At 46.5% G+C, this 141,435-nt stretch overlaps 1 protein-coding gene across 1 annotated transcript; it reads right to left on the minus strand.

Moving 5' to 3' along the window:
* Positions 1-15,142: 15,142 nt before the first annotated feature.
* Positions 15,143-99,851, minus strand: LOC142564073 (putative cytochrome P450 301a1, mitochondrial). The gene is made up of 9 exons (XM_075674903.1): positions 99,632-99,851; positions 74,421-74,661; positions 59,367-59,557; positions 46,743-46,944; positions 32,271-32,430; positions 30,414-30,583; positions 29,274-29,352; positions 19,405-19,632; positions 15,143-17,109 (listed from the first exon to the last, which is right to left on the minus strand). Exons 1-9 carry the CDS (start codon positions 99,837-99,839, stop codon positions 17,002-17,004), a joined length of 1,587 nt encoding a protein of 528 aa, XP_075531018.1. The 5' UTR covers positions 99,840-99,851; the 3' UTR covers positions 15,143-17,001.
* Positions 99,852-141,435: the final 41,584 nt, after the last annotated feature.

Genomic DNA, 141,435 nt, shown 5'->3' on the forward strand with positions numbered 1-141,435 from the left:
CTCTCACGTCATGCCCTGAGTTTATAAGTTGTTAGCAAGTTAAATTCACTCATCAAAGGTTCTGACGTAATCGCTGTCGCACGCGTATCTTCAGAAACGTGCCACACAATCTGCGTCCCTCATACAATAACATTACACAAGGGTCGATGATAACAGAAGAAGGATAGAACTATCGATACTACCGTCGCGTCTGCCGTCGATACTGCCAATTCTGCCGTCGCGTGTTGCACTGAGGATAAGTAAGTTGTTATAGAGAGAAATGCATTCGTGGAAGGGTTCCAGCGTAAACGCTCGCTCCCGATTACCTTCATGAAAATACTACAGTAGAACCGCGTTGATACGTTCCCGTTACGTACGTTTTCGCAGCGCCACCGTTCGCAATAGAGAATGCAAAAAAAATTACCCAATAATGTTAGGCTTATTTTTACCGGTTCCTAAGTTGCTGGAAAACACGGTGTTTCACACCAACGTCCAGCATGTCTTCAAACAAGGATCGTATGATACGTTTTCCGGCCGCTAGATGCCATTTTAACATCAAAATGCACAAGCGCGCGCGATCGAGAATGGTATAGGTCCCCGCCGCAGTAGCTTCATCGCAATACTCGCCCGCTCGTCTCACGTGAAAGCGCCGGTGCGCACTCAGTTTCACATTTCGGTACCAGCAAATCTCCGTGGTCCTCGCACGCGGCGTTCGCAGCTATTACCGTCAATCCTATTGCGATAAACATCTTCACCTATCTGTTTCACACCACGTGGTGCCGTCGGGAGCGTCGGGAGCAGAATACAGAAGACGCTTTATGCTGAATCTGTTCTATACGATTCAAACGACGCTTTTAATAGGCAATAAACTAAACGCGCCGCCGTTCCCTTCTGTAGGCAGCGCGATGTGGGCATCGCGTTTTGCCTCAGCGGCATCCAGTGTGACCGAAGAGCTCGATTTCGTAACGGTTTCCCGTCATCCTCTTAAAACAACACGCAATAGGAAATCAACAAAAACGGGTCTCGGGCCGCTGGAACACCACAAGCTCGACGCGGGTATCGACGTCTCGTGCCGCAACGGTACACGCAGCGCTTCGCATTACGTTGATGTCAACGATAGTTGAGGCTGTTAAATATTCAGTAAGGCGGGCTCTTGCGTTATTCCGGTTAATACGCTTTTTCGGGGTTTTTCGCAAAACGTATGAAGAAGGTTCTACTGTAAACAAATTCGCGTCACTCATACAATCAGATTACACATGGTTGGATGACACAGACAAAGGATAGAACTATGGATAACCTTCGCGTAAGTTAAAAATTATGCAAGCGCGTATTTCGTTGAGCGATAACTACGTTGTTAGCTGGTGAAATGAAGTCCCGGAGAAAAGGCTAGATACGTAGACGTGTTAGTGCCCCCTCTTGCAGAAGGTAGTGAAATTAAAAAAAATTAAATTATGGGGTTTTACGTGCCAAAACCACTTTCTGATTATGAGGCACGCCGTAGTGGAGGACTCCGGAAATTTTGACCATCTGGGGTTCTTTAACGTGCACCTAAATCTAAGTACACGGGTGTTGTCGCATTTCGCCCCCATCGAAATGCGGCCGCCATGGCCGGGATTCGATCCCGCGACCTCGTGCTCAGCAGCCTAACACCATAGCCACTGAGCAACCACGGCGGGTAAGGTAGTGAAATTCGTGCACAACTTTTCTGAACTGCTTTTCGATACGCTGTTACCTTGTCGGGATGCTAGCCGCAGAGTCTCGCACGCCTGCAGACGGAGAACTGCTAGCCCTCCCTTGCGGTCAGTTGAAGTGATGGCATGCAGCGCCGCCTTTTTCTTATGCTTCCCAATTGCGTGATTTTTGCCTCTACCGTACAGTGCAAAAATTGACATGGTTTTACGACAAATGTGCTAGCAATGTGTGACCTAACGATTTTGCGTAAATAAAAAAACAGACATTTCCGTAAAACAGAACGCCGTGAAAGAGAGATCGCAATACAAAATACGTGTGCATTCGCTTCTAAAAATGTAAGACTTTGTGTACTGAATCTCTATTATACACTCTAACCGTTAAAATACAGGTGCTTCCCGCATTCAGAATACAGAAGACGCTGTATGCTGAATCTGTTCTATTCGATTCAAATTGTTAATTACATGTGCTTCCGGTATTACGTCTTACAGAACATAGTCATTGTTTCGAGAATGTGGTATCGGTGACAAAAGTGTCCAAGACGCGCGAGCGAGAACCGAAACTTGTTGAAGTGCTATCTGCCGGGATGAGCCACGCTAACATCTGCGTTCGAAATGTGCATACGCGACCCACTGTTTTCAGCGGTCTTCAACACAGATGACAGCGTGGATGATCCCCAGCAAAGCAATTTTGTCGACATTTGTACTTCCTAGGCACTTTTGTACCCGCTAGTTCACATGCTTTAATGAAAATTTCATGAAGCTAGCTCAAAGCAGAAGCAGCAGGTCGGCATTTGGAAAATTGATTCGCCAAAAAATTTACACAGCCTAAAAGATAAAATACATTGCAGATTGTCATATAAATAAATGAATTGTATAACATATGTATATATAAATAGGTGCAAAATTTCAGCCGTGAGGTTCTTTAGATCACAAAGCGACTTTATTTTCTTCAACCACTCATATTGCACTCTTTCGTGGTGGAAGTTATTCTTCACCACAAACGCGTTGCAACTATATACTCGCTGCTGTTTGGAGAAACAAATAGTATTGGTGAATTTTCACCCCAAAGAGAGCCACTTAGAAGGATGACCAGAGAACACAATTAAAGCGGTAACTTTTGTGCTAGAAAAAGTTGAACGTAGATCAGCATTGTTTGAACAAGGGATGTTGCAGTAGCCGACATTTCAACAAAGGTACTTGTCATCAGGGCAGCAGCTGTTTTCCTTGGCAGCGCTTTTGTGCATAGCTCACTGGCCCTAACCCTCGTTGAGAAATGAGAACCTGGTGCCTATAGCAGGCCAGGACAAGCCAAAGTGTTAACATAAACGCAGGAAGGTTGTGCTTAGCAGTGGTGACATTGATGTAGCGGGTACGGGCACTGGTGTCAGTTCTTGCAAAGAGCACGGGTGACCAAACAGCAAACGCTGCACACATGTAAGTGCATTGTTAATTTCTAATCCTTAATCTAGTAGACCTAGTCTTCCAAGAAACTAAAATAGTAATTGAGATAAACTGTTTGGACTTTTGGAAAAAAGCAATGAAAAATTAAGGAGATTAAATTTTGTGTCAAAGTACGTCTGGTTAAGATGAGTGGAAACGGCAAATGAAGGCACAATATGAATACACATCTTGTTGAAACACGAATAAAAAAATTAACGACAAAATGCAAAAAAAATAAGGAAGCCAAATCAAACTGTGCATCCCTGTAAAACAGTAAAGAGCAGCCTGTGAAACAAAAATGGGATAGGCAGTATGATACCAGGTACAAGATTGCAAAACGTGGAGTGCTGTTCTTATTCATGCCTGCTGTTGATGACTTCAAGCATCTGTCTTCCTATTGAAGCTTTGTCGCACTTCAACAATGAAATGGGTCATTTTTCAAAGGAGTGTCAGATCAGATCCTCTTCAAAACTTCAATGTTATCTTAACGGAAGAAAATGTCACGTACAGTTCTAATGGTTGAGCATTCATTCAGCAGTAAGATCCAGAACTGAAAGCTCAAAATTTAATGGTCTCAATGTACTTTATTTCCTGGCAAACCTTTAGCTGTTCTTTTTTTCTACACAGATGCCTTCGCTTTATACAGATAGGCAGAAGCGCTAGCAAACTACATTATCTTCGTTGCCTCAATCAAAAGTGAAGTTTGGGTAAGAAAAGCAAAGGAAACAGAATTCTACCATACTAAATCAAGTAACCCGAAAAAGCTGCTAAAATTATTGTACGCCCCCATCCCCCATTAAACAAAATATTTATACACCACATTGCGACTCATGGTGTCAGTCATGCTCTTATAACACTAGGCGTCAAATGAAGACAATAAGGGGATCCGACGACACGACTCCTTTGTTATAACATCAAATGCGCATTGCATTTCCGCTCCATTCCAACTAACAAACAAGCAGCTGGTTTGTGAGATGGTGACCGTTGCATAAGAGAACTTATGACATTCTGTGCACCAGAACGTTGCCGACGAGGCGTAATGCACACACATGCTCTCTTTAATGCGAATGACATCCTGCAGTAAAATATTATGCAGGCATGCCAACGTTATAGTATGAAAAAAACACAGTGGAAGGCAAATAGTGTTAAAAATTTGATAAATAATACTAAACATTCATCGAATAATCATTATGCTTACTGTTCAGAGTGGTGGGACAGCCACTTCACCTTTCGACGCAGGTCCTGGTGGAGGCCAATAGCCGATTTCGCACACTAGGAAGCATTTTTGGGGCAGGTTCCAAGGCATCTATGCCTACCGTATACCAGTAATTTTCACTGATATATTTCATATCTTGTGAAGACGGTTTTGCTCATACTTTGCAAACGTGGTCAGGAAAGGGTGCGACGCTCCTCAGTATGACGACGCACAAAGCACGCGGCCCGGTTTGTCGATACGGTGCAGGGAAGGCACCGCCGTCAGGTCGTCAACTAACGCGTGTTTATTAACCCAGGATGCAGCACAGTGAGAGAGTCACGGCTTGTGGACAAAGCCTCGCCGCAATACCGATAGAGTATGCGCCCCTGCACTGAAGACGACACCATCCAATATACTCAGGTCATGAAATGCACATTAGGGAGTCGTCTAATAGGGGCCGCAAACGGTATGCGGCCGCAAAAAAGAAGCAGCGACAACGCCACTGCGCATGCGCGAGGCGCTAATAGAGTTTTGCCTTTGCACTGCGGTGTCGTTGTTCCACTGAAATAGCGCTGCGACCTAAACTAGACGCAAATGCCAACGAACATGGCGGAACCCACCGAAGTGGCGGTTCTAGCCGTGTGCTGCATCCGACCTGATTTTCTAATACCATTTTTAACTATTCGCAACATGCGATTCCGATCGTAACGGTTCTTTTCCAAATCTTCGCTGTCACCGCTAAACATCGAAAATGATAACCTTTAACTATGTAATGTGACATCTTGCTTCGGAAAGCTATGCTGTCTGATCGCCGTCTCAGCTTGCCAGTTGCGCCGGTCCTATCGTTTGTGTTCTTCTTGGGTGCTGGCCTTCTGTGCCCTGCCTTTACTAATTCAAGCATGAACCAACTAGCCCAAGCAAGAGTTTTACTTGAGCTGTACAACGCCCGCTCAATGAACGTCGAGATAGAGCGCCAGCAAGACGGTATAATGGAGCTACATTGTACGTCAGTCATAGAAAAATGAGCCAATGACGGACTTGACGACTCGACTTTTACGATATGATGATAGCGTGCTGTTGGTTTTAATTTCAATTTTGCTGGCTGCAAAATATCGACGGAAGGAGAATTTTACTCATATACATGCTTTGGCGGAGGCGCGGCGCTATTTCCCCCTAAAATGCCTTTTTCGCGCAAGGTGCCGCACAGGGTTACCCTCGGCGCAGTTTGGCGCAGTTCGCCCACATGCTGCAGCATTGTTTTTGAAAGAGTCACAGACTGCTCTCTGCGGGTGTTGTAAACCCACATGCTTATCTTACGGTCATAGCAACAGTGATATGTGGAGCAGATAAGGAGAAATGCTTATGAAGTTTATGCGCGAGTGTAAGCCATAAATTACACCCCACTTCACATTTCAATCTGGTGTAGGATGCATACTCCAAAGTACTAGAAAACAGTGCGCCCCAACGATGGCTGTTGCCGACGCATGTCTACTAGCAGTTTCATATAATATGACAGTTACAATTATGTTTTGAGAAGCTGTAGATATGCAAGCCGTTGTCAGTTTACCAGTACACAGCTGTAATACATTTAGCGCAAGTTAAAAACCTATAATGAATTTATGTAATATGACACAACAGGAATTCAAATTTAATTCACTTAATCTGCCCTCGACCTTCTCATTACAAATATAGATACACCTGTAAGTGCTACGGGTACAATTTCCTATGATATTAGTGATCATTGTCCAGTTTTTTAGTGATTCTTTGAATAATGAACAACACAACGAATTATTTACTTATCAACATATTTCCAATGACACGCTGGATTTATTTAGTCAGGCTGTAAACACGCACGACTGCAATTTCGTGTTAAGAAAAAAAAACGTAACGAAGCATATAATGAGTTTCTTGAAGCTTTTTTGCGCATTTACATTGCGCACTTTCCTTGCAGACAGGTCAGACGTTCAAAAAGATACGAAAACCGTGGGTCACCAACGAGCACGTCAAGCTGATAAAAAGCAAAAACCGCCTTTATCATACTTTCCTTCACTGGAGATCAGAAATTAAACTTAAGGAATTGAAGAGAGAAAGAAATGGATTGAATAAAATACTACGGCAAGCGAAAATAGATTACTATCAACGTGTTTTTTCTGAAATTAACAAGAAGCGTCCGGATGCGGCTTGGAAAGTAATAAATAGCGTCTTAGGTCAAGAAACTAAAAGCAAAACACCCAAATCGATAACTGATAATAATCGTGAACTTAGCGGTAAAGCGCTGGCTGACCACTTTAATACTCATTTTGTGAACGCAGGCGCAGCGTGAAGCCATGACACCCAAGTTGCTTATTCACTGAATAATAGTTTTCCTAATACTATATTTATGGAACCAACCAATGAACATGAGGTGTTTAGAACAATATTGAATTTAAATAACAGCAAAGCTTTAGATATCGATAATTTACAAATCAAGCCAATAAAATAGGTTATGGAACACATGCGCTTCACTCGTGCGTTGGTTCACATGTTCAATTTAGCAATAGAGTCGGCTACTTTCCCAGATCGTATGAAACGAGCTAGAATATCGGTGTTATTCAAACACGGTGATGTAAATAAAGTCTCCACTCACCGGCCAATGTCTGTTCTAACAATTTCTTCCAAAGCACTAGGAAAAATTATTTCTACACGCCTAACAAAATTTCTCGACAAACATGACGTTATAACAAATTCGCAATTTGGCTTTAGGAAGGGAAGATCTGCGTAGACAGCTATTTCATCATTGAAAGAAAGAATTGTGTTAGCCATAGACGAAGAGAATTTCGCCCTCGGAATTTTCATTGACTTCAGCAAGGCGTTTGATTGCCCCAATCATGACATTCTTATATCTAAACTTTCTATGTATGGAGTTCGCGGTGGTCCCCTCACCTTGATGGGGTCATACTTAAAAAATAGGACTCCATGTATATGTATCGATAATGTCCAATCTTCTTTCTTCTCAATTAAAAACGGGGTGCCACAAGGAAGTGTTTTGGGCCCACTATCATTTAACTTATATGTAAATTACTCAGTAAATATTGATGCTACAGTTGATTTCTTTATATATGCAGATGACAGTACTTTAGTCTTTACTGGAAAGGTTGCGAAAGAACTAAGTATTAGATGTATTACGCTGTACGTAATCTATCTGAGTGGTCACAGTTAAATGGAATCAGAACTAATCCTGCTAAGACGTAAGCTGTTCTTTTTAAAGCAAGAAATAAGAATTTGTAACTGAAACATTCAATAACTTATTTAGATAACAATATTTAGCTAGTTAACCAACATAAAATACTTGGTATAACTTTTTCCTGTCATCTAAATTGGGATGCTCATTTTAATCAACTTCGCCGTAAATTTTCCGCAGCCGCCGGGGTGCTGGCTCGCTGTAGAGCTCTCATGCCGGTAAAATCCAAGTTGCAAAGTTATCATGCATTGTTTACCTCCCAATTTAATTATTGTAGTTTAGTAAGGGGGACCACAACACTAACAAACATGAAAAGAATAATTACATTACAAAAGGCACTCCTCCAGCACATTCCCAGTACCAATCCCTTGTCGACGACAAAAACTTTGTCAGAGAAATACCAGGCTACCTGGGTAGACCGCTATTACGAATATCGCGTTTTACATATAGTTATTGAAGAAATGTGACCAAGAAAAGCTTGCGTCACATGTAAAGAACTCAAAAGGAATGAAATTGGAGATATTTTTACAGCAGAAACCTACAAACAAGGATTTCCGTTTAGGCCAATTGTGTCCGAGCGAGGGTGTTGGCAGGTTATGGTCGCTGAGTTCCTGCAAAATATGTTGAATTCCTTAGAAGTACAGGATCCGTACTTATTGAAAAACTCGGAAGCCCTTGTGAATTTTCTGGCATCAGATAAGACAAGCTGCAGCTGGGGATTCAGCATAGATGTTCAAGATCTCTATTATTCCTTACCGCAAGGGCCCCTAATGTGCCGTGTTAAAGATTGCATAACTAATGAGAATGACGAGGTGTCAATCCTCAACACGTGCGGCATGGCCGTTGAATTCTTTCTTGAACTTCTGCATTTTAATTAGCGAATACATATGTAGGATTCTGTGGTGAAACGTATATACAGGCAAAGGGTGTGTGCATTGGGTCAAAGGTAGCTGCCATCCTAAGTAACATTTTTTGGGGGGAAGCACAGACAGACAGTTGGCCAGAGATTTAGAAGGTGTAGTAAATAAGGCATACAGATATGTCGATGACTACTTGATTTTAGGCTGTCATGTAGACAAGGGTGCTTTCAGGAATAGGGTTGTAGAAGCCTTCAATTCTCTGGGCAAGGGCTTAACATTTACTTCTGAAGTACCGGTAGATAACAAGCTACAATTTCTTGATGTCAAGTTAGATTTCCTACCGGAACATGTATGTTGGTCATTTTCACCCCGAGCTGGAAAACCGCTAATGAACTATGCCTCAAATCTTTCCAGGCTTGTGAAGAATGGCATAGTCATTTCGTGTTTCCGGTCAGCTTTGTTGAATTCATGTCACCAAACTGTAAAGATTGCATTTTTTGAGCAAGTTGATAGGTTGAGAAAGGCTGGGTACCCGCTCGCTGTGATGCTGGCGTCGTGCGCTAGACTAATGAAAAAACTTAAACAGGATAAAGGACAAAGCAAAAAGAATCAAAGGCAGAAGGATGTAGCTTCCAAGATTTCAGTGATTCCGCATGTGCACGGCCTTTGACACAGACTTAAGAAGGTGGCTGGTAGTTACGCAGTAAAAGTGGTATTTTCGGCGAAAAAGAAAATAGGTAGTGTGTGGTCTAAGGTTAAAAATAAGTTCTAAAGAAATGATGATGTAAAGAAAGAATGTAGTGTTAAACATCCGCGCAAGAACCAATTTGTTCATTGCGCGATGAACGTTGTTTATCAGATCCCTATGACGTGTGGTCATGTGTACGTAGGGCAGACTGCCAGATGCATTAACACGAGGTTAAGGGAACACTTGTCCAGTCTGAAAGGTCGCCCTAGCACGCATTTGGCAATGCATTGCCAAGAACCTGATTGCTCCCCCTGTCTTAGTAGCACCAACATTTTGTATAGGAATAGGAATCAAACCGCGAGGCAAATTGTGGAAGCACATTAGATTGAAAAACAAAAAGAAGAATGCATCAGCCATCCATCGGTTTCCTTGTTGGATAAAGAAATTTCACTTCTATCATCACATCTTTAACGCATTTTATCGTAAGTGTTTGTTTCATGCACCTTGCTATTTTTATGTTGACCGGGTGCCTTTGGTCCACGTCTTTGTTTTTATCACAAGTGTTATATGTACTACAGACGCGCTCTCTTGACTTGATCGCGCAGATCTGTGTGTATTATATGCGCTATAGGCGTGCTCTGTTGACTAGATCGCGCAGATCTGTGGGTATTTAAGCAGGTGGTTCTTCAAAAATAAAGACAGTTGTTGGAAAGCTCTCGTCCTTGTGTTTCTTCTATTCTTCGTCCCTGTTTGTTTGCGCACAATAAGTTTTAAGAGCCTCGGGATAGTGCGAAGCGTTCGCTAGATTGACAAAAAAATCTTTGAAAGCTTCAGCCAATTGGCTGCCCTTCAAAACCAGACCATTTACGCTTATCTCTAGAGCATTTTGAGCCGCAGGTGAACGATTCAATAATGCATTTATCCTTTTCCATACATCTGCCGTTGAACTACATTCCAAATTGAAAAATGTAAACAAGTAATCCCTTTTCGCGTTACGAAGTAAGGCGGTTGTATTGTTTCAATGTTGCCTAAATTGTTTCCAGTCATCAGGGCTTCTGGTGGACAAGAACTTTCTATAAAGTTTGTCTTTCTTATCAGTTTAAGACAGAAGTTCGAAATCCAAGGTTTCCGCGATTGGCTGGATTTTTTTTATAGTAATTAAAGGAAACGACTCATGGTAGACTTCTTTAAACAGACATAAGAATGTATCATGCGCTTCATCAACTGTATCCGCGTGATATATAGTGATTTATCCTTTTTAGCTTAGAGCGACATGTTTCAAGCGTGGTTCGATTATTGTTTTGTATTTTCCGATTATCTGATAGTTGTGTGGCAATTCTCTGGTGCGGCGACCTAATAAGCAGGAATATAGCTAAGTGATCGCTATAATGGGAGGCGAGAACACCACCTATATTATCATGCGGTGCTAAAGTGGTAATGAATAGATCGAATAATGTGCTTGTGGTCGATGTAACGCGTGTTGCCGTTTTAACTGTGGAGTGAAAACCATTCGAATCTAAAGGATCTGCAACGTGCGCCGCGGGGTGGATGAGTCCAACATGTTAATATTAAAATCTCCACCAAGGACAAGTGTCATTTCATTTCGGTTCACATACATGAACAGACCCTCGAGGTAGGCGAACATATTGAGTAAATCCCCATCAGGCAGGAGGTATATGATAGCAAACATATGATCATTGGACCGGACAACAAGACTCTCTACGTCATTCGTCATTAACAAAAAGTTGACCATTGAATCGCATCTGACACTTTTCATATACATAAGCAAACCACCACCATTTCGGTTATCCCTATTTTTCGAAAGACTGCGGCAATTTTCATGTTTTTGATTGTCACATACTGAAGTAAGCCATGTTTCGGTTCGGAATATGAAGTCAAACTTAAAATTGAAACTGTTTAACAGAATATCTAACTGATCTTCTTTGTTTCGTAGCGACCTTACATTCAAGTGGAAAGATGTGAATCCTTCAATATTTTCTAACATAAATATTTTATTTACGTCATCGGAAGGAACAGCCATTCCTTTGTGAACCGAGCAAAGCAATGCAGTTATGTAGGCTTACTGAATCTTATCAATGATCCGTGCACATGTGACTCGGAAAACTCGGGAGTCTTTATGTTCATCTTTATGCCCGAGAATATGACCATTTTTGACCCACATGAACTTCCAGTTTGACGCTCTCTTTTTCTCAATGGCCATGTTGAGGAGCCGCTTAAATGGTGGGCACAGATGTTCGTTCACAAAAATGGGCTCATTTGAGGAGTGGCCAAGGTCATTTAAGGGTTAGCCTAGTCTTTTTCGCCATTTGAAGAAAGGCGTCACGCTTGCAGCGGCTCTTAAACGGCACAACAGTGTTAGCTGGCGCCTGGTCGTTGAGAGATTTCACCCTGTGCCCGACTTCAATGTTATCCGGTTAAACATTATGCTGAAGCGATGCTCCAATTTGGCATACTGTTTGTACAAGGTCTTCACCCTTGCTCTCCTGCACTCCCTTGATTTCGACGTTGCAGTTCCGGGAGTATTGCTCATTAGCTGTAATCCTGAGCTCTTGCTCCCCTACTTCTTTTTTTCATTTTAGTGCATTCGGTCAGGAGAGTCTCATTGGTCTTCTGTAATTCCCGGTTTTACTTTTCAAGGGTCTCATTCTTTTTCATGACCTCTTCAAACCTCGCGTTGAAATTGTGAAGGCTTTTCACAAAGTCGCGAAGTTCTTTTCATACATCGCGTTCAAGCTTACTCTTCAATTCCTTGATTTCTCTTGGGTACTCCTCTGTTATTTCTTCAGAACGCGAAGTCGTGGTGTTTCACATACAGCGCCAGCCAAACACGGTAGAAATTATTGGCAGCAGCGAGTACGACAGGGAAAGAAACAGATTCTGACAAGCTTTGAACTACGAAAACAAACGAACCTGGAGGGCGAAAAAGCAAACACACGCTCAATTCTGCGCTCTCTCTTGCCGTCTCTCTGCTACCAAGTGACCGCTTCCAAAGACGACTACGGCTTTTGTAGTCTCAGCTGGCTCCCGGCGCAGGCGCAGAAGCGTTGAGGGAAGGCACACGCCCCCCGCCAAGGCAACGACGGTAGCACGCTGCGAAGTTCAACGCAGTCGCAGGCCACAGTTGTCCACGGCTGGATTCCGTTCCGGGCTTATCTGGAGGGCGAAAAAGTAGACGCATGCTCAATTCTGCGCTCTCTCCTGTCGCCTCGCTGCCGCAAAGTCCTTCATGTTTTTCATGCTTAAAAACTATATCACCGGTGCAGCATAGGTTTGAACTACGAGGGCTTGTCAGTCTTGGGTCGGCTCCGCGTCGGCTTCGCGTCCCCGTGCTGCAGCATCCACGCAGCGGGCGCAATGCACGTCCACTTCACGCTTTTGGAAAGCGCAGTTGTGTCAGTGCTTTTCTGGAACAGCATAGTTTTATTGGCAGGGCATCGGTCTGCTGTTTCTGCAGCGCTGCTTCTTGGCGCACTCGACTTTGATCAGCAGCTGGCAGCGCACGCGCATAAGATACGTTGTTCCTGCGTCTGGACCACGACGTGTTCTTGGCGCGTATTCGGGCTCTCCTTGCTTTAGTGCGATTAGCGTTTCGCAGAAGCTACTCCGCTGGCTCTATCAACCCGCGGCAGCATGTTTGCCACATGTGATGGAAGTGGCGTTTCAGTGCGGAAACACGGCACCGACAGGTACTGAGATGGCTGCTACTGTGGCGAAGCGATTGCACGAGCTGGCAAGGTTTCAATAGCTGGATTAAAATTTATTCCAGCATGCAAAGCTCCCTAACTTGAGTTCTTAGAATGCAGCTGCTTCTGTGCACCAGTCTGTGCGATTCGAACACAAACACAAGATGTATGTCGCAACTTGGCGTTCACACTCTGACTCAAAGGAAAAACATTCTGATGAAGCGAGCATTGTTCTACAGGATACGTATCAAAACTAAAAAAAATCTGTATTGTTATGTGTAATTATGGACGACGGCGACATATCGCATGGAGTGGTTACATGATTGACAATGCAATGAAATGTGCCAAGCGTCTCAACGCACTGACTTCAACAAGGAAAATGCCCAATGATTTTAGATTGCGCCTTGGCATGCACCTTTGGTGTAGCGGTTAAAGCAGCGCGCTGGTTTGCCAGGGGTCCTCTATTCTGATCTTGTAGCTATCGGACAATGTTAGGTAGGTTATTTTTAAAAATAAATAAAATATGGCGTTTTACCTACCAAAACCACTTTCTGATTATCAGGCACGCCGTAGTGGAGGACTCCGGAAATTTCGACCACCTGGGGTTTTAGGCGTGCACTTAAATATAAGTACACGGGTGTTTTCGCCCCTATCGAAATGCGGCCGGCGCGGCCGGGATTCGATTCAGCGACCTCGTGCGCAGCAGCCCAACACCTTAGCCACTGAGCAACCACGGCGGGTTGGTTAGTTTTTTAAAAATAATTACATTAATATATTCACTTACATAAGGTGTCCCAGCTAAATTTAGCCAGAGTTTCAAAATAAATGTAAATGCCACGTAGCTGTACGGAACAAAGGTAATGTTGTTTGCCGTAACTTGAGAATACTCAAAGTATTTTTTTCATTCCGCCTAGTCAGATAGACCTAATAGTTATTATCACCACAAATATTATAATTACATGAAAAGTGTCGATGAGAAAATTCTATAGCGACATCAAAAACCCCCGAGGCACCTTTCTGTTCCTCAATACGTGCAACACAAAAGTGTTCTTCCGAGCGTGAAAGCAGCCCGCGAACACACGGAAATTGCCTCGAGCGGCTAGTCACGTGGCGATTTAACTTGCATTTGCGGGCTTCTGTCACGCTCTGAAAAAAAAAAATTTATGTAGCACGTATTGAGCAATAGAAAGCTCTATTCGGAGTTTCTCATGCCGCTCTACAGCTCTTTCAGTGAGACTTTTAATCTTACCATAATATTTCAGAAGTGGATCAATTATTTAAGAATAATTGTCTAATTAGCTGCAATGAAAAATATAGTTTAATACCTCCAAGCGACGGCAAGCAGCCTTACCTTTGTTCTGTTCAGCTACGTGGCATTTCCATATTTTTAAGCTCTGGCAGAAGATAGATGGGACATCCTGTATTATCGTTATGGGAAGGAGGAAGTGAATGTCTATGTACAGATGGGTTTTACTGGCTGAGCCAACACGCCTAGAGAACCGACAGCCAAAATCTTCTTCATCGTCTCAAAGTCCACTATCCATGTCCTCTTCCTTCAACATTACAGACTGGGACAATACCCCCAGCTGAAGAAGCACCTTATTGGTACGGCTTACTGGTACCAGTAACGTGCGGTTTGAGATGCCTGGGCCGTAACATCGTCGTGCTGGGCAGACGCAGAAGGCGCAAAACGAGCGCTGGTCGAAGACTGTGCAACAGACAGAGCGGGAATGTGGCACTAGCGGAACGGTGACAACTTGGCAAAAGACATGCCTCGAGCAAGTACTTGAGTGCACTGTCCGAAATATTCGATTGGGAGACATGTATGATTGCCTGCTACAGACACGATGGTGTGTAGGGAGGGGACATTTCTTGGAAAGCAGAACAGAATTCGCGAGAGTAAGGACAGAGTCTTACTCTCACTACATAGTCTTAAGGTAGCGCGGCCCAGTCGGGTACTTTCACTGCCGCTTGTCGCGTCTCCCAAGGCATTTCTGCAAATAATGTATTGAATGAATGAACGAAGAAAGTGTCCGTCAGGTACAGGCGGGAAGGCTAAAAGAGTGATGCAGGCTGCTGATAGAGGTGGGAGCCGAATAAAATCCGCAGAACAAAGCTGAGGTGGGGCATGAGCAGAAAGTCAACGTGAAGTAGCAGGTGACGTTGTACAACACCGGCTGAACAGTCAGTCAGAGTGAAACGGACGGTCAACAAGTAGACTCCGAGGCATGCATTGTGAAGGCAGCGTGCGAGCACACTAAACAAAACGGACGTATGGCAGCCGGCGACGCTGACACGTGTAGCACACATTTTAATCAAAGCCGACTTTCTACTCTTAAACACCTTGAACAGTCAAGCTGGAGAAGGAGCAAGTACTTTGATCAAGCGCGTTCGAAGCTCTGCACTGATGATGGAAATTTGCGCTTTGGTGACGATGAGTGCCCTGAGGGGCAAACCATCCATGTCCACATCAAGAAGCTTCCGTCTAGTAGGCAGGCTCGGCAGAGTAATTTCAGGCCTGGGCTTTAGAGCAGCCTCACCGCCTCACCCTCGAGCCTCACCTCTAGAAGCTCTAGAGCAGCCTCACCCCTGGAGCTGGGGTGAACGGCACAGGCGATGTGTGGTGATGGTGAGCGGCCAGTCATAGTGGCTTGAGTGGTGTCAGGCGCATCTTCGAACTCGGTTAGGGCGCAGGTGGTCTTGGATTCAGTGAGGAGCGGCGGTAGGCGGGAACACTTGGTCGAAATTGGGCGGGCCAGCAACTTCGGCAGTGGCGAGAGATATTGCCCACACATCCACAATAGCAGCAAATGGGTTTATCATTATGCGTGCCTCATTCAACAGTGTTGCCATAGCTCCGATAGGGAGTGTATTGCCCCAGGGAACAAGGTCAGAGGCAGTTGCCGAAGCAAAGTCAAGGCGGTTGGCGGAACAGGTGGATGGTGCACACACATTAGCTAGTTCTTGGCAAATAACCGATTAACGAGGGACACGAGTGACCGGTAATAGTGAAAGCAGTTAGTCATGGCGTTGCAGCAGAGGCAGCCCAAATTTTTCCCTTCTCGGTGGTCAATACGTACGGCGTCACGCGGAAGACAAAGGTATTCGCTCGTCAATGAAGCAGCGTGTTAGGTTGACGTGTGGACTGCTGAACTATGGGCCGCTTCTTCGTGTCTTAAAAGCGTAAATATTCGGTAATAACGTCATTCTCCGTTGTTATGTTCTTGTAAACAAGGTTAAACGCGGTGTCCACAATGTCTTCTAAAACGCGGCTTCCTTGTCGGCCTCTGCCATATTGTTGTCCACCATGCGACAAAGAGCTAGGACGTCCTGGATGTACACCACGCAAGATTCAGTGGTCTTCTTTGCACGGGTCCCAAGCTCCTTCTTAGCAGCACGTTGGTGGCCGACAGGCCCGACTTGCAGTATCTTCATGTGTCTCGAACAAGACCCGTGCAGCTTTCTTTGGGTAAAATATTGTTAGCTAGCATAAGGTGTTACCGGACCTGTTGTGTGCGCTGACGCGTCCTGAATTCCGCAAGCAGTAATCGACGTTAAGATTGCCAATCCCAGGAAAGGTCCCCGATTCGATTGTCTAGGACAGAGTGACCGTCGTTCGCGTCGATAGGGCCGCCGCTGAAGACTCTCCTTCGGTTCACAAAGCGGCCAGGACACGTCCGCTGCGGAGCTCCGTCTTGCGCAAGTGGCTAACCCGGATGTCCACCAACACATTTCGGGAAGGTTGAAGCGTATGCTTATTTACAGATGGCTTTTGATGGTTGAGCCAACATGTGCAGAGAAGTGATAGCCAGAATTGTCGTCATCTCCAATGTCACCATCCACATCCTCTTCTTCTAACTTTACAGCCTGTGACGATATTTTCCGAACAACAAAGTGAACAGTGGCCCGAGTAGCGCATATCGGCTCATATCTTTAGATGCACATTCTCCGGGATCGGTGCAAGATTAGAGGCTAGAAACATATCCGATACGGAAAAGTGGTGGTAACGCACTAAGTAAGATTTCGTCTCTAAAAAAGCACATTGCTACCAGCAGGTTTAAAAACAAGTTCACTGTCACTTGAAGCCGCTGTCGTCTAATAGAAACACAAAGCAAATCCTAACAAATCGCATGCAAAAGTTACATTTTAGGCATTTGGCAAATTTACATTGTTATAACTATTCATAGTGACTCAAGAACGCCACATTTGCGTATGAACTTTCTACTAGAGTTGAATGAAGCGGAATCTGGCTGGTTTCTGTGGGCGACTTGTAAGCTGTGAAAGGAAGCCAATGTCCCCATGGTGATTCTCCACTTTGAAAGTTTCCAGCACCTGTGGAAAGGAAGGAGCAATGTTTGTATCTAAATCCCTATAATGTTTGGATACTGATCACAAAGGCCATTTGTACTGACTCTGAAGTGGAATCTTTAAGAATCTTTATTCATGGTACTCTAAAATGAAACACAAGAACTGATACATAGCCTGTAGTGGCTCTGTCGGGCCTTTTGCCTTGGTTGGCTTAAAGGTTTATTTGAAATAAGGATGGTCAAATAGATTAAAGATAGCAATAGATAGCAATTATGACGTAATACAACGACGTCGTCTCTTGTAGACGCGTAGAACATACTAAACGCCGGTAACAGGGGCGGAATTTTCGCTCTCAATAATTCATAGGCGTACTGGCCTTCCCTATAAATATCGAAGGCCACATGAGGAGAATGCCTACTGTTGTTTTTCATAAGTATTACGCACAATATTCAGACGAAAGTTACCGATTTATTTGAATAAATTGCAACGAATATGATCCATAGAAAGGGTGTGGCTGGGAGAAAGAATGTATAGTAGAGATTTTGAGCTATTCGTTCTTTCAAGGGATTATAGCTGCCGTTCAATGCATTCGGCCTTGGGCCTTTTCACTTCCGATATTCGCGAGGTGATTATTCTGAATCTGAATAAGGCAGAACGACATGGTGTTGTAGCGCAAAAACTTGAAGAAGAAGTATTCTAAAGGCCAGAAAGAAGCAAGAAGAGGACGGCGCTAGATTGACAAAGGTTTATTAGGTACAAAGATTGCTACATATATACCGCGTACACTGTCAAGATGAGGGGGCAGCAAAGAGCAAGCGACAGGTCACAATGTTTGCGTGAAATCCAACACTTTCACTTCCGCATCTTATAAAGAAACAGATGTTTGACTAACACGAGATTCACCAGTGATATGATTGTGATATGGCCCTAATAGTTCTCACGCGGTTTTATCTCTACTGCTACCTAGGATTCTCGCCTCAGAGAAACGTGGCTTACACCAACACGATCTGCAATGCGCAGGGACATCGGCGTTTATATCATATTTTAAGTTATCTGCGTATTCCCTCATTCGGCTGTTCGCACAACGGTCAGTCTGCCCAACGTAGGTTTTCCCGCAGCTTACCGGTATCTGGTAAACAACATCTGTGGAACACTGTTCCACACAGCATTTTGCGTGTTGACTTTGCATGTTTGCACTGCACATCTGGAGATTCGGGGACATAGGCGAGCCAGTTTTGTCGGGGCGGAAAACAGAACAGGTACTCCATACCGGTTCGCCACCTTCTGAGGTTGCGGCTGACCTTGTAGTAATAACGTAGCACCTGAGGCTTTCTTCGGGAATCCTGCTCACCTCCCTCACACGCCTTGTGATCATTGCTACGTTTGAGATTCAGGGGCACAGTTTCTGCCACCGAGGAGATGACCGAACGAGGATGTCTAGCCCTTAAAAGCCGCTGGACCTAGTGCTCGAACTGGACTGGAGCTAGTGAACACACGTCCTTGTAAACATGGACCGAAGGCAGTCTCGCTATACCTCTCTTAATAATTTTAGAGTGGGCAGAGAACTAGAGCACACGCGAGCAATAAAAAAGATATGAACGCCCATCTGTCTGCGCAATCTAAATCAGGCCGCTGTATGCTACGTTTTTTCTGAAATGAGAACCCTAGGTAGCAGTAGAGATAAAACCGCGCCGGAACTGCTGAAGGCATATCACATTCACATCATTAGTCAAGCATGTGTTAGACAAACATCTCTTTCTTTATATGATGTGGAAATGAAATTGTTGGGTTTGACGCAAACCGCCATGACCCATCGCTTGCTATTTGTCGCCACCTGATGTTGAGAGTGTGCGCGCCATCTATTGACACGTGCACTTGTTTATCTTTATCGACGATCACGTTTCGCCGCCTAACAAATATTATCGCACAGCGCAGGACGCACCTGCATGTATCGGAAGTTTCTGGAATGTTATCGATGGTTCCATACGCTGTCTGTGACCAAACCTTGTGTAATCTGATTGCATGTATGCGCGACGCGAATAATATAGAACTTTATGAAAGACACGCGAGACCAAGCCACCATCGTGGGCTCACAGATGCACGCTTTCACTTGCACATACAGCATACTGCGCACAGCCACAATGTTTTCGTTCTTGGACTTTTCAACCGTTGCGGTCGCCGATGGTGGAAATGCGCCAGGAATTTTCATACAGCTGCTATCGGAATAAAATATTGTATGAGAATATTTCGCGACGAAAATAAGTTTAGACTTTTCTACATTCTCGATAAGGCAGTGAATCGGGCTATCGACTTACTCACCTTTGCAATAAGTATACACATCTCCATCTCAGCTATCCTTCTTCCAATGCACATCCGTACACCAGAGCTGAATGGTAGCGAAGCAAAAGGGTGATGCGTCCAATTTTCCAGAAGTTCACTAGGCCGGTCACCGCTGCCACGAAGCCAGCGCTCTGGGATGAATTCCGAAGCTCTTGTGAAGTTTTCCTCCAGTCTTCCACTTACAAATATTTCGGTTCTCAAAACGGTCTGTAATGCAGCGAGACCATAGTGATATAGGAACAGTCTGAGACATTGGATGTGCGCGTACTCTTGGCCGATGCCCGGCGAAATGTGTGATTTTGTTTGTACTCAAATTGGACAACCAGAAGAGGCAAGAAGTGAAGATGTCAACAAAAAGGTTGAAGATATTGATTCCAGATCACTCATGAGTCGGTTACCGAAGTAATTGTGTTGATAAATAAATTAACAAAGTGAGACCTGAGCGAGAATTCACTAGAAGCATCGAGCTACGGAGAAGGGACGAACAAAATTGCAGGAAATTCGTTTCATTAGAGTTACAACTGCGCAAGTGTACCATTTCTGCTAGACTAGAGTTTGGGCGCTACAACGTAACATCATTCCAATCGCCTGACGTCAAATTTACGTAACCACCGACGCAAGCATCGTGCCATGCTAGCAGCCTTGTTGGAACAGGTGAATGAAACGCTCTCCTCATTTATAGGAGGTAGTGTTTGTTTAATTCCGAAGCCAACAGCATTGCCTCACAGGAAAGGTTTAACTGATCTAATTGAATGACCGGAAGTGAGCAACAAGTCGAAGTTCTGAAGGTTTTGGTGAGAGCAGGATAGCACAGCGAAAGTAGATAACCCGATAAAGCGGGTTCTTCCCGCATCTGCAATTGGCGCCCTTCTTGCTTAGGTTTCAGTGCTTGGTAGAAAATCGCGGTGGCGTGCAATGGACTGGTTAGCATGCAGTTGAAGCGCATCCTCAGCGCACTCAGTGTTGAAGAGTTGGCAGAGTGGTGTCGTTTACGTGCCCAAAGGGCTCAACAACGTTATACTGCTGTGAAAATTTTGACTAAACTCGAAAAAATCCCTTCGGCTCGGAAACTTTGAGTAGCCAGTGCCAGAGCAACCCGCGGGCAGTGCTTTTCTATTCATTTCGGAGCGAAGCTGTCAACGGCTACGTTGTGTACGTGGGTCCCTTAATGGCGAGCTGCACCTCCGCCGTGGGTCGACCCTGCATAGCACTATCTTCGGTAAATGGCACACGTGTGGGGGGTGCTTAAAGCCTGCTTCACCTCCACCCCAGGTCGGCCCTGCATTGCGCTATCTTCGTCATCAGTCCACCTATGGGCAGTGCTGAACGCCTGCTTCACCTCCACCGCGGATCGGCCCGGCATTGCACTAGCTTCAGGATCGTCCCACATATAGGGATGCTTAACCCCTGCTTCACCTCCACCGTCGGTCGGGCCGGATTTGCAGTATCTGCGGGATCGGCACACGTATCGGGAGTTTTTGGCTTGCGACACGAAAATTTCCTTGGACGGTGGAGGTATACAGCTTCGCCGTAAAAAAAAACAGCTTTCTTCGACATATTATTGCAGCTTAAATGCGTGCACGCCACTTTCACAAAGTCAGTTTTCGCGGTTTTGCGGCGTCTTATAACAAACAGGTGAAGTAGGTGCCGCCCCACCAATTTTGACCCATTGCGGAGGGCTTCCGGTGAAAAAGGGTAGGAGGCCAAATATGTTTCTTTCGTCCGGTCCAACCAATCATAATCCACGTGTAACCGTTACACCAGAGGAGGCGTTCCTGACGTCACATGAGAGATAAAAAAACGAGATGGCCCGAAAAAATTTGACGAATCCTGAAGAGGTGATTTCTTAAATAGAATAGAAGAGCTTGGAATCGTTTTCGTTATAGCGCCCTTGGCATAAGCAAAAACGTATTTTTGAAAGAGAGGCTTGCGTTGTGCTAGCGCTGCACTCAGACAAACGCCGCTGGTGTCAGCGTGAATTTCATTACGGACACTGGGAACAAAGAGAGGTAAAATGGGGGACAAGGTGGTGAATCCACCGGTCTGTGGCGGAAAACTTGAAAGGTCACTGTCGCTGAGGAGCATTGGAGCCACTGTTCATGGTAGGCACGACAGCTATTTTCGGACAAGTGATGTGGTGGGACAAGCAAATGGGGTGCGCAGTTGAGCAAGATGGCAGAGCTGATCGCCCTGGGCCAGAGTAAAGTTATCGTCAGGTTAAATGCTGCGCCAAGCGGCGATGGAAGCCGGTGGTGGCTCTTCACAGCGGTAAAATTACTTGCACTGGCTCAGAACAACAAAATCACTCGATGCGGAAGAAAGACAATTGGAATGATTAAGAGCCACAAGCGGATGCTGAAGCACCGCGAATGACATATGACATTTTGACCAAGACTGTGCATTGTAAGGTGATTAGCAATAAAGAAATTTGGTTAGACACTGTGTTGCTGATGTCATGTTCGCTTAAATCTTCTGTAGGTCATTCTGAGAATTTTATTGCTACAGCAACATACGACCTACATTGTCTCCGGTATCAGCCGACATTACTATTGCACTCGTTAGTCAATATCACCCAAGAACATGACGTCATGAGGACGACTGCATGACGATGAAGTCACCTGGTGCACATGATGTCGTATGATGCCTGACAGCGACTCTTTAACCACGACGCAATGATGATGATGGCATGCAATGAAGGCATGTTGAAGATAGAAATGAAGACAGCATATTTACAATAAACTGACGAAGAAGGAATGGTCGTGTTCACGGCCAGCACATGTTAGAGCGTTGAAGGTGGCAAGAAGATGATGGCGTGTCAACAAAGGTATTGCAGCGGCACTATGACGACGACGGCATGGTGAGAGTCGGAAGAGAGTGAGAATGTCGACGATTGAACTACCAATAAGCACAACCACGTCGGCCTAATTACGAATGCGTAACGACGACTGTATGACGACAAAACCTTGAAAGCAATATCATGAAAATCGTATAACTAGAATGATATCACGGCGAGTGTATGACGATGATGGCGTAATGACAACGAGGTATTGCGAAGGCTGAGCCACGATGATGGATTGAGGATGACGGCGTGACGAGAGTGAAATGACGAAGATATAGTCACGAAAATCGACCGACCACGACGGCTTCACGATTATGGCATGACAACGAATGTGTGACGACGATGCCGTGGCGACGGTGGCGTGACCATTTTCTAATGTCAAAGCTGGAATGGCGACGATGGAGCGACCACGACGGAATCGCGACCACAAGCGGATACCTAGGGGTTTATCCTATTAGGTAAGTTCCACCTCTGGGTTGGCATATATGTAGGGTGTGATGATGTCGTGAGTTAATTTTAGCGTTTCGTCTTTCTTCCTTCTACCTGTTGTTTCATTCGCCCTGTAAATAATAATCTCATGGCGACGGCATTGCGACATTCAGATGGCTAAGCCTGAAGACGATGAAATGGCCACAACAGTATCACTGTGAGGAGGACATACAATGTGACAAATGCCTGTAGAGTACTTAGCCACTGGGTGCACGTAATCGGATAGATAGATAGATAGATAGATAGATAGATAGATAGATAGATAGATAGATAGATACATGGATAGATAGATAGATAGATAGATGGATAGATAGATAGATAGATAGATAGATAGATAGATAGATAGATAGATAGATAGATAGATAGATAGATAGATAGATAGATAGATAGATAGATATAGAGAGAGATAGATAGATAGATAGATAGATAGATAGATAGATAGATAGATAGATAGATAGATAGATAGATAGGATCACAGCACCTCAAGTAGCTAAATAATACTAAGAACATTAAAAACAACAAGACGTCACAGAGAAAACTGCAATTTCAAAAGACAACCAAAGCTGACGACAAAGATGTCGCGGTCATCTACGACCTCGACTATAGAAATGTGTCGCCAATAAAATGACCAACCCAAACGAGCACGGAACGAAATATCAATGCGGGTTACCGTCGATTATGACATTACCTCATGAGAAAAAATCTCATTGCTAAATGGAAACGCCCGAAATGCCTGAGAAAACAGCGATGCGACTACATGGATCACGTCCATAATGGCAACCAGGGCATTGTGCTCTCCTAAAGGCCCCGGAAGTTGTGCTGTAGCGTTACACAAAGACATAGTTCGTTAAATAGTGTTTATAGACGCAAAAGCGACTTAGGCCATACAGCGCCCGGCATGGTGTTCGAAAAACTACTGTAACGCCAGAAAAATTTCCATCGTTATATAATGTATGTTAAAATCTGTTTCGTCTAAAAATCTTTGCAAATCAGTCAGTAGCACCAGTTGATCGTCTCCTAAATTTAAAGCAGCGCGTGGGCGTACGTGCAGATTATGTAAATCGCACGTTGGTGGGTTTTCTTTTCGAAATAGACAACTGAGTGTGAGGTGTAAGACCAAGGCGTGTTCGGCATAGGACTACCTCAATAAACCGTTCCTGGAGTTAAGCGGGCTAATAAAGCTTGCCTTATTAACGTAGTGCAAGTGTTAGTTGCATAGTGTGAAGTTGTTCTAGTATGAGTGTTGTGATCGTAGTAGGAAAATGTAAACAAAGGTCTTCGCTTCTCTAAGTGAGGCTCACTACAGTCAACGTAGAAACTTTGCCCACTTGATGTTCTGTAAGCACCACTTGCCAGTCACTGTCCGAGATTAGGTACTAGATCAAGTCGTGCATTCATAAAATACGCAATCGTAGTCTAGAGGGCTACGCACAACATACTGGTGAATAACTAAGAGGCAAGTTCGGTCAGGCGCACCAGTACTTATGAGGCAACTCTCTGTTTGCCTCAATTTTTCATGTGTTCATGTGAGCCCGGATGGTTACCTTTTTATCAAAGATCGCTCCAAGGAACTGGTAATATTTTAGCGGCAACGTCAGACTACTAAATTTTAGGACAGGTCCAAGTGTAGTACTCGTTTTTGAGATAATAACACTATAATGGTTTCTTTGGTGAAGAAATGGGAGCGATTTCTGTCAGCCCATCATATTAGTTTATTGATTGTGATGTGGAGCTCCCTCTCGCATGTTGGAAAAGTTGAGGCGCCATACGCTATTGTAAGATTGTCCATGTATATGAAGTACAATACACAGCAAAGAATGACTTTGTTAACGTAGCTCATTTTACTATAGTGTAACTCATTTTTACTATGCAAGCTTGTGGTACGACGTTTTCCTAGATAAATATGCACTAGAGCACAGTGCCTAGATGTGCTTGGAATTTTGTGCTGGACACGAAATCCGCGAGACCGTTTAGCATTCTTCCGCGGATTCCTAAAACAGCGAGATCTCGTAATATTGAAAATCTGGAAGTTGTGTCATACGGTTTTTCGAGAGAAAAGACTGTGGGACAGTGTTGTTTCTGCAAGAGTGCTTCACGTATTTCATGTTTCACTTGGACAAGGTGGTCAGTCTTTAAATAACTTTTTCGTAATCCCCCTCCCTGATGAACATCAGTTCTGTGTGTGAAGAATAAGTGTCCATTTCGCATTTACGACACTTTCTCACAATTTCGTTGAAAAACTTCTCAACGCAATGGGTCTGTAGGGGCTTGCAGTTGTCGATCTACCTATTTTTCAAGATGGTACAACAATTGCATATTTGCATTCTTCTGGCATACTTCCATATTCAAATGTATTGTAAAAAATTTTAGGTAGAGCATCTACTGATGCTTGGGACAAGTGTGCCAGCATTGAATTATGGATGCGCTGAGGACATACTGCGTTTTGTGCGAGCACAGAGTACCTTGTTTAGTTCTTGTAAAGTGAATATAGCGGTTTGCTCTGCCTTTCAGGCGCAAGCAGTACTTAGTTTCTTCATCTCTACTGGCCATTTGTATTTTAAGAACGTGTTTCAATATTCCGCCGAGCTAGCGACGTTATAAAAGCGCTCCCCAAGATTATTTGCTTGCTCTTGTAATGCTGTTAGCGTGCCTGAAGTTGTAATTAAATATATCGTGTGCGATTATTCCCACCTAAATCTCCTCACCTCTTCCCACATTCTTTTGGTTGTGACTGGTGCTATTATTTCTAGGTACGTACACTTACCATGGGTTTTTTGGATTGTTTTCTTTTGTATAGCGCTTTCGCGTTGGCTAGCTTGAAGCTCAGGAAGTTGCTATGCGTCGGGTAATTATGCACGATATCTCAGGCTTTAATTTGTTGTTTTCTTTCTTCCGTGCACTCAGGTATCCAGAAAGGATCAAACTTCTTTTGAAGAAGGACAAGAAATTCAGGAGTAGCTTTTTCAGCGGAGGGACGATACCTTAGTATACCTCATTGATTCCAACAACGCTTACCTCCAGCTCCACCGCCCTCGTAATTTCTGTGAAAGCATTCCAGTCTGCCATTTGCAGTTTCCATCGGCATGGTTTATCACACACAGTGGGTATGATTTAGAGTTTAGTGGCACCAGGTAAATGATTGATTCCATATGAGGTGTCCAGTACCTTGCACTTAAATTGCGTAAAAGAGACGACGAGCCGAAAGCTAAATCAAGGAAGCTAAAATTACGGGACCTCGGTGAAAACTGTATGCTTCTATTGGCCCTTTGATACTTAACGCATGCCATTCTCAAAAATTAAGGACAGTAAGAAGCCCAATGCGCTACATTGTGGTACACGAGATTGTGGGGAATGTGTGCAATGAATTTGTGGAAGTTGTCTCAATATTAATTTGAAGGTATACCATGCCGCACTGATCGAAGATCCGTCAGTCGTCGTCACCGAATGTCACGAAAAGTTTAAAAACACGTCCAAATGCTCGGATTGACGTCAAATGTCTCAGGGAGGTTCCTGTGACCAAAATAACCATGGCTTGGAAAATGAATTTTCTCAAATTACGGTGTTGGTGGTATTACAAAACGGGACGCGAGACAAGCGCGGTTCTCCAACGCCACGGCGGCTGGACTGTTCCAGCTGACTGAAGGTGGGCCTAGTGCTTGCGCCATTCTTCAGATGACGGCGCATCCACTAGGAAGGAGGCACGACCTCGTCATGAGCGTTTACCATGAGTGCGTTCATTCGGAGCCTCGGCAAAGCCAAATCAAATCGCGCCAAGGTACTCAACGCGCTCGCTTGCCCACGAGGAGCTCTTAAATCGAAGGACCTCCCACCGTTGTTTAAGCGGACATTAATGCTTTCACTTTCACAGCTCCTGCGAAGTGCTTACGTGACCTGTGATGTTTTACCTGTTAAGAAACGTGCTCGATTTTATGGAAAAGATGATGAAGTAGTTAAATGATTGGAAAATGCAGAGTGGTCGGCCTGAAAATGGAGCATCTCGCCTGCTACTCTACGTAAGGTAACGGGAAGAAAAATGGTCATAATAGGGGATGATAATGGGAGGAACGAGGTAAAGGACATATTGCAAAACTTTGTAAAATCTAGTATAATATCTGTTTGACTGCGGCCATCATTAGCATTTGCAAGAACGTAAATCATTCCTTCCAGTTGGGCCACAGTTGAATTCGTGATCGGAATCCGGGTTCGTGATGGTAAGAGACAAATTTTTGTCTAGGTATGCTAATAATTATTCTGAGGTAACGTGTTTAGATATTTTAGCATAGGCTTTTAATTAGATAAATGGATGTATAGTTTAGAATGTCTGTTTTTCTTGTCCATTTTGAAGATGCTTATTTTTGTGCTCTTCCAGAGAGTTGGAGAACAGCCCTGATCACTGGACAACTGATAAATAATTGGTAAATAGGCCTTCATTCAATGATTCTCGCAAATTGGGCCAATGATTTTAACAAGTCCAGAGCGTTTTCTGGTGTCTGTGTTCAAGACTAACTACACTTTGCTCATCAAACAATATAATTGATGCGCTGTCTACGAGAAGCATCTACATAGTCCGGAAGAAATCATTATTCTGAGTGAAATAGAGTTAAACGATAACGATATCTCTTGCGTGCTGTTACCTACATTGTACTGACTTAAGTCAGGAGATTGCCAGACACCAGAACTTGCTGGATGCACTCCTCAGAAATGAGACCACTGTCGCGTAGCAAAATTTTGTCCTTTGATTTCTTAATGATCTGTCTTATGTCTTGACTGCTTTGTGGTTTGCGTAGTTTATTCTCAGTAGCAATTCTATATGGAAATGCATTGCGCTTCCGTCTCAGTTTTCTTTTTAGAGCGCAGCTCTTTGGCGTCCGTTCCTGGATTTCGCGTCGTCGTCGGCGTTGTCGTCGGCCTCGTAACCAGCTCCGCCCCCCTTTCATCCCCCCAGCGCTAGCAGCGACCGACTGATACCGCTGGATGCCGCTGACGCCGCTAGAGAGTCAAGATAACGTGACTGCATAGAACACCGTCGCCGCCATGCAGAAAGAGGAGGAAAGGGTGCCCCCCCCTGTTCTTGTGTGGCGGATAGGGTGCTCTTCAGTTGCCGACGCGCCGGTTATTTCACGTAGGCCCCGGCACGTCGACGAATACGTGACCACCTTCCCACGGCTAGACCTGGTTCTTAGCGCTGCGGAAGCGAGGGTATCATATTGTTTGTGTCGGCATCGGCGGCGTTGTCCCTGAAACCAACTCCGCAGCTGGGGTTGACTCACTATCGGCGTCAGCGGCATAAGTCAGTCGCTGCTATCTCTTCCCTCCTCCCTTTATCGTGTTGTCCGCTTGCTGCGCGCGCTTCTGCCCCCATCGTTTGCCCCTGGGTGTACACGCCGCCCCCCTCCCCCCTCTTCCTGCGAGTCTCCGGTTGTCAAAGCGCCGGCTCGAACTTAATTCCTTTCTTCGCTCCTCCTCCAATGCAACCCCTGTGCGGTGGCAATCAGAGAGCCAGATCGGTGGCGGCGGATCTGTATATGTGCACCGCCCGAGCCGAAATTGCCGCTGCCGTTCGCCCTGTGCGGTGGCAATCAGAGAGCCAGATCGGTGGCGGCGGATCTGTATATGTGCACCGCCCAAGCCGAAATTGCCGCTGCCGTTCGCCACTGCGAAATTATCTGCCAGTTCTTTCTGAGCCATGAGCGAGACGACCGATGGAAGTCCTCCGTCTGCTGCTGCTGCTGCTAAACGAGCTGCCAGAGCAGAGGCCCAGCGCCGTCGCCGTCAGAATCCAGAGGTGCGTGCCGCCGAAGCAGAAGCTTACCTAGTGGAGTCTTTGTTAAAGGAATACGTGTGAAAAATAAAAAAAAAAATTCTGTGATAGCGCATACATGTGTTGCTCGATTTCTTTGCCTCAATCTATCGAAAAGGTGAAACAGCTTATTTGCTGCGCTCAAATTTCGCATTAGGAAATAACGTAATCGTCGGTAATTTTTTCATGTATGATCTCTGTGGTAACCAACGGTCTCCTTTTTATATCAGAATTAGGATTTTGAGGTGCGAGAACTTCCCTATAATAATTTGTTCAACGACAAACTGCCGCAGTATAGCTGAGCTGGCACCCAATTTCCAAAGAGCAATATAGTGAACATGCAAACTGTTTATGTAGTTCGGTGGGCTCATATCATAAGCTGCTGACAAGTGGAGTATCATTGCTTCTGTATGGCCATTGAAAGCCTGATGAAGATAATTGAAAATGTAAACGGCCATTCTCTTAACTATGAAGTCGTCCTCAATCTCACAATGTGTTACTAGATGTCAGAAATGGTTGGAAATAAACACAAAATCGAGAATCTTAGATGTTGAAGCACAGAGTTTTGCGTAATCTTTTACAATCTAGGTTGGGGGACAGCAGAAAGCTACAGTTGCTAATTCTTTTCAAATGTGTTTTCTTGAGCTTGAACAGACTGTGTATGCAATGTGTTAGTCGATATGCTTTTGTTCTGTGAGGCTGAGTAAACTGTGCTCTCACGTTTTTCGGTATCATGTAGCCGGACATCACAACGTCGTGGTCTAGCTTGCGGTGTATACCAGTGACGACAGGGTAGAGCCTGAAAAAAAAAGACGATGTGGAACTTTTAAAGTCGGTTCGCATAGACGTTTCGTCGTACGTTTTGACAGTTGTGCTACACTTATATAGAATAGTTCCAGCAAAACAATATTTTGTTCACAGGATTTAGGCCGAATTGCATTCGCTGCCGCGAAAAATAAGAAGTTAGCAATCTTACACAATTCTCAAGCCCATACCATTTTTCGCTCACACAGTGTCATATCTTATGGGCTTAACAGAAAAAAAAGCACTCTATTGCAGAAGATCAAAAATAAGATGCGGAAATACTGTTGAACTGATTTCGCACGCAAGCAGAATGAAGGATAATACAGAAGGAATGATATGGCGCGCATTCATGCCACAAAATCAGTTGTGGACTTCCCTTGCTCTTTCACCTACTATGTATTAATATAACTGAAGAATTGACATCTTATAGTGATATTACTTTTCAAAAATCATTAAGTATGATGGCTAATGTGGGAAAATTTATGTCACCTCCACTAATTAAAATACCAATTTGTTTTCATTATTTGCCTTATGTTTACTTCTGCGCAAGACATATTGTATATATTTTGTGGGTTCCTTGGACTTGCCTAACTATTTCCATGCGCAAATATAATATTCTTGTTTACCTCAAAGCCATTCAAGTTACTAACTTCAAGAAACTTATCTCATGTAGTATAGTATTCTTTTCCATTGCCTGGCATACGTGTACCGTGCGGAATACTGTTCAAGTAAAGCAAGCCCATTCCTTGGTATAATTAGGAGGGGAGACATATCTAGAGAGCCGATTTAGAACGTTCACTAGGCGACCTTTTCACCGCTCATTCAGTGAATCATATCAAATATTAATCATATTGTACATCGATTGACGCGAAGAAATGGGTGACGATTGCTTCAGAATTGCTTTAGAATTTATATTGAGAGTTTTGCTTTGCGGAAATGAAAAGAGGCTGACGCGCGTATAGTGAAGAAATTATTTGCGATATGATGAAGTGGAAATAGCATATGGCATATATTACAGTAAAAATGAAGCGATATTCGTCGCCAAGTGAACCTTACCGAAGTGATTCACGGATACAGGCCTTTACGTAGGAAAGTTCCAAATACTTGAGTGCTATTTCGCTGTCTGGAGCTTTCTTGAGAACAGACTGAACCTCTTCCCTTGCTTTTTCTTGAGCGAGAGGGTTCATTGCAAGGCAGTATAAGCAATACGTTGCACCAGCCGCAACCTGAAATATACGATGGCGCAGGGAGCAAACAGCAATGATTCGCCAATATTGCTATACTTGGTGGCCATTGTTAAGTTCTCCGCAATATTTAAAGCTAGCCCCTGGCAGATAAGGTAATTCTTTTTTTGAGCTGCATTATTCAGGGATGAGGACGTCCACTTGCACGAGAAATGAAAACACATATCCTGCTAATTAAATATACAAATTAACCTGCTAATTAGTTATTTAATGCCACAAATTGCATTTTCTAGTTGGCGAGATGGCAAGGCGTATACATTTTGAATGAATTTCTAGAATAACACGAGCGTGGGCATATGCGCCTCCAAACTTGCTGTAAAAATGCATGGTTGTCCCATCTATATTTTCAGCAATGCGCCCTTTAACGGAAAAAAAATACCTAGAACGTCCATTTCGTCCCACATGTTGGGAAAGAACATCCGGAAACTGGTTTTATTCCGAACCTTGATTTCAAGTGTAATTATTATTTTCTCAATTATGAGGTTTGCGTGCGAAATCACTTTCTGATTATGATGGCCCGCCGTAGTAGAGGACCCCGAAAATTTCGCCCAACTGAGGTTCTCTAACACTCACCAGATCTAAGTACACGGGTGTTTTCGCATTTCGCCCCCATTGAAATGCGGCCGCCGTGGCCGGGATGCGATCCCGCGACCTCGTGCTCCGCAGCCCAACACCATAGCCACTGAGCAACCACAGCTGGTGTTTTCATGCGTATACGTCTAGCAAACGCACCAGCTATAACTCGTAATATACAATATGTGCCGTAAGGAAAATATTTAGAAGATAATTAGTTAATTTCCGGTGGTTAAGTATGTGTTTTTGTTTCCTCGACTAGCAATGTCTACCTCTTTGAGTAATCCAGTTCTAGTATAAAAATTATGTTACCTGCAACAGCTGGCTTTTTTGGAAATTACGCAAAACTTATAAATGATGACCCCGCATTACCTACGGCAGCTGGCGACTAGGAACATTGTAGCATGAAGCAACAGTATAAAATACTGGCATTTGCATTAGATTGTTCTTATATTTGCGCGCTGCATTATAGATATGTTAGATTTAGTATTTTTTTGAAAGCGTGAAACGTCACAAATGTAATTAAGTTACAACGCTTTAAAAGTATATGAATACCTACGACAATCGCAAAGTGCAATGTTGAAGGAGAGGACGCTAAGCACGGCTTCTGTATTTTGCGTTTATTTGTGTAGCACGTTATAGCCCATTGAAACTAGTGATAAGTACAAGTACGTCAACATAAAATTTGAATGCAGAACTGCTACTATCCAGCTTTCGGCTATGCTATCATTCAAGCGGTTTTGGAAGACCAGTATTCAGCCTGATCCCTCACTGGTGGCATTCTTAGTTTGTTGAACCGTATATAAATAATTTTTTGCCTAATCTGTTCTGCTCTTGTGAAAGGTCAAACTATGATTATCATTCACCGTGTTGTATTTATAAGCCTCCAGTTTTTATTCTCATTCCATTCTAGTAGCTCTCATAATATAAAGCTTTCGATGCTGGAACAATCCGTATTCATCAATTATTTGGCTACAAAAACTCAAGTTTATTAGCACTATTTCAAATCACGAATGACAGGGGGCACCTCTATAAAGCTACATAAAGCCTATTACGTGTTCAAAAATTTTCATGCACAGCCCTTGAAAAATCTCACCGTTTCAGAACCCGCCATAATGAAGTCAAAAATGAATGTGAAGATTTCTTTAAAGCTTTGCTTTCCTTCATGTCGTAGAGAGGCGGCAAGTGTTGTGCGTTCCTCCTCCACCATATGCTCAGCCCTTTCTGCTGCTGCCCTGACAAGTGGTAACAGCAACCTGCAAAATAGTATTCGCTACTTTGTATTGGGCTTCTCCGCTCACTATTTCAGTGCTGTGCTAATACCTCTGTAGCTAATGTCACATATCACTGACGCCGGATGCGCGATAGTCACCTAATTCCGGGGTGCTAGAAAAAAAAATAGGATAACGTAAATGACCCCACAAATTTGCTACGTAGATATCATCAAAAGTGCCCACCAGTATTCAAAGCCATGTTGGTCACATTCATCTCTCCATACACAAATGTCTGAAGTAGGCACCACTTCATTACAAGCTGCAGTTTTTATTGTCGCTGCAGAGGACGCGCAGCCACCAATTGAGATAAATAATATGTGTGATCATCGGCAAGGTTCTTAAACCACTGCGTAGCCTTGGCAGCAATTAGGATTGTTCTTTCAGGCCAAGTACTCACTTGACCATTGAGTAGTCATATTCGCAATCGATTCAGCCCTGAATGAAAAGCTAGGAAGTTGCTTCCGCTCTTGAAATCATGCCACATGCCCCGGAATAATTACACTTTTACGAGCACTTGCAAACTATTTCAACTCGTGGCCTTCACTCGCTTGGTGCAAATTCAAATTCCTTAATTTTCCAAACACGTTTGGAATGGTTTACATATTTAAAAGATGCGGTCAGACGTTTAACTTTCATCGAGTTGTCCTCATTCTTTACGTGAGCCCATCATCGATTTTACAAATCATGTTCAAGCCAGACCCAGCTAATATCATTCACACATAAGTTGCATCGCGTTTACATAGTTCATCAAGTGGCGATTGTATCTTTTTATATTTCGGTGATGCCTTTGAACGCATCTGTCATAAATTTATGTTTACAAACTCAGCCCACTGGATCTATACAGCAGCTTCCTTAAGTGGAGTCAATATTTTTATTGCCATAGCAATTTACCTCCAGGCGCATTTCTGGCGTCACCCTCAGGTTCCGCGTAAAGTTCAAGAGCTATAATATGGTGACAGCGCCCCGTATGCTGTATGTGCGAGTGAAAGCATGCGAGGGTGAGCTGACGATAACGGTTAAACTCGCGCACGCAACGGGAGGAAGCGGGGAGGAAGCGCGCCGTCTTGCGCGCCGTTGCGCGCAAGACTCCCCGGGGAATGCAGGGAGGGGGGGCGGGGCGAGGCGCGTTCTACTTCGAGCAGTCCTAGTGGTTGCCCGAGCCGCTATATCTTCAAGTATATCTACGGCCGGGAGAATCTCTGTACGCGCTGTTTCCGCGGCTTAGTTTGCGTTGATGCGAGACGCCGCCCGAGGGCCAATTCGCTCGCTGCTGCTGCCACGCTTCCTCACTCCAACATCTTCACAGCGAGTTTCCGCGGTCATCGATTGAGATGTGTTCATGTTTGCTTGAACGCGCATGATACCACGTTTGTTAATTTAGTTAGTATGCCCATGACCACTTTATACGGCCCGTAAAACTACCTTCTTTACATCGTCCACTAATTCTATATCGCAATCTATACTTTGCCTTTCGGGCGAAAGTGAGACTTTTTTCAACTAAACACGTGCAATATACAACTGTTAGCCATCATAACTCGTCTGCTTTTGTGTTACATTCTGCTGTACCAAATGGCAGGGGCATAGCCAGGAGGGGGGAGGGGTTATGGGGCTTCAGTCCCCCGCTCCGAAATATTTTCATGCTGTCATACACCCCGGAGCCAAACGACCCCCGCCACCAGGAATTGTTGTGGATTTTGTTTAGGATGTTTTTTTTTGTTGCACTCGAACCGACATTTGTGTACAAACATTGCGAACTGGGGCTACATTTCGCGTCGACACCCATACACCGGGAGTCACATAACGCAAGGAGTCCCATCCGAGCGCAGTTTCAAGAGCGTTTTGATGGAGAGCGAGCTCGTCGTGGCATCTCGCAGAAGCCGATGAATCTACAGTACGCATGGATTTCAATTCCGAAACTTTATGGTCGTAAAATTCTGATGAATGTCTGACGCGATAGATGCATTGACATTTCCATGATTTAGATTTTCAATTCCAGAACTTTGGGGGTTTAATTTTATTACAAATATTTGACGCTAAAGGTGCATTGACTTTTCTAAAGTCGTACATCTCACCATACGACGAGAGAAGCAATATCAACACACTGTGAGACAACTGACAAAGCACGCAGCGAGCTCAATTGAGACGAAGCTTTGTGGTGGTTTATTTTTGCCGCCATGTCACAGGAAAAATATCAACATTTTTTTTTCACCTGCGCCAAAGCATTCGTTTCAAGAGACTAAAGTCAGCAAAGGTAACTACGTTGCTGCTTATTTTCGTACTTTGCCTTTTATTCGCGAGGACACATTGATCGTCTTCAATTGTCTTGTTCTCGCTACCCGCGGGCTGCTGAGCCACCTTGCGTTTTTCTCGCATGCGTTTTTCTCGTGTTGCCCTGATCACCGCATGGCGCGTTTGGGTGCGTGTTCGTTTCTCGCCGGTCGAGGGTATTATCGCCTGACGGAGTTTCGGATGTGTACTCGCTAGCAGACGAGAAAGAGAAACAATGCTCCCTCGCTGCCATCACTGTGGGGAGTGGACGGATGGCAACGTGTTCGCTGGAGCGCAACCTCTCCGGTAAGTGTTGTCTTGCCGGTATAGGATACTGAACAATATGCGTATGGTTACCTGTGGACCAAGCGTCTCACAATTTCTTCGGTATTCTTTCGGTAGCAACATTCAGTGCCCAAAGTAGGCATTCGATTGTGGCCGACATGCTTTCCTTTCAGTATTCGTTTTCATTTCGGTGCCCCAGTACCACAATATAAAAAGAAGGACATTGATTAATTGACTATAATTTCGGAGCAATTACAATACACGACCGGTGACAGCTACTCCTGCGCAATACATTCTTACAAAGGACAGCGTCATTGAGATTTTTCCCTGGTTGTTGCATCTGTACAAAAATGTAAACAAGGTTCCTGAATGACAACGTCTCATGAAAATATGCGCCCTCAACTTGTTCATTTCATGGCCTTCACATTTTTTATTTGTTTCGTAACGTGCCAAAACCACTTTCTGATTACGAGGCACGCCGCAGTAGGGGTCTTCCGGTTGTAAAGTTCGAGCTATATTTTCTTTACATACGCTTATTAAATAGGCGAAAAGCATTGAACTATTCATATCAGGTATTTCAGGCCCAATTTTTGGTATGTACCAGCATACAGCGCTCTAAATGTGCTTGGCACCTGAAGCCTTAAGTCCGTGTATATCTCAACCATTGTCACGTTGTTGTGAAGGTAAACAACGGAGTAGCAAAACTACAAAAAATATGGGGTGTTACGCGCCAAAACCACAATTTGATTCTGAGGCAGCCGTAGTGCGGGGGGGGGGGGGTGTATGGTCGCTACTCTTTGAAAGACCTGCCATTCACTCAATGGCGGAAATTTTCCGTAGCCCAAATGATGACCAGGCATACCATTCCCGTCATGGAACGATCATCAGCAGCAGCAGCGTAGCTACGCTCAGTGCAGGCAAAGACATCTCCCATACTTCTCCAACTACACCGGTCATGTAATAATTGTGGCAATGCTGTCGCTGCAAACTCCTTAATCTCATGCGCCCACCTAACTTTCTGCCGACCCTTGCTACGCTTCCCTCCTCTTGGAATCGAGTCTGTAACCCTTAATGACTATAATTTCTTCTTTCTTCCCTCCTCATCACACGCCCTACCCATGCCCCCCCCCCCCATTTCATTTTCTTGATTTCAACTGGGATGTCATCACCTTGCATTCGTTCCCCCACCCTATCTGCTCTCTTGTTATCCCCTTAACGTTACACCCACCCTTCGTGTCTTCATACCTCCTGGTGCCGTCCTCCCAATTTAAGTAGACCCCTTTTCGTAAGTTTCCACGTTTCTGCCCCGTAGGTGAGCACTGTTAAGAGAGCTGTTATACACTTTGCTCTTGAGGGATAATCGCAACTTGCTGTTAATGATCTGAGAATGCCTGCCAAATGCACCGCAGCCCATTCTATACTCCTGATTATTTCAGTCTCATGATCCGGATCCGCGGTCACTATCTGCTCTAAGTAGATGTATACCTTTACCCCTTCCAGTGCCTCGCTACCTATCGTAAACTACTGTTCTCTTCGGAGAGTCTTAAACATTACTTTAGTTTTCTGTAGAATAATTTTTATCCCCACCCTTCTGCTTTGTCTCTCCAGGTCAGTGAGCATGCATGGCAATTGGTCCCCTGAGTTACTTAGCAACGCACTATCAGCGAATCGCAAGTTACTAAGGTATTCTCTATTAACTCTTATCCCGAATTCTTCCTAATGCAGGTCTCTGAATACCTCCGCTAGACGCTGTGGATTGGTCTCTCCCTGCCTGACGCCCTTCCTTATTCGGATTTTGTCGCTTTTTTTTATGGAGGACTATGGTGGCTGTGGAGCGGCTTTATTTACCATTTAGTATTTTTACATATGGCTCGTGTACACCCTGATTTCATAATGGTTTATGAATCATGAGAATTCGACTGAATGAAACGCTCCCTCGTAATCAATGAAAGCTACATATAAGGGATGGTTATATTGCGCACATTTCTTTATCACCTGATTCATAGTTTGAATATGGTCTATTGTTATTGAGTAGCCTTTATGAACTTTGGTTGACAGAAGTCTAAGGTGTTCCTGGTTATATTTGCGATTACCTTAGTAAATACTTTGTAGGCAACGCACAGTAAGCTGATCGCTCTATAATTTTTTCAAGTTTTTGGCGTCCCCTTTCTTATGGATTAGGATTATATTAGCGTTCTTCCAAGATTCCGGTACGCTCGAAGTCATGAGGCATGGCGTATAGAAGGTGGCCAGTTTTTCTAGAACGATCTGCCCACCATCCTTCAACAAATCGACAAAAAGTAGTTTGCATTATATAGCCGGTCGAGATCGTCATCTACCCATAGAATGAGGCATACGTCCTGTTTCGTGACGTTGTTGAAGCGCCAATAGCCGACGCAAAACGTATGTTTTTGTCCTTTTCCCCAAGACAACGGGAGTCGCCCATGTTCTATTCCACGGCCGGATGACTTTGTCACGCTGCTTTAGTAGACGTGTATCTTAATGGCTTCTCACTCTCATGTCGGAACTCAGTACGGGCTTTCACATAGTGGTCAGGTGTGATTCCTTGGTGATTATGCGATGCTTAACACCCGGTGTTTGTCGTATGCTTGATGGCTACGAAAAACAGTCCTTGAATTCCTGGAAGAGGCGCTTCAGCAGTTTTTGCCTCTGCCTTGGAAGACTCGTATTGATGTCGAAGGCTGGTCACCCAAGGTGGCTGCTCACTAAGGACATCGAGGTGGATGCGGCCGAAATTGAGAATACATATGCATAGCTTGTTTCCAGAATTTCCTTGATGTAGTGATCATCGTTCCTTTGTTAAGGTGTTTGCGGTCCGGGCTGAAGTTTTTCTGCATCACTTTCGCTTTTGCTCCATCCAGTCGAGCGGTGCCTTTTGCGACGTAATTTAACCGTTTGAGTAGAACAGGCTGGTCGCCCTCGATGACACCTTCAATAACGGTCGTCCTGCTTACCCTGTGAACCTGCGCTGTTCTACTGGCTTGTGCCAGTCTCAAGGATTACCGAAGCCTATTTCAGCGATACGTCAGCCGCGATACAGGTCTCTTCGTTCGATGTTTCCTTCTGCTTCCTAGCCACACCGAGACAGCCATCACTAGGAAAGGCTGATTTAAGCTGCTGACCCATCGACCTACACGTCGGTGGGCACGCGAAAAGTGCTTGCAGTACTATTTATAATCATCTTGCTTTCACTATGCAGGTGCGTATAATTGCCTCTCTTTATGTTCAAAAATCTGACTATCGCTAGCTTGTACTCTTCCCACGTCCACAACTGTTATTCGACACAGTGTACGACTATTTTTCTGTCAGACTAACCGCGGACCTAATAAACGCTCCCATTCTCTGCGTGATATTCAATGGCTTGTTGCTGATTCTTTAGAGCAAATAAATGCTTTCTTCAAACTGCTTCAGGATATCCCCCCCTCGATCGCTTCAAAATAGCAAAACAAAATCCGAATTTGCTGCTGTAATAAAGACAATCAAAAGTGGCCAGAAAAGCATTGAAAAAAAATGCTGGACTCCATAACTGTTTGGATGCACTCGAAGAGAAATTTAAAAACGTCGACCACATAACCCAAAGAATTGTCGGACGTCCATATGGATGTAATCAGTACGCCCTGTCGTTTGCAAGCGCTTTACTTATGCCTCGTTGACTTTGAAGACAGATCTCACCGTCATAACTTAATATTTTGCGGTATCCCGGACACCAAATAATCATGGCAAGAAGCCGAGACCAAGGTAATATCAACAAATAAATCATTCTGCGATCCATTTGCAGATGACACAATCCATCGCGCACATCGTCTCGGCTCATTCGACCTATTAAGTGTCGCCTCATAGTTGCAAAATTTTCGCATTACAAAACACGGGAGAAAATGTTCGCGCAGGGCAATCAATTCAAATAAAATAGCCTTAAATTACCAAAGAAACTCGGTACCCACCGGCGTTGCTTATAAAAAGCCAATCCAGTTCGGTACCTGTCACCCCGGTTCCCCCAATTTTACCCTCCGCTACAACAAAATTGTTTGTGAACAATAAATGCTGTATTTATGGCGTGTCTACCGATAGCGTCCGTGAAAGGGTGCAGAAGGCATCCAACACATTACAGAATCATATGGTTCCATTACGTGCTTCACAATAAAGACGCTTATGGGGTAGAGGCCGAACATACAAACAGGTTCATCTTACTTGCCTATTTTTTTACAAAGATCAGAAGTCTTGTGAATAAATTCATTCTTCATATTCTGCAATCGACATCTGCGATGCAAAAATTATTGTCTTGACAGAAACATTTCTTCCGACACATGCGCACGACTGTGATACCTTCTGTGGCACCGCCAATTTCGCCTCAACATGCAGATCGGTCTCAGTGGTAAATACCACTGAGACCGATCTGCATGTTCAGGAGGAGGCGTCCTTCTCACTATATTTAAAGATATTGAATAATTTCATATAGATACTAGCACTGAACTTGAAACCTTCGTGGGCTTGTCAAACTCTCGCTTTTAACTTCAAGCTATCAACTTCAAAGTTATTAACAATGAACTATCGTCATTTATTCCAACTTTTTTGTTGCTTTCGATACGCGTTCGGTCCAGTCACAGTGGGATATATTTGTCGACCTGGTATGCATATTAAGTGAAAAATACATTCCTAATTGCGTCATCATTTCTAATCCGTGAACGCCTTGGTACAACTTTAATATAAACCCCTATGTAACGGAAAAAAACGTCTCTACCGCTTAGCTAAATCACCTGCGACTAAAACACGTTGGGAAGCCTATCACGCTGCATCTCAAATGTACTTAACTGCACTCAAAGTTCTTAAGACAAATAAGTATCATGTACATTGCCTAAAATGCTTAAAACATGTCCGAACACTTGGCGCGTCATTTACCCGTCTTTTGTTGGCTCTATCACCTTGAAAGGTGGGTGAGATAACGTCATTCCAAGGAACGCTTGTGCAACCGTTCTTAATGAATTATTCGCAAATAAAATTTCCGTTTCCTTGAACATTCATTTAGCACACACATTGCGCTACAACTATATTATCATACAACCCCTAGGTATTCATTCCTCAGGTGTAGCTAAGTTCATTGACAATTTGCCTTTGCACTCAGCTCTCGATTATGATGGTATTATTAGCAAACTTTCATAAGCACTAACGCATTCAGCTCTGTAATGTTTGCTAATATTTTCCAACAATCAATAAACATTTGTGCTCTGCCTGCTCAAAGGACAATAGAGAAGGTGGTTCCGTGGCACAGGTCTGGCTGTGAACAGTAACTCTTGTCATGCAGAATCCCGTCAGTATTATCAGGTGCCCTCCAGCTGTCCGGACTTCAGGGCGGTTCTATGCAGTCCTGACTTTCGTCAACTTCGCGACGAACGATTCACTCATGGCGGAGTCGACCGCTCCAGTGTCCACTAGCGCAGTGACTCGTTGCCGTTCTTCGCCTTGCGTTGGGCTTAAGCTGTGGCGTCGGAACACTGCTACGCGGTGTTGTCCTGGGTGCATATGCCCATCTCGATGTATGTGCATCGGGAGTAGATGTGCACCGCTTCGCCCTAGTGGTAGCACAACGGGCGGCGGTTGGGGGCGCGCCGTCTGCCGTTCTTCCTCCGGGCGTTGAGATTGCCGACGTGTATGTGGGCGAACTGGGTGCAGCCGCAGCTGCGTCTGGTGACGGAATTGCGGCGGTGCCTGACGTGGGCCTGGAGGGAGATGTAACGGCGGGCAGCAACGGCATAGCTCAGCGCTTCTGGCTGAGGCTACGGTGGTTCAGAATATCCTAATGAGTGCTTGATTTTCTCACGTGCGAGGTCGCCAATAGAAGCTATATGTAACAGCTATGAGGGGAACAACTTCTGAAGCTGATGCAGCACGCCCGCGCAGGTCTTCGGTGCCCGTTGATTGTGTTTCGGCTGTCTTGTAGTGAGCGTGTGATGGTTGAAGTGTCTGTTACGCATTTCCAGTGTTTGCTCGATGTTGGCAGCCTCACCTGGAAATTCTTGGACGGTCGTCAGTGGGTCCCGCAACATAAATGCGAAAAGTTCTTCCTTCACACCACGCATGTATATGCGAACTTCCTTTTCCATGCACATTTCCGGGTCGGCGTGGCGGAAAGGACCGGTAATATTTTCCGTAAAGGTGACAACGTTCCCATTAGGCAGCTGCACTGGGGCTTCCAGTGACACTTCGGTACTTTTCGGAAAACGCTCGCGAAGGTACTAAAGAAGTAATTGCAGAACAGGCCCCGTATTGTTGAACTGGTCAGGTATTCTCTAGTATCTGACCGCAGCCTCATTCCACTGCTGACCCGGACACGTCGATCGCCATCTTCGCGTCACCGCCCCAGCTGGGAAACTAGCTGATGAGACCGATGGAGGCGAGGTCGCAGGGCGGGGACTTATGCCTCCGCCTATCGTCATGTAAAAAGACGAAGTGTGCGCCTGTTTCGATGGTGTAAATGACCTGGATTTGGTAGATACTGGTGCTTGCGTGTCTGTGACGTGCTTTTCTTTGAAGAATCGCCTAAGACTGCAAGGTATGTTTGCTTGAGACGGATATACCACCATTCGCAGAGTTGGCGGTGAACTGTTACGTGCTGCCGAAGTACGTTTAGTTGTGATAACCGTTGGTGGAAAGTCATTTCGAACGGAACTAACTGCACTCGCACGCACCACGCATGGACTTGTTCTTCAGGGAGTGTGGAGCAATATTAAACAGCAGGGCTGGTAAAATTTCACTTACCGGTGATATCAGACCACTAGCGCTTCACGATGTCCCATCTGATTTAAAAGAAGCGCTTTCCTTGTCAACTAATATACATGTGCCTGCGCAGACGGCATTGTTCATCCCAGTGACCTCATTGCGCGCCCGTCTTGGTTTTGGCGGAGGATTAGTTGAACCCGAATGCATTATTTCAAGAACTATGATCTTGTCCTTCGCTCACTTATCCAAGCTGTTGATGGTTGTGCTCACGTGTAGACAGTGAATGGCGTCCTCCGAGTCAGTTATTTTTAGTGCCGGACCGAATGTAGCGGGCCTTGAGCACGGTGGTGTTGTCAGCATTCGTGCAGTAGATAGTTCCACGGACGCAACCCCGTCACTCAGCGAGCACTGTTGAAAATTTAGGAGTATGATTAATAAATCATTCCCCTATTCTCACCAACAAGCGCTCCAAGAGCTCCTTGCCAGCTACGCTTCATTGTTTGACTTTGTGCAAGAGCACCTAAATGTAACACCGCATTCCCACATACACCACCACATAAATACTCGACCAGCGTCGCCAATATGACAGAATCCGTACTGCGCTTCTCCAGACGAGCGCAAAGTGATCGCCTAACAACTTACAGACTTGATACAGAAAGGCGTCATGCAGGAGCCCAATGATCTGTGGACGGCTCTAGTTACATTGGTCACGAAGAAAGATGATTGATGACAATTCCCCGTCGGCTACAGGCGCCTAAACGCAGTACAAATAAGGATGTGCTTCCTCTCACGTATAGATGACGCCATTGACTGTTTACATCTCGCCTCGTACTTCGCTGTCAATCTGCGTTTAGGCTGTTGACCGATACCTATGCACTCCGCAGGCAAGGAGAAGACTGTCAGCGCAACGCCGGTAGAAATCTTCGAACCTAACGTAATGCATTTTCGTTTCTGTAATGCTCCCGCAACATTCGAACAATTTAAGGACATAATTCTGCTCGGACTTAGATCAGAAATATGCATGTGTTACGTGGATGAAGCTGCTGTTTCCAGCAAGACATTTCACGAGCACAACCAACGACTGGAATTTCTCTTTCACTGTGCACCCAAGCTCACTGATTTCAAATTCCCAAAAGTACCATTTAGGCGTGCATCAAACACTTGTTTTTGTTTTCCGCGCCGACAAAAAAGGCATCTGCCCCGAGCAATTATGCGACTTTTTGCGATTATCTTCGTTCTTTCGTAGCTTTATTAAGGGCATTACACGCATAGCTAAGCCCCTCAAGGCACTCCTTCTCAAGGACCGTTTACATGGACTACCGAGCTTGAGTCCTATACCATCAACTAAAATTTCTGCTCATTTCAGCTACAATTTTGCACCACTTTGATCCTGGGGCCTCAAATGAGCTTCACACCGATTGTAGTGGTTTGGGATTCGGAGCAGCAGTCGTACAGATACATGGAGAACGCCAACAAGTCATTGCCTACGCAAGCCGTACACTTGCCAAGGCTGAGCGCAACTCGTCATCATCATCCTCAGCCTATTTTATGTCCACAGGAGGACGAAGGCGTCTCCCTCTTATCTGCAATTGCCCCTTTCCTGCGCCAGCCGATTCAAAATAGCGGCTACGAATTTCTTACTGTCATCACCGCCCCTAGTCTTCCGCCATCCTCAACTGCGCTTCCCTTCTCTTGGCACCCATTCTGTAAGCCCAATGGCTCACCCGTTACCTAACTTAGGCATTCCTTGCCTTGCTCCGCTCGATTTCTTTCTCCTAATCCCAATTAGAATATCGGGTACCCCCTTTTGCTCTCTGATCTACGTCGCTCTCTTCGCATCTCTTATCGTTACGTCTAATATTCTTCGTTACATCGCTCTTTGAACGGTTATTAAGTTTTTCCGACCTTCTTCGTAAGTCTCAAAATTTCGGCTCCATATGTTAGGAGTGGCAGAATGCGCTGTGTAAACATTTCTTTTAACGATAATGGTAAGCTTCCAGTCATGATCTGACAATGTCTGCCGTGTGCGCTCCAACATATTTTTATTCTTCTGTAAATTTCCTTCCCATGATCACCGTCCTCTGTGAATAATCGACATAAGTAAACGCGCTCCTTCATCCTTCACACACTCTAGAGGCTCACCGGCGATTCTGAGCTCTTGTTACATTGCCCGGCTACTCGTATAAATCTTTGTTTTCTGTATAATAATCTTCAACCCTACTCCTACACTATCTCTGTTAAGGTCCTTAATCATTTGTTGTAACGCGTCGCAAGTGTTCTTGAACAGGACAATATCTTCTGCAAATCGAAGGCTGCTGAGATATTCGCCGTTGATCTTCACTGCTAAGCATTCCTAGTTTAATATCTTCAGTAAATCTTCCACCCACGCAGCGTTAGAAAGATTGTGTCCCCTTTCTTGATTCTTTCCTTTACCGTAACTGAAGTGGAATGCCTCGCGGTAATATTTGCCACCCAAACTTTCAACCACACTTTTACGGCCACCACTTCACGATGATGATAGACCACCATTCTGTTTGCTGGTTGGTAGGATTACGCTATCCATCTCGCCGATTAGCTCGGTGATCATTACGACTTCAAGAATACGACTTTTCTATCACATGCATAAGTGGCAGCTGTCACACCAATGCTCAGTGTTTATGTCGCCTTTAGCCAGCAAGCATGCGAGATACAGACGGTGACTTCGATCACTTCCCTCTTACCATCTTGGAACAGTTTCCTGATGTCGCCGTCTTCAAGCGTGAGCAGCAAGCAGCCTAAACGTTACATTAGACCTATCCCTGACGCCGTTCGGTCCTCAGCATTGGGCTCACCTTTAATTATTGGTGACGGTTTCTGTTGTAAGACGAATTATTCTGCCGACAGTGATCTACTTCTCCTCGTGGTTCCCCAGACATTGAGATTATGATCCTACAGGCCGTACACAATGACATCCAGTCAGGCCACCTTGACCCTGGTCGGAGGCTCCACCGACAGTGCAAGCCTTTCTATTGTCCCAAGCTCTAGAAGACGGCGAAGCAGTGCGTTTCTAGCTGTGCAATTTGCCAAAGTCATAAGCACCTAACGACGCCTCCTCTGGGTGCAGCACATCCAGTTAGGCCGCTGATCTTGGCATTTGAAATAGTTGGTTTCGACTTCTTGGGTCCCTTCCCCAAGATTACCACCGGACGTAGCTGGATTATTGTGTTTGTCGACTATATGAACCGGTATACTGACACGGCGGCGCTTGCTTAGGCTACAGCAGCTGACGTTTCATATTTTCTGCCTCACTCCGTCATTCTCTGTCACGGTGCTCAACAAATTGTAATTAGTGATCGTGGACGACTGTTTAGTGTGGACATCGTTGGAGAAACACTACGTGTTTGCAAATGTGAATACCGGCAATCGACTTCTCACCAGGTGCAACCAAACGACCTCACTGAGCGCACGAATGGTACCTTGACCAATATGCTTGTCATGTATGTCTCGACAAATCACAAAAATATTGGGATTGTATATTACCATTTGTACGCTTACAGTACGGCCAAGCATAAAGTCACTGGTCATGCGCTTTTCTTTCTTCTGTATGCTCTCAACCCCCAAAGCTTCATCGACACCATCCTCCCCAGGTCTCCACATGATGACTCCTCCATAGGCCAAACTTTATGTCATGCCGAAGCCCGTCAACTGCCCGCATTTGAAGTCTCTTCTCTCAAGCACGTGCCAAAACCACGCTATGACGCTAAGCATATGGTCGTCACATTTGCTCCTGGGACAGTGTTTAGCTTTGGACACCTGTACGGAAAAAGGGGCTGTACGCAAAATTTCTGTCACGGTACACCGACCCATATGTAATACTGAAATGCTTGAGTGACGTGACATATGCCATCGCAAGGGTAACTTCGGACAACTAGCGGTCACGTAAAACACGAGTAATGTACGTCACCCGACTCAAACTTCACCATCTGGCTGTGTAACTCACTCGGAGAGCTTCGTCTGCCCCCAGAGAAGCTATCACGCTGCACAACACAGCCAATGGAATAGATAGAAGAGGTGTGAGCCAGGTGGTGGTGGTGGTGAATTGTAGCAACAGGCGGGTTTAGCCTGGCGATCAAGACCGGCAATTGCTCCACCCGAGCGTCTAGCACAATACCGCTGAAGGGTTTCACCATATGTTCACCAAACCAGTCTCTCTTAAAAATTGCATAAGAAGACGTGAAGTTCCTTTGCGGGCTATAACTGATCCCTCAGGATCAGTTATAACTGATCGCTCGGGATCAGTGAGCCAGGAGCTGATCGCTAACTGTTAGTCTTGCATGACCATCCTGGCCCTTGCCGTACTGTAACCACCTATCATCTCGTAAATCAATGCATTCCATCCGTTACAATATTTCACAAATATTAAGCACAGTTCTACGCTTCATGACTAAGTAATCCTTACCATTCAGTATCTCTCCCGTCACATTGAGCAGCGTCATCAGACGGCATCGACTCTTGTAACAGTCAGTGATTTTACCCATCTGTTTTAGCCCGTAAATCAAAAGATTGAAATCACTCCGCCCCCCCCCCCACTCTCCGAAGACATCTAAACTGTTAATCATAACCACGTTTTTGGTTAAATGTAACTAGGATTGTAACAACGCGAAATTGTCTTATCAATGCTTACCATTTACACATTGTATTTTTCGTACTTCGTGGCTAATCACAGCTAATACAGTTTACTTAGGAGTCTTTTTTTTGTCATACTGACCTATTATTTAAGTTATTCCTGATTTCTTGTACTAATGCAGCCACTTCCCTCTGCAATGCCGTGGGGCCTTCGCAGTGGCATAACATATAATTCACTCATTTAGGATTTCTCTAGCTGCCGTATTCATTTCTGTGTACTAAGAGACACGTGAGTGCTCTTGTTTTGCATAGCCTAGTGCAGGAACACCATTACGAGTGAACAACTTTCTTCTAGCTAGAAATGAAAACAAGAAGCACACGAAGTACACGCAAACGGATACCTAATGGCTTCGTGCCCACGGCGCTCGAACCGTCTCCACATGGGCGTCGGAAAGTAGAGGTAGTAAGGAAAGCTTGTAGTCAGCGTATTCAGTATAAAGAACAAGTCTTCCGTAATGTCGAACATGTTTGCTGCCGTCGAATGGGCGTCGAGGTTAGGTTCCAACACTCCGAGTCTCTCGTCAACAGTCAAAAACATCGTAGCTGCAATAAAAGAGAACAAAGAAATATATATATATATATATATATATATATATATATATATATATATATATATATATATATATATATATATATATATATATAACTAACACCCTAACCAGAGTCACTGTCTCAGTTTGAATTAGAAATTGAAAAAATTGTTTAGCAAGTTAAAATTGCTAGTGCTATTATTCATCGTGCAAACCACCACGTACTTGTGTCCTGTGTATGTAGTCGGGTATCCACTGTAGAATACCTCAATTGCCATTTCTTACTTTTTTATCTCGCATGTACTTTTGTTTGGTGCATACATTTTGTAGTAAAAATTGTTCATGTTTTAAGGTGCAAAACTGACGTTATACATGTATTCATACTTAACATTATCAATGTTCTTTCTTTATGTGCATATATATAGTGCCCTCCTGCTATGGTCTCAGTAGAGACTGGCAGTATTGTAAATATATATATATATATATATATATATATATATATATATATATATATATATATATATATATATATATATATATATATATATATATATATATAACGAGAAGAAAGGGGTTAACCGAGGGGCCTGATTTTTGTTAGTCATATCATAAGGAGCCAACAAACACTGACACCAAGGACAACGTAGGGGAAATTACATGTGCTTAATAAATGAAATAAAGAAACGAGAAATCAATGGAAATTAAAGTGGATGAAAAACAACTTGCCGCAGGTGGGAACCGAACCCACAACCTTCGCATATGTATATGCGAGGGTTGTGGGTTCGGTTCCCACCTGCGGCAAATGTGCTTACTAAATGAAATAAAGAAACGAGAAATCAATGGAAATTAAAGTGGATAAAAAACAACTTGCCGGAGGTGGGAACCAAACCCACAACCTTCACATATGTATATGCGAAGATTGTGGGTTCGGTTCCCACCTGCGGCAAGTTGTTTTTCATCCACTTTAATTTCCATTGATTTCTCGTTTCTTTATTTCGTTTATTAAGCACAAGTAATTTCCCCTACGTTGTCCTTGGTATCAGTGTTTGTTGGCTTCTTATGATATGACTTATATCTATATATATATATATATATATATATATATATATATATATATATATATATATATATACACTCCCAATAATGAAGGAGTATCCTTGAGGGCGTATAGTAATGGTTGCGAATACATTTCGGTAGTTCTCGTTTCATTGAGGATGATCTAGAAAAGATAACCACTAGCCCGCACATCTGCATCGGCCGAACAAATGAATATATATATATATATATATATATATATATATATGCAGTGAACTCTCACTTGAGTGAACTTCAAGGGACCGACGGAAATAGTTCACTTAACTGAAAGTTCACTAAACTGAATATTCACTAGACCAAAATAAGACATGGCATACAGAGTCAAAAGTTTGAAGTGCAATTCGTGGAGCAAAAGATATGGTATCCATAGTGTTAGAAATGTGTGAAATCGAATTTGCACATATCAACGAGTACAAGGTTCATAACAGTTATAATGCTGCCTTTGTCACTTAGAAAAAAATCTGTAATCTTCTTCTGCACTTGAACTTTTAAAGCACAGGAAGTAACAAAACAGTCCAAACTATCCAACTGTCCACTTTTTCTGGCACAGCTTGCTGTTGAGACACAAGGTCTCTCAACTATCCAATGCACCCTACAACCTCAGCTAGCGTTATAGGGCTTAAAACTGGCTCGGCAGTTGCCTCTTCTTCGTCTTCTTCGCCTCTCCTTCGAAAGAAGGAGATGACGACCATGCCACGACTAGCCGGTCGGAAAAAGACACACACCACGCGGTTCGTGGTGTGACAGATGGCCGCTTTGATCTGGCGGCGTTGTAAGTGCCAGCGATGTTACTTTGTTCATGGCCTCCGAGATTACATGCTTGCTCGTTTTGTGCGGGTGATCTCGGAGGCCATGCCTCGCCGTTCGTTTTCCGCGCCGCCGCTTTGCCGCAGGGGCGCTGTAGCGCCAGCGACGTTACATTGACGCTGGAGCGGCGGTTTGATGAAGGCGTGCATTGGTTCTGACCGTAAAAATAAGCCTCGGTCCCCTGAGCGAGTTCGTTAAACTGAAATATTGACTGTTCCGAAATTCGTTTACGTGAAACATTTTTGCATAGTCTATAAGAAAACTGCCGGGGATTTTTAAAAAGTTCGTTATTCTGAAATATTCGCTAAACCGATGTTCGCACAACTGAGAGTTTACTGTATATATATTGTGAGCGAAAACTGTGTAGTTCCTCGTCGTCATCATCACTACCAACCCATCCTTATAATCATCATCATCGTTAAGTCTCGTTGGTACTGACTGACTGGCTCACGCGGTTTGGTTGCAATGCCAGGCGCCGTCTTAGAAGTTGCTAGGCATGCGTTGATTTCTACGTCCTTGTGCTCTACTGGTAACTCCTGGAGCTCGGCTCTGGTCGCAGCTTGTGCTCGCCATCAATAGTAATCGCACTAACGGACGCTTCCCCTTTTTGCAGTCATCCCGACTCAAACAGCTAGGCCTACTTGGTCCGCCAATGCACCGCACCATGACCCTCAGCTTTTTTGTGGTCTTCAGGGCGAAGACGTGAAAGGCTGGGTCGACTACTAGGACAGGGCTAGTGTTTGCCATCATTAGTACGAGGCATTCAAGCTCCGCAATGATCCTTTCTACTTTAGCGAGGACCCCAAAGCGTGGTTCTTCAACCGTGAACGCGACTTTTCCTATTGATCAACGTTTACTGAGCAGCTGTGTCAGATATTCGGCACGTGTGCTGGGCGCTCCAAAGCAGACAAACAGAAGATCGCTACCCGCATTCAGGGAGTCGGCGAATCTTACACCTCCTACAATGACGAGCTACAGGCTCTTTACCTTCGCTGTCAGATTGGCAAGTGAGACGGGTACCATATCCGCCATATCCAGAAGGGCATCAGCTCCGTTACCTTTAATGCTCTTGGCGTTCAAAGCCCTATCAAAGTTCCTGGTATTTTCCTGACATGCCCCAACACCTAGGCACGCTCTCCTCATTTCGTTTTCCACGCACCTCCTGGGAAGTTCGTCTTGCAGACACTGACGAATTGCGAGCGCTCATTCACAACGTTTTGTGTGAGGAGCTTCACCGCCATGCTCCGCCAACAAATCCATTGCATCTCTGTGCGCTCCTCTTCCTCATTTGCGCGATATTATAAAAGAAAACTGGCGTCCTTGACAAGTGTCCCAGGTGCCCCATCCTCTGCGCCTGTTTGTGCGCCTTCTTATGCAGAGACTGTTACGCAGTCTCCGGTAACACTACAATCTGCCACTCCTCACGTTATCTGCGACCACCTGGCTTCGGTGACAGCATCGGCCCATGAGCAATTTTGTTACTCTACCTGGCGTTTTGCCCACCCACTACAAGTATGTCTCTACTGTAGCATTCCTGGTCCAATATCCCACTTCTGCCACCGGCGACAGTAAGCTAAATGTAGTGGTTATTCCGCCTTTGAAAGAGACTATGTTCCGAGATCCGCCAAGTCATATTAACGACGTGTATTTTCTGACTATGAGAGATACTATGCTCCCAGATTCGGCGCCTAGATTCGGGAACCCTATAGATCCTTGTCACATCGCTCACCCTTACCTCCGCTGTCCCAAGGATTGTCGCAGTCTTCTCGCTCACCCCGTCGTCCTTTTACGTCACTGTTCCGCCGTATTTATTCGCCCCTCCGTCCTGCGGCCAATTCTCTCACAAGCCATTGGAAAAAATATAAGCTGAAGCTTGTCGAGGAAAAACTGCTTGTTCGGAGACTTACAATTAATCCTGCTCTTCTGGCAAGATTACTCGCTGTTTGTGCGCAAGATGTTTCCGTCGACACGCTTGTAGGCACTGGTGCCACCCTGTTTCTTATTCGTCGCGAACTTTGCTTCCGTCTCCGCAAAGTGCAAACTCCGCATGTTGGCGCAATCTTATGTGGCGCCAATGACATCCCGACTTATCCTGGCGGACGATGTACCAATCGCGTCCTCTTCGACGGAACTCGCCATCATTTCCAGCTTGCTGTGCTTTCATCATCCGCTCATCCGATCATCTTAGGCTGGGATTTCCAGTCTGCTGTATGTGGCGTTATTTCGTGCGGACAATCCCTTATACATATTACGGACAACGAGTTCTTAGATGCTGCTGTTTCCTCGCTGCTTCACCTTGTCGCAGGGGCTGATCTTCTCCTTCCAACCGGCCATGCACGTATTTGTACCGTTTCATCAAGAGACAATATAGACGGTGACGCAGTCGTTTCCACTTATCAACGCTGCATTTTTCGGAAAATCGCCATCGCTTGTTGTCACAGAGTGCATGCCCACGCCCCTCTCGAGTGGGCCGACATTGCCACCGCAGCCGCAACGCTGCTTGCACGGCGATGAGGGAGAGCGCTTCCCATTGTCCCGAGCTCGCACGACCTGTCTGGTCACGTGTGTCGCCTGAGCGCGGCGGAGGGACGAGGCGGCTCGGCGAGCCGGCAGAGCGGTTTTGGAAGACGGAGCAGCGTGGCCGTGCACCGGGAGACAGCTGAAGATGTGGTCGGCAGGCTGAGACCTCCAGGCCGAAGTCTTCGCCGTTCGATCGACAGACGGTGAAAGTCCGTCAGGATCTTCGGCAGCGAGGTACCAGCAGCCCGACGCTCTTCAGACCGGGATCTCGGCAAGCACGCCACAGTTAAGCCTCGTGTTCCAGCCCGCTCTCAAAACTTTCCGCCGGACTCTCTTTCTAATCGCGTTTAATCTTTCCTTTTTTTTTTCCATCGCGTGTTGTTTCTTATATGTCCTGGTAGTTTAGTGTTTGCCCTATTTATTGTCGCGCGTATTTTGTATTTGTGTCGCGTATTTTATTGTATTTCGCGAGTGTTAATGATTCCCACGTGGTGGGCTTAGTGTCGCGCGAGTGGCGTCAGGGCGTGTGCTGTGTGACCCGCACGCCTTCCGCGAGCTAGGACCCACTACTGGAAGTTTGCATGTTTGTTTTCCATTATGTCTCGGGCATGATTTTATTGTATTAAATTGAGTGTGGGTGTTGTACGACGTCGCCTCCCGTCTCATGCCTCTGGTTCACGGTCGATCAGGCGTGGACCTTATCGCCGGTCAGCAGTCGAACCTTCAATAACGCACGCGGGGTGGGTTTGTTGTCGCCCCATCCCCTCCGGTTCGGAGAGTGCGAATTACCTCACCATCAATCCGTGACAACTGGCGTCCGCGACACTAAGCCCACCACGTGGGAATCATTAACACTCGCGAAATACAATAAAATACGCGACACAAATACAAAATACGCGCGACAATAAATAGGGCAAACACTAAACTACCAGGACATATAAGAAACAACACGCGATGGAAAAAAAAAGGAAAGATTAAACGCGATTAGAAAGAGAGTCCGGCGGAAAGTTTTGAGAGCGGGCTGGAACACGAGGCTTAACTGTGGCGTGCTTGCCGAGATCCCGGTCTGAAGAGCGTCGGGCTGCTGGTACCTCGCTGCCGAAGATCCTGACGGACTTGCACCGTCTGTCGATCGAACGGCGAAGACTTCGGCCTGGAGGTCTCAGCCTGCCGACCACATCTTCAGCTGTCTCCCGGTGCACGGCCACGCTGCTCCGTCTTCCAAAACCGCTCTGCCGGCTCGCCGAGCCGCCTCGTCCCTCCGCCGCGCTCAGGCGACACACGTGACCAGACAGGTCGTGCGAGCTCGGGACAATGGGAAGCGCTCTCCCTCATCGCCGTGCAAGCAGCGTTGCGGCTGCGGTGGCAATGTCGGCCCACTCGAGAGGGGCGCGGGCATGCACTCTGTGACACTTGTATACAAGCGCCTACAACCCGGCATCAGAGCCACTTCTGCTGCTCGGGGGGTTGATTGTGGCCATACTCATTGAAGACGCCCTAGTGTGTCTCGTCACTTCTTCACCTCCTTCATTGTACGCCCACGGTAGTTACACCTAGTACTCGAAGGGCCAATTTGAGTTCAAATCTCTCCTCAATGCAGACCGATGCCGTGCTGACCATAGTAAGGAAATATCAAACGTGTTTTGACGTTTGTTAGGGAGGCTTGAGTCAAACCGCGGTGCCTGCTCATTGTATCGAGACAGACGGATCCCGCGTCATTCGCCGCCGCTCTTAGCGTGTATAGGCTCCTGAAGACCGACTCAACGGCATAATCGCGTGGAACGTTATACGGCCTTCTGCAAGACCTTAATCTTCTCCAGTCATCATCGTCATCATCATCAGCCTGGTTACGCCCACTGCAGGGCAAAGTCCTCTCCTATACTTCTCCAACTGTCCCGGTCATGCGCTAATCGTGGCCATGTTGTCCCTGCAAACGTCCTAATCTCATCCGCCCATCTAATTTTCCACCGCCCCCTGCTACTCTTCCCTTCCCTTGGAATCCATTCCGTAACCCTTAATGACCATCGGTTATCTTCCATCCTCATTACATATCCTGCCCATGACCATTTCGTTTTCTTGATTTCAACTAAGATATCATTAACTCGTGTTTGTTCCCTCACCTAATCTGCTCTTTTCTTATCCCTTAATTTTACACACATCATTTTTTTCCATAGCTCGTTGCGTCGTCCTCAATTTAAGTACAAGACTTTTCATAAGCCCCCCCCCCCACCCGTTTTTGCCCCGTAAGTGAGTACTGGTAAGAATCAGCTGTTATACACTTTTCTCTTGATGAATAATGGCAACCTGCTGTTCATGATCTGAGAATGCCTGCCAAACGCACCCCAGCCCTTTCTTATTGTTCTGATTATTACAGTCTCATGACCCAGATCCGCGGTCATTACTTGCCCTAAGTAGATGTCTTCCCTTAATACTTCCAGTGCCTCGTTACCTATCGTAAAGTGCTGCTCTCTTCCAGAGACTGTTAAACATTACTTTAGCTTTCTGCAGATTAATTTTTAGACCCACCGTTCTGCTTGGCCTCTCCAGATCAGTGAGCATGTATTACAATTGGTCGCCTGAATTACTAAGCAAGGCAATATCATCAGTCAACCACATGTTACTAAGCTATTCTCCATCAGCTTTTATCATCAATTCTTCCCAAATATTATCAGTGAATCACTAGTTAGAAAGGTACTCTGCCCTTAACTGTTATCCCCAATTCTATCAAATCCAGGTTTCTGAATACCTCCTGTAAACACGCTGTGAATAGCATTGGAGAGATTGTATCTCCCTGCCTGACGGATTTCTTTATTGGGACTGTGTTGCTTTCTTTATGTAGAACTACTGTGGCTGTGAAGCCGCTATAGACATATTTCAGTGTTTTTACATACAGCTCGTCTACACCCTGATTTCCGTAATGCCTGCATGACCGCTGACGTTTCGACTGAATCAAACGCCTTCTCGCAATCAATGAAAGCTACATATATTGATTGGTTATATTCCGCACTTTCTCTTTCACCTAATTGATAGTTTGAATGTGGTCTATTGTTGAGCAGCCTTTACGAAATCCTGCCTGGTACTTTGGTTGACAGAAGTCTAAGGTGTTCCTAGTACTATTTGCGTTTACCTTAGTAAATATTTTGTAGCCAATGGACAGTAAGCTGATCGGTCTATAATTTTTCAAGTCTTTGGCGTCCTCTTTCTTATGGATTATGATTATGATGGCGCTCTTCCAGGATTCCGGTACGCTCGAGGTCATGAGGCATTGCGTATACAGGGTGGCCAGCATTTCTACAACAGTCTGCTTACCATAATTCAACAAATCTGCTGCTACCTGATTCTTCCTAGCTGCCTTCCCCCTTTGCATATTCCCAAGGTTTTCTTTACATCTTCCGGCTTTACTTGTGGGATATCAAATTCCTCTAGGCTATTCTCTCTTCCGTTATTTTCGTGGGCGCCACTGGTATTGTATAAATCTCTATAGAACTCCTCAGCCACTTGAACTATCCCGCCCATATTAGCAATGATATTGCCGGCATTGTCTCTTGACTCATGCATCTGATTATTGCCTATTCCTAGTTTCTTCTTCACCGCTTTTAGGCTTCCTCCATTCCTGAAAGCATGTTCAATTCTATCCATATTATATTTACTTTTGTCAGCTGTCGTACGCATGTTAACTTGGAAAGTTCTACCAGTTTTATTCAAGCTGTACGGTTAGAAGCATTCATGCATTAGCGTTTCTTAATAAGATCTTTCGTTTCCTGCGGTAGCTTACTGGTATCCTGTCTAACGAAGTTACCACCGACTTCTATTACCCACTCCTTAGTGATGCCCACAAGATTGTCGTTCACTGCTTCAACACTAAGGTCCTTTTCCTGCGTTAATGCTGAATATCTGTTCTCTAGCTTGATCCGAAATTCCTTTATTTTCCAGCTTGCCGCTAACTCATTGATCGGCTTCTTATGTACCAGTTTCTTCCGTTCCCTCCTCAAGCCTAGGCTAATTCGACATGTTATCATTCTATGGTCACTGCAGCGCACCTTGTCGAGCACGTCCACATCTTGTATGATGCGAGGGCTTACTCCGAGTATAACGTCTATTTCATTTCTCGTCTCGCCATTCGGGCTCCTCCACGTCCACTCTCGGCTATCCCGCTTGCGGAAGAAGATATTGATTATTCCCTTATTATTCTGTTCTGCAAACTCTACTAATGACTCTCCCCTGCTATTCGTAGAGTCTATGACATATTCCCCCAGTGACTTGTCTCCAGCCTGCTACTTGCCTACCTTGGCATTCAAGTCGCCCATCAGTATTGTCCATTTTGTTTTGACTTAAGCCATCGCTGATTCCGTGTCTTCATAGAAGCTTTTGACTTCCTGGTCATTATGACTGGATGTAAGGGCCTAGGCCTGTACGACCTTCACGTTTTACCTCTTATTAAGTTTCACAAGACCTGCCACCCTCTCGGTAATGCTATAGAATTCGTGTATGTTACCAGCGATATCCTTATTAATCAGGAATCCTACTCCTAGTTCTCGTCGCTCCGCTAAGCCCCGGTAGCATAGGACGTGCCCGCTTTTAGCACTCTTTTGTCCTGCTAACCTCACTGAGCCATATTATGTCCAATATACTTCCCGCTAATAGGCGTCCGATTATTGATTAATAAGGTTTAGGTGTTAACATACAGGAATCCTATAGAATTAACGAGAGGGTGGCAGGTCTTGTGAAATTCCGCGACTGGATTACAACAAGTTGGTCGCGCCGTCGCTCGGTCGCAGCGATCGGCGCGACTGAGCGACGGCGCGATGTGCGACAAGCAATGTGGGTGACGAAACAAAGCGTCGTCAGAATTGGCGCTTTCCTGTTTTACCGCGAGTTGGTAGTTGTGTGGAGTAATGTCGCGCGCCAGTTTTCGCTATGGTTAGGGCGTACCCACTAGCGTTTGCAGCTGAGGAGCTTCATCAACATTTTTCTTTTCCTCCGTTTACAGAATTCGTTGAAAAATTGGAGGGCGCTTCAGCTTCGCCTTCAAGAGTCGAACGCGGTAGCGTTATCGCACCCGGTTCGCACCGCCCACTGTCTGTTAAAACTTAAAACAACGTTAAAACTTATTAAACGCAAGGGTATTGGGGTATCCTCGAAGCGGTCCCCGCACGGCCGCGGGGGAGAAGCGGGCGAGTGGCACGCCACCTGTCGGGGCAGCACCGTACATTACGAGCAAGGGGTATTCTATGTTTGCCGCAAGATGGGTCTTCGTGTGCGCCAAGCCCAAAGAAATGTAGCGGTAACGTACTTCCCTACTCGTTTAACTGCGACTTCTGTAATTTACATGCTGATAATTACCGATATACACCGCAGTATAACTTTATACGGCACGTTTCTAAGGCAATACCGCATTCACTAGAGGCGCTTTTGTCTCGCTATGAACCATCGAAGTCATGGCTGAGTGGTAGCGTCTCCGTCCCACGCTCCGCAGGCCCTGGTTCGATTCCCACCCAGCCCATCTTGAAAGTGGCTTTATTTATGAATTGCCTCCTCGGATTTTTTGCTCACGCCCAACGCCGCCGACGACACCGGCTTTTCTGCGGCACAAACTCCTTAATGATGTCGCGTTCAAAGAAGCGGTATGCTATCCAGGTCGGGAGAAGGACGCCGCTTCAACATAACGCACGTACCCACTTGATCGCCACCGTCGTCAACCTCTTCATCGCTACAAATTGCGCCTGCTACTTATGCATGCACACTGAAAAGTAGCTTGGTATTCCGGAAAAGCAAATACTCATCCAGAAAAAAAAAGGTTGTGGCTGCCATACTGACAGCGAAGCTAGAGTGTGCTAAACGGAACCACCTCACCGACGCCGCACAAGCCGCATGGTCATACTTGCGGTGTTGTGCAGCGCCTCACTAACCATACCTGCAAGCTGTCGTAAAGTCTCAACGCTTTTAAACGTTAAAATGGTGTACCTATCATGTGAATATTATTAGGAAAATGTTAATATTTCACTAGTTTTCATGTTGTGTTTATTGAACGATGCAGACTCGGGTACTTCGTGAGCAGGAGGCAACATTGCTATCGCTGCGACGAAAATCGCGCTGCCGCAAACGCACGTGAAACCTGTCAGCGAAAATCGTTCTGCGACGTTCGCGGCAGAACTATATATATATATATATATATATATATATATATATATATATATATATATATATATATATATATATATATATATATATATATATATATATATATATATAGAGAGAGAGAGAGAGAGAGAGAGAGAGAGAGAGAGAGAGGCCTTTAAAGCTGTGTATGTATTGTACATGCGTTACTGTACTCTAACCCTGACGAAGGCTGGTCCACCAGCCGCAAACGTTAACTACAGAAGTCTTCCGAAAACTTCGTCGTCGCTTTCCTGCGTGTATAATATATATATATTTTGCTGCAAACACTGATAATCGGCGATGTTGTAGTTACGATATCGTTTGATCTATATATTGTATTGCCGCTAATTGCCGACCAAAAGGCTGGAATGCAATGTTTGCATTAGCATGAGTTGTCATACTTGGGATCGCCTTAAAAGTACAGATTCCTTCGAACTTCTGTTGCTCCAGCGAGACAGAGGTCTTAGATAGGAGGATAATGTTCTCATTTTATCTTGTTCATTATAAACCGGAGAAAATGAATAAGACAAGGTTAGAATCGCTCGGTCATATTCGGTTAGGTGTTTTGAAGGGTAACAAACGAAGCACGGTACTATAGGCCACGTAGTCACAAATGTCAGCGATCATAAAACATTGCTGCGCTTTCTATATTATTCAGAAATGTTGCAAACGCAAGGGATAGAATATCATAGTGTCACGTTCGTGTGGCGGTGCAAGCCGACAGGCAGACAAGCAGCCAGAAAAGACAGCTAAATTGCGAAAATCAACGTTTGAAATTCATTCGGCGAACGCGTGCCCTTAAACAATTCGGCGGTGATGGCAACACGCGCGGTCGTCAGATAGCTTCCCCGCACTCGTCCATACTGATAGTTACAGGCGTTACACGGTATCCAGACGCAACACTGGCGATTGAGAAAAGAAACAAAATAGGAGAGGCCTTGACGTTCGCTTTTTGAAGGCGGAAATACAGCCATGTTGGTGCGTCATCTACCTTCGCGCCTGCAGTCACCTCACCGGGGCAGATAGGCGCGATCTTTGAAGGGCGGACGCGTGTCAGAACAAAGCCTACGAAACTTATGTAACAGTGTCAGTGAAGCAGACGCCCTCCTGTGCTTTTGCGTGAACGTTTAAGATGATGACGAAGACCCGCGCCGTGATTACTTGAGTGTGTCAGCTGCTGGCTGGCACTCGCACTCATTGACCCAAACACAACTTTTAAGCTTACACACCACGCTGCATAGTCAGCTTGCCTCGCGAACGGAATCTGCTCCGGGAAAGGCGCGGGATAAGAAGTTTTATCCCACTTTTGAGGGGCCAACAGCAGCAGCGAGAGCTTCAGGAGTGCGCTTACTATGACAATGTTGACGTTTAGGTTTAGGATACTAGTCAAACTGCTTCTGTGCGAAAAAAGCACGTGACTTCCGGCGTACGTGACTTCCGCCAACACGCGCGTGCTCGCCGGCGCCTCTTCTACGCTTTCCTTCCTCCATGGCAGTGGCGATCTAGTTTGTTCTAGAAAACGCCAAAAACATCTCGAAGGTTACGCGATATCAGATGTAGGACGGGCTGATTCGTCGAGAAACGACGACAGCGTTGAAGTCAGATGCGCCATCTGGTATCACTAGCGCGTGACAACCGACAGGTGTTTACATGATGGCGTTGAGGAGTCGAGCAATTACAACAGCAGGCACAATCGCATTGCAATATCGGAAGCACATGAAAGCAAAATGTGATGAAAAGTGGTGTTGCGGAGGAGATGGAACGCATTCATGAAGAAACCCACATGGAATCATGTCTTGTTCATGCATACATCCATGAAACATATTAAAATCTGTCTTGAGGTGCTGCACTTACATTCTAAAGCCCACCTTCTCATCAGCACGTGGCAGTCTTTCACTTCTTCCTTTTCATCGCGTGCCGATGCAATCAGAGAAATTGTGTCGTTGACAACGTCAGCAATGCCTTTGGCGTATCTTTGGACCACAAGCGGTGCAGAAACGCTGGTGTGTGTCTGAGACCGAATTCGCCGCCACTCGTCACCTTGGCTGCGGAAAATTGCGAGGAAAGTGTTGCAATTAAATGTTCAGTTATACAAAAGCACGCGAAGCAACCTTTTTCTTATTATGGGCTTTTACCTGCCAAAACTACGATCCGGTTATGACGCACGTCGTAGTGGGGGACTCCGGGAAATTCGGACCACCTGGGTTTTCTCACCTACGGGGCAGAAACCTGGAGGCTTACGAAAAGGGTTCTACTTAAATTGAGGACGACGCAACGACCTATGGAAAGAAGAATGATGGTCGTAACGTTAAGGGATAAGAAAAGAGCAGATTGGGCGAGGGAACAAACGCGAGTTAATGACATCTTAGTTGAAATCAAGAAAAAGAAATGGGGTATGGGCCGGACATGTAATGAGGAGGGAAGATAACCGATGGTCATTAAGGGCTACGGACTGCATTCCAAGGGAAGGGAAGCGTAGCAGGGGGCGGCAGAACGTTAGGTGGGTGGATGAGATTAAGAAGTTTGCAGAGACGACATGGCCACAATTAGTACATGACCGGGGTTGTTGGAGAATTATGGGAGAGGCCTTCGCCCTGCAGTGGGCGTAAGCAGGCTGATGATGATGGGTTTCCTTAATGTGCATCTAAATCTAAGTAAACGGTTGTTTTCGCATTTCTCCGCCATCAAAATGATAATGAATGCCGCCGCGGCCGGGATTTGATCCGGCGACTTCGTGCTTAACAGTCCAACACCATAGCCACTAAGCAACCACGGCAGCTACATGTGAACCAAACTAAAATATACTTTAGTTGAATGAATACGGACGATCGTGAAATCCTTTTGTGTAGATTGTTAGAGCCTTTATTTTGCCGATACAAAGAAGTAAAACAATTTATTTATTTATTTATTTATTTATTTATTTATTTATTTATTTATTTATTTATTTATTTATTTATGCAATATACCTCATGGTCCTAATAAGCAAAACAGTACATGAGGCATGCGCATAAATATACATGGCGGCTCAGGTTAGTTGGCGCGACTGGAACGATGATCTTCAATAGCAGTTTCGAAAATTAAAATGTAGGCGTGAGGGTCACGTTTATACAAAAATATTCCTGTCAATGCAGCGCAGCGTGGGCATCGGCGTTATGCCAAGCAGGTACATAGCCGTTCAGTATCGTTTTGCAAAGCGTCAACAAATCGATGAACATTTTTGCGTACAGCACGCAGTTGTGTTTGACGAGAGCTTGCATACGAAGGCAACACCAAGGTGATGCGGCGGCTACCACCTGGGTCACTCGCGAAGGACTTACAGCGCCATACATAATCTCAAACCACTAGTTGCTACAAAGAATGGACATGAAAAAGAGGGCCGGCCCTTTAAGCGTTCAAGCACCCTTTAAGGTGCTTGAACGCACGTGCTGTCACTGCGAAATAATAGTGGAAATCGTCGCTATTCAATATAGGTGAAATAGTCGCCATTCATATATGTGAAACTTGTTGCAATTCGATGGGATACATGCGTACACCCGTGTGGTAATATATAAAGCTATTATCGCATTCTATTCGTGCGTCTGTGGCTGAATGCAAAGTGGAGCGCATGCGCTTTCACTTTTGCAAGAAAATTGTTCCGAGGCGACATGAGCCACGCACGAATCGTCTCATAGCAAATAAAGAAAAAAAAGAATTGTCTCATAGCACTAATGGTTTTGGAGCACTATCTGACTTTGCTGTATGCTCACGCCTGTGGATGCTGGTCGCTGAAATTACACATTCTCGCATGTATTTCTTTTATTTGGGAGACCAAAGAAAGAAAACAAACCGAAACTTGCCCTTATGCCTACCTGCTTAGCACTGAACAATTATCCTTTGCAAATACAAGTAAGCCTCACCTCACTGTCCCATATCATTTCCCCACTTATTACAAACAGCTATTTCAGCTCCTAACTACTCGAAACGTTCCAAAATTCTTCATGATTTTGAGCGAAAACCCCTCGGCACACTTCCATAATCGAGAAAAGTGTAGGGCTACTTTAAGGACTCCTGGATAATTCTGGAGAACGCCCTGAGACACCACGGCAACCGAAACTGTAGATTTTTCCGCTCGATAACACCTAAGCGCCGTGGTGTTATTCCGTGCATCAGTAAAGTTAATTTGAAGTCCGTAGAGCACAGCATGGGCCTGATTTTTCGGCTCGGGCCCACCCTAGGCCCGCCTTATGAAGCCGGAGCCTCGCCCCGACCTGTGGTTCCAAGCGAGGACCCACCCTCGGTGCTTGTTATTAAGCCCGGGCCTGGCACGGGTTCAGGCGTTCATTACTAAGCTTAGCTAGGGCCCTCGTGAACATGATGAGGCGCGGCCTGCAAGTAAACAAAAAATATATCGTTATTTACTTAGAGATTGTACCGTATGTGTCAATCTCACCTTCTCCAGGTCTAATCAGCTCCAGTGTATAAACTATAAGAGAGCTTACTGTCTCTCGCACAGAAACGTCCGTGATCTGCCGCATTGCCCGTGCTGTTATTCTTCCGCTGGTGTGCATCCATTCAAATTGATCGTATGATTTGGTCCTACGAGGTCTTCTAGCATGGGAATGTTATATATATATATATATATATATAGCTACGGGGACGGTCTGAGGATATAACGATTGTATTTACAGCGTATATACCGGATGAGTCGAAAGATAGCTGACCACCAACAACACGCAGCAGCCAGCGTCTCGCGATCTTCTTCCTCTGTCTTCTTTCATGGTTCCGTACCAATATATATTGACACGTTTACTTGCATATCTCTATCGGGCGACCACGTTTCACCACCTAACATATGTTATCGCACAGCGCAGGTTCGCCCAATAAAAGTTAGTTTCGTCTTTCACAGTATTTCTACTGTGTTCTTTATACGTCACTACGGCGTGCCGCATATTGGAATATCGACATATCGACAGGCCGCCATTGGAATCTGAACCTGGCAACGTTTAATGTTAGAACGTTATCTAGTGAGGCGAGTCTAGCAGCGTTATCGGAGGAATTAGAGGGTAGTAAATGGGATATAATAGGGCTCAGTGAGGTTAGGAGGACAAAATAAGCATATACGGTGCTAAAAAGCGGCACGTACTGTGCTACCGGGGCTTAGCGGAGAGACGACAACTAGGAGTCGGATTCCTGATTAATAAGGAAATAGCTGGTAAGATACAGGAATTCTATAGCATTAACGAGAGGGTGGCCGGTCTTGTTGTGAAACTTAATAAGAGGTACAAATTGAAGGTAGTACAAGTCTATGTCCCTACATGCAGTCATGATGACCAGGAAGTCGAAAGTTTTTATGAAGACGTGGAATCGGCGATGGGTAAAGTCAAAACAAAATACACTATACTGATGGGCGACTTCAATGCCAAGGTAGGCACGAAGCAGGCTGGAGACAAGTCAGTGGGGGAATATGGCATAGGCTCTAGGAATAGCAGAGGAGAGTTATTAGTAGAGTTTGCAGGACAGAATATTATGCGGATAATGAATACCTTTTTCCGCAAGCGGGTTAGCCGAAAGTGGACGTGGAGGAGCCCGAATGGTGAGACTAGATATGAAATCCACTTCATACTCTGCACGGACCCTGCCATCACACAAGATGTAGACGTGCTCGGCAAGGTACGCTGCAGTGACCATAGGATGGTAAGAACTCGAATTAGCCTTGACTTGAGGAGGGAATGGAAGAAACTGGTACACAAGAAGCCAATCAATGAGTTAGCGGTAAGAGGGAAACTAGAGGAATTCCGGATAAAGCTACAGGACAGGTATTCGGCTTTAACTCAGGAAGAGAACCTTAGTGTTGAAGCAATGAACGACAATCATATGGGCATCATTAAGGAGTGCGCAATAGAAGTCGGTGGTAACGCCGTTAGACAGGAAACCAGTAAGCTATCACAGGAGACGAAAGATCTGATCAAGAAACGCCAATGTATGAAAGCCTCTAACCCTACAGCTAGAATAGAACTGGCAGAACTTTCTAAGCTAATCAACAAGCGTAAGACAGCGGACATAAGGAACTATAATATGGATAGAATTGAACAGGCCCTCAGGAACGGAGGAAGCCTAAAAGCAGTGACGAAGAAACTAGGAATAGGCAAGAATCAGATGTGTGCGTTAAGAGACAAAGCCGGCAATATCGTTACTACTATGGATGAGATAGTTCAAGTGGCTGAGGAGTTCTATAGAGATTTATACAGTACCAGTGGCACCCACGACGATAGTGGAAGAGAGAATAGCCTAGAGGAATTCGAAGTCCCACAGGTAACGCCAGAAGAAGTAAAGAAAGCCTTAAGTGCTATGCAAAGGGGGAAGGCAGCTGGGGAGGCTCAGGTAACAGCAGATTTGTTGAAGGATGGTGGGAAGATTGTTCTAGAAAGACAGGCCACCCCGTATACACAATGCCTCATGATCTCAAACGTACTGGAATCTTGGAAGAATGCTAACATAATCCTAATCCATAAGACAGGGGACGCCAAAGACTTGAAAAATCATAGACCGACCAGCTTACTGTCCGTTGCCTACAAAGTATTTACTAAGGTAATCGCAAATAGAATCAGGGACACCTTATATTTCTGTCAACCAAAGCACCAGACAGGATTCCGTAAAGGCTACTCAACAATAGACCATATTCACACTATCAATCAAGTGATAGAGAAATGTGCAGAATATAACCAACCCTTATATATAGCTTTCATTGATTACGAGAAAGCGTTTGATTCAGTCGAAACCTCAGCAGTCATGGAGGCATAACGGAATCAGGGCGTAGATGAGCCATATGTAAAAATACTGGAAGATATCTATAGCGGCTCCACAGCCACCGTAGTGCTCCACAAGGAAAGCAACAAAATCCCAATAATGAAAGGCGTCATACGGGGAGATACGATCACTCCAATGCTATTCACAGCATGTTTACAGGAGGTATTCAGAGACCTGGAGTGGGAAGAATTGGGGATAAAAGTACCTTAGCAACTTGCGATTCGCTTATGATATTGCCTTGCTTAGAAACTCAGGAGCCCAATTTCAATGCAAGCTCACTGACCTGGAGAAGCAAGGCAGAACGGTTGGGCCTGAAAATTAATCTGCAGAAAACTAAAGTGATGTGTAACAGTCTCGGAAGAGAACAGCAGTTTACGATAGGTAGTGAGGCACTGGAAGTGGTAAGGGAATACATCTACTTAGGGCAGGTAGTGACCACGGATCCGGATCATGAGACTGAAATAACCAGAAGAATAAGAATGGGCTGGGGTGCGTTTGGCAGGCATTCTCAAATCATGAACAGCAGGATTCCACTATCCCTCAAAAGGAAAGTGTATAACAGTTGTGTGTTACCAGTACTCACATATGGGGCAGAAACCTGGAGGCTTACGAAAAGGGTTCTGCTGAAATTGAGGACGACGCAATGAGCTATGGAAAGAAGAATGATGGGTGTAACGTTAAGGGATAAGAAAAGAGCAGATTAGATGAGGGAACAAACGCGGGTAAATGACATCTTAGTTGAAATCAAGAAAAAGTAATGGGCATGGGCCGGACATGTAATGAGGAGGGAAGATAACCGATGGTCATTAAGGGTTACGGACTGGATTCCAAGGGAAGGGAAGCGTAGCAGGGGGCGGCAGGAATTTAGGTGGGCGGATGACATTAAGACGTTTGCAGGGACAACATGTCCACAATTAGTACATGACCGGGGTAGTTGGAGAAGTATGGGAGAGGCCTTTGCCCTGCAGTGGGCGTAACTAGGCTGATGATGATGATGACGACGACGTGCCAATATATATATATATATATATATATATATACATGCAGAGAGAGAGAGAGGTGAATTCACGAGTATATAGCGTAAAATAAACGCACGAGTAGGTAGCCATCCCTTGCGTTAATGCTACAATAATATTATAGCATCGAGATTGTTTTCAAGAAACTCGAAACGAGAAGCGACGACGACAAATTCTTGCCGTCAGAATCAGAAAGCGTAAAATCGCTCTCCGTAACGTCAGGGGGCGCTCCAAAGAGATCGATCGCGGATATCAGCAAAATTAACCCATTCAATAATCATGAATAGAGCCCACAGTTTTAGTGTGTGGCAGTGGAATTGCCGCGGATTCCACAACGAAAAGGCATCGCTGCGCCAAATAATTGGATCGATCGGTAGAAACGAAAAGTAATTATGCTACAGGAAACTTTAGCGGGCGAAGTAAAGCTAACCGGGTACAAATAGGTCTGCAGAGAAAAAGATTGCGGGAGGGGATTGGCCACCCTCGTTGACAAAAAGCTACCCTTTATCGAACACGATGTCCATCTCGGATTGAGTAAAATCGAGTATATCCTAGTAGAAGTTGTACTCAAAACGCACAAGGGCAGGGCGCAGAGTACCTTCTGCCTAAACATTTATAGCAGTCCCACCTACAAGAAACAAAGCTTTAGGGCACTTTTCAACAAGGCACTCGCAGTCGCAAAGAGCTCTCCGCTCATCATCGGAGGGGACTTTAATGCCCCCTACGAAGCGTGGGGATACGTTTGGAATACAAAGAAAGGTGAGGGGTTATGGGACCTTGCAACGGACCTGGGACTGTGCTTAATCACCGATCCAGCTTTCCCCACCCTCTGCGGCACGTCCACGTGCAGGGACTCTACACCCGACCTAACTTTTGTCAACAACTCCAAACAAGTTAGTTGGGAAAACTCGGGTACCGATCTAGGCAGAGACCACTATATGATACACGTAGGTAAAGGTATGCCGAAACAAGAGACTAGAACCTTTCGGTGCACTGACTGGGACCTTTTTAGGAAAGTTAAAGCAAGGAGACCAAAATCGGAACCGATAGAAGCGGGCAGACAGTCCTTCCAGACCTGGATCAACCAGCTCGAAGAGTACCTCAGGGAGGCCACTAAAGAAATTAAGACCGAAGAAAACATAGAGAGTATAGACAGTAGGCTCGCGCATCTGATCGAGGCCAAACAATCCATCCTGCAAAGATGGAAAGCGCAAAGACTGAACCGAAAGCTCAGGAAAAAGATAGCGTTGCTAAACAGACAGATCGAGGAGCATTCGAGAACGCTCGTGAAACAGCAGTGGGGCGAAGTTTACCGCTTGGCAGACGGCAGAATCAAACATGGTGGCAGTTGAAACATCCTCAAACATCTATTGAATGAGAGTGACACTAAGTCAAACAAGAGAACGGCAATTGCAAAAATGGTACATCAAGTCAGCCAGTACGCGACTCAGGAGGTAGTCGTGAGAGAGCTCGAGGACAAATATCTCCCGCCCAAACAACCGGGCGATGGCGATGAACGCGTGGAGTACATGGGAGGACCATTCGAGAAAATGGAGCGCGATTTCACCGAGAGTGAGGTACGGGTCGCCCTTCATGCTCTCTCTAGTAAATCGGCAGCCGGACGCGACGGTATTGCCAATAAACTCTTAATGAATCTAGACGATGAGTCGATCACTTTCTTGACGGATCATTTCACGGAGTTGTGGAGAAAGGGAGACTATCCGGAAGAATGGAAGATGGCCAACACCATCCTCATACCAAAACCGGGTAAACCGCTCTATCTGGATAACCTACGTCCAATCTCGTATACATTGTGCATAGGTAAAGCTATGGAACACGTTATTCTTAACAGACTCACTAGATACGTCGAGCAAAATGACATATTCCCGTATAACGTGATCGGTTTCCGCCCCGGACTATCGACTCAGGACGCCATGCTCCCGATCAAACTCCAGATCATACACGTTAGCCCGGTGCACGCGAGAGCGATTCGGGGACCAGACGTCGAAAAAGCTTTTGATCCCATAGAGCACAAGGCCATCCTCGAAGTCCTGTCCGAGCTGGGGTTGGGCGAGAGGCCATACAGCGTAGTCAAGGCGTTCCTGGACGGTAGGCAAGCGAGCCTCACGCTAGAACTAAAATCGAAGGTGATGAACCTGGGAAACAGGGGTACCCCGCAAGTGGCCGTACTTTTGCCCATGTTATTTAATCTAGCAATGACGAGAGTCGCGAGGAAACTGGAGAGTATAGAAGGTATACACTTTGCAATATACGCCGATGACATAAACATATGGAGCGCCAAAAGTAGCGTAGGCCAAACGGAGACCAAACTGCAGGAGAGCATACACGCCGTGGAAAGCACGCTAGGCGAGATGGGACTAATCTGTTCGGCGGCAAAGTCGGAGCTTTTGGTCCTAAAACATCGGCGCAGGGGTCGAAGACCCAGGGGCTACGTCCCCGGGGAGGAACCCAAGATTATCTTACGCTGTCACGACGGATCCGCGATCAATCAGGTGGAAAAGATTAGAGTTTAAGGCTTCCACATAGCAGCGGGAGGTACAAATCTTAATGCCATTCAATACATTTCAAACAAGACGGACCAAGTCATCAGGTTACTAAGGAGAATCAGCAACAAACACAGAGGCCTGGGTGAGGACAGCGCTCTAAGGCTAGTGCACGCGTTCGCTCTCTTTCACTTCACCTACGTGGCAGGTCTATTTAAATGGTCGCAGGCCGAGCTGAACAAGCTAAACACTATGATCAGAAAGGTTAGTGAAGGCTACCCTAGATATACCCATCAGCACCTCGAACGTGAAGCTCATGAGCCTAGCCGTGCACAATACGATAGAAGAGATGGCGTAAGCGCAACAGATGGCGCAGCAGGAAAGACTGACGGAAACGCGAGCGGGCATGCTTATACTCAAAGCGATAGGGACAGACTCCAATAGATCGATGAAACCGAAGGAATCCGAGGTAGAATTGAGCGCGAACCTTAGTGATGCGATTAGAACCACACCCCTCCCGAGAAATATGCGCCCGGAACACAATGTTAGCAGGATAAAACCGAGAGCGAAAGCTTTGTTGAAATAAATTGAACAGCTAGGACAACAGGCGGCCCTTGTAGACGCTGCCTGGGTCAAAGGCAAAGAGGCCTACACCGCCGTGGTGGTCGACAGCCGGGGCGAGGTACGGGACGCCGTCACCATCTTCACTAAGGACTCCACGGTGGCGGAGCAAGCCGCGATTGCTCTAGCCATCAGGAACCGTAAATGGTCTTTCATCTATAGCGATTCCAACGCAGCAATTAAAAGCTTTGGCAAAGGCTATGTAGCCGGGACTGCGGCTAAAATTATCGACAAGGTCGAACCTATCAAAACTGAAATCCGATGGTTTCCTGCACATATGGGACAAGTGGACGAGACTCGGCCCAACCTCAACGAGGTGACGAACGACCTGGCACGAGGACTTGCTTGCCGTGCCGGTCAGAACCGAACCGAAGCCCACTACCATTCCAGGGAGCATAAAGATCACTTACTAACTTACAACGACATCACTAAATGTTACTGCTTGGGGCGTAGGCAATTCCCACTGCCACACGTAAAATTGAACAGGGCTCAGGCAGTCACGCTACGTTTACTGCAAACCGGCACGTAGCCCACTCCATATTTCATAAATAAAATTCGCCCCAAAAGAGAAATTAGGAAAGAATGTAACGTGTGCGATGGCATCACTGACATCAGACACATGCTGGCGGGTTGTCCCGCGACTCTCGCCGACCCCGAAGAAAAATGGCTTTACTGGCACAAGATGATATCAAGCTCTTCATATCAAGATCAGCTACGGGCGGTCTAGAGGGTCCACGATTACGCCATAAGGCTCGGCCTGCCGGTGCCGACGTGGACGCGGCCCGCCTAGGTCTGAAAAACCGGGCTTCTGGATACTGATAAAGTTTTGTGAATGAATGAATGTTATTATGCAAACGCAAAAGCGGTAACAGGGAAACGGTTTGAAGAGCGATTTCTTCTGTCATTCTTTTTTCCTTACGCGGAAGCAATGCTCTTTTTGTGGAATAGTAGGAAATTAGAGCTTTATCTCTTCTACTATTTTCTTTGATAAGATATACCAAACGCGCCCTGCTTGCACGCGTCACTTCAGCTTGGCCGACGCTGCCTTGAACCATTGCAATATAGATGTTCCCATGTGCTGTAGAGCCCGACTTAGGCCCTTGAATGAACGGGCCCTAGTGCGGCCCGGCTTAGTAGGTTCACCCTCACCACGGCCAGCCTGTGGCACAGGCTTGGACGGGGCCGGCAGGGCTCTAGAGCATTGTACAAGTTGTTGCCACTACCAGTGGTTTTAATTCAAGCGAAACTCAATGAAATACAATAATCCCTTAATTTAATCCAAAGGTTAGCCAATTTGATTCGCGGGCCAGTGAATTCAACCCAAGCGCAGCATCGGTGAAGAACCTTGAAATCTCGTTGCAAGTGAAATGATAACAGCATATTACGGGTTAAGACATTTCCTTCAAAACCGACGCGCGTATAAATTGTTTATGACGGCGGTTGACGTTTTAGGGCGCAGCTCTAAGGAGATCGTGACTGCGTTGAGCATAAGCGTGCCCCGTGAGCTTAGCTAAAGGAACATGGAGCGCAGCTGGCCACGAAAGAAGGCGACAGCGAAGACAGTGTGACGAGGTAAGCGGAAGAGGAGGGTACAACGAAAGCATGAGGCAGGATTCGCAGCGTGAGAATATGGCGAAAGGGTGAGGAGAAAAGCAGGAGACTGCGATGGCGAAGAGAGCGCGAGGAGCAAAGCGCTAGAAGCCACCTTGAAGCATCACCAGTTGGCGCTCACATCCGCGTGGCAGCGGCGGTGCCGGCCCTCGTGGGTAAAGAAAGAAAATCAGAAAGCTCGCTTTCGCGCACAGCGTTCACCTCAAGTGTTTTCCGGTAAAATATACGGTTGCATATGCTGCAGTTTCCGCGAGGCTGCAAATCTATGGCGGACCTATATATAGCGCCGCGCGTCGCTGCTCTGCCATTCGGTGCGCTGATCGGTGTGATACCTGAATATATCGCGAAATAAGAACACATAAAGGCCTGCATTTTGCATTAAGTTGTATCGTAATGGCCAGTGAATTTCGGAGAATCATCGGTGAAGTATCGTAATCGTCGGTGAAGCCAATGTTAGCTGCATATTATCGCTCAGCGGAAGGCACGCCTTTCTCTACCGGAAGTGTTTTGAAAGTTATCGTTAGTTCTATCCGTTGTCTGTTGTCACCGAACCAGGGGTAATCTATGCAGCACACGAATCGTGTATTAATTTCTGGAAAGCAGGTAGGCACTAGCGAGTACGCTTGAACTTTGGGCGAGTCATGTAGAAAAGTCGACGCGCTTGACACGCAGGTAAAATTTTCGGCGAGAGACAGTGTGCTAGCTGCTATCATTGCCATGAGTGTTTTGTTGGCCACACGTTCGACAAATATGGCTGTATTCGTAACTCAGTTTCGGCATTGCGCCTTCCTTCATCGTCACTTCAGTGCGACATCTCATGGAGGTGCTTCTTTGTGTACCAGAAATCCCCTGCGAATCCAAATGGTCAAGACATCGTCAACGTTGCCATGAGCCATCGAGCAAGCCGCAGGCTGCTAAAGTTACCGCCGTAGCATGGATTTCTACCCGGGACATCCAGGAAGAACATGGTCAAGTGAACAGCCGGAATGCCTGCACCGATGTCCTCGATAGTGCTGCAGGAAGCCAGAAAGTCACCTATCTTTCTCATATCATTTGCTGAAGACAGAAAGCTGGCTGGAGACATGCGAAATGATCCTCATTACATCACCGACTATCTGGCCGTAACGGAGTAGGGACCCCCTGGACCTTCCTTTTTGCCGCTGAACCAACCGTACACAGGAGCAGCTGTGAGCGCTTCTTAAGCTTATAACCGGAAAAGTAAAGCCGCAAAAGATAAAGGTGGGGTTGCTCTTCGTCTAAATACCGAAAATCATCCGACGCTGATAGGATCGACTCAACCACATAGCGTAGAAAGACGTCGTAGCCCACAAAACAGCATATAAAGAAGACCTGACGACCCTGCATGCAATAAGAAGCCAATACCTTTGCAATGGGGGACAATAGGAAAGCGATAGCCAGAAAGATGGATTGAGGTTCTGATGTTGTGGTAGCGCTGATATGATGAGTTGTTAAGAAGGAGAAGCTCGGATTTCTACGGAGCAGGAGACAGGCCAGCCGTTGAGAGAAAGGAGCCGATGAGATCTAGGTCACGTTGCAGGGTGTCTTGTACGTGACCAGGAGAACCATAGGGACACCAGATGGTGATATTGTCGGCATAAAAGATGTGGCGTAGGTCAGGAATTTGGGCTAGTTGGAAGGCGAGAGGGGTTACAACAAGTTAAAGAGAGTATGAGAGAGAACCGTACCCTAAGGAGTGCCACGGGTGAGGGGGAGGGAGTCGGACAGTCTGCTTGAAAGAGAGCTACTCGGTTCAAGAGGACGGAGCGAAGATAAGAGTACATGCGGTTGCCGCAGCCCAGGGAGGAATGTTCTGACAGCATGTGGTCGTGGCATACACCGTCGAAGGCGCTGCGGACATCAGCGTTTACAAGAGAGAGTACCTTGCGGGGTGTGGGTGAGAGAAAGGCGTGCTGGAGGATCAGCAACATGTCCTGTGCATAGACGCGGCCTCAAAAGCTGGTAAGAGAATGGTGGAAGAACTCTCACGCCTCGTGAAAATCAGAGAAACGATTAAGGGCCATTCGCTCACGGATATTGCCAAAGCACGACGTCAGGGACATTTCGAAAGTTGGAAATGGAGGCAGGGTTGCCCGGATTCGGGATTATAGCAATAAGGGAGGATGTCCGAGAGCTCAGCAAGCAACCGCTCTCCCAGGCATTGTTGACAGTCCGAAGGAGAAATGCCTTGGCGTTGTCAGGAAGGTTGCGGAGTGTAGTGTATGTGATGACTCCTCACCAGGAGCCGAGTGAGTAGCATTAGCAGCCAGGGTAGCTTCGAGCTGCGGGAAAGTGAAAAGGCGATCCAGGTGTGGGACAGGATAGCCCAAGTAGGCTGGATATGAATGTGTGAAAAGGGGGCGATAGATATACAGAAGTGAGCTTGTCAAAGACATCGGGCGGAGTTCTCTGAGCGAGGACTTTTGCTAGAGTGGGAGCAAAGGCAGGCTTAGCACCTAAGAGAGATATAAAAAGGGACCACGTAGGTCGTGAGTGCAATGCGGAGTCGAAGTCGTCACAAAGCGCTGTCCCACGAGAATGCTCGAGGGATACGCCGTGGGCGACTATTTCGGCCCGCACAGCAGCAATCCGCAAGGAAGGTTGGGTATTTTGGCGGTTCGGAGCGGAAGGAACGTTGGAGCCGTTTACGCCGACGTCATAAACAAAGAAACTGAAGATCCTGGTCTGGGATCGGGTGACGTGAACGAACGTGACGGCTACTGGTGGAAACCGCTGTCGAGATGCGTTACGTCCACTCGTCGTAAGACTCATAGCAGGCGGAAAGATTAGTGCGAAATGTGTGCTCGCCAGTATGAGTGGCTGGGTGCCATCGAGGGATGTGGGAAAGAGATGTGCAAGTATGAAAAAGAAAGTGGTCTCTGAGAACGGTTTCGGCTGTGACCTGCCGGTGAAAGGAAAGGGAGCCCCACGAGAAAGTGAGGTCGGGCGTCGTGGAGTGCTGCTGTCAGACAATGCCCGCTCGAGTTGGGGAGCCAGGAGTATTAAGGGTGAAGTGGCGTTTCTGGGCAAGACAGTGGTAACGGCGGCCAGGTTTTGGTGTCTGGGGGTAGCCCTGGAGCGTGTGAGGAGTGTTAATGTCGTCCGCAAGGAGGAAATGGGTAGTGAGAGGATGGGAATGAAGGAACTTGCCAAGGCGGTTAATAAAGAGGAGGTGACAAGGGGACTGTAGAAAGACGGAAGGGCGGGTGAGTTTGGTAATAGACCACAGCAACAAAATATGGAGGCTGGAAGTGAGGTCAAGTGGTTTGACGAGGACGTTTCTGCGTGCGCAAATTGACGAAAGCGGTATGTCGGTCGTGGCATGGTAGTCGCGGTAACCTAGGACGGTGCAGGCCGTCCGAGCCTCCTGGAGAAGAAGAAAATAGGGCAGGAAGGTGTGCGTGAGGAGGTACTGGTGGAGGAGGCTCTTACTGTGGCGAAGGTTTTGGCAGTCCCACTGCACAATCTCGAGGTCATTTCCACGGGCCATCTACGATAGGATAGAGGTACAATAGTTTCCGTCTACATGATCGTTCTTTTTGGCCGGGGGGAGTGGCTCCTGGAGGGAGCGGCGAACAAAAGCGAAATATTCCAATTGCTCGGATTTCGCTTGGTGGGTAGTGAGAATATGGACAATCAAAGTTTTGAGCTGAACTATGCGACTTTGGTGTGCGGTGGTGCTGGTTTCGACCAGGTCAGCTAATGGGGCGACCAGGGCGTTAGAGGACAGGGTGGTGAACGTGGAGAGGTGCTCATTTAGCTCAGTAAGATGGGATGTAAGAGATGATGTGGTTGTCTGGAGGATTTGTGTCGATGTGTGGATTTGTTGTAGAAAATCGTGGGAGATGCGCTGTTGTTCGCGCTTGTGGTGTTCCAGCATAGTAAGCCGGAGATCAAAGGAGCGGTTCTCATCATGGCGCGGCTATATTAGCGGAAATAAAAGGACGCTGGCATCGAGGGCCCTTTCACTGTACCCGCGTAAGAGCCCGGTGGTGATGGGGTCGGAAGTGAAGAAGATGCATTAGCGGAAGAAGAGGCGGAGGAACGTCTGAGCTGCATGGCCCGGCGCAAAGTTGTCTGACGGAGAAGCGCGGCTTTAGCACACTCGCGTTGCTTAGCAAGGAGGAAGGGGAATGTGGGGTTGAGAGAAGGAGCGGCGCGACCGTTGGGCCTGGTGGGCCCGCTGGCCCGTAAACCAGCACAGTCATAATTCTCTACGATCTTGAAATTCACTTGGGAGTGAAATAATCTTGCAAAGGGCGAGTTTCACAGAACAATGCGCAAGTGTACATGAAGTTCGCGTGTCTGCGATTGAGTACAGTGAAAACGACACGTGCATAAATAAAACTTACGCGTGCAGTAGGCCATCATTTGCAAAGAACTTCGGCTTTTGACTTTCGTGGGATAGCTTCAGAGCCAGTGATCCAACATGGCGCGGTGTCCTTCCTTCCTCTTGGTACAGCCTCCGAATGTCATTTGCGCTGAACAAGCGCACAATTTCCCTCCGCCCCGGCAGCTGCTGCACCACAATGGGGCCATACCTTTGGTACATATCCCACGCAGCTCCACTGCCATCCCGAATATCATACCGACCTGCAAGGACGATGAACATGTCAATGGACGAATGACGCCTGCAGCCGTGGTAACTTAAGAGCTCACAATGACAGAGTCAAACTGTGAAGAGTGTTATACAAGGTATGGTTGGCAGTATATCTAGAGACGCTTCTACGATAGACACTCGTGCGCTACATGATGGAGTAGAGGTAGGAAGCAAAATTTTATCAAGGTGGAAGCCTCAAATGGGTCATGTGCAGCAAAATCAAATGTCAGCTGTCATGACACCGAACTTCATAGAGAGTCGAACCCTCGACATTTGTTGGCAGTGGAACCCACCACCTGTGGGGTTAATTGAGACGAAGTAAAGTCCCACAACCTTTCGTCGTAGTCGAACCGACGACCTTTTGTGTTTAGTAATAAGAATTAGGTCATTAATATCTTTAAAAGATCGCGTGAAGCCGACGCGGAGAAGCATCAACACGGCAGGTGGTGTTATGGCAAAGTTTAATAAGGCGCAGTTAAGATATCGTTAATTAGGGCATTTGAACGTACGACATTTGGTGGTAGTGGAACCCACTTGTGCGACAGCCGACCATATCTCGAAGTACGATTTCAATTTACATCGTGGAGGTCGAGAGGAGGGAGCCGAACGCACGACCTTTAGTGTTAATTAGGGCGAAGTTAATTGCGGCACTCGAACCCAACCCGCAACATGGAGATATGCGTGAGCCGGTCATGTCTACAAATTGGATATCAATTGACATAGTGAAGGTCGAGCGTCGAACTCACTGCTAGTGTTAATTTGGGCGAAGTTAATTAAGATATAGCTAATTCAGGCAGTCAGACCATGACATCTGACGGGAGTCAAACGATTGGTGGCAGTAGAACCATGTGACCTTTTGTGTTAATAAGGAGGAAGTTCATTAAGGCACAGTAAGTTAGTGTACACGTTATTAAGACACTCGCACCCATGACCTTTGGTCGGAAAAAACAACAGGAAGTATCAACGAGTTCGAATAAAAATGCCAAGTATTGTGAGGAGTATGTCGTGAGCGCGCAGGCTTTCGCTTTTATCCTCTTCAGTGTATGTTAAAGTGACTGCCAGCGTTTTCGCCAGTGTTAGGTGAGATGAGTAGGCGTTGTTTCTTCAGGCCGGCCTGTTTGTCTTGAAGCGATGTTGGATGGCGACCTATTGAGTTCGCTATACGGCCTGCAGTTGGGTGTCCAGGCAAGAACTGAGCAGCACTACCTCCCGTGCTTCAAGTGAGGGAGAGACGATGTGGTTAAGAGAAGGCTTGTCTTCCTCGCAGTCCTATAATACCTAATGCAGTGTTGCTAGTTCCCCGCAAAATCTACAGAGTGGGCTTAATTGGTCGGAGTATGTGTGTACAGATATGTGCGGGCTTGGGTAGGAGTTCGTTCATAGTCACCGCTATGTGATTTCTTGGTGTTTGATGGGGCTACACGTGTGCTAGTGCTTTTGTGCGTCTGTTTAGGCGATAATATTGTCTGATGTCGTGGTATGCACACAGGCCTTCACTGGGTTATCCAGAGTCATCGCTCAGCTTAAGAATCCTCGAGCGCTTTGATGTGCCTCTTCGTTACAAGGGTTTTTCGCGTGTGCCAGCACCGATAACAATTCCGTTGTTCTTCCTTCAATGTGGGCGCACTTTCTTTACAAGATTCACATGGTTCGAATTGCTAGTGGACCCTCTGCAAATTTGTTTATGTCTGCTTTAGAATCACATAAGAAGGTCCGAGAGCTTCTTGAATCAATGGCTAGGGCTATGGCTGCCTCCTCTGGGACTTCTGTCCTTTTGGTTGATGTCGCTGCTGCGGCAACTTTCGCTGTGTTGGTTAAGGTTGAGCCTGTTGTGGCACAGGAGGCATATGCAACCTTTGCGTTAGAATATTGTGCTGCTACTGTGCAGACGGCCGATGGGTTTTCGCCGTAGGTCTTGTGAGATGCTTTTCCTGTTGCTCTCCTTATGCCTTCGCGGTGGCCCGAACGCACGTTCCTAGATAGGATCATTTTTCTTATTTCATGCGGTATTAGTGTGAATCTGCCTGCGTCTAGGCTGACGTGGTGTGGTATCCACCGTGCTGTTCGCTAAGGTTTAGTCGGTGGATGTGTGCCGTTGTGTATGCTTCAAGGAGCACGTCTGTGGCGTTGTGTAGGCTTATTTGCATGTTTTTTTTTGTTTGAGGTGTAGCGTTATTTTGTACGCCTGGGGGACTAGGCAGTGTTGTTCTGCTTCTTTGCTCTTTTGCAGATGTACGTACAGCAGAGCGTGTGTGAGGCGGCTAATGAGTAGGACTCTCGTGAGTCGACCCAGGTCTTTTTCTTTCATGCCTTGCTTCCATACGCTTATTCTAATCGGGAGTCAAGGCTTATGGTTGAGCACTGTGTGTAGTTTTTCAATGGTGTGCCCATTTCCTCGGTTGTTTTGTATTAGCATATCTCGTATGCGCACCCTATCCACTTCTATGACTCGTTGTTCAATGAGGAGGAATTCGATAGTTGAGGGCGGGGGGAGGGGAAGGTTTCATACTTTTGCCCATTCATGGCCGAAGCCTATTTATTTACGACATGGGTACAAGCTGCAACATTACCTGTATTCATGTGCAGGACACTCCTATGTCGCCCGGAACGCTGCAATCAACCTCGCCCACCAGAGCTATGCTAGACGTGACCCAACAACTGCGCGTTTCTATGAACTTGATGGGATTACAGAATTATCTTGTGACATTGGAGCAACTGCTTATTTTTATTTTTGTTTATCCGCCTCTCCTTGTTCTTTCATATGTTTGTTGCTCGCACTTTGTTGGGTGGGAGGGGGAATATATAACGATGCACAGATAGACCGTGAACAGAAAGCGTGGAAAAGAAAGAATAAAGGCACTGTTCGAACGGCCATGTTTTTGGACGCCCACAGCCTCCTCCTCACGTCATACGCGTAATTGTTTCGGAATTCGCACAACTAAAAGTCAAATAAATCGAATAGAGCAAGTGGCAGCGCGATTTCTCTGCAGTTGCAAGCTATTGATAGTGGCAGATGTTTTATTCGAGAATAGTATAAAGCCGTGTAAGCTAGCCTTACACTTTGCCGTAATTACGCGTACGACCTACAGGTATCACTATATATCACTTTTACAAACTGGTAATGATGACTTTCCGGTGTCCTCGAAGAACTTAACGTAACACAGCGTACGCATGGATTGCATGAAAGAACATGTAATTAGAACAGTAGGGTAAGCCTTAGTAAAACTTTACATTGTATCGGTTGATTACGGCCTTGAGAGAAGATTACTTTTTCAAGCTGTCGACATCCTTACACAGCCATGAAATGCAATGTCTTCTTAATTATTTGGGGGCACGGAATGCGTCGTACCCTTATCAAGTCAGCAAGACGCTATATTTTTTGTTTTAAGGGCAGTTATTACTTAAAATTTATTGTTAAATAAGCCTTTGGAGATAATAAGTAATCCTTTTCATTCTCCCTTCGTGCGGTATACTAACCGCAACAAAATTTTACCTGCTTTCATGGGAGCAGCGAACGTTGCACTTTCCACATTGGGCCGAAATGGCGGCAGCATTCTTGGTGATGCGCACACGAAGAATAAAAACGTCTAATTCTCACCCTCTTTAGAGTGGATTCCATATTAAAACGCTTGGAAGCGTTATCGCAGCGTTATACAAGGATGATTTGATGCTTCTTATTGCGAATGCAACTACAGGAACACTCCAGGCAAGTTTTGGCCGTTGCCCTCACCGTGATGTTCCATATAAAGTCGAAGTGCAATAAGATCATATCGCGCTTCTAGGTGCTTCTTGCTGTGGATGCGAGGAACGAGTCGTACTTTGGTCCTAAATATAAATCATTGTGTGCGATAGCAAATGATTAGACAGCTGTGCGCAGTAACGTTGGTAGTTTTATCAGCTCTGCAAGCGCTCCAAACATCGCTCGCTCACAAAATAAAGAACCACGATGTCACGCACCCACAGTCAAAAAACTTGAAAGACGCTTAAGCTTCGCCTTTAAGAGTGGAACGCGATATCATTTAAAGATCCCTGGCTGCTTCTAACGCTTCCCGGCAGCTGTAGCTTACGTAACCGTAATGTTTACCGGGAAATACTGGCGGTGAACGAAAATTCGGCGCGCACGGATCCTTATTGTCTCCCTTGCGTGCGAGAGGTAAAACGCTGTCGCTCAGCCCCGAGCAGATGCAACCAACCTTGTCGAAAAGCTGTGCGCGCACGTAATGTCCGTGCGTGCTCCTGCGTACTGCGCATGCCCACTGTTGCCTCCACGGGTTTCCAACCACATGCGGAGCTCTTGCGGACGCCCAACTAAATCTGTCTTATAACCGCACCGAGCTGCAGTGCGTCTCAATCTCTCTCTCCCTCTCCTGAGCAAGAGATGTAGACAGCGTTTTATTTATTGCCCGAGGTTGGCAATTCCCATGGTACTGGGGCAGGACGTTATGGTCCGTGAAAACATAGTGTTGGGTTTGGCAAACGGCGGTTTCTGAGTTACCTGCACTCCTAATTTATCGCAGCTTGCTCCTGATTGTCTTTCTGCGCACAGCGCTAATGACACCGCCACGTTCCCATTTAACTCTGCTTTGCTACCTAAGGTACTGGAAACTGTAGAGAAATGATCGTTTGAGAATGCTCAGATGCAACAGTTCGTGTGCACGTTGGAGCCGTTTGCAGCAATTTACAGGGAGACATTGTTCAGCCGGAGGAGGAAATCTTTCCCATTTCCCCTTCCAGAATTCAACAAGAGAGTCAGGCGCTGAACTACAATGAAATCAGTGCGAAAAACAGGATAAAACAGCTTGTTCTGGAGGTATGGTGAATTTGGAGGAGAGAGAGATAGATAAAAGATTTATTTGTAATGAGATGGGATGACTTCCTCGTAGGGTGCAGCCCTTAGTGAAATAAAATTTATTTATAGGGGTTTACTTAGGGGCTACAGAACAGGTATTCAGCTTTAACTCAGGAAGAGGACCTTAGTGTTGAAGCAATGAACGACAATCTTGTGGGCATCATTAAGGAGTGTGCAATGGAAGTCGGTAGTAACTCCGCTAGGCAGGATACTATCGCAGGAGACGAAAGATCTGATCAAGAAACGCCAATGTATGAAAGCATATAACCCTACAGCTAGAATAGAACTGGCAGCACTTTCGAAGTTAATCAACAAGCGTAAGACAGCTGACATAAGGAAGTATAATATGGATAGAATTGAACATGCTCTCAGGAGCGGAGGACGCCTAAAAACAGTGAAGAAGAAACTAGGAATTGGCAATAATCAGATGTATGCGTTAAGAGACAAAGCCGGCAATATCATTACTAATATGGATGAGATAGTTCAAGTGGCTGAGGAGTTCTATAGAGATTTATACAGTACCAGTGGCACCCACGACGATAATGGAAGAGAAAATAGTCTAGAGGAATTCGAAATCCCGAAGGTAACGCCGGAAGAAGTAAAGAAAGGCTTAGGAGATATGCAAAGGGGGAAGGCAGCTGGGGAGGATCAGGTAACAGCAGATTTGTTGAAGGATGGTGGACAGATTGTTCTAGAGAAACTGGCCACCCTGTATACGCAATGCCTCATGACCTCGAGCGTACCGGAATCTTGGAAGAACGCTAACATAATCCTAATCCATAAGAAAGGGGACGCCAAAGACTTGAAAAATTATAGACCGATCAGCTTACTGTCCGTTGCCTACAAAGTATTTACTAAGGTAATTGCAAATAGAATCAGGAACACCTTAGACTTCTGTCAACCAAAGGACCAGGCAGGATTCCGTAAAGGCTACTCAAAAATAGACCATATTCACACTATCAATCAAGTGATAGAGAAATGTGCAGAATATAACCAACCCTTATATATAGCTTTCATTGATTACGAGGAAGCGTTTGATTCAGTCAAAACCTCAGCAGTCATGGAGGCATTACGGAATCAGGGCGTATATGAGCCATATGTAAAAATACTGGAAGATATCTATAGCGGCTCCACAGCCACCGTAGTCCTCCATAAAGCAAGCAACAAAATCCCAATAAAGAAAGGCGTCAGGCAGGGAGATACGATATCTCCAATGCTATTCACAGCGTGTTTACAGGAGGTATTCAGAGACCTGGATTGGGAAGGATTGGGGATAAAAGTTAATGGAGAATACCTTAGTAACTTGCGATTTGCTGATGATATTGCCTTGGTTAGTAACTCAGGGGAACAATTGCAATGCATGCTCACTGACCTGGAGAGGCAAAGCAGAAGAGTAGGTCTAAAAATTAATATGCAGAAAACTAAAGTAATGCTTAACAGTCTCGGGAGAGAACAGCAATTTACAATAGGCAGCGAGGCACTGGAAGTCGTAAGGGAATACATCTACTTAGGGCAGGTAGTGACGGCGGATCCGGATCATGAGACGGAAATAATCAGAAGAATAAGAATGGGCTGGAGTGCGTTTGGCAGGCAGTCCCAAATCATGAACAGCAGCTTGCCGTTATCCCTCAAGAGAAAAGTATATAATATGTGTGTCTTACCAGTACTCACCTACGGGGCAGAAACCTGGAGGCTTACGAAAAGGGTTTTACTCAAATTGAGGACGACACAACGAGCTATGGAAAGAAGAATGATAGGTGTAACGTTAAGGGATAAGAAAAGAGCAGATTGGGTGAGGGAACAAACGCGAGTTAATGACATCTTAGTTGAAATCAAGAAAAAGAAACAGGCATGGGCAGGACATGTAATGAGGAGGGAAGATAACCGATGGTCATTAAGGGTTACGGACTGGATCCCAAGGGAAGGGAAGCGCAGCAGGGGGCGGCAGAAAGTTAGGTGGGCGGATGAGATTAAGAAGTTTGCAGGGACGGCATGGCCACAATTAGTACATGACCGGGGTTGTTGGAGAAGTATGGTAGAGGCCTTTGCCTTGCAGTAGGCGTAACCAGGCTGATGATGATGATGATGATGATGATGATGATGATGACGTGCCAAAAGTACTTTCTAATTATGAGGAACGCCGTAATGGAGGACACCGGGAATTTTGACCATCCGGCGTTCTTTAACGTGCACCTAAATCTAAGTGCACGGGTGTTTTGGCATTTCGCCCCCTTCGAAATGCGGCCGCCGTGGCCAGGATTCGATCCCGCGACCTCGTGCTCAGCAGCCCAACACCATAGCCACTGAGCAACCACAGCTGGTTATTTCATGTGTATACGTCTTGCAAACTCACCAGCTATAACTCGTAAAATACAATATGTGCCGTAAAGAAAATATTTAGAAGATAATTAGTTAATTTCCGGTGATTAAGTATGTGTTTTCGTTTCCCCTACTAGTAATGTCTACCTCTTTGAATAATATTACCTGCAACGGCTGGCTTTTCGGAAATTACACAAAACTTATAAATTATAACCCCGTATTACCAACGGCTCGACTTTCGACTTTCGGCGCGGAGGAGGACAAAAGCCAGGGGGCAATTACGTTCCCCCTCGTTTAGTTCTTTCAAGTTTTAGTCTGTCTGACAGAGGAGAACGCGGCAGGCAGGTGACGCGACGTAATAATACGTGGCAGTGCATTCCGAGGGCAATGCCACAAATGCAGGTGGACAGTACAATACCGAAAGGTACCGGGGCTCTGCAGTGAGGATAATAACATACGCGCTTTTTGTATCCGCGGGTTTGCAAGTTTGACAGGAGCTATCAGACAACGCCCGCCTCAAGTTCGCTTTAATGAGACATTTCTCGCAGGTGTAAAGTTTTTCGATATGTCATTTACCAGAGAGGCTTGATTTTTTAGATGCGCTTGCAGTGCCAAGTCTAGGTTTGTTGTTTGAAACCTGCTGTGGCGCGGAATTTTTTCCTTTAGAAGAAAAATGCGTTATTTAGCGGAGCCGCTGTTAACCGCACGATATAGAAAGTGTTAATCCTGTCGCTTTCAGATGTGTCTCGCTCGTACTCAAAGCAAAGCGTTAGTACGTGTCTCGCACCTGCATTTATCAGACAGCAGCGTCTTAGTATCGCTTGGAGCGTGCCTAGGTAGTAATTAGAATTAAGCTCAAATCTTCGTGTACTTTCAAGTGTGTAAGTTGCGTAATATATTTTGGTGCTGTCTTTAATGTGGATACTTGGTGGATCCAAGAGAAAGAAAATGAAAGTGCGTGAGTCGCCCAAAAGTGTAAGATTAGCGGTGCTTATTCGAAAAGCGTGGATTGACTGAGAGAAAAGCTTTCTCTTCACGGTCGGTACTTGCCTCGCCATGCTGCTGCGAAGAATGTATTCTCCGGTGTGATGCAAGCAACCGTGGCCAAAGTGTCGTTCGTGCCCAAATTAACAAAAGCGGTGAAGTGCATTCGGTGCGGTACCTGAGTCGAATACTGACACCGCGAGAACAGCCATTAGAACCTCGAAGAAAGAAAGTTTTTGCATGTAATGGGCAATCCAAAACCTAGGATGCGATAGCCGAGGCGATAAATTCAAGTAGAAAGCGACCATGGCCATCTTGCATGGCTGAAGCAAATGTCGGAAAGAAACAGCAGACGAATGAGATGGTCGCGTTTAGCCGGAATCAGAATGCGCTGGGCCGGGCTCACGAGCGCAGAGTTTTTTTTTATTAGAAACGTGTTTTGTGCGTATCGCCAGTGATGTGATTAATTTAGGTAACCTATTTCGGTCTTGCAGAGAGCTGATCACGACTGGAAAAGAGGAAGGCATACAGAGGGCTAAAACATTGTAAAGCAATACGGAGCTCATAGCGTTCGGTAGGCGTGGCACTCGGGCACAACGACGAGTGTGTGAGTGTGTGTGTGTGTGTGTGTGTGTGTGTGTGTGCGTGCGTGCGTGCGTGCGTGCGTGCGTGCGTTCGTGTACCTGTATTGCCAGGCGGAGGGACACAACGAAGCGACGGCTGGACTCTCGAGCTTCCGTGCAACATCAGTCATAATAACTAGAATGAACCCCGATGCCCCGAACGAACATCGACGCTTCGGGCAACATCTGGTCACCGTTAGATCGGATCTCTTGGCGATGGAGGTGTTCCTTACTTCTCAACACCATAAAGGTGTTAGTTGAACGTTTGCCCCAGGTCCAACCACCGCATGTCACATCCTTTCCTGGCGACAACGCAGCGGGCACACTGACGGTTGAAGGGAGGGGATCTAAATGAGAGGGGATCTTCTTGGCTTAAGAAAATTAACAATAACAAGCCCAAAATTTAGGCGCTACCCTTACATGCAGAATCCGAATTAGCCCGCTCAAACCATCCTCATTGCTATGCTATTTCCCTTCTTATATCTAACAGCGAAGTTGTACTCTTGGAGAGTGAGGCTCCATCAGAGCAAGCGGCCATATTTGTGTGACATTTGATTGAGCCACGTCAGAGGACAGTAGACTGTCGCGAAGGTGAACCTCGATCCGTACAAGTAGCACGACAGCTTCTGGGCTGCCCAAACTCAACAAGCACATTCCTGCTCTCAAGCGCTGTAGGCTTCCTCTCTTACAGTTAGTTTACGGCTGCCATATAGAATAGGATGTTTCTCATTATCGTCGCCGACATGACTAAGCACTGCGCCCGTACCCTTGTCACTTCCGTTGCACCGAACTATGAATTCTTTTGTGTACTCTGACGCGCGAAGCACAGGACGAGGAACCAATAGCGTTTTCAAACCTCGCAAAGCGTTCTCTTTGCTCTTATCCCACTGCACGTTACTTGGGGCTCCCTTTCGGAGGGCGTCCGTTGAAGGACATGCCATTTGAGAGTAATTCGGAATGTACGGTTTATAGTACCGCACAACTCCCAAAAAGAAACAAACGTCTGTTTTTGAGCGCGGCTGAGAAAAATCTCTAATCGTAGCTATTTTCAGTTCGGCCGGCTGTCGCGTGCCCTGACCGACAACATGACCCAGAAAAGTAACCTGCGAACAGCCAAACCTACACTTTTCCCGCCTTCATCGTTAAGCCAGCTTCCCTCAACCGTGAAAACACTTGTTTGAGGTGTGATACGTGTTGTTCCCAGCTGTCAGAAAAATTGCTACATCATCAAGTTATCGCAAAGGGAACTCCTGCAAGTCTTCTGGGACAATACCCATTAACTTAGACAAGCTAAACGGTGCGTTCTTCAGCCTGAAGCTGAGGGCCAGAAGGTGAAAAGTGCGTACAGGTGAGATAAATGCGGCATAGCGGTTGGCACTTTCTCGAAAGGCAACTTGCTAGTATTCCGGCACGAGATCTACCGCTGAAATGTATTTAGCAGCGCTAACTCTTTCAATTCTTTCCTCAATGTTGCGTATCAGGTACAGCTCATCCCTAGTGATGGCTTTTAACTTCCTATAATGAATACATGGACCAGCGTCGTTAATAGGGGTTTCTACAAGTATTAGAGGTCACGTGTAGTCACTCTCAGCGGGCTCAAAACTCCCAACTCTAGCATGCGCTGTATTTCTGTCTCCATAACTTCTCTTTGTCGCGGAGACACCCTGTGAGGGCTTGATCTTACGGGTTCGGTTGATGTCAGCTCTATTTCATGCGTTATTAGTTCGGTTCTACCTGGCCGATCGCTGAATCTCACGAGGTATTCCCCTAACCTCGCTTTTAGCTCTTCTACTTGCTCGGGTGTAAGAGCGTGTGAGCTTACCGAATGTTTTACTATTCTTCTAGGCTGATTTAAGAGTTGGAGGTCGCCTTATACTCATTAAACTTGGTACTAGTGTCATCCTGCTCTTTTATGATACACTTAACGACTCCACTCCGCTCTACGTACGGCTTCATCAAATTGCAGTGGTATCCTCACCTCCTTCCTGCGACCGGGCATTTTCAGAGCATTGTTAGCACCTGGAAGTTGGTGCAACACTTTAACGGGCCCGTCTCTGTGAACTTCAAGCTTGTTCTTTCTTGAAATTTTGATTATTATTACCTGGTCTCCGGTGTCAAACGTAGGAAGCCTCGCATTCATGTCGTAATAGAACTTGGCGTTCTTTTGAGCTACTCCCACGTTGTTTTCGACCAGCTCTTGGGTTGCACTTAGCCATTCGAGCAGATTTAGCACGTATTCTACCACTGCTCGAATTTCTCGTCTTTCCTCCCACATCTTCCTTAACATTCTCAGTGGAGAACGGAGTGTCCTCCCATACACTAGTTCTGCTGGCGAGAACCCTGTAGCATCATAAGGAACCGTTGGCAAAGCAAACAAAGTGGCCGGAAGGCAATTCTCCCAGTCCTCCTTCTGCTCGTAACAGAGCGCCCGCAAAACTCGCTTAAGCACTGAATGCCACCTCTCTACACTATTTCACTGAGGATGATAGACGGAACTGTGTATCAACTTTACCCCGCACTTTTGTAAGAATGGGAAAGTCAGTGCGCTGGTGAATACTGATCCTTGGTCCACCTGAAATTCGGCTGGAAACCAACTCGCGCGAATACTGTCAAAAGCGCGTCTACTAAATCGGTGGAGCTCAGCTCTTTCAGAGGGCTTGCTTCTGGAAAGTTTGTAGCCGGAGATATCATGGTACACAAGTACCTGTAACCCGACTTTGTCTTTGGTAGAGGCCCTACCGTGTCTATCAGAAGTCGTCTGAAAGGTTCGTCTGAAAGGGTTCTCCACCTTTAGTGGAGCCTTCCAGGTTTCCCCTGGTTTACCCGAGCGTTGGCAGGCGTCGCATGATCTTACAAAGTTTTCTACTCCTTTGAAACAGTTAGGTGGCCAGTAGTATTCCATAAGCAATCTTTCCTTTGATTTTTTATGCCTAGGTGGCCAGACCACCCATTTCCATGACAGAGACTCAAAAGGCCCTCCCTGTACTTAGTAGGTGCGACTAACTGATCTTGAATCCTACCTTTCGGTACGATACAGCAATCCTCCTCTCTCTTGTTTCGTCACGTTGCGCTTAGCAATACCTTATTTAGTTGTGTGATGCAATTTAGCTAAGCTGTCATCATTCTTTGCTCGGCTGCCAGTGACTCTCTGCCCACACGCAAAAGCCGATCAAAGTTCTTTGAGGCCGGTCATAATAACGACCCTGTCTCTCTTGTTAGTTTGTCAGCGGGCTCTTCCTGCAGGAGTGAACTTTGACACCCCAGTGATACGTTTTTATTAAGCTGGTCAGCTGGCTGTGTTTCCTCGGCCGTTTCTCCGTCCCTCGAGCCTAGCTCGGATTCGGTTACTTAAGGTACCTCTTTTGCTACTTCCGCTGTAGCAGCTTTTGTTTTTTCAGCTGAAAGCGACGGGATTTCACGAGTTTGGCCTCGCTTCATGGTCTGTACTACACCCACTCCCAGTTTAAGCCCCTTGTCACGCAATAAATGATCTGACCGATTCGAAAGAATGTAAGGGTGCTGCAGTGACAAAAATTTGGAAACTGCAGCCTTTGTCACGAGCTCCCCGAATGGTCCACTGATTTTGACCTTGGCAATCTGCAGACACACGCTGCGTTCTTCTACAACCTGTTTAATGCAGGCTACTTCTCCAGTAAAATCATCTACCGTCACGTAAGACGGATGGACAATGTCCATCGTTCCGGCACAGTCTCTCAGCACTCTTCATGGTTTGCCGTTAACTTGGAGGTCGAGAAGATATGGGCTTAAAAGTTCCATATTCTCGTCTTTTTCATCCACGTAGGAGAAAACTACGCTAGGCTTCCCGCAATTTACAGTGATATGTCCGAGTTTGTGGCACTTATAGCAGCGGATTGGTCTAAATGATTCGAATGTTATTTTCTGCTCATTTTGTACGGTTTCCGTGTTTGATTTCTCAACGCTCTTTTGTCGTCGCTCTTTTCTCGTCGACGCTTTTTCTCGTCGCTTGACGCTCTTTTTCGTCGACAGCTCCGGTCGTCTAGTCTGCGAACCCTTTTTGTACGGAAATGGTTTCCGCGGTCTGTTTCGACCGTCCAAATTTCCGTACTCGTCGTTCAGCTGTCTACGCGTTGCGTAATCTTCGGCTAATTCAGCCGCCCTTTCCACGGTGTTTACATTTCCTCTGTCTTGCACCCACAGCTTCACAGGTTGAGGGAGGCTTTTGAAAAGCTGCTCTAGAATCATGCATTCAACAATCATGTCTCTGCTCTCGCATGATTCCGCGCTTTTCAACCATTCGACTAGGTTGGCCTTTAAGCTATATGCAGACTCCGGATATCCCTCGCTATCCTTCTTGCATGTGCTTCTAAACCTCTGCCGAAAACCTTCGGCTGAAAGGTGGTACCTTTATAAAAGACTAGCTTTAACCTTTGCATAACCATATGCATCCTGCGCACTGAGTCTGGCGATTTCTTCTGCAGCCTCACACGGCAACATAGACAGCAACCGCTGTGGCCATGTACTCAGACCGAAGTTTATCTTCCGGTGAGTCCTTTCAAAATTTCCTAGGAACAAGCCTATGCCGTTCCCGACCTCTAGTGTCTTTAACAGCCTGTACATGAGGTATGATTCTGCCTCACTTGATCGTCGCAGAGCCCCTTACTTTCTTGAGAGGGAACGTTTCATAAACGTTTCATTTCATGTTCAAGATGCACTTCTCTTAACTCGCGATCTTTCTCGAGTTCCTCTCTCTCTCTCTGTCCCGTTCTTCTCTTTCCCTTTCTTCTCTTTTCCTAAAAAGATGTAACCCAATTTAAATGTTTTCCTCACTGGCTTGTTCGGAATTTATCTGCAATAATGTCGATTTTAGCATTTCCTGACGTACTTCTAGGTCCAGTTGTTCACCAACCATCAACAATTCGTCTCTCAGCAGTGTCCTTAACTCCGTGATTGCTGCTTTACTGCCTCGATCCTGCTCGCTAAACCTACCTGGGAAAACACAACCTAGCTAACAATCAACAATCCAGCTTCCCTACTGTTCTAAACAGAACAAGCACAATATGAAGCTTAGATAGTCAAAGTAAGAACCAAGCACTCGCCGCAGACACAGTACCACGTCGGAAAGTATGTCTCACCGCTGTCAGCCAGTTGTAATTGTTAGGGGCGGGCATGAAATAGATGGTAGCTGGCCCCTGCCGTCGTCCAACTTATCCACGGTGAGGACGCTGTTGAAAGGAGGGACTTGCATGTTCTCATCAAGAATGAGGAATAAAGGTTTATTTACAGTATTTACATGACAACGTTACAGTTCATCAGTCTAATATGACTGAAAGAGGAATGCAATCTGAGGAGTTTTCCCTCCCTAGATCCCTAGGTGAGGGAAAACTGCCGTTCAACCAAACTGAGCGTCCAAAGTTATCGTAGTCGACCCACCTTTAAGGGGCACCGTTTACGCACTCACTTCCGCACAGGTTTCAGTGACCACACCGAGGTGAGAGGGTTCTTGTAGACACTGGTCCCGACCCGAGCAGGCGCCTCTTCACCCCAGTGTTGACCTTGCAGACAATAGCCGCCGTCCTGTCCATGACTTCTAAGCCCCGCGAGACGGCCGCAAGACATCTTCTCCCAGGATTTCCACCGATTCTCACATGCCGTGACAGCGACGACGATTCCACTAACAATACTTGTTCCGCCGACCGCGTTTAGTCATAGCGGCGCCGAGGGGGAGCTGATGCGGAACATCATCGTCCCTACAATACGAGTCGCCGCAGCAGGTGGGGAAGGGTTCCACGGTCACTTCTCGGAAGCTCGCCACCTGCGCAGCTGTAACTGGCTGGGAAAATTTTGTAGGTCGGTACCCTTGCAGGCCGTTCGTAACAGCGCATACAACACGCACTAAGAAACTTCTCTGTAGCGCCTAGGCAGAGTCGTATATTCAAGGAGCAAAAGTCCCCACATTTCCTCTCTCGCACGTGCTCTTGCTGGCGCATGCGCGCAAGCGTCCGTCGTGTCCGCAAGTACACACCCCGCTGTACCAACTAGCAATTGTAAATACGCCTCCGGGCCTTTGCATTTTAAAAGCCAACTGCGTTGTGGACAAGGCCCGCCGTGGGCAGGAAAGTAGAGGAGGGGTGAGGTTCTGCTCGGGGTGGCTTGGTCAATCGCGCGTGTCCGCGGGGACCGCTGTTTTGAAAGCCATCTGAGGCGTTTACAAAGTGCGCCAGGCACGAAGTGAACGGACAATCGCAGCTCAATCTCATGAGTCATATGTGGAGCAAACCGGGGACGCAGCGTGGGAGGGAGCGGTAGGTGGCAGCGTCGAATCCGCCAACAAGTGCGTAGTTTGCACGGCCGCGAGTGCACGCTCGCGCGCTATATCTTGAAAGGGATCTCCAAACGGGTAATACATTTACGCGCGCTGTGCTCTCGCCGCTCTTGTGTTGAAGCGATAGACTGCACGAAGATGACTTCGCTCGCCATTGCTGCCACGCTTCTTCACACCAGCGTTTTGACAGCAAGTTTCCGCGCTCCTCCATTGTCACGTGTTCATATTTGCTTGTGAGCGCTAACACCATGCTAGTTCATTCAGTTAGTAAGTGATTGTTTTCTGATTTATGCGGCCGATAAAACTACCATCGGTATTTCGTGTAGCTGTTTGCTGATTTGCTATAGTAATCAATGCTTAGCCTTTCAGGACAGACTGCCACTTTTTTATGAGCTGTCATTGCTATGGCCGCAACGGCTTCACCGGGACCATAATGTTATGCTTGAAAATTCTAACTCCTATTTTCGCACTGACTTCTTATGCGCAGAGAGCATTATTCTCTAGCTACACGGCGATTATTAAACAGTGTCTCAGGTGTCACGTCGTTTACGGTTACCAAGTCCGATGTTTGTGCTTTGCGTTCACTTTCAGAAAGTACGCGTATATAGAACTTGAGTACGCCCTTTGATGATGAAGCCACCACTCGCTACATTCAATGTAGAAACTCTCTACAGGACTTGTCCGGAACTCACCAGTCACCAGGGGGATAGCTAGGTGATAGGCAGGAGCCAGTATCCTCAAGGTATTACGAGTAGCCGATTGATAAACGATAGGCCAGCAGTCTAAACGTGTTCGTATGAGACTTTCGCAAAGGTTCATGAGGCACTTCCTGTAACTGTTGCACGTTGTGTGTGAAAGGATTTTGATGATATTCATTGTATTTAGGGATTGGTTGGTAATGTTCTTTAGGTTAGACTAAAGGCTAGGTTTGTTTCTACAATAAAATCTAACATTTTTATTGTCTGCATACACTTATTGGTTGATCATGCAACTTGCTGTGGTAGTTTGGGACCATGTCTCAATTTCTTGAAAGAAGGACACAGGAGCTTTTAAAGGAGTTAGCTTAACTCTATTCGCAACCGACTATCTCACACGTTACGCTGAAACAAAGGCAATCCAGGGCAGCATAGCAGTCGAGGTAGCGAGCTTTTTCATTGAGCATGTGGTGTTGCGACACGGCGCCCCAGTAGTAATAACAGACCGAGGAACCGCAATTACGGCTGCACTTTGAGATCGCGTCTTGCAACTAAGTGGAACGGCCCACAGAAAGTCAACCGCCTACCATCAACAAACCAATGGGTTAACAGAGCGTCTAAACAAAACCATTGAAGATATGCTGTCAATGTACGTGGATGTTGAACATAAAAATTGGAACGACATTCTATCTTATATTACCTTCGCATATAACACGGCCAAACAAGAGACGACGCGCATGACTCCGTTCACCCTTGTTCACGGATGAGATGTACGAACAGTGCTGGATGCGATGCTTCCACACGACTTTGACGACACTGATACGGACGCAGATGTGTTACGCAACGCGCAGAAGAGGCTCGGCAGCTCACGCGCTTGCGGATCTGCCAGCAGCAAGACTACGACGCAGGCCGCTACGATGTTCACCGTCGAATAGTTACCTATGAAGTCGGCGACAGAGTGTGGGTTTGGACACCCATACGGAAACGAGGCCTCTCCGAGAAACTTTTCAGGCGATACTTCGGACCATATCGGGTATTGCGGCGACTCAGTGATGTCACCTATGAGATCGTTCCCTATAAACCCAACTGTACGCGGCGCTGCACACAACGTCCTGAACTTGTGCACGTTGTCCGCATGAAGCCGTATGTGAGCGAATAACTAGCGGCCTTTACTTCCGCCAGTGAAATTTCTTGTCTAGCATCGGCACCATGCTCTCATAGGGAGGGACAAATGACGCGTGTATTCTATACTGACAACGACGACGATGGGAGCACTAACGGACTCCGCCTAGCGGGTAACAGTGAAATTGGATGATGACGAAGAAGACCTGTCTCTAGCTGCTCTGATTGTTTTAGAACAGATTGTCATGTTGTCCGTAAAGAACGTCTCCCTGTGTTCTGTCCGCGTTGTACCGCGACAATATAGTTCCAATTTGCTATGTTTTACGCAGGCCATGACAACGTGCATACGTACATACATACATACATACATACATACATACATACATACATACATACATACATACATACATACATACATACATACATACATACATACATACATACATACATACATACGTAATACGTGCGAAGGATATATTTGTCAATACGCGAATTCTTTCCCATATCTACTTGTTGACAACGCTTTATATTCCAACGCGAAATCAAGCTTGTTATAAACCCAAACACAGTTTTCTGGCGCTTATCGAAATTACAAATTTAATACTGGTTATCAGGTGCCATAAAAACGATCTCAGAACCTCAGAATACATAGGCTACATTGTGGAAAAAAGTCATACAAGAGGGAATGGCCTTACTGCATATACAAAACCCACTTTACCTAAAGTAGAAGCTGCCACATCAATGAACATACCCATATTTTCTATAACGAAAGACTTTTTACACTAGAAACAATTCTCTGTTCACTTTGCGAGAGGAAGTATACGGAATAATACCTCATACACAAGTTTAAATGCGTACACTCGACGGAAATCTATTTGGCACAAGACAGCTTAGAATCGCTAAAATGTGTAACTTAAACGTGAAACTCTTAGTCAATTTAATATTCTCTTCCACGATTTTACACATATATACACTATACAAGCCATTTCTATGTACGCCTGCCCCCTCCAGCTTTTCGAGCGTAGCATTCAGATGCCTGTTCCTGGGTTGAGCGTCGGCGTCGCTCGGCCTAAAGCTGATACCACAGGTACGCTTGCGTCTGGTCGCGTCCGAGCACCTAGCGCCTGCCGCGCCTCGCAAACAATGGCGGTTTACATCCACAAGGACGCGCGACTGCGCGCGCTCACTGGGCTCATACACAGATACCTTGGCAGTTTGGCCACTGCGTACTTTGTTATTGAGAGTGTTTCAAAATTCTTCCATATCTATAAACGTAATTGTTATGTTTTTATAGCTGGTAAATCAGCATAAAAAGGAAAGGAGAGCTTTCTTGCATTATATATATATATCTCCTTCACTGAGGGCTGAACGTTCCGCGCCGTAGCTGCGTAGCCAGGCGTGCCGACGCGAGGCAATCCAAGCGCGCGATAACAGGGAGGAGCTGTTCCCCGAGATCCGGCCGCGTTTCGACGCGCACGAGCCAAGCTACACCGTCTGCGCATGCGTGGACGTGCGAACGCGAGCGAACGCGCGTCCGCAAGCGTACGCGTGGTCTGGGCTTAAACGTGTGGAAGCACTGGTGCCGTTGGGCGCGCATTCGTCATCCGATTCTTCCGCAGTTGGCTCCGATGCCGCTCATCATTCCAGCATTCCCGTAGTGCCCCTCTCTGAAATGAATGAATGTATAGTATTTATTGGCGCAAGGGCCAGATATGGCCAAAGAGCGCCAGGTATGCGGTGATCAGTTTGCAATGTAGGTATGAGATCTATGAAGTTGGTGTGGCGTGGCTGTAAAGGGGCCTTAGAAATTGTCGCTCTATAGTGCGTAAAATCTTTCTGTAATAAGATTATGTCGATGACACATGATGTTTTCTATGAGCATTAAAATTCATCGTAAAAGAATGATGCAGAATAGAAAATATATGGGATGGTAAAATTACCTGGAGCACTGCTGCCTCGCCGGAGCCCTTGAAACACAAAGGCCTAGAGGCATGTGCTATACGAAAGAACTATCACAGCGACATCCTCTGAAAAGAGAAGACGCTACGAACATGTGGGGCTAACAACATGCAACACAACATCTTTCAGATAACTTAGGACTGCGTTGGTGTCGAATAGCGGTTCTGGGCCGAGTAACATTACTGGATGAAGGGGGATGTGCTGCCGCTATGCCAAGGCAAAATGTTTCTTTATTTCAGATTCGGCTTTCCGGCACTCCAGAAAGACGTGGAGGACGGTAAGCCTCTCCTCGCATCTACCACAGGTTCGAGTGTCATTGCCGGTTACTAGGAAAATATGGGTGCCAAATGTGTGTCCTATTCTGAGACGACCGAATAGGACATGTATTCAGCGTGATTTTGTTACAGAGGGCCAGAATCTTAACTGTGGCTTTATAACGGGGAGCTTGTTATTTGTTTCCCCGTCCCATAGGCGTTGCCAGTGGTTCCGTAGTTTCCTCCCTAAGGAGGGCTTCAGATCTGTGACAGGGACTGCAGTGGTGGGATTAACAGAATGCGATACAACTGACGTGGGAATCTGGTCCGCCAGAATGTTACCTTCGATGCCGCTATGACCTGGCACCCAGCATATGATGACATGCTGGTTACCTATATACGTTTTACACAGAACAGAATAGAGTTCGTTAATTACCAGATTTTTGTCGTTACAGAATGATACCAAGGCCTTCACAACACTAAGGGAGTCCGTATATATAATTGATTTCTGGAGTTTTGATTTCCTGATGTGCTTTACAGCCGACAATAGTGCGTAGGCCTCAGCCGTAAAGATACTAGTTTCCGGATGCAGTACATCGGATTCCGAGAAGGATGGACCGACGGCTGCATAGGACACCCCTTCGCGTGTTTTCGATGCGTCTGTGTATACTTGTACTGGAGTTCCAGGAAATGCATTTGGATTTGAATCTCTGGAGCATGCTTTGTAACTTGAGTGAAAGATGTTTCGAATTGTATAAGCTGCCACTCCCAAGGAGGTAGCAGCTTGGCTGGATGCATTAGGCGAAGCTCGAACAGTGCGACGTGCATTTCTTCACTAAGCTCCCTCACACGCAACGAGAAAGGTTGTCTTACGGAGGGGCGATTGTGAAAGAGTGTAGCATATGTCATATTGTTAACGGTATTAAAACAGGGATGTTGAGGATTAGAGTGCACTTTCAGAAAACATGTTTGGCTGATGTATGTTCTCTGCAGATGAAGTGACCACTCATGTGATTTAACATATAAACTTTCAATGGGACTTGTTCTGAAAGCGCCCGTGGCTAAGCTGATTCCTAGATGGTGGACCGGATCTAGCATCTTTAGCGCGCTCCGGGAGGCAGAATGATAGATCAGGGCAGCATAGTCTAAGCGTGACCGAATCAGGCTCTCATAGAGATTCATTAAGAACCTCCTGTCACTACCCCACGTAGTCTGCGATGGAAGTTTCATAAGGTTCATTCTTTTCAGGCATTTTTCGTTAAGATGTTTAATGTGTGGGATCAAAGTGAGTCTATTGTCAAGTAGAACACCTAGAAATTTGTGTTCTTTGTTTACAGGCATATGTTGTCCACACAGTTCTAAGCAAGGATCCGGAACCAGGCCTCTCTTTCTTGTAAACAGAACACAAGAACTCTTGTGAGGATTGATTTTAAATCCATCCTTAACGAGGACATGCCATCCCACGACATAATAGTGTGGGCTCGGAATTTCTCCCAGTCAGCTGTGTCAATCTTCCGCCTAGGAGCCTGTTGTGGATATTCGTTTTCTTTAAGTGTTTGTAGCAGTATGGGGAAGTAGTCGCTTCCGTAAGGATTCTTTGTAACTTCCCACTCGAGTTCTGGCAGAATAGAAGGAGATACTATGCTGAGATTGATTGAAGAAAAGGTTCTGTTTGCTAGAGAGTAATACGTGGTTCCTTCTTATTCAGAAGGCACGCACGAGAAGAAAAAAGGAACTGTTCAAGAAGACGACCTCACGCATCTATACAAGAGTCGCCTCACAGGGAGCTGTGCGCATTGAAATCGCCAAGAACAACGTAAGGTTCTGGCAATTGATCTATAAAGGATCGAAATTCATGTTTCATTAATTTGTAATGTGGGGGTATGTAAATAGAGCTAATCGTAATGAGCTTTTTTAGGAGAACACCTCGAACCGCCACTGCTTCAAGAGTCGTTTGTAGCTGTAAAAGTTGACACGCTATACTTTTATGAGTGACAATGGCAACACCGCCCGATGATGCAGCGGCATCATCGTGATCTTTCCGAAATGTTATATATTGTCGGAGAAAGTTCGTGTGTTTGGATTTTAAGTGTGATTCCTGTAAACACAGCACCTTTGGATTCTGTTTTTGGATGAGTTCTGAGTTTTCTGAGAAGGCCTCTGACGTTCCCTTTAATTATTTGTGTATCCATATTCGAAGTCAATAGGTGCTGTGTATAGGGAAGCAGAAGTATTAATTACCGATATTTCAGAGATAAGATTACAGAGCTCTTTCGAGGCCCTGTAATCGGGGTCCTGCCCTTTCTGGAGCGTATGACGGAGCCTCGCCACTCCTTAGGCGCTTGACGCGCCGTGAGGATCGGTCTAGAGTCCATTGCCTCCTGTGAGGCGCAGGACACGTGCTCTTGAGAGCGAGAAGTTTCCCGAGAGAGTCCCGCCTTGTAGGGCAAGACACCTGCGCCCACCAGCTCGGAGGTTGATGGGGCTCCCTGAGGGATTTGGCTGCGCCGGCTGTTGCCAGCGATGGAAGGGGCCGGGGAGGTTGGGGCAGTCTCGGCTGCGCCCACCTTCGGGGTTGATGGTGCCTTCTGCTCGGTTGGTGGAGCAGCGCTAGCTGCGATCGTCGTGGGGGGGGGGGGGGTGTCGTAACTGCCGACTCACTGCTTGTGGGTCGGACAGCCGCCGGAGGCCGTTGTGACGCTGCCCCCTGACGCGCCACTTCGGCAAAGCTTTTCTTTGGCAGGTATGCTACCCGCCTTCGTGCCTCTTTGAACGATATATTATCTTTTACTTTTATCGTTACAATTTCTTTTTCCTTCTTCCAGCAGGGGCACGACCGCGAGTACGCGGCGTGATCGCCGTCACAGTTTACACAGTGGAGAGAGTTCTTACAAGCTTCAGTGGCGTGTTCAAGGGCACCGCATTTCGCACATGTTTGGCGGCCCCGGCAGCTCTGCGAACTGTGGCCGAAACGCTGGCATTTGAAACACCTTAGGGGATTCGGCACATATGGTCTGACACGGAGCTTGATGTACCCGTCCTCTACAGACTCGGGCAGAATACTTGAACCAAATGTGAGTATTAGGTGCTTCGTTTGAATTTCTTTACCATCCCTTTTCATCTTAAGTCTTCTCATATTGACAACATTCTGCTCACTGAAGCCCTCCAAGAGCTCAGCCTCTGTCAGCTGGAGCAAATCATCATCCGAGACAACGTCGCGCGTGGTGTTCAGACAGCGGTGTGGAGTTACTGTTAACGTAACATCCCCAAATGATAATAGACTGGGCAACTTTTCGTATTGTTTCTGATCATGCAGCTCCTAACAGGAGATCACCATTTGCCAGCCTTGATACCTTGTAGCCTGGACCAAGGACATCGGTTAAGGACTTGGAAACTAGAAAAGGGGAAATGTTTCGTACTTGTTTATCGGATTTTTCTGAATGGATCATATGGTACCGGGGAAAGTTGGGCTTTGGTGTCCAAAGAACTGGAAAACATCTCCGGTGCGCCCTCTTTTCTGAGGGCGATCGGGAAAGCGAGGAAAGGAGCTAGCCATAGACAAATTTAAATTTCGGCAATAACGCCAGCCACCCACCATGGAGCCCTACAAGGGGACGCTACAGGTACTGGATGAACAGGTCCTGTAAACGCCAGCTGTACGTCATCACTATAACCAAATATGAAATAACCTAGGTTGGCTATTCACACAAGGTTAACCGTTGTTGCCTGAAAAATTGGAAGTAAAGGGAAGCCAGGAGAAGACAGGAAAGGTGGAAAGTGAGAGAAAGACGAAGGCTGGAGGAAGAGAGAGACCGAAAAATGCAACTGCCGATTTCACCCGGGTGGGTCAGTCCGGGGGTGCCGTCTATGTGAAGCAGAGGCCAAAAGGGTGTGTTGCCTGCGCTGGGGGGCCTTAAAGGTCCAAACACTCAGCATCAGCTCAACCACCATGATCTCCCTTTCCCCAGACACGGCTAAGCCGCGCAAGGCTACACGCGGGAGGGTCCAGCCCTCGTGTGCTCAGGTACGTGTGTCGCAACACACCAAACGCCTGCTGACGCAGACGCCCCTGCGGGGTGCCCCTCTCTCTTCGAAGGCGCTAATGGCGCTGGTCCGCTGCCAGTCGGTGCGGCGATTTCGGCGTCAAATTCTTTGGCTGAATATATCGCGAAATGAAAACAAGTATAAAGTTGCGCTATGATTACACATTAGGGAGTATCGTGATACTCGGACTTTTTTTCTCCTTCCACCCTCCCATCTGTTTTTCAGTTTGTTTATTCTCCCTTTGACTTTATTTTTTTTCAGGATCGAGTCCCATACGAGGGGACACCTATTTCGGCGCCTCAAATAAAAGGATCGCACCACTCCTATGTAACGGCGTGACGACGCCTATACCGAACTACGGAGGCTAACGTCTCTTGAAAGACCAAGCCTTCGCCTTCCAACTACCCTATTCATTGCTCCGAGATTCCTTCTCGCCATCTTAAAAACTTCAAAATTACCCGGGGCACTGCTGCTACGCTACTCAAGTCATCATTTCAACTACTCATTTTCGTTACTCACGCACTGACAGGCTCTTCTAAAACCACAATAGCAAGTCGCCTACGACATCACTCAAGGCTTCCTAACTTCTCGCTTCCCAACACTCTCATATGTCTGTATTTTTCTTTTCTTGTTTGTTTCTTTTTTAAAGCGAAATCTTTACTGGCCGCGAACTTACGATGTGGCCGTGGCCGTGCTCCGAGGAGGCACATGACGTCACACCGCATTCCTCCTCGTTGCGTTCGCCTCCGCTCGCTACGCCAGCTGCGTCGCATGCCTGATAACATGACAGAGGATCGAAAAGGAGAGGACGCGTGCGCCGCAATCACAGTTCAAGCGACAGTGTGGATGGCGACAATCCTGATAAGCAGGAGGAGGCCTGGAATCGACATCGGAACGAGATGAAGAGTAATCTAATCGCCCAGGAAACAGGCGAACAGCTCGCCGAACGACTGGCTAAATGCCGTAACATAGTTAGACAACCAGACTAACCTGGACTTGCAATCAAGATTAACCAAGGCTAACCATGCTGTGCCTTAGCTTTCGCTACGTATATACTGGCATAGCCGAGCTAAGCAACTGTCAATTTCTTTTATTTTCTTTTTTTTTTTTGCCGCAGCGCCTTCCATCCCGCCTTTATCGTCCCGTCCTTAGAAACCGTGCACAGAGATGTCAGGCGACAGCGTTCATTTTCCTTTAAATCTCTCCCTTTACAGCCAGCCGCCACCGACAATGGCTGCACGTGACGTCACTCTACTAACCCGTCAAACTTGCGCTAACCCTGCCGAGGATGACAAGGCCGCATCGGACAAGTAAATGTCCTTCTATCGAAACGTTGGCCAGCCTTTCTGAGGCACCTTATCCCAATTTATAACATTTATATAGGATCTAAAGATGAAGCAAACAGTAATTCGGCACTCCAGATCAAGTTAACATCTGTGTCTCTTCATTGGCCCACATTCACATGCTGCCTCCGCCTGTTGGATTAAACCCAGGACCTCGAGCTCGTCAGGGGAACGTTTACTAAAGATTCCGCGAGCAATCAGTAATCTAGTGAACTCTTATATGAAGTAGTAGCAGATTACTATTTCCACTAGCAGTTAATGTGTTATATCAGCTGTGAGATATATTATGTTGAAATGTAACTTTTCATGTAAAAAAGAAATATTCGCTCCAAATGCTGTACCCTTATTAAAGCCTGCCTCTGCATCTCCTTATTTTTTGAGTAGTTTACGGCAGACATCCTCACAATACCTCTGACGTAAGACAGACATCGATATTTCCATGAAGTGCAAACGCTGGGCTAACTCACCGATCAGAGGCAGATAAATCCAGCCACTTCCGACCAGTGGAAATGCTGGAATCTTTGGTATTTCCGAGAACGGTAACGCAGCATTAGGAGCGCTTGCCGCATGTCGAAGTCTCACTAATTTTTCTGAATAACGAAGTGCCAGAAGCGCTCCACTGCGTACATTTAAAATATGCTGCATGTAGTAACGGTGCGCATCCGCGCGGCGCATATTGCCTGTAACACGAAGCTGGCTTTACTAGTCTGCGGTTATAGCCGAGCTTTTTTTTCCGCTTCTGAGTAACAAAACTGAAAGAAATTGTCTGAGATCTGTCGTATCCAGGACGTGAGTGATAAAATAGGGCAGCGCTCTTTGCATTGCTAGAACGCTTGCTTTCTAGGCCATCTGTTTCTTTCTATCTTTATAAGCTGCATACCAAAAAGTGCCTGTCAAATGAAGAGAACGTTATGCTACGTTTGATACTTTTGTTTTTCTGTAATGTTAAACGGATGTTTTAAAGTGAAAGTGTATCCAGAATATGTAAAAATATACAAAAGAAACGTTTTTCGTTTCGATGTTGTCAGATAAGCTGTGGCCTAGCTAGATGCTGCAGTGCAGAAATTGTTTTTCATGTCCTCGTCAGACGAAAAGAATTCCGCCTTAACATATTTCACGCAGGTATCAAAAATATAATTGGGTGCAAAACTCCCAGGAGGAGGAGGGGTGACATCCTACGGCTTCTCTGGAAAGGCATGCATGGAAGTTCCTGCATGCCTTTCATGCATAACATGTTCATGCATGCCAAGAGAGAAGCGGTTTTTGTTCCACCAGTGACAGCTACCGAACAGGTTAGTGCATGCCTTCATGCATAACGTGTTCGGTAATTGTCACTGGTGGAACAAAAACCGCTTCTCTCTTGGATATATAAGGATAGGAGCATTAGCGGATCTGAAATCACACGCAAAAAAGACAGTGGACGTTGTTGTGTCCCATCATGGCCGAACTTCATGCAGGCCATGAAGTGCGGCAGCTAAGGCTAATTGCTTCCATATTATGAATTTGTAGTCACGGCGAAGAACAGACTAGCGATAGGAGCTAGCAAAATTTTCAATCGTCGAAAATCTGATCTGCGTCGGCTTTTGTGTGTGACTCGTCGAAGGTTTCAGTGTAATCGTTGGTACCGGCGTACCTTCATGAAAGTATTAGAGAATTCGCGTCGCTCATAATATCAGATTACTCAAGGTTCGGTGACAACACACAAGGGATAGAACTATTCGTGAGATTCGAAGAAGTTCGCAATCATGCTGTCACGTCATGCCCTTAGTAAAAACTAAGATGTCAGCAAGTGAAATTCACTCATAGAAGGTTCTAGCGTAATCGCTGGCGCTCGCGTAGCTTCAGAAAAGTAGTGAAACTATTGAAAGGAGTACTCTGGCATCGTAATCCACATTTAGTTGAGTTCCTGAATATTCTCCTTCCTTGTAGTGTTTCATTTGTATACGCTTATGCTGTGCTCAAGTCGCCATGTTCATTTTGATCAACATATAGGCGTACTTGCAGTTCCGACTTAAAACTTTATCCGACGTATGCTTTGACACTATTGCTGCTCCATCTTTTTTGTCCTCCCTAGCGCTGACTCCAGAAGCACTGCGCCATTTCACTTGCTACGCCTCATCTCTTTATGTAAAATAATCTCGGCCAATGCGTTGGCGGGCTAGTTGGTGCAAATCCATGAATATTTTGTTTAGCGCAATACAACAGACACAAGAAAGACGACAGGACGACAGGACTGCATCACACAAAAGAAGAGGCCTGAAGTTGTGCCGTATTGCCACAGAGTGGCTCACAATCTAAAGAATGTCGCCACTAGATACCAAATTCCGGTAGTGTTTTCCGCTCCTCAGGAACTGTCAATGTTGTGCTGCCGTATTTCTAAAACAAGTAAAAAACCTGATTGTGAAAAGAACCACGCGAAGTTTGTAGATTGAAGCGTCGGTGTGGACCTCTTGTCATGTGGCAAAGTGTATGTAAGGCAGTCAGGCCGCTGTGCTAACGAGTGCCTTAGAGAACATGAGCGATCCATACCAACAGGCACAGGTTCCCATTTGGCTCAGAATTGTAAAATATGCAAGTGCAAACCCATGTTTCGTGGTACCACGATTTTGAAAAGAGCCGTGACACCACCGCCCGAGAGTTATCGCAAGCATTTTTCATTCAGTCATTGGGGTCACAGTGCATTAGTGTGCCTTCCTTAACCTTGTGCAGCGCTGAATTTCGTTCTTCGGATTCTGTCGCATGAGTGCGCTCTTGGGATCGGATGTTGGTGGCTCCACCGCATGCGCAGTGGCTCCACCGCTCACTGCGCATGTTCCTGTAGTTTCAGTGGTCTATAAAGGAGTGACGCACTAAAATGATGCCAGTTGAGAGTAGCGCCTTGTCCTGGGGAGGTCGTCTTTCTTGTGTGTGTTGTTTTGCGCTAAACAAAGTATTCATGGAATCTCGGGACACCTAAGCATTTATGATGAGTTGTGAATTCGAAAGCATTAATGTTCATTTGAACGCTGCTGAGCGGTCTTTCGACTTTTGCGCTACGAGTAATGTTTTCGGGCTTTCCTGCGGAATATCGAGTTTTGCGAGCAAATTGGTGTGGGTTGTTTTACAGTTTTTACGTTCACACCACTTTACGTGGTCCAGTAGATTAAGCTTATTCAATTCCAATACCGGGGGAATGCCCATGCGCACGGTAAGCCATAGCTAAATGAAGCGCTTGATTAAGAAATCGGCGCACACATGCAAGCCTCGACGGATCAGAGCGAGCGAAATGGAACACCTGCTGCCCCGTTGGCGCCGAGGTATTGCGTGAGGGGAGAGGGCATCGCCGCGACGTGCCTCGGCCTCTGCGCTCGCTTTTTTGCATCCGTCCGCTCCCTTACATCGTTTGCGGTGTATGGGCCTGAATGGCCACGTTTTCCTGCCGTCGAGGTAGAGGCCGCCGACGATGTAGGTGCTTCACACTCCATAGCGGTACGTGCTGCATAAGCCAGCAAGCAGCAGCAGCCGGCGGTGCCAACGCCACATGCAACCGACGTCCTGTGCGAGCTTAAACCGGAGAGGCAGTAGCTGCTACAAAGGGCGGCATACGCGAGCAACAGCTAAGCCCAGATGGGGCGACAGAGAGGCAGGGCTTCGATTTGGGTGAGGTTCTTCCTAGTTTGTTGGAGAATGGCGTACGAAGAAGACAAGGACCCCCGCAGGGGCGTCTGCGTCAGCAGGGGTTTGGTGTGTTGCGACACCACGTACCCGAGCACACGAGGGTTGGACCCTCCCGCGTGTAGCCGTGCGCGGCTTAGCCGTGTCCAGGGAAAGGGGGATCCTGGGGGTTGAGCCGATGCCGGGTGTTCGGACCTTTCAGGCCCCCCGGCGGAGGCAACACACCTCTTTGGCCTCTGCTTCACGTAGACGGCACCCCCGGACTGACCCACCTGGGGGAAATCGGTAGTTGCCTTTTCCTGTCTCTCGCTCTCCCTCCAACCTTCAACTTTGTCTCACTTTCCATCTTTCCTGTCTTCTCCTAGCTTCCGCTCACTTCCAATTTTCCAGGCAGCAAGGGTTAACCTTGTGTGAATAACCAACCTAGGTTATCTCATATTTGGTTATAGTGATAACGTACAGCTGGCGTTTACAAGACCTGTTCTTACAGTCCCTGTAGCGTCCCCTTGTAGGACTCCATGGTGAGTGGCTGGCGTTATTGCCGAAAATTCAATCCCTTTATGGCAACCTCTTTCCCTCCGCTTCCTGATCGCCCTCAGAAAAGAGGGCGCACCGATGACGTATTCCAGTTTTTTGGTCGGCAAAAGGAATTCTTCCCTCGTTTTCACGTGATCCACTCTGAAAACAAGCTAAACCAGTTCGAACAATCTCACCGTTCCTTGTTTCTAAGACATTGACTGAAGTCTTTGGTCCAGGTTATAAGGCGTCGAGGATGGCAAGCGGTGATCACCTCTTGGAACTCCGCGATCAGAAACATTATGAGAAATTGACAAAACTAGTATCATTTGGGGAAACACAAGTAATTGTAACCCCGCACCGTACGATGAACACAAGCCGCGGTGTTGTCTCGGACGATGACTTGCTGGAGCTCACTGAGGATGAACTCTTGGAGGGCTTCAGTGACCAGAATGTTATCAATGTTAAAAGAATTAAGATCAGGCGTGACAGCAAAGAAATCAAGACCAAACACCTTATTTTGACTTTCGGCTCAAGTATTCTGCCCGAGTCTGTAGAGGCCGGGTACATCAAGCGTCGTGTTAGGCCATATGTGCCAAACCCCCTGAGATGCTTCAAATGCCAACGTTTCGGCCACAGCTCGCAGAGCTGCCGAGGCCGCCAAACCTGTGCGAAATGCAGTGCCCACGAACACACCTCTGAAGCTTGTGAGAACTCTCTCCACTGCGTGAACTGTGATGGGGTACATGCCGCGTACTCGCGGTCCTGTCCATCATGGAAAAAAGAAAAAGAAATAGTCACAATCAAGGTTAAAGAAAACATATCTTTCAAAGAGGCACGCAGGCGGGTTTCATGCCTGCCCAAGAAAAGCTTTGCCGATGTGACGCGTCAGGGGTAGCGACACAAAGGCTTCCGGCGGTTGTCCGTCCCACAGTCAGTGAGTCGCCAGTTACGCCGTCTGCCCCCGCGGCGGTTGCAGCTAGCGCTGCTCCGCCAACCCAGGAGAAGGGACCATCGACCCCGAAGGTGGGCGCAGCCGAGGCTGCCTAAACCTCCCAGGTCCCTTCCAGCGTTGGCAACGGCCGGCGCAGCCAAATCCCCCAGGGAGCCCAATCGACCTCCGGGCTGGTGGGCGCAGGGGTCTTGCCCTCCAAGGCGGGACTCTCCCTGGTTACTGCTCGCTCGCAAGTACACGTGTCCGCCGCCTCACAAGAGGCAATGGACACTACACCTATCCTCAAGGCGCACCAAGCACCTAAGGAGCGGCGAGGCTCCATCGAACGCTTCAAAAAGGGCAGAACTCCCGTTACAGGGCCTCGAAAGAGCTCTGTAGCCTAACACATCACCACCGTTTCCATACACACAGCACTTATTTACTTCCAATATGGATACACAAATAATCCAATGGAACGTCAGAGGTCTTCTTAGGAACCTTGATGACGTACAAGAACTTATCCAAAAACACAATCAAAAAGTACTCTGCCTACAGGAAACACACTTAAAACCACTACACACAAACTTTCTCCGACCGTATGTCAAGTTTCGCAAAGATCGCGATATCTGCTGTCGTATCATCAGGCGGTGTTGCCATTTTTATTCATAAAAGCATTTCCTGTCAGCGTTTACAGCTACAAACGCCCCTTGAAGCAGTGGCGGTTCGAGCTCTTCTTCTAAATAAACTCGTCACCATTTGCTCCCTTTACGTACCCCCACACTACAAATTAAACAAACATGAATTTCAGTCATTTATAGATGAATTGCCAGAACCTTATGTTGTTCTTGGGGATTTCAATGGGCACAGCTCCCTGTGGGGCGACTCTCGTACAGACGCGCGAGGTCGTCTTGTTGAACAGTTGCTTTTTTCTTCAGGTGCGTGCTTGCTGAATAAGAAGGAACCCACGTATTACTCCCTAGCAAACAGAACCTTTTCTTCAATAGATCTTAGCATAGTTTCCCCGTCCATACTGCCCGAACTCGAATGGGAAGTTACGAACAATCCTTACGGGAGCGACCACTTCCCTATACTGATAAGAACATCTAAAGAAAACGAATATTCTCCGCAAGCTCCTAGGTGGAAGATAGACACAGCCGACTGGGAGAAATTTCGAACTCTCACTAACATCTCATGGGCCGACATGTCTTCTTTAGAAATTGATGCTGCTGTAGAGTATCTTACATCATTCATAATAGATGCCGCATCAAAATGCATATCCGAAGTGAGTGGTCTGGCATGCAAACGACGTGTACCGTGGTGGAACAGCGAATGTAGGATGGCCCGTAAGAATCAGAACAAGGCGTGGGGGTTGCTACGCGCTTCACTCACTGCAGAGAATCTTATGAACATTAAGAGAGAGAGAGAGAGAGAAAACATTTATTCGGACCATCGAGGTGGTTGCTCTTGAGGTCGAGTGGGTGGTGTCCTCATTCTAGGACTCCACTGGCCATGGCTGCTCGACGTACTTGCTGGACGAGAGCTTCTTGTCCCGCCAGGGTATCGCCGGTCAGCTGTACCTCCCACCGCTCAAATGACGTGCTAGGAGTCTTTAAGTGTTGAGGTTTGCCCTCGCACCCCCACGAAATGTGAAAGAGTGTAGGGCGTGTGTCGCCGCACCAGGGGCAGATGCCGCGATATGTATGTGGGAACATTTTACTGTATCTGTGTAGGTTTGGAAATGTGTTGGTCTGTATAAGTCGGAGAACTACGGCATCTTCAGTGCTGAGCTTTTTGTGAGGCGGAGCATAAATCCTGCGGTTGAGTCGCTGGATCTCGAGTCGGTCGTAGTAATTGGATGGCAAGGGCATGAAGATAAAGGGTGGGGATTGATGAGACGATTGGTCTTGCCCCGCTCGGTTGATTAGCACTCGAGCTAGGGCGTTCGCCCTTTCGTTCCCCTCCAGACCCGCGTGACCCGGCGTCCACGTGATTTGATGGTATTCTTGCAGCCTCGGGCCTAGAATCTGAGCCGCCAGCAGCGGTGTTCGTCCGTTCGTAAAGTTACGTCAGGCCTGTTGCGAGTCGGTAACGACATGGACTTCCCTGCCTACCCTGTCTTCTTGCTTTATTACCAGCGCCGCGGCTATGGTCTCAGCCGCATCTGGGGTTTCTGCCCTTACGGAGGCCGCGAGGGTCAAGGAGTTGCCTCTCCCGTTCACGGCGGCTACCGCGAAGAGGCCCCCTACAGGGTACGCCGCCACGTCCACGTACGTTACGTACGGGTCACCCTTGAATTGTCGGCGCTGTCTGTCGACGCGAGCCTTGCGTCGTCCTTCATGGAGTTCATGTCGGGTTCGCCTTGATCTTGCCTCTGACCTCTGGCGGGAGTGATCGTTGCCCATCGAGGGCACGGAGCTCCGTTGCCGTTCCGGTCCGGTGGAGGATGGCTCTGCCCGCCGCCGTGTTCTGTAGTCTGGCCTTTTGCGAAGCCATAACCGCGTCCGACAGCTCTGCGAAGGTGTTGTGGATCCCGAGGGCCGTTAACTTCTCGTTTGAGGTGCTGACAGGGAGACCCAGGGCCGTTTTGTACGCACCTCTGATGATGACATCGACTTGTTCTTGGTCGCGTTTGTTTAGCGAGTGATAGTGATACGGCATGTTATACGTTATTCTGCTGATCACCAGAGCCTGGACGAGGCGAATCGTGTCCTCTTCTCGCATGCCCTTGCGGCTTCTTGTAATTCGTTTTATAATCCGCAAGATCTGGTTGGTGGCAGACCTTAGGGTTTGGATGGTGTGGGAGGCTTTCAGGTTGCTCTGGATCCAAAAACCCAGAATCCTAGTCTTATTGCCTTCCGTTATCTTCTGGCCCTCAAGATAGAGGTCGATAGGGCCGGGGGACTTGTAGATTCCTCCTCCGTGCACCCGGATCACTTCGGACTTTTCGGGCGCACAACGCATCCCGCTCGCTGCCGCAAATCTCTCCACGGCTGTCGCGGCCTCTTGAAGGGTCGCCTCTTTTCGCGCTAGGGAGCCCTTGGTGGCCCAGAGCGTGATGTCGTTTGCGTACAGGGCGTAACCTAGGTCGGGGATCTTCCGCAGCTCTTTGGTCAGCGCTAGCATCGCGAAATTGAAGAGAATCGGGGAGATTATCGCCCCTTGCGGTGTTCCTTTGTTCGGCACGTCGATCGTATCCGATCGAGTCTTGCCTATTCCAATGGTTGCCGTCCGCCCCGTCAGGAACGATTTAACGTAATTAAAGATGCGCCCCCCGCAGCTGATGTCGTTCAGTCCCTTGAGAATGGCCTCCTGGAAGATGTTATCGAAGGCCCCTTTTACGTCGAGTGCGAGCAGGAGGTGTTCTCGTCCCTTCGGGATGCCCTTGAGAACTTCTTCCCTTAGGATCAGGAACGCATCTTGAGCAGAAAGTCCCGGCCTGAAGCCAAGCATGGTGTGCGGGAAGAGGTCCCCGTCCTCTATGTAATGTTGGAGGCGGGTTTCGATGACCCTCTCGTACAGCTTGCCGAGGCACGAAGTCAGCGAGATGGGACGCAGGGCGTCGATCGTGGGCTTCTTGCCGCGTTTGGGAATGGTCACGATTTCCGCGTGTTTCCACTCGTTCGGCACGTGGCGCTTGCTCCAGAGTTCCCCGTTTAGGTATTCGGTCAAGTCCTGGATGTGCATCGGGCTCAGGTTTCTAATCATGGCCTTGGTGATTTTGTCAACTCCGGGAGCTGTCTTGCGCTGTGAGGCTCATGCCGCGGCATACACCTCTTCCTCCGTGATGGGAGCGTCCAGTTCTGGTCTTGGTTCTCCTTCATATTTTAGGAGGCAGGGTTGTATGGGGTCGCTACCCAGGTATCTGGTTTTTAGGGTGTCAATCAGATCCTGGTCGTTTCCGGGGAACTTGTGGGCGATTTCTAGAAGCGTCCGACTGGTTGTCGATTTCGCCTTGTCGGGCTCGATCAGGCAACGTAGGATGGCCCACGTCTGCGCCGCACTCAGGGTACCCTTGAGCGAGGTGCAAAACTGTACCCAATTTTGCTGGGTCAACTCGTTTGCGTAATTTCTGGCTTCGTCTGTTATTTTCTCGATTCGTAGACGTATTTTCCGGTTTAACCGCTGTCGCTTCCACCGTTTGAGGAGGCCCTTACGGGCTTCCCACAGGTGTAAGAGCCGGCGGTCGACTTCCGGCGTCTCGACCGTGCGCTGGATGGTTTTAGTGGTTTCAATGTGGGCGTCCCGGAGGTGCTGCATCCATTCCGCTATGTCCGTTATACCATTTTCGGGCGGGGGGTACTGCCTGAATGCCTCCCAGTCCGTAAGCCTAATTTCGCCAATTGTTCTCTTGAGTTTCGGCGTGGATACCGAGATGCTGAGGATATAGTGATCGCTGCCCAATGTTTCGCCCAGGTGCGCCCATGAGTATTCCCTTACGTTTTTGACGAATGACAGGTCCGGAAACATGTCTCGACTTACACTGTTGCCAACTCGGGTTGGTTGGAGGAGCTTGGTTATCAATTCGAAGCCCATTTGGCCAACCGCATCGAGGAGCGACCTTCCCTTTTGCGTGTCTTGTTGGTAGCCCCAAGTCGTGTGTCTAGCGTTCATGTCTCCCACAACTACCAGCTGGTTGCAGCCAGCGGCTCTCACGCTGTCCTAAATGATGTTGCGGAAGTCGTCTTTCTGAGTCCTCGGCGGACTGTATAAATTCAGGATGAAAGTGCTACGTCTACCCCTCTTTTGCGGGAGGACTTCCACTAGCACGTGATTAATGTCATGATGTTGATAATGTTGTCCCACGGCCGTCACCGTTTTGTGAACTAAAACCGCGACCTTCGGTGATCCCGCGTGTTTAATGACGTAGTAACCCCGTAGCCTGATCGGCTGGTTCCCGACCTCCTGAAGGCAGATGACGTCGGGGGGGTATAGGTGATTTTGGATGAAGAGTTGGAGCGAACTTGCCTTCTTGTTGAAAGAGCGACAATTCCACTGCCAGATCTCGAGGTGTTCGGGCGCGCTGCGTGTGGTGTTAGCCATTGCTGACGTTCATGCCACCGCCGTCGCAGTTGTCGGCGTCCCTGACGTCACCCGTGTTGTTTATGCGCCTGTACGCCTTGACGCGTGGGTTGCTGATCTCGTCGTCGACCCGCTTGCGCGAGCCAAACTCAACCTTGCGTATTCTTCTTTCAAGGTCTTCATGGCTTAGTGTGTTCTCCTTGACTTTATTGTTTAATTCGCCCATCTGGTAAAGCATCTGTTGTAGGGTAGCATAAATACCTTCGAGGGTGACTACACTTGACTGGACTGCCGCTGCCGAGGCTGCACCGGGGAGCGATGAGGGCGTGGTGGTTCTTGAGGGGGGAGGAATGGAGATGGCGGGCTCGTGGCCTATCGTTCCGCTTTGCGACCCTGCCTGTGTGTTGTTGCTGGTTTTGCTTAGCAACGCTTCTAAGCGTTGCATGCGTTGGTTTAGGTCGTTAACCTGAGCCTTGAGTTTTTATTTTCTTCCCTGATGCGCGTACATTCTGGGGAGCATTTACTATTTTCACTGGTATTTTGAGCGGAGGAGGTACTAGACTGATTCCGGGTCACCTTGTTGTTGTTGGCTTGGTTCTTCTTGCCCGATTGGTTCTTTTGTTTAGACGTGGATGTCGAGGTAGAAGGCTGCCGCTGCCCTTCCTTCTCTCCTAGCTTTGGCCACTCCGAGCGGAATCGGGACCTGGACCTGGACTGGGATCGGGATCGGGATCGGGACCGGGACCGGGACATTGACCTGGACTGGGCCCGGGACCTTGAGCGGCTTGCGGAGGATTCCGAGCTGAACCACCGTAGGCGGCTTCGCCTTGGCCTTCCTCCATCATTGTCGTCGTCTTCCTTCCTCCTTCCGGGTGGAGGATGCTTCTTGGTGGTAGTGCTGTTGTTCTTTAGCTTATGCTTGCACTCGCGAGACCCCGTGGCGTGGGCTTCGCCGCAGACGGCGCACTTGAGGGAGCACTCGTGGTCGTCCGTCGGGTCGTGCGTGCCGCAAGCGAGACAGATTTTGATGTTCGGGGTAGGACAAACGTCCGATCGGTGTCCCATGCGCTGGCAAACATAACAGATTTGTTTGGTGGGCTTGTAGGGGTTGCACTCGGTCTCCCCGCCGTAGTAGTAGACGTATCGTGGAACTACGTGAGAGCTGAACGTGATCAAGGCCGCCTTGGTCTTTCCCAGCATGCGGGCCTGCACGATTTCCACGCCTTGGGTCCTAACCCTTAGGTGAGTCATAAGCTCCTCGGGCGGGGTATCCGGGTCGATTCCATGAATGACGCCCCGGGCCACTCCGTCTGGTGCCGCAACGTAAGAGTTGACTTCGTAAAGGTTGCCGCCCAGCACAATCCGCGTGATCTTGCGCGCAATATCCGCGACCTCCTGATCTGGGGTATTCACAATAATTATGTTGGAACCGGGTCTCAAGCGCACGATGAAATGCGAATCTTCAGCTTTCCCTCCGCAGGCGGCCGAGACGGCTTTCGATATTTGGTGGTTGCTGAAACTCTTCTCCTGAAGGCCTTTCTTCGGTCGAATGATGATTTTGAAGTCGCTACGTGGCAGTGGGGGGAGTCGTCGCCTCTTCTTAAAAGAAGGCTTCTTTGATGCGCCAGCGCCTGCAGCTGCGTAGGATGATGATGATAACGCGGTGGCAGAGGAGGGTGATAACGGAGAGATCACCCTGCCTGCCACGCACACTTGCTCGCCTCTGGCGAGCTTCTTCTTCGTTCTTCGCTTGATGTGTAATGACCAATTGGAATAAGGACATTCGATGGCGTCCCTTGCGAAAGGTCTTCTTCCATAGTGGCAGGGTCGTCGTGGCGATCTCCCGAAATGTCTTGGAAGTCCATGGCTGTAGTTTCTTGCGACGAAGGCCCGGCGGCAGCTCGAACAATAGCACCGGGGCGGGTGGGGCTGTAGCAACAGCTCCACCTCCACTCCCTCCGGTAGAAGTAGAAGCGGCCGGCTGGGATCCAGCAATGTGCGCCATAGTGAGTGTCGAGTAATCGTAGCAAGCGAGCGGCGGCAAAGGCGGCGGAGCGCCTCGCCTACCTCCGCGCTGCTACGTAGGGCGGCGTCAGGCTTAACACGGCAGCGCCACCCCGGAGAAGTTCCAAGTCCAAAAGCGCAAAATAATGTGCACTCACGGTCTTCAAACTTCCCAAGGGGGTTCTGGATGACTTCACGAAGGTCGTCCGACAAAGACTTCGGCGTAGACAAAGCGGCGTAGACGTGCTTCGCATGGGCTCTGTCGACTTTCATTATTCTTTTATGAACATTAAAAAAATAAAGTCCCAAGGCCGGCGAACCCGCCGCCACGCCAGAAGAGAAAGCTGGCACAAGTTTTTATCGAGTATTAACTCGTTTAGGGATGACGCCAAAGCCTGGAACAGAGTTAATAGGATTAGAGGGCGGCAAACATATTCACTCCCCCTGGTAAACGCACAGGGCGATACACTGCAAGACCAGGCAGACTCACTTGGGGAATATTTTGAGAGCGTGTCAAGTCCAACAAATTATACACAATCGTTTCTCAAATACAAACAAACAGAAGAACGTAAGCCATTAACAAGAAAAGGTCGAGAGAATGAGCCTTACAACCGTTCTTTTTGTATTGCCGAATTGAGAGCTGCCTTGAGCGCATGCAACAGCTCCGCACCAGGATCTGATAGAATCATGTACGAAATGCTCAAAAACTTACACAATGACACGCAGGTTACACCAGTCACACTTTTCAACACCATTTGGGATGCAGGGTACCTTCCAACCGCATGGAAGGAAGCCATTGTGGTCCCTGTATTGAAACAAGGCAAGGACCCCTCCTCAGTGGCAAGTTACCGCCCGATAGCCCTCACAAGTTGCATTTGTAAGGTGTTTGAAAACATGATTTCCTTGAACTGAGCAAAATACTTGATCCCTATCAGTGCGGCTTACGAGAAGGGCGCTCCACAACTGACCATCTTGTACGTGTAGAAGCAAATATCCGGAACGCGATTGTACACAAACGATTCTTCTTATCCATATTCCTCGATATGGAGAAGGCGTACGATACGACGTGGCGTTACGGAATCTTAAGAGACTTGTCAGAAATGGGCATCCATGGTAATATGCTAAACCTAATCGAAAGCTATCTGTCCACTCGTACCTTCCCGGTAAAAGTCGGTAATGTACTTTCGCGTCCTTTTACGCAAGAAACGGGTGTACCCCAAGGAGGCGTGCTCAGCTGCACACTCTTCATCGTGAAGATAAATACGCTTCCCGCTTCATTACCATCGGCAATCTTTTATTCTGCCTATGTGGACGACATACAAATAGCTTTCAAATCCTGTAACTTCGCAGTGTGCGAGAGACAGGTACAGCATGGCCTGAACAAAGTCTCAATGTGGGCAGACAAGAATGGATTTAAGATCAATCCTAACAAAACCTCTTGTGTTTTTTTACAAGAAATAGAGGCCTGGTTCCGGATCCTTCCTTAGAACTGTGTGGACAACGAATACCTATCAGCAAAGAGCACAAATTCCTAGGTATCATACTTGACTACAGACTCACTTTCATTCCACACATTAGATATCTGAAAGAAAAATGTCTAAAAACAATGAACTTAATGAAACTTCTATCCCAGACTACATGGGGTAGTGAGAGGAAGTGTTGAATGAACCTATACAAGAGCCTAATTCGGTCTCGATTGGATTATGGTGCTGTAGTATATAACTCTGCCGCCCCAAGCGCGCTAAAGATGCTAGACCCAGTCCACCATCTTGGAATCCGACTGGCCACTGGTGCTTTCAGAACGAGTCCCATACAAAGTCTATATGTAGAATCAAATGAGTGGTCACTTCATCTGCAGAGAACATACACCAGCCAAACATATTTTCTGAAAGTCCACTCAAATCCTCAACATCCGTGTTTTAATACCGTTAATGACATGACATATGCTACAGTCCTTCGCAATCGTCCCTCCGTAAGACAGCCTTTCTCGCTGCGTGTGAGGGAGCTTAGTGAAGAAATGCATCTTCCACTCCTCTAGCTTCGCCTAATGCATCCAGCCAAGCTGCTACCTCCTTGGGAGTGGCAGCTGATACAATGCGACACATATTTCATTCAAGTTACAAAGCATGCTCCTGAGGCCGAAATCAGAATGCATTTCCTAGAAGTCCAGCACAAGCATTCCTGTGCAGAGTTCTACACAGACGCTTCGAAGTGAAATGCCGGGGTATCCTATGCAGCCGTCGGCCCATCCTTCTCGGAATCCGACGTACTGCATCCGGAAACACGCATATTTACGGCCGAGGCCTACGCATTACTCTCTGCTGTGAAGCATATACGAAAATCGAAACTTCCAAAAGCAGCGATCTATACAGACTCCCTAAGCGTCGTGAAGGCCTTAATCACATTCAGCAAACATAAAAATCCCGTATTTAATGAACTCTATTCCGTCTTGTGTAAAGCGTACTCATCTAAGCAGCATATCATAATATGCTGGGTACCTGGCCATAGGGGAATTGAAGGCAACGTTCTGGCGGACGAGATGGCCACGTCGATCGCATCGCGAGCCGCTAACCCTACCGCTGAGGTGCCTGTCACCGATCTGAGGCCTTTCTTGCGAAGGAAGCTGCCAGCCCACTGGCAACACATGTGGGACGCGGAAACGGATAATAAGCTCCATCTGATAAAGCCACAGTTAGGATTCTGGCCCTCTACTACAAAATCGCAAGAAAATGTGTGTCCTATTCTGTCGTCTAAGAATAGGACACACATTTGGCACCCATAACTTTCTACTCACCGGAAGTGAGCCTCCAACCTGTGGTAGATGCGGGGAGAGGCTGACCGTACTCCACGTCCTCCTGGAGTGTCGGGAAGCCGAATCTGAGAGAAAGAGACATTTTTCCTTAGCATACCGACAGCACATTCCCCTTCATCCTGCGATGTTTCTTAATCCAGAACCGCTTTTTAATACAGACAAAGTCCTAGGTTTTCTCAGAGATGTAGTCTTACATGTTATTAGTCCCATGCATTCGTAGCGCCTCCTCTCTCCAGAGGATGCCACTGCGATAATTGTTTTGCACAGCACATGCCTCCAGGCCCTTGTGTTTTCAAGGGCTCTAAGGAGGCAGTAGTGCTCTAGCAATTCTTATAATCTGATATATTTTACCTATCGTATCATTCTTTTTAAATGCATCGAAATGTTCATAGTACAAGTCATATGTCATCGCAATAATGTTATTACACAGATTTTACGCACTTTAGAGCGTTTAGAGCGTATATTTTAAGGCCCCTTTACAGCCACGTCACACCAATTTCATAGTAATCATAGTTACACTGCACACCCACTACCACAGACATGGCGCTCCTTCGCCATTCCTTGCCCTTGCGCCATAAAATCCAATACATCATCATCAAGAAGACAAGGATGATGAAAACGCGGTACGCAGATGAGCGCTGACTTACAATTGAATTTTTATTGCAGCAACCACGCCTTCTTATAGAGTGCAAGACGCCATATGACATTTCCAAAGGACAAACATAACCTGCTTTGTCATAAATGCCTACGTTAACACGCAAACGTTTGCACGTGAACCTTCATAACACTCTGCGCACACTACCATTAAGCTCAAGATCATAGAAATGGCTACAACAGGGCTTTAACACAAGAAAGATTAAAAACCAACAAGATGATTGCCTAACATGCCAGTTTTTTATGAAGGCAGATGTCTACGAGGACAACATCTCGCCTGTGAAACAGAAATGATGCATCACCCGCCGTGGTTGTTCAGTGGCTATGGTGTTGGGCTGCCGAGCACGAGGTCGCGGGATCGAATCCCGGCCACGGCGGCCGCATTTCCATGGGGGCGAAACGCGAAAACACTCGTGTGCTTAATTTAGGGGCACGTTAAAGAACCCCAGGTGGTCGAAATTTCTGGAGTCCTCCACTACGGCGTGCCTCATAATCAGAAAGTTTATTTTGGCACGTAAAACGCCATAATTAAAAAAATATATATCAAGAGATTATTCATCACCAGCAAGAAACACGGCAAATGAGATGAACTAAATGTGTCCTTTGATATAGTCGAATATTAGCGTCCCTTAGTGAAACGGACGACTGGCTGACGCTAATGTCACCCGAATCCCTGATAAGAAGCACTTCCACAATCTCACATTCCATATTGACGCGATAGTGTTGAGAGCCCGGTGTTGCAGAAACTCCGGCGTCGGCGTCGGCTGGCATTGTCAGTAAGAGTAAAATCATCTGGAACCAATGACCCCGATCCACGCATCCCCTACGCATGGTACACACGCGTTGCTGAACTAATTGAATTTCTCAAAGTATAATGCGTCAGAAAATTCGCAAAGTAGGACATACAACGTGCAGATACGATAGAGTCAGATTTTAATTCGAGTATACAAAGCATAGTTATGTTACGCGGATACACAAACGCAAAGCGCTTTCCAGCTGCTGCTTGAGGTATGTCTTAGTAGGACCAGCGCACTCCGCTCTGTTCCTTGCAACCCCAGCCAGGTGGCGCACCCCAACGCGCATCACCAGGCAGGAAGTCAACAACTATACAACAATATATCCTAGAAGAAAATGGAAACAAACTCATAGGAGAACCTGCATTAAATTACAGCTGGAAAATAACAGCTCAATCTTTCCAAGGCAATGCCGAGGTTGCCTTTGAAGAATAAGAGGGCATTAAAGGAAACCAGGTGGAAAAGGAGCTGGTGCTGACTAATTTCAACTGAAAAAAGCGCAAGAGAAAATTCGTAAGCGCACAGCCACAGGGCTGGACGAGGTTCCCGTTAGGCTGATTATTAAAGTAGGACCAAGAAGCAACGGAGCTCTGGAAAAAGCTGTGGAAGAAACTTTAAATATAGACGAATACTAGATAGTTGGCGTCAAAGCAGAATGAATTTAATTTATAACGTTAAGGGATAGAAAGATGGAATTTAGTCGCATAGACCGTTGACCATTACATCGGTAATGTAAATGCTAGCAATGCCGGCAATCAAATTAAAGCTGCCAGAATGGGCAGAGAATAATGGCGTTTTGGAAGAACATCAAAATGGCTTCAGAATAGGCAGGCGTTTGGATGAGAACTTATTTGTTCTTACTGAGAGTATTAAAATATCAAGAATATAAAGCAGACCGTTATATATGGCCTTTTAATACAATACAGGAGCGTATGACAGCGTAAACTGCAACATCTTGTGGGATATCAAATACAAGGAACATGACCAGCAAGTACAAGCAAAAGTACAGTGAAAGCATATTTAGCGCCAGCAAACAAGGACGGAAGGGAGACGACAACACAATGCGTATTGTCGTCTCCCTTCCGTCCTTGTTTTCTGGCGCTAAATATGCTTTCCATTTACCAACACGCCCAACAAATGGCAATGCTACAGAAGTACAGGTATAGCGGAAAACACATGCCAAGAAAACGCTAGCATTAGTTTAAGTACATAACGAAATCTGTCGGGCGCGAGACCTCAAATAAGCAGTAGTTTCTGGTCTTGGAAGACGCAGCGCCTTTCAAATAACTAACCTGCAAAAGCAGTGGGCGTGAGCTGGACATCCTTGCAATGGTGTCGTGCCCGAATATGATCGTCGACGGTCGGTGTTTATATCCGGTCCCGCCGGTGCCGGGTTCAGTAGTAGGTGAAGTGACTGAGGGTCCGTGTTGCCAGGCGCATGTGCTGATCGTGTGCAGAGTTGGCATCGGGTTTGGAAATATCGGCCAAACGGGTGGCTGATCCTCGGCGTTCAGCAGGCAGCAATCCCACACCTCGGAGCAGATTAACCACGTAAGGGTAATCTGCAAAAACGGTAGGCATGACCTAGCCATCGTTGCAATGGTGTCGTGTCCCTGGTACCCATCTGCCTTTGTAAAAAAATTGGTATGTTAAGCAATCGTCTTGTTGCGTTTTCATCTTCCTTGTGTTAAGATCCTGTTCTAGCCGTTTCCATGATGTTGAGCGTTATGGTAGCATGCGCAGAGTGCTATCAAAGTTCACGTCCCAACGTTTCCGTGTTAACGTAGGTATTAAGGACAAAACAGATCATGTTTGTCCTTTGGAAATGTGATATGGATAGGCGTGGTTGCTGCAACGAAAATTCAATTGCAAGTCAGCGCACATTCGTGTATCGTGTTTTCTCTGTCCTTGTCTTCCTCACGCTGCGTTCCCCAACTAACTACGAAGCAACTCGTCTACATCGAAGCCCTGCCTCTCTGTCACCCTATCTGGGCTTAGCTGTTGCGCGCGCAAGCCGGTCTTTGTAGGAGCTGCTGCTTCTTCGGTTTAGCCTCGCGCAGGACGTCATTTGCATGTGGCGTTGGCACCGCAGGCTGCTGCTGCTTGCTGACTCACATAGCACGTACCGGAATGACGGCTAAAGCATCTACATTGTCGATGGCCTCCACGTCGACGGCAGTAAAACGTGGCCGATCACGCCAATACACCGCCAACGATGTAAGGGTGCGGAAGAATGCAGGAAAGCGAGCGTAGAGGCACAGGCATGTCGCGGCGATGCCCTCTCCCGTCGCGCTATACCTGGGCGCCAAAGAGGCAGCAGCTGTTCCATTTCGCTCGCTCTGATCCGTCGAGGCTTGCATGTGTGCGCCGATTTCTTCATCAGGCGCCGCTTTTAATCATGGCAGACCGTGTGCATGTGCACTGCACCTGTATTGAAATTTAGTACGCCTAATGTACTCGACCACGTAAAGTGGTGCGAACATAGAAACTGTAAAACAATAACCCACACCAATTAATTCGCAAAACTCGATAGCACACCCCGCGGGAAATCTCGAAAACTTTACCCGCAGCGCGAAGCTCGAAGGACCACTGAGCGGCGTTCAAATGAACATTAATGCTTTCGCGCTGACAACTCATCATATGCGCTTAGTTGTCCAGGAAACCTTAAAGAAAGTGATGAGGCGTAGCAAGACAAGTGAAGCAGCGCTTCTGGAATCATTGGTAGTTAGGACGGAAAGAACGGAGTATCAATTGTAAAGGTTGTTCGTCACGCATGTCTGTGTGCAGTCAAGCGGTAATGAACGTCAGAAACGAGCCCAGACGTAAACTAACATTTCGGGAAGATGTTCAAATTAAAGCAAAACAAGGAGTAAACATAGAGTACGGAAAGAAAGTCACTGAAAGAAGCACATGTCTTCATTAGGCCCTGCGTGCAGTGATCAGGGCAGAAGTGAAAACGTGTTACAGGTTCAGTTCCGATGGTGACGATGACTGGCGGGAATACTGTCGTGACGTTTCCTATTGGAGGCGAGCCAAGGCAGGATGACCATCGTGGGTGGCGAGACAAGACAGTATGACGGCACTGATATTCAGATGATGTAGGCAACGGGCCCCGGCTGCATTACCGTGTCCAGCGCACTCGAACCGGTGGCAGGCGTGTGGCTTCAACCACCACAACTCCACGTGCCACCTCGAGCAAGAGGCGGCCCTAATGCAAAGGCCTCGGTTAGGCCTCAATTAAGCTTCGTCCCAGAAGCAGCCTTACGCTGCTCGGGCAGGTGGCTACGAGCAGCAACAGCCAGGTCTGCTCCAAACTGCATCACACCAGGCACCACTCCGCGTCTGCACCAACCGGCAGGCACATCCTCAAGGCCGCCATAGGTACTGCATCAGGAGCTCCCGAAACAGCAAACTAGTCCTGCGACTTCCAAATCACGAGCGCCTCGCCTGGTCGTTCGGCACCCGCCTCTTCTTCATTTTCTGTTCTTCAATTTTCCTGATGCTGCCAAGCGCGCGAGCTGTTGTTAATGTTTCATCCTTTAACAAATGTGGCTCTTACCCACGATGGGGATTGGCCAAGAAACTGGCGGATTATTCCAAATATGGAGCATAAATTTCCTCATATCTATTGAATCAGTATTTGAATAGCGTAGAATTACCTGTTAAATAAAATCAGGAAGGTTACATCGAATGGGTAATAATTAATTTAAAAGTAAAAAAGATAAAGGATTTAGCAGGGGATTCGTTTAGATTTTGTAAGCAATGCTTGGACAGCGAAGCAAGCATCCCTGCGGCTAAATCCCAAAGTGGACGCCCCGAACAAAAGAACAGCAGGTTCTGTGAAGTCCAGGCCAATTCTTCGAATAGTAGGTGTTTCCAACAATCTTTTTCTGTCGCCGCAGTAAAGCGGCGACAAGATAGAAGAAAGTGCTGTATCGTCTCCTCCTCATTACAAAATGAACAGAGGGGTGAAGGAACCAAACTCGTCCTGTGTATGTGGAAGTTCATGGAGGGAATGCGGCAACGTAATTTGGTAAGAGAGCCCTCAAGCATCTTTGTGTAACAGGACTAGATGCTAGGTGCTCATAATCTAGAGAAGCAGTCAGATCTGGTTTTGATAAGGCTAGTCTAATTGATCGCATCCGAAATCTTGCTGCCGTGATCTGTGCTGTCACTGGGAGAATAGGAAGAACAGGGCTGGGAAGTGATGACTTTGCCATTGAATTGGCAGTTACATTAAAAAACAAATCTTTATTACCAGGCTTCCAAATCAAATGAACACATTGCATAGGGGCAGGAACTAGCAAATGGAAGAGTTTTAGCATGCGTGACTCGTTAGTAGCGGGAAGGCAAGGGCATACAGAAAGGGATTCAGTAAGAATAGCGGCTGTTGTAATCATTTTGTCTAATTTACGTAAAGCTAGGGTTACTGCTAAAAACTTGGCACTATATAGGCACAAGATCAGGCAATCCTTAAGAAAAAGACCAGTCGAGTGCACGACAAAATATTCCAAGGCCAGTTTCTTCTTCGCACTGTGAGGCATCTGTTGCAATGATAATGTTTGTTTCTAGTGTGTTTAGGTGGTCTTGCAACATCACATTTAAGATGCCATAAGGGAGCAGCTTCGCGCGGTTTGGGAAAATGTCATTGAACCTTATCTCCGGGCAATTTCACTTGGTATTATTAGGAAGCCCATTGCGAATTTGCACATTTAGTGGTTCAAGTAGGGTTTGCGCAATTATAATCTGTGGTCTATGAAACCTGGGCCAATGAACGGGAAAAAATAATTCTGGATCAGAGACGAAAATTATTTGAGGACGGTTTAATGGTGATTCATGTAGCCTAAAAAATCTGAACGGTCAGAAGTTGAAACCGGCATAAATTTGGTGGGAATACTTGCGTCCAGGTATAATGGGCATTTGCAAAATATTTTGGAAATCCTAAGCGCAGACGTGGCGGCCGAAGCCTAACAAAACTAGCGGCCGAAGCTTGTATAATGGAACACCTGAGAATAAAACACCTCCAAATTCTAACACTGGACAAACGTACGTTTTATAAACCATCAAGAGGGATTTTCTTCGCATAGCTGTTCTTCGATTGCACAACTTACGCAAAATGACCATTGTACGAGCTCCTTTTGTCGCAATATATTCAATATGCGGCCACCAGTTAAGATTCCCGTTGTAAACACCTCCAAGGTACTTGAGTGGCTCTACTTGTGGGATATCTTCGAGATGATTGTTAAGCCATATGTATACTGGGTTTGTACGGGAAAAACAAGCATAGCACACTTATCAGCATTCAGCTTTAAGGGTAAGCTATCCAGCCAGCCTTCCAGTTTTCTTAGATACGACTGCAAAATTTCGTAAAGAGAGTATATATCACTAGCCATACCAAAAAAGTCAATGTCATCAGCCTAAAGGTATGTACTGACACCTGTGTGAACGGGTATTCTGCTCAGTAGAATATAAAATGATAGAGGTGAAAGTAACAATCCTGAGGCACACCTCTTGTTTGCTTATGTTTACTAGAAGAATAGCCGTTTCGAAAACAATAGAATTCCCTGTCTTTTAAAAATTTATGCATCCATGCTACGATGTAGCCTGGAAAGCAATGGTTCTGTAACCGATTTGTTAAAACTGTATGTTCAATGTTGTCATAGGTTTTGCACATATCTAAAATAACTAAAGCGCGCAAGCTGTCCCTGGCTCCACTTCACTTCTTCTGTTACTTTCTTCCTCCTTTCCGACACAAAATGCAAAACTCTCAAATGTTTTCTCAGAGTCCACGTTCACATAATTTAAATAAAGCGCTCGGTCTACAGCAATAATCTCAAAACATACGTTGGAAGACCTTTTAGGTTGGAACTGCAAGATTGGCAAAATGGCGGTGAAAATGACCTTGGCAACGTCAAGCATGTTCAAATCACACAGAACAAGCAAGGAAAAAATTCATGAAGAGTATTAAATGTGGATTACCAAGCCACAGTAGTCATTTCTGTCCTTCAATGGATGCGATGACGCCAACACACAAGACACAAGAATATAGCGTGGACGTGAGTGTTGGGAGCAGATTGACGGAAGGCCACAAACTGAGGAAATAAGTGCAAACAAATGGCAACAAGTGAACAATGTAATTTATAGGACGAATTGAATTTGCAAAATACTATGAACTTGATTTCATATCATGTCACTCAAGAAACCTTATAGGTCTGAGAAATTTGAGAAAAAGTTGTGGGTATATCTTTACACTACATGCTTAATATAAATAAGCCAAAACGAATTCACATTACTACACGAGGTGTTGCAAAACAAGGTCGTGAAGACTCTGAAAATGAAGAATGGAAAGGCACCTTGAAGTACACGGAATCCCAGGAAAAGCGCGGAAGATGACTTCGGAATTGCAGAACACGGCCCAGTAGTAGGAACTGGTGATGAACAAGTGTAGGTCCCCATGAAGTGGTGGGAATTCTTCTAATTTACAAACAAAGCGACCTCAGTACGGCTAAAATGCCGCAAACTTAAATGTCATACGCTTGTATGCCGAGCAGGCACAGAACAGAAAGCTGCAATAGTAACAGCACCTAGTAATGAGAAACCTGTGCTCGTGGTAAGTTGTGGCATTTATATTTCTCTTTCTTTGTATGGATATAATTTTTAATGTGCATGCATACTTTACATCTTGTCCGTGATGCGTTATGCCGTCAGCCTTTGTAGCGCTTACAATAGTAGCCGGAATGGTTGCAAAGTCAAGCTGTTACAACACGCTAAAGAGCAGGTTGATTATAGTCTTACGCAACTTTATTAACAGAAATTCTACCATGTATGCTCACAGTGGAACTCTTTCAAATGTAACAGTGTTGCTATTATGCTGAGCACTCGGTATTAAATAATACAAGCTATTTTATTTTACACAGAGCTTATGAAATGATTTTGAACCTCTCTTACGCGCTTTAGATAGACGCATAACGCAACTGGAGAATCTGCGTCGTAAGTAGAAAAAACAGCATGTGATGTTGCACTTTTCCTCACATTCACAGTCATTTCCGTGCAGTCGAAGACAAACCGATCAGAAGAAGCCAGAGCCACCCGTGTACTTTGAGTTGGTGATTGAAGCTCGCCACCCGCCTTGGTGCCTTTGCCTAACTTAGCCTCCTTCGGTCTTGCCTGCCTACTCGCCCTCCGTCAAGCCACTGATAAATTGGAACCAAGCCACCGCGGAAACCCTTTATAGTTTGACAAGGGACTATATTCGTCATGTACTGTCGCACCGAAATTTAGAGACCACCTCTTCGAAAGACAAAATGATCGGACGTTTGCTTGCAGTCATCGTCAACGAACCATCTGGCCTCGACCAGACCTGACTCGTTCGCACCCGTCCGTACAAGTCATCGGCTCTCACATATGCCCCAAGTACGCAAGCACTGAGTGATATATTGCAACAGTTCCTCACGCTGTCACAACGATCGACAGTTCCCGTTCACGTCACAACGTTTCCCGGCCTTTCCGCGTCGCTCCCTAACTTCTGTGTTGACGGCCGTATTTTTCTCGCCATGGATCGAAGAAATTGAGCGTAGGCAAAGGTTAGCCTCGCGGACAGGTTCTAATCTCCTCGCCGTAGCGCTTGGTAAGCTCCGTCGCCCCGCTGCAAACAGGAAAGCGTGGGAGGAAATCACTGCGACACGTGGGAAAACTTCAAGACTGCCTTAAAACAATATTTTGGTGACAAACTTACGCTCCTGCGGTGGCATCATATAGTCGCCAGACGCGTCCAGTCGCCTGGAGAGAGCCTTGTCAATTATTCCCTGGCCAAAGTATGCATCATTTCAAGAAGTCATGTACAAGTGACAGATCATCAGGGCACTGAGAATGCACTACAGGGAGTGCGTGACACACAATTGGCAACCACTTTTGCAGCGCGACCTCCACCGAGTGTGGGTGCGTTTTTTGCCATAGTAACCCAGCTTGAGCGAACTATGGCATGTTCCTGACTTCCGATCTCCGCCACTTGTTGCAGCTAGAACATCAACTTCGGAAGTGCCTCCACTGACTGTGCAGTATTTCTTGTGTTTCGAAGAACAAAGCTTTTTCACCAGTGAGTCCGGCAGATTCATAAGCGTCGCATCGAATTTTATCCTATCCATTGGACCAAGAGGCTCGCTATCTTTTAATAAGTTGCCAACATGACACACCTGCCTATCGCCGTGGGGAAGATCTAAGCAAGGCCGTATGCTATAACAGTCGCCAAACCGTCCATCATGCATCGAAGTGCCCTCCAATGCCCGGCAGCCATCCAGCCAAGAAAGGAATTTTGCTTCCACGGTATACCTTCACGTTTTAGAGCCCGTTGAGTGGTCACTTGTGCAGTGTTCTGTAATTCAAGCAGACATATCACTTGTAAGCACTGTTGATGCCTTTCTAGACAGTGGTTATAAACAAATAATACTATCGCTCAATGTCATTGGATCTTCCAACCTGTTGCTATCGAAGAACGATGAACGAAGAACGATATGTGTTGTGCGTGGTGACACCATCATGCCAGCTTGCACAGTGTGTACTCGAATCCTTGTTGGGCCTGTTTATGCAGTACCATAGGTGCTATTTCTGGCTAGAAACTCCTTGACTATATATTTTCAGGGAGAACTGGTGTGAGGCAGCTCCGCATAGCTCCTTGTAAGGCCACCTCATCCAACGGACATTCACCCTCTTAGCACGGGCGTTCTGATACGATGCCGACAGAAATTGCTACCAAGGATGTCCAATGCTGTTGTGTTGCCCAGTAGCACTATTTCTCCTTTCACACAAGAAACGTCATCTACAGGCTTGTTGTAGTTTGTACGTTTCCCGAACAACGCCCAACCGACATGGTTAACCCTCGAAAATCATGGAGAGCTACGTGAAATATTACCACGTGAACTGGATATGTCACTTTTCACGAAGGATGACAAGTTTGAACATCAATGACCACAGCTACGCGATGCTCACATATGTGCACAACTACAGCAAGAAGCCACTGCAGTCGAAGACTTCATGCGCCAGCATGTCCAGCATGTCCATGGCATGCGCCACGCATAACAATGATCTGGGCCTTTACGAAGAGATTGACCACTCTGTTGACCTTGTGCCTGATGCATTACCATATGGCCATCAACCTTACAGATGCAGTGTAGAGGACCGCGACTTCATTGAGCGCCAGTGTCGAGAACGTCTTGCGAAACATACCAGTATGCCATCATTGAGCTCGAGGGCTTTACCAGTCATCGTTGTTCTCTGTGCTGCTGCGTTCGCCGTGAACACAACCTGAACACAAGCTTACAATTGTCGCCATTTGAACTCCTCCACAGGTATATTCGAAAGCTGCCAACAGAAGTGTTCCGCATTCCAAGAGATTAGACCCGCCTAAGGACTCGTGCTGAAGCACAAGAAAACTCCGCAAGAGCACATCATAGTCGCAAACATCAATATGATAAAACCCATCGTGACGTTGCCTTTCGTGTCCGTCAGTATATGGGGCTCCTACACCAAGAGCCCATTACTGATGGTAGTACAAACCTAACTCCAACATTTCAATTCCCATACAGGATCAGAGACAAGAAACCTCCTATTACTTTTGTTACGCGCCGTGTCAATGCTGCCATGGAACGTCCTTCGACAGCCGACCAAAAGGTTGCCCATGTCAGCCAACTGAAGCCATTTCATCATTCATATGTCGACTATGCACTTTTATAAGTCAGGTCTAGCACTTCGGATGGATAATCACCCATTACCATCTGTGAACAATTTCAAGCTGGGAGTGCCACTGATGATTCTTCTGTAAGCGACAAGACAAGAAATCCGCAACTGAAACGCCACTCCATACTCCAACTGACAATGACTACATTGCACTATACTGTCGTGACTTGCCTCGGCGTCTCGTTCGGAAACCTCAGTGGCTGCAAGATTATGACTTTTAAGAAGAGGGAAGGGGTGTGAGACTGAAAGCTCATCACGAACATTAACAAAGAGGGCTGGGATGTGAGCCTTCACGTATCCTGGCAACCTTGTCTTGCATGTTGTGCAAGTAGGAGCTCAGATAGTAGCTATTTTTGCAGCGCGTGCACCGTGGCTATTGTTTTTCCGTGTTTTGCCCATAAAACCACATCTATTAAACCTTGGGTCCACGCTGTTTAGGCCTCACAACGCAAAGAGGAACCGCAAACCACGCTTAAAGGCCAGCGTACGGTGCTATGATGCTACACTGTAACAACTCCGGTCAATATATGGAGGATTTCTCTCATTATATGTAGCAATCGCAGGTAAAATATGGAAAGTGTGTAATTTCCAGAATACGGCGAAATCATCCGTTCAAATACGGAAAATGCTCCCCGTTTAAAATTTTACGGAGATTACACTGTAATAATACGCCGACTACACTCTTCTGTAAGAAACACGGAATTTGTTAATTTTGGTATGGGGACCTGCTTATTTTAGCGAGAAACTTATACACACTGTCTTCTGTATGAGCGCTTGAACTGACACAGATTCATCTAACAATAAGTTATTGAACACGCAAACGGTACCCTTTATGAAGATATGTAGGAAATGTGAGCTAGTGTGTCACATCTACGAGGGAGACTAAAATAAAATTATAAACGAAGAAAAATTTCAAGAAGACGACGAGGATGGCGTTAAGGATGACGTGGGTTAACCGAAGACTGAAGAAGATAAAGAAGTTCTCAGTGAGGTGACAAGAGACGATTGGTGGAGAAGAAGTATTCGGCGAGATGGAAAGCGATTATTGGTTGAGAAGAGAAGGAGACGAAGAAGAAGGATTGCGTGGACTAACAAGAAGGCTATAAAAGGGCGAGGAAGGGTGAGACACGGGGGAAGAACGAAGCAGTGGAGACTCGGTGGGTCAGGGACGGTTCGGCCGGAAGAGAGCGACGCCGGCTACTGCTCCGGTCAGCTCGCGTACTACGGCTTCGCACCGCAGATTTCCTGCCGTTCCTGAGCCCGTTCCGGGGAGTCCACGGAGGACGCTACCACCTGCTACGGCCAGGGGTATCTCCAGCGGTGTTGCCATTCTTCCGGGTGGTGCCCCAAAGCCAACATCATCGGCCACACCTCCACGGGCGTTTGGACCGGGAGCGTGTACGCCGCAGCCAATGATGCCGCCAGCGACGCCAGCTCTAGAACGTCGAACGCCACTTCGGCGCCGGCTACAGGACCCAGACCACGCCACATCCGCACCGAACCCAAATGTGAACACGAACGCCAACCACTAACAGGAGAACGATAGTAGCAGTGTTACCGGGTGGTGTGTATTGATAGCCTTTGTATCTGTGTTAGTTTGGTTTGTGTGCTAGTGCTTGTGTCACGTAGGTTGTATTAAATGTGCGTCTGTGTGGGTACATCTGTCGCCTAGCCCATTCTTTCTGTCAGAGTGTTGTACGGAGAAGATCCTCCGTACAACATTTCAGGTGGAACATATTAAAGGCAGAGGCTGCATTAAGTGATCGTGTAAATATATAATGCTAACTCTCTAGCGGTCGCAGTGTAACACGCATACGAGCTTTGTAACACTGATCATATGCACAAATATATGCGTGTTTCTGCAGTGTTTTCACAATAAGCGCTTTGCAGTTAATAATAGAGCATCCTCATCATCATCAGCCTGGCAATGCCCACTGCAGGGTAAAGGCCTCTCCCATGCTTCTCCATATAACCCGGTCATGTGCTAATTGTGGCCACGTTGTCCCTGTAAGCTTCTTATTCTCATTCGCCCACCTAACGTTCTGCCATCCCCTGCTACGCTTCCTTTTTCTTGGAATGTGTATACAGGTTGACCAGTTTTTCTAGAACAATCTGCTCACCATCCTTAAACAAATCTGCTGTTAGCTAATCCTCCGCAGCTGCCTTTCGCCGTTGCATAGCTCCCAAGGCTTGCTCTACTTTCGCTGGAACTTGTGGGATGTCAAACTCTTCTAGATGATTCCCTCTTCCATTATCGTCGTGGGTGCCACTGGTACTGTACACATCTCTATAGAACTTCGCAGCCACTTGAACTATCTTATTCATATTAGTAATGATAATGTTGGCTTTGTCTCTTAACGCATACATCTGATTCTTGCCTATTCCTAGTTTCTTTTTCACTGCTTTTAGGCTTTCTCCCTTCCTGAGAGCATGTTCAATTCTATCCATATTATACTTCCTTACGTCAGCATCTTAAGCTTGTTGATTAACTTGGAAAGTTCTGCCAGTTCTATTCTAGTCGTAGGGTTAGAGGTTTTCATACCTTGGCGTTTCTTGATCAGATCTTTCGTCTCCTGCGATAGCTTACCGGTATCCTGTCTAACGGAGTTACCACCGACTTCTATTGCACACTCCTTAATGATGCCCATAAAATTGTCATTCATTGCTTCAACATTAAGGCCCTCTTCCTGAGTTAAGGCCGAATAGCTGTTCTGTAGCTTGATCCGAAATTCCTCTATTTTCCCTCTTACAGCTAACTCATTGATTGGCTTCTTATGAACCACTTTCTCCCATTCCCTCCTCAAGTCTAGGCTAATTTTCTTTCTTACCATCCTATGGCCACTCCAGCGCACCTTGCTGAGCACGTCCACATCTTGTGTGATGCCAGGGTGAGCGCAGATTATGAAGTCTATTTCATTTGTTGTCTTGCCATTCGGGCTCCTCCAAGTTCACTTTAGTTTATCCCGCTTGCGGACGGTCTTCATTATCCGCAAATTCTTCCGTTCTGCAAACTCTACTAATAAATCTCCCCTCCTATTCCTACAACTTATGCCATATTTCGCCACTGACTTGTCTCCAGCCTGCTTATTGCCTACCCTGGCACTGAAGTCGCCTATCAGTATAGTGTATTTTGTTTTGACTTTACTCATCGCTGATCCCATGTCTTCATAGAAGCTTTCGACTTCCTGGTCATCATGACTGGATGTAGGCGCATGACTGGATGTAGGATGTACGACCTTCAACTTGTACCTCTTATTATGTTCACAAGACCTTCCCCCCTCTCGTTAATGCTATAGAATTCCTGTATGTTACCAGCTATATCCTTATGAATAAGGAATGTGACCTCTTGTTCTCGTCTCTACCGCTAAGCCCCGGTAGCAGAGGACGTGCCTGCTTTATTTAGCACGGTATATGCTTCATTTGTCCTCTTAACTTCACTGAGCCCTATTATACACATTTTATTCCCGCTATTTCCTCTAATAGCACTGCTAAATTCGCCTCACTAGATAACGTTCTAGCGTTAAACGTTGCCAGATTCACTCTAAAAGGCGCACAGCCTAAATCGCTGCAAAGGGAAGACTGCATGTAAAGGTGGCTGATGGAGAGAGATAAAACTTTGTTATGTCCTTGATGGGGTTCAGGGGTGGCGGGGGTCGGGAGACTAACCCCCAATCCCCCCTTCCTCAGACGGCGGCCAGTCCTTGCTTTCTGGCGGCGTCTTCGGCCATCCGGACGGCCCAGAGCTGCTCCTCTGGGTCCAAGCTGAGAAGCAATGTCTCCCACTGCACGGCCGTAGTTATGCGTGTGTTAGTGTGGGAGGTGTTGGTGGGTGAGGCTTTGGGGCATTGCCAGATAATATGATCGAGGTCAGCGCGGGCCTCGCACGCTTTGCAGAGTGGAGAGTATGCATCGGGGTACATGCGGTTGTAAAGCACGGGGTTCGGAAAGGTTCGTGTCTGAAGGAGTCGCCAAGTGGTAGATTGAGACTTATTCAGTGTTTTGTGTGCTGGGGGGTAGCGTAACCGCTCCCTGCGGTAGTGCAGGAGAATTTCTCTCAACGTGACTATTCGGTCCCGCGCGTGACCGCGATGCAGAACAGAGGGCTGGTCGGGATCGGAAGACGCAGGAGAAGGACGATGCGCTCGGTGTGCGAGAGCTCGGGCGGCATCGTGGGCGGCTTCGTTTCCAGCCAGACCCGAGTGACCAGGGGCCCAGATGATCTGCACGCGGCGTTGCCTTGAGGGAGGAGTGCCAGAGAGAATCTTCTGTGCTTGGGGTGCTATCAGTCCTCTTGTGTAGTTACGAATGGCCGTTTTTGAATCGCTTATGATGCAGTGTGCATTGGTAGCCGCGTAAGTCAAAGCGATGGCCGTTTCTTCTCCTACTACGGGTTGCGTGGTGAATATTGATGCGGCCGCGGCGAGGCGGTACTGCGAACCCGCGACTGCGCCGACCGCCATGGCATTTTGGTTGGGGTATTCTGCTGCGTCGACGTAGGTTACGTCAGCGGCTTGGTCGTAGCGCTTTTGTAGTCGTTTAGCTCGTTCTGCACGTCGCTCCGGATTGTGTTCAGGGTGCATATTGCGAGGTATGGGTGGGATAACTAGTTGATTAACCAAGCGGCGCAAATGCGCAATTTTCATTCACAGCGCCTTAAAGAAATATATAAGCTTGTAAAAGCGACAAAGAACTTTAGCGTGGCCACTCTGCGTAGCGTTGCGTGCAGGCGACGCGAGGTAAAAAAAACATGGGAGGATATTTTTCGAGCACATTTGGGAAAAATGATACATCACACTCCATTGTAGTCCTTAGGTTCTTGTACAATACCAACTTTTCTTCGAACTGGGGAGAATAGCGCTTGGAATATGCAATGACGATGACATTGTGATAACGCAAATTTTCTATCAGCCCCGTTCTTCCAGTAAACTATTCCAATTGGTTTTACTTTACGTCTGATTCTGCTTCAAACCGGCTCATGCGTAGACCAAGTTGGATTTTTGCGCGTGACACAATTTTCTGGTAAAAATCAGAAGCGCGCTTGATTATGTGTTGTGTAGAAAGCTCCCAATGGCTGGCGACGACACTACAAGAACTCGACACAAGACTTCACTTTCCCTGAGTGGTTTCAACACAGCAGAATGAGTTCTGAGATACACTGATTATTTTTGGCTATAGTTGAAATACAGGAAAGGTGAGCAAACTTTAGATATCGGACCTGGATTGCTGAAATATTTTCACTTTCACTTGCGACAGATGTGAAACGCCTTTTAAGTTCTCCAAATGCTTAGAAGGAGACACCGCGCATCGGAGTAGATCTATTTGTCACCACCTCATCCGCGCTACAAGGATAGCGAAACGAGAGTTTTGTTAAAAGAGCCTTCCAGAATTTCTATAATTTATTTATTAGTAAAAGTAGAGATAATTACATCGTGCGTAGTATACATAACGAGGTTCGAGAGTCAAAGACTGTATCGGGACCTGCTGTTAAAGACACTTATAATGTTTTACGATCTTTAAAGCAACAGTAGTACAGATGAGAGCTTAGAGTAATATCAAAACATGTTTATAGCATATTAGTTATAAGAACACGTGAAGAGAATGATATTATATAAAGAAAGAAAATTATAACAAAACTTTACAATTTCAATATTTGTTTATTATGAACAATTTTAGTTCTCTTTTAAATTGGTATAAATTTTGAGAATTTTGATTATAGGTGGTAGAGTATTCCAAAGCGATATCGAGGAAATTCCGCAGTCTGTTTACCATATTTAGTTCGCACTTTATGTAGACGGAAATTATTACTGAGTGCAAATCTAGTGTGACTATGAGCTATCAGGTCACAAGGTGAGAAGCAGATTGATAGTAGTTCCTTAGACATATATTTGTAGAATAAAATCCCTAGGATATATCTGGTGAGTTCTTAAATGGTTAGGATGTTGTTTTCATGTACTACGAATTTTTCGTTTCCAAAGCGTGAACTGTTTGCAATAAGTCTTATGGATTGGTTCTGGATTACCTGTATAGATGCCAAGTGAGTGTTATAAGTGTTACCCCAGCATGATAGGCCGTAGTTAATATGAGAGTGAATGAATGAGTGGTACAGCGAGATTAATGTATTATGTGTAAAGTAGGGACGAGATTTAATTAGAACGCGAATACCGTATGCTTTTTCTTTTTTAATGTGAGAAATGTGATTTTTATATTTCAAGCTGCAGTCAAGAGAAATCAAGAAAAGATGAGCATGGACTGGGAGAGATAGAGTGTGAGCCAAAACTTAAAGAAGGGGAGGATGCCGAATGTGTTGATGTGAGGAAATATAACAAATTTAGTCTTGGTGGCATTATTAGATAATAGGTTAGTATAACACCAACTTAAAACATTTTCCAGATCAGTATTTAGCTTCTTAATAAGATGTGACATGTCTGTATCACAGGTAAATATGGTAGTATTATCTGCGTACAGAATGCACTTAGTAGATGACAAACAGGTAGGTCATTGATATAAATCAAGAACAGCGATGGTCCTATGATGGATCGTTGAGGGACGCCAATGATAGTGGTTTGTTCTCTGGAATAGACATTACACACAGACACTATCTAAACTCTGTTTGATAAGTAACATTTTAATAGTGAGAGCACAGGACCACGAAAACCGATAGCCTCAAGCTTAGCAAAAAGGATAGTATGGTTTAAGCAGTAAAATGCCTTTGTTAGATCAACAAAAAGCGAACCTGCAAATAGACCATCGTCAATTACTTTTTCTAATTGGTCAGTTAGAAGTATGAGTGCCAAATCTGTGGAGTATCCATTACGAAAGCCAAATTGACATGACGTGAGAATATTAAATTTAGTGAGATATTTGGTTAATGCAATGCGATTAACTTCTCCAGAACTTTGCCGAAAAAAGGTAAAATACAAATAGGGCGGTAGTTATGTATAATGTGCTGTCACCTTTTTTTAGAACTCTAATGACTTTACCGCAATTAAGCTCGTTAGGAAACACACCAGTCTTTGCTACATTATGGTAGATCATTTGGGAAATTTGGTAAAGCTGCATCCGCTACAATACATCGGCTGGTTCTTCAGATCATAAATAACTTCTAAATAATCACCTGTGGCCAACAGCATAACTGCAGTCATTCAGCTGGATAATCTACTGAGGCGGACAAAGATAAAATGGACACGCATAATCTTCAAATAGCAATAATTCACAAAGGAACTTTCGAATGAAGTAGGGTACGACGCATATGGCCATTTGCAAATTGTAGCCGGTTTGTTTGCAAGGCGTATCCCCGGAGAACGAATTTTGAGGATGGCACTTGTTTCGAGAAGTTCCATCCCACAAAGAGTGGCAAAATATTTAAGCATTGCAGTCAAGTTCTTGCTTTAACGCATAAAACGGTGGTTTCTTAAAAAAGTAAGTGGAACGACAGCGCATTTTTGCCGCAAGCTTTACGGCGCATATTTCGAGATCTGTGTGATACTTGGGAGTTGTTCTAGGATTATATGCCTCGTACGCTCACTGACTCATGATCGTATAATGCAATTAGGAGTGGGTGCAGCTCTTGTGTGCTAAAAAGGAAAGAGGCACTTGACAATGATTCAACACTATAATTTTAGCTGATACATAGGGATATTCAAGGCGAATCGCGAAGCAATTGATATAGTTTGTGATTGGGCAGTGAAACTAGAAAATGAAATTATTCTCATTCGACAACATATCGTAAATGGTAAATTGAAGGCAATATTCTATGTACCACCACAGCCCTAGAAACAGCAGAACATCAATATGTGCAAGAATGCAGAGCAAAGCTGCCGTAAAATGTCTAAGTTGAATGATTTACGAGGTTTAGGCCAAATGCGAAACGTATAACAGGACAGCCTTTTACAAACATCAATTTGACCTCTCCTGTAGAGTAAGGTTCTGAACAAAATGCCCAGGTGCATTCACCATCACATACATAGCAATCGTGTAAAATACGGACATGCAAGTGAACGCGAGAAATAATAACGTTCCTCTTAAAGAGAACACTTAGGAATTCTCTTTTTCAAATATTGGTATAGGCAGGCGTATGCACATAAACCTTTCAAAATTGGCAGAAAGCTTCTGCAGCGTGCATGGCGAGTGATAAGTATAATTAAGTCTAATTAGTAACCTAAGAGGGAAGGAAAAAGTGTTAATGACACGTCCAGGCACTTATAACGGGACAAGTAGCTATGGCGTCTCATTTACACACAAAAGTATATTTGTGTCGTCAGTAAATTCTTGGTTAGAACACTACCCAACTAGATTGTTTGAATGTTACTAGTGATACGATTATGCATAACCCCGTGAATAATATAACAATATCCCTGAAGCGAACACATTGGAGCATTACATGAGGGTCTACATTGGGAAATCAATATGATGCACTTTTCTCCTAGCGTAGTTCTCGAAGGTAATCGCCCATTTAGTGTTTCGAAATAGCCCCCAAAAGTGTTGTGTGTTCCCCAAATATTTATTAGAAATAAATTTACAACCACCACAATCTCTCCTTTATTTACTCCATTGACAAACGAGACGACGGAGTCCTCGCTGGTAGTGTAGGTTCGACGCCAGCGATCATTATCTAACGGTGCGTAAAGTACGCAGATGCATAATTGAGAAATGTGATTGCATTACAATGCATTGGCAAGCTGAGCCACGTAGCGCTGGCCCCGTGCTATTTCTTCCGTGGCGTACTTTCGCAGTCGACCACGTGGTTTAGCCGGAGCCACCGAGCTAGATGCTCCTGGCATTATATTAATGGTTTCTTTTACATATTCTACGATGTCAAGATGTTTATTAAATTGCGCAATAATTTGGTTATTTATTGACTGCATTTCATGCTTGGTGGAAAATATTGGCCCGATAAGTGCCACAACACGAAGTTTATGCTATGATGCGTCAGAATTACCGACGACGTAAGTCCGGTGCGTAGGTAGTGGAAGAAACGAAGGGTCACGCTCAGGAAACTTGCATGGTTAATGGTTTAAATATTTGCCACCAATGGCACAACGGCCTTCGTCAAAATAACCGTTGTTTATTCTGACGCATCATCGTACAGAGTCCAAAGTACAGAATGCGTAAGAGCCATACTCTGACGAAGGCTGGTCCACCAGCCGAAGACATTCAGTAAATAAGTCTCCCTAAAAGTTCGTCGTCGCTTTGCTGCGTGTACTATATTATATATATATATATATATATATATATATATATATATATATATATATATATATATATATATATATATATATATATACGTGTGTGTGTGTGTGTGTGTGTGTGTGTGTGTGCGTGCGTGCGTGTGCGTGCGTGCGTGTGTGTGTGTGTGTGTGTGTGTGTGTGTGTGTGTGTGTGTGTGTGTGTGTGTGTGTGTGTGTGTGTGTGTGTGTGTGTGTGTGTGTGTGTGTGTGTGTGTGTGTGTGTGTGTGTGTGTGTGTGTGTGTGTAGTGAATACGCTCAATCGCCGTAGCATCATAGAGGGGAGTGGCAATACTGGATACAAATGTACAAAAATATGCAATAATGGCAGGTACAATACAGTAAGCACGGATATATTGTCAAGACTAAACGATAACAAAAGAACGGAAGAAAAGGTATTGAGGGGCACGAGCAGCGACCAGGATCCTTTTTAAGCAAGTCGAAGTTGGCGCATCAGCTCTTGTGGCCTCTGAATAGAGAGCTAGTTTCGTTTGTCCAATCTTTCTTCTGCGTCTTGTTGTTGTTTTTTTTGACATCGTAACACTGGTGGAGGTTTTCTCGATTTCAACACCTGATGCCTCGGAGCTCCTCCGCGAAACTACACTTCTAGTCTGAACCCAAAGCCAGTTCCGGCCGTGGATACTCCTTTCCACCGCTATAGTCGCCGACAGCGAGGTCCGACCTGATGTAATTCTCTTGGTACTCTCCCAGCCAAGAAGCCCTCCGTCTGAAGAAATGGCAAGGGCAGACACTTCACAGGTGAGAGTTTAGCACCCTGGGATTCCCGAGACCTTCTAGGGGGATATTTTGGAGGATGCCGAGGATTGGCTCAAACAATCTGAGAGAGTCGCCATGGCGAATCGTTGGACCTCGAAACAGAAACCCTCGCACGTACGCTTCGCCCTGGCGGACAGCATGCGTACATGGTACGGGAACTTGGAAGGCACACTCTCTTCCTGAAATAAATATCAGCAGCGACTTCTGGATACCTTTTTTTTAAAAACGATCATCCGTGATTTAGCTCAGCAATTCATCGAATCGCACCTGTAAAAACCGAATGAACGCCTCGCCATGTTTGAGGAAGACATGACCCGCTCTTTTCGCCGAGCTGAACCCGCGATGGCTGAAAGAAAGGAAATGCGACTTCGGATGCGAGGCGTCAAGGGCCAATTGTTCGCCGGTCTTCTTCACAGCCCGCCGACAACTGTTGTGGAGCACTTCAACAACGGTGCCGCCAGTACAACCGATCATGAAAACCTTCGATCAGCGCCTCTGCACTGACTGCCGACAGTGAGTGTTCCCAGCGTGACCTCATCCGCGAGGTCTTTCGGGAGGAGCATCCCAAAGTTGTGGTAACTCCGCAAGAACCTGTGGTGGTTCCTGTCGCAGAAGTCCGTGGAAACGTCGTCCTACTAACCTGTTCCAACTGCCCCAACTTGATCGCAAAGGCTGCACTTCAGTTGACCACTTATTCGACAGACATACTTGTGGCGCTCCGTCCACCGACGTCCACATTGCTTCCACTTCAGGGAAGCAGACCATATTTACACTTTTTGCCAGTATCGTGACCATGGATACCAAACATTTGCAAACACATTCTCTCGTGCTCGTTGTGACAACCGACGCGACACCAGCGTATCGACGCCAGCCCAGTCATTCGCTCCACCGTATCATTGACCCCACTCTCCGTCATCTGCACTAAGCATTCACCGCAGCGTCGCAGTTAGGCCGATGTAGTCCAGGGCAGGTCCCCTAGTCCTCGTCGGGGTAACTAAAAGCAACTACCCCTGGGGGCAAGGTTGCGGCCCGTCCAGATCCTACAACACCCCCAACGTGATCAGTGCGACCGGACGATATGACATCGCTGACTCCAATTGAAGTTGTTAGCGCCGACCTCGCCGTTTACAGTGATAGACGCCCAATGACAGCGCTGGTAGATACTTGCGTGGACGTCTCTATAATAAGTAAAAAACTCGCCGATTGCCTTAGGAATGTGAATACTTCATGGACGGCTCCTCACGTAAGAAATGCAGAAGGCCAGCTGATGCGCCCACCGGCCCATTTACCGCTAGAATCAGTGCCGGTGCCTCGGACTTCGTTGCTACTTTTGTCTTTTTGCCGGAGCGTTGCAAAGACCTGATCTTTGGTGTAGATTTTCTGTGTGGGGACGGTGCTGTTATACGCGCCGTGGTTGCTCAGTGGCTATGGTGTTAGGCTGCTGACCACGAGGTCGCGGGATCGACTCCGGACAACGGCGGCCGCATTTCTATGGGGGAGAAATGTGAAAACACCCGTGTACTTAGATTTAGGTGCACGTTAGAGAACCCCAGGTGGACAAAATTTCCGGAGTCCTCCACTACGGCGTGCCTCATAATCAGAAAGTGGTTTTGGCAAGTAAAACCCTATAATTTAACTTTTCGTGAACGGTGCCGTTATAAAGATTACGACAGGTCGGTCGCGTTTAGAGTAGGCCCAGGTTCAGTTGTACTCTGTAAAGAGCAGCGACGTAGTCCTTTAAGTGTCGGCGATGATGACGGGACCATCCCACTACACTCAGGCTCCGCTCAGTCGGTGACATGCGACATACCGGGCAATTCCGATGCTGTTGCCGAGCAAATTCCGGCGCTGCTATTCCACCATGGCATATCTATTGCAAGAGGCGTCGTCAACAATAACTGTGTGTACACGGAATTGCTCGTAACAAGCATTAGCCATGAGCGATAGCATCTTACATGTGGTATGACAGTCCCGTACATCGAAGAGTTCACTCAGGTCACAACCTGTTTCATTGTAGAAGGTGGTTCCACCAGCCTGCATCCAGTGCCTCGAGATCTAAGCATCGATGTTGCCCCAAGCTTGTTGCCTGCGCAGAAGCAAGTCTTCCTGGAGCTCGCACATCAGTTTGAGAACTGCTTGTCGTCGAAGTAGATGGTTATTCAAACGCCATTGAACAAACATCGAATTATCGCCGATGATGCAGAAAGGCCCATACGGCGAAACCCTTATAGGGTGGCCCCACGAGAACGGAAAGTCATAGAAAGTCAGGTAAAACGAATGGTTGAAGACAATGTTATTAAACCGTCGAAGAAAGCTTGGGCGTGGCCAGTGGTGTTAGTAAATAAAATCGATGACAGCTTACGCTTCTCCATTGATTAGGTCAAGCTCCATCTGATCACCATGAAACACGTTTACCCCCAACCTAGTATAGACAATTCTCTCGATCGACTTCGACATGCACGTTATTTCTGGTTGGTGGATATAAAGAGCGCATACTCGCAAATAAAATTTGACGAGAGAGACAAAGAAAAAATTGCAATCGTGACTCCTGACGACCTCTATAAATTTACGGTACTTCCCTTCGACATGTACTCCGCGCCGGCGACATTTCAACGGCTAAAGGGCACAGTGGAAAACGTGTTTAGTATACTTGGACGATGTTATTGCACTTTCTGTAACTTTTGATGAGCACCCGGGGCGACTACATGTGGTTTTTGAAGCCATCCGCTCTGCAGGTCTCACGATGAAGCCGGAAAAATGCCACTTTGGCTTTAAAAAGCTTTTCTACCTCGGTGATGTGGTCAGCATTGAACGTGTACGGCCTGATCCCGTGAAAATAGCAGCAGTTGCACATTTTCCAGCACCATCTGACAAAAAGGCGGTTAGACAGTTTTTAGGACTGTGCGCGAATTACTGACGCTTCTTTCGGAACTTTTCACGAATTCTGTCACTGTTCACACGCCTCACCAGTGAAGACGACGCATTCGTATGAGGTGAAGAATAGCAACAAGCGTTCAGCAAGCTGCGGCAACCCCTCAAATCGCCCCAGTCCTCGGACACTTTGACGAAGACGCCTTGCCAGCGGTTCACACCAACGCCAGCAGTGTCGGCTGAGGCGCAGTAGTCATGCAGTGGCAAGATTGGGCTTAACGAGGAATAGGTTATGCCAGCAGAACCCTTTCCCGTACGGAAGCAAATTATTCGACCAAGAAGGAAGAGTGCGTTGCAGTGGTGTGGGCGGTTATGAAATTTCGCCCGTATTTGCACGGCCGCTCCTTTAATTTTGCCAGTTACCACCACTCTGTTATTTGGCTGATGAACTTAATCAACCAGGATGATTGGCGCGCTGGAGCCTCAAGTTTGACGAATTCGACATGGTTATTGTCTATAAATCGGGAAAGCGGCATATGGATGCAGGTTGCGTTTCTCACGCCCAATTCGAATCTGCCAATGTGCAATATGACGACGATGCATTCTCTGTAGGGGTTGTCAACACAGCTACAATCGCACAGCAGCAACCCATTATTGCAACCATTATTAGTTTCTTGGACGGTCTAACTTCCGTTGTGCCATGGATATCTGCAAAAGGACTACCATCACTTTGTTTGTGTAACGACGTCCTGTATAAGGCAAACTTCTCTCCGAAAGGAAATACCTATTTACTCTTCGTCCAAACATCTCTCAGGAGTGAAAAGTTATCGGCATGCCATGATAAAGCAACATCTGGTCATTTGGGCTACACACGAACGCTGCAATACTATTGGCTAAGACTCATGGCGACCGTTAAACAATACGTCCGGACATGCCTTGAATGCCAGCGGCGAAAAGTGTCAGCAGTCAGACCAGCAGTAGTCTTCCATCCTGATGAGGTGCCCCAAACACAATTTGCTCTAGTCTGAATGGATCTACCAGGCCCGCTCCCAACTTCTGTTGCGTTTCACAGATGGATTATCTTAGCCACAGACTACCTTATTCGCTATGCCGAAACCAAGGCGCTGGAGCGGAGCACGGGAAGTTAAGCAGGCCGATCTTTAATAGAGAATGTTCTACTGAGGCACGGCGCTCCAACATTACTATTAACTGACAGTGGAAGTGCATTTACATCGAGATATTGGACACAGGATGCAGCGGTGGCGTAGACGTAGAACACCTCCCTCACGTGCAAGAGGTCCGTGGTTCAAATCCCGGTGCCGGCAATTTTCCACCGGATAAAAAGAAAATCCGCGTGTTGATAAAATTGCATAAACAGGCCTGGAGTGTGGCCCGAGCCCGGTGACCAGAACCGGTAACGCACTCCCTCACCAGAGCAGGATTGGCCACCTTGTTTCAGTACTTTGCCACAAGCTCCTATATGAATACAACAATCAAACCCCTGCCTTCAGACCCCAGCAGCTGCGAAGCAAATGACCACGGTGGCGGTCAGACCTGCGACGCAGCAGAGGGTGCTAAGAATCCCTGGCTCCGGACAAGCCGCCATTGGAATATGAACCTGGCAACGTTTAACGCTAGAACGTTATCTAGTGAGGCGACTCTAGCAGTGCTATTGGAGGAATTAGAGGGCAGTAAATTGGATATAATAGGGCTCAGTGAAGTTAGAAGGCCGAAAGAAGCATATACAGTGCTAAAAAGAGGGCACGTCCTATGCTACCGAGGCTTAGCGGAGAGACGAGAACTAGGAGTCGGATTCCTGATAAATAACAATATAGCTGGTAACATACAGGAATTCTATAGCATTAACGAGAGGGTGGCAGGTCTTGTTGTGAAACTTAATAAGAGGTAGAAAATGAAGTTTGTACAGGTCTACGCCCCTCCATCCAGTCATGATGACCAGGAAGTCGAAAGCTTCAAAGAAGACGTGGAATCGGCGATGGGTAGAGTGAAAACAAAATACACTATACTAATGGGCGACTTTAATGCCAAAGTAGGCAAGAAGCAGGATGGAGACAAGGCAGTGGGGGAATATGGCACAGGCACTAGGAATAGCAGGGGAAAGTTATTAGTAGAGTTTGGGGAACAGAATAATATGCGGATAATGCATACCTTCTTCCGCAAGCGGGATAGCCGAAAGTGGTCGTGGAGGAGCCCGAATGGTGAGACTAAAAATAAAATAGACTGTATAATCTGCAATAACCCTGGCATCATACAATGTGTGGAAGTGCTAAGCAAGGTGCGCTGCAATGACCACAGGATGGTAAGAACTAAAATTTGCCTAGACATGAGGAGGGAGCGGAAGAAACTGGTACATAAGAAGCCGATAAATGAGTTAGCGGTAAGAGGGAAAATAGAGGAATTCCAGATCAAGCTACACAACAGGTATTCGGCTTTAACTCAGGAAGAGGACCTTAGTCTTGAAGCAATGAACGATAATCTTGTGGGCATCATTAAGGAGTGTGCAATGGAAGTCGGTGGTAACTCCTTTTGGCAGGATACCGGTAAACTATCGCAAGAGACGAAAGATCTGAACAAGAAACGCCAGTGTATGAAAGCCTCTAACCCTAAAGCTAGGATAGAACTGGCAGAACTTTCGAAGCTAATCAACAAGCGTAAGAAAGCTGACATAAGGAAGTATAATATGGATAGAATTGAACATGCTCTCAGGAACGGATGAAGCATAAAAGCAGTGAAGAAGAAACTAGGAATTGGCAAGAATCAGATGTGTGCGTTAAGAGACAAAGCTGGCAATATCATCACTAATATGGATGAGATAGTTCAAGTGGCTGAGGAGTTCTATGGAGATTTATACAGTACCAGTGGCACCCACGACGATAATCGAATAGAATATAGTCTAGAGGAATTCGAAATCCCACAGTTAACGTCGCAAGAAGTAAGGAAAGCCTTGGGAGAAAGCCTTGGAAAGAAGGCAGCTGGGGAGGATCAGGTAACAGCTGATAGATTTGTTGAAGGATGGTGGAGAGATTGTTCTAGAGAAACTGGCCACCCTGTATACGCAATGCCTAATGACCTCGAGCGTACCGGAATCTTGGAAGAACGCTAACATAATCCTAATTCATAAAAAAGGGGACGCTGAAGATTTGAAAAATTATAGAGCGAGCAGCTTACTGTCAGTTGCCTACAAAATATTTACTAAGGTAATCGCAAATAGAATCAGGAACACCTTAGACTTCTGTCAAGCAAAGGAGCAGGCAGGAT

This window comes from Dermacentor variabilis, chromosome 11 (genome assembly GCF_050947875.1).
Source record: "Dermacentor variabilis isolate Ectoservices chromosome 11, ASM5094787v1, whole genome shotgun sequence".
NCBI lineage: Eukaryota > Metazoa > Arthropoda > Arachnida > Ixodida > Ixodidae > Dermacentor > Dermacentor variabilis.

Bases quoted from the DNA above. Each gene is read 5' to 3' on its own strand.
- LOC142564073 (XM_075674903.1), bottom strand. From the start codon at position 99,839: ATGCGCCGCGCGGATGCGCACCGTTACTACATGCAGCATATTTTAAAT. The intron at 59,558-74,420 runs GTAAGTTTTATT...AATTTTCCGCAG, and splicing joins AATGATGGCCTACTGCACGC to CCAAGGTGACGAGTGGCGGC. The intron at 30,584-32,270 runs GTGAGATTTTTC...CGTATATTTCAG, and splicing joins TTATGGCGGGTTCTGAAACG to GTTGCGGCTGGTGCAACGTA.